The 110,122-nt window shown below is 47.0% G+C and overlaps 1 protein-coding gene across 1 annotated transcript; it reads right to left on the reverse strand.

The window, feature by feature from the left end:
• Positions 1 to 4,995: 4,995 nt before the first annotated feature.
• LOC106613841 (ubiquitin thioesterase ZRANB1) lies at positions 4,996 to 104,920 on the reverse strand. The gene is given in 11 exon segments (XM_045687720.1): positions 4,996 to 6,428; positions 8,780 to 9,009; positions 10,126 to 10,255; positions 11,308 to 11,428; positions 12,490 to 12,688; positions 15,205 to 15,276; positions 17,660 to 17,813; positions 19,511 to 19,698; positions 102,879 to 103,068; positions 103,070 to 103,909; positions 104,674 to 104,920. Coding segments are annotated over 10 exon segments (2,274 nt in total). The 5' UTR covers positions 103,847 to 103,909; positions 104,674 to 104,920; the 3' UTR covers positions 4,996 to 6,215.
• Positions 104,921 to 110,122: the final 5,202 nt, after the last annotated feature.

The following is a 110,122-nucleotide window of genomic DNA, read 5'->3' on the forward strand; positions in this document are numbered from 1 at the left end:
GAGATCCTCAGACCCCTTGTGAGACCATATGCTGGTGCGATTGGCCCTGGGTTCCTCCTAATGCAAGACAATGCTAGACCTCATGTGGCTGGAGTGTGTCAGCAGTTCCTGCAAGAGGAAGGCATTGATGCTATGGACTGGCCCGCCCGTTCCCCAGACCTGAATCCAATTGAGCACATCTGGGACATCATGTCTCGCTCCATCCACCAACGCCACATTGCACCACAGACTGTCCAGGAGTTGGCGGATGCTTTAGTCCAGGTCTGGGAGGAGATCCCTCAGGAGACCATCCGCCACCTCATCAGAAGCATGCCCAGGCGTTGTAGGGAGGTCATACAGGCACGTGGAGGCCACACACACTACTGAGCCTCATTTTGACTTGTTTTAAGGACATTACATCAAAGTTGGATCAGCCTGTAGTGTGGTTTTCCACATTCATTTTGAGTGTGACTCCAAATCCAGACCTCCCTGGGTTGATAAATTGGATTTCCATTGATTATTTTTGTGTGATTTTGTTGTCAGCACATTCAACTATGTAAAGAAAAAAGTATTTAATAAGATTATTTCTTTCATTCAGATCTAGGATGTGTTGTTTAAGTGTTCCCTTTATTTTTTTGAGCAGTATATATATATAAGAATCGTCTGATTAATTGGTATCGGCTTTTTTTGGTCCTCAATAATCGGTATCGGCGTTGAAAAATCATAATCGGTCGACCTCTAGTTGAGACCCAGGGCCTTAAGCTTAATGATGAGCTTGGAGGGTACTATGGTGTTGAATGCTGAGATGTAGTCAATGAACAGCATTCTTACATCGGTATTCCTCTTGTCCAGATGGGTTAGGGCAGTGTGCAGTGTGATGGCGTTTACATCGTCTGTGGACCTGTTGGGGCGGTAAGCAAATTGAAGAGGTTTCTAGGGTGGCCGGTAAGGTGGAGGTGATATGATCCTTGACTAGTCTCTCAAAGCACTTCATGATGACAGAAGTGAGTGCTACGGAGCGATAACTGAACTAAATGACTGACTATCTTTGCCTTCTTTGGTACAGTAGCTATGGAGGCCATCTTGAAGCATGTGGGAACAGCAGACTGGGATAGGGAGCGATTGAATATGTCCGTAAACACACCAGCCAGCTGCTCTGCGCATGCTCTGAGGACGCGGCTAGGGATGCCGTCTGGGCCAGCAGCCTTGCGAGAGTTAACACGTTTAAATGTCTTTACTCTCGTCAGCCACGGAGAAGGATGGGGGGGGGGCCGCAGTCCTTGGTAGGGGGCCGCGTCGGTGGTACTGAATAATCCTCAAAGCGGGCAAAGAAGGTGTTTAGCTTGTCTTGTGTTTCCACTACCTGTCTTATATTATGTCCAATGTATGTAAACCTGTCTGATTAGGATGAATAATATCTGACAATACTTTTTTAATTCTATGCGCCAAGTATTTAGCTAGAATTTTTGCATCACAACACTGAAGTGTAAGAGTCCACCAATTTTTTTTAAATGGACTGGATCTTTATATATATATATATATATATACACACCACTTGGATCCTGTTTCAGTAATAATGAAATCAGACCTTGTCGAGTGTCTGATAATCTACCATTTATATAGGAGTGGTTAAAACATGCTAATAACGGTCCTCTTCAGTATATCAAATAAAAGTTTGGTATACCCCCACTGGTATGCCATCCAGCCCTGGAGTTGTTCCAGAATTAAAGGCTTTAATTGCATCAAGAAGTTCCTCCTCTGTAATTTGGCCTTCACATGAGTCTTTCTGAACAGATGTTAATTTCACATTATTAATAGTAAAAAAAATCCATACAATTAGCTTCGGTTAGTGGAGATGGAGGAAACTGAAACGAAAACATGTTCTTAAAGTACTTTACTTCCTCTTTCAAAATATCGTTTGGTGAATCATGGGCAACTACATCATCTGTAGTTTCGGTAAATTATTTTTGGTAACATTTCTATGTTGAAGATTTAAAAGATAATTTGGTGCATTTTTGCCCATATTCCATCCAGTTCGCTTCATTTTTTATAATATATTACACTGGATCTTTCTTGAATAAGTTCCTCCATTTCTTTTACCTGGCACCGTTTCCAAATGCTAACGTTTTTAGCATTTGTGGCACAGATCTCATTCAAAGTCATGGTACCGATGTTAGCATTACAGTATGTACCAATCATCTATCAGAAGAGGCAAAACGAGAGGGTTTACTTCGCCCGAAATCTCTCAATAAGTGTTGGATTGTCAACAAAAAAAGTGAACTGCTAATTTGCTACGTGAGGTTTATATGCAGACTAGGGCATGCGCATGCGCCATCGCCCGCATGTTGATTTTGTACATCCACACCAGGCGCAAATCTGGACGCGTAGGTTGAAATACCAAAACAAACTCTGAACCAACTAACACATTAATGGACATTTGGCTAGCTAGCTTGCTGTTGCTAGCTAATTTGTCCTGGGATATAAACATTGGGTTGTTATTTTACCTGAAATGCACAAGGTCCCTTTTTTCTTCCTGGATCTTTCTAGAATTTCGACCCATTTTGAGTCACACAACACAGTGTTTTCTCTACTCTGACAATTAATCCACAGATAAAAAGGGGAAACCTAGTTGGTTTATAGTCATCATTATCTTCTTCTTCTGTGGACTTTATATGGCGGTTTGGTAACCAACTTTAAGGTGCATTACCACCACCAACTGGACTGGTGTGTGGACTGCAGTTCATCTTTCAATCACCCACATGGATATATGCTCCTAAAAACCAATGAGGAGATGGGAGAGGCGGGACTTGCAGCACGTCATCCAAACTGCTCGCGCACATCAACGAGCGTCTGTTTGGCTACTTGGCTCTATTTCCAAACTGCTCACGCGCCAACGCACATCTGCGTACCCGGTCTAGTCAGCATGTTAGGTTGTTACAAATGGATGCCGTGGCATTTCGGCAACTGTGAAAAAAACAACAAAAACAACTTTATATGGGAATTGTGCCTGTTGTTCACACGCATATCTGCCCTCTCATTGGCTAGAATGGTCCCACTCAATTATCTTGTCAATATAATAGAAAATCTTTGCTGTAAGTGACTCTGTTGAGCTTCACAATCCATTAGAGATACTTTCAGATGATTTGGACATGATGCCGGAAAATGCTAATACATCGGTAGCATGACGTGAATGGGATATGTGCCAAAAATGCTAATAAATCAGTAGCATGACGTGAATGGGATTTGTGCCAAAAATGCTAATAAATCGCTAGCATGACGTGAATGGGATTTGTGCCAAAAATGCTAATAATCGGTAGCATGACATGAATGGGATTTGTGCAAAAATGCTAAAACAGTGTCAGGAAATAAAACCAAATCATGGATTGCCATCATACCTTTTCCATAAGACTGCTTACAGAGTAAGCAAATTAATTGTGTCATTTTGTAATTTGGGTGAACTATCCCTTTAATGGACTCGTTTTAGAAAAGCAGCTGAGTGTTTGTTATTTTAGGCCCATCTCTTCTCCCACCATAATATCGATCCACCGCTGGAACATCAATGACTTAATACATCACACTAACAAATGGCACCCAACTTGTACAGGTTTTCTCCTCAGAGAGTGAATGATGGAAATAATCAAACAAAAACACAGAAAAACCAAGAGCAGAAAAAAGTATAAAACTCTCCTCTCTCTGCCCCCCCTCGCCCTCTCTCTGACCCCCCCCTCGCCCTCTCTCTGCCCTCTCGCTGCCTCTCTCTCCTAAACAAATAAATAGTTTTACCATCCAACTTCTCTCCCTGTGCCCCTCTCTCTCTCCCTGTGCCCCTCTCTCTCTCGCTCTCCCTGTGCATCTCTCTCCCTGTGCCCCTCTCTCTCTCTCTCCCTGTGCCCCTCTCTCTCTCTCTCTCCCTGTGCCCCTCTCTCTCTCTCTCTCTCTCCCTGTGCCCCTCTCTCTCTCTCTCTCTCTCTCCCTGTGCCCCTCTCTCTCTACCTGTGCCCCTCTCTCTCTCCGTGTGCCCCTCTCTCTCTCTCTCTCTCTCTCTCCCTATGCCCCGCTCTCTCTCTCCCTGTGCCTCTCTCTCTCGCTTTCCCTGTGTCTCTCTCGCTCTCCCTGTGCCCCTCTCTCTCTACCTGTGCCCCTCTCTCTCTCGCTCTCCCTGTGCCCCTCTCTCTCTCGCTCTCCCTGTGCATCTCTCTCCCTGTGCCCCTCTCTCTCGCTCTCCCTGTGCCCCTCTCTCTCTCCCTGTGCCTCTCTCTCTCTCGCTCTCCGTGTCCCCCTCTCTCTCTCTCTCCCTGTGCCCCTCTCTCTCTCTCTCTCCCTGTGCCCCTCTCTCTCTCTCTCTCTCCCTGTGCCCCTCTCTCTCTCTCTCTCTCTCTCTCTCTCCCTGTGCCCCTCTCTCTCTACCTGTGCCCCTCTCTCTCTCTCTCCGTGTGCCCCTCTCTCTCTCTCTCTCTCCGTGTGCCCCTCTCTCTCTCTCTCTCTCTCCCTATGCCCCGCTCTCTCTCTCCCTGTGCCTCTCTCTCTCGCTTTCCCTGTGTCTCTCTCGCTTTCCCTGTGCCTCTCTCGCTCTCCCTGTGCCCCTCTCGCTCTCCCTGTGCCCCTCTCTCTCTCTCGCTCTCCCTGTGCCCCTCTCTCTCTCGCTCTCCCTGTGCCCCTCTCTCTCTCGCTCTCCCTGTGCCCCTCTCTCTCTCGCTCTCCCTGTGCCCCTCTCTCTCTCTCTCTCTCCCTGTGCCCCTCTCTCTCGCTCTCCCTGTGCCTCTCTCTCTCGCTCTCCTTGTGCCCCTCTCTCTCCCTGTGCCCCTCTCTCTCTCTCTCTTTCTCTCGCTCTCCCTGTGCCCCTCTCTCTCTCTCTCCCTTGCTCTCCTAAACACAGTTTTACCATCCAACTTTTTTAAAGGATTTTGGAGAAGGGATAAACGATCCAGAAAAACAGATGCTCTTCCTGGTTAACCTTGTAGATACACACATTGTGGGATGAAAAGTGTCCTTAATAACTCTGCTTTAGCTTTAAGCTAATTCTGTTAGCATTTATAATCCTCTAAATAGAATAGTTTAATTTCATGAGTGCAGCAGTCCTTTAAGTTTCCTTAAATATAACTATAGCTTCCTAAACATAGCACTACTTCTCTCTGGTGGAGGGGATTGAAAACGGCAAGTATTCTCAATAACAAAATAGGTAGCGGAAAACTTTAGAAAAATTGTTAAGTAATGTGGTTTCGTAGGTAGATGTCCATAGTAGTGATAGTCAATGAGGATTCCTGTCTTCCACTTTGATGCTGGTATTTTTTTGTTGTTGTTTCCTAGTACATCATTTATACAACACATGCATTATTACAATGATGGATAAATAATTACACTGGGGGAAATGGAAAAACTAAATATTTTAAAGATGATTAACATTTCACACACTATAGTTGTTTATTTAAAATACTATGGGTTGCTACTTGTGGTAGTTGCTGTCCTTGGGTGTGTTCGTAAATTCCCTCTGGCTATCTACTCCCATTTCAGAACACTGTCGTCAGTGTGAGAGAGGGACAGAATAACTGATTCATTTATAAAACACGCAACACCCGTTGAATACGACCGGTGTCAGTAAACCTCTGCAAAAAAAAGAAAAAAAGAAACGTAATTCAATTGTTGCCAGCAGCACAGTTACAGTCACCAACACTCTGGATAACATGTAAAACAGCCTAACCAGCTCTACTAGGGAGAGTAAAATAGTCAGAGTGAGGTGTTCTCTCATTATGTGTCTGGAAGTAGCTAGCAAGCTAACCACCGTTAGCCAGTTAGCTTGGGTGCTTGATTGCCGTTGTGCGCTCTGAATTTACAACCTGACAAGGCTCTCCTGAGTGAATTTACGAACGCACCCATTGTTGTTGTCATGGTTTGTTGAGGAGATTCTAGAATGTGTTCTAGAGTGTTCTTTCAGAACCAGAGCAAGTCTCCTCTCTTCAGTGCTTCTGAGATGGCAGAGTGAAAGACCATTGAACGCTCCGCCTGCGTCCCAAATGGCAACCTATTCCCTATATAGTGCGCACTACTTTTTGAGCAGAACCCCTATGTGCTTTGGGATACAGCCTCAGGTGGCAGCGCAGAAGATCGTCGATCCTCTTTGAGGTGAGGAGGCGTATGGTACTGTATGAAGGATGCTAGTGGTCTCGAGTCCCATCCAGTGACGCCATATCCTCCTCTGTCACCCTCTCCTGTGTCTGTCACTGTGTCCTTCCCCTCCTTCACTCATCTTCATCCTCCTCCTCCCCGTCGGAGAGAGAGGCGCAGGGACAGATCTGTCGGTATCCATCCAGCCAGTTCTCCACCATTTGTGTGACCAGAGGGTGGTTGCGTCGACGGGACGACTTCTGCATTGCGGCCAACATGCCTCCCTCCGTTACACAGCAGTCCAACCACTCCCTCAACAACTTCTCCTGCTGCTCCTCGTTACCCATCTAGACAGAGAGTGACACACATTGGAAAGAATGAACAAAAAAACGAAGCAAACTAGAATATAATGTATGTGGGTATAACTGACAGTAAAGTGACAGTTATTAATGTATGTGGGTATAACTGACAGTAAAGTGACAGTTATTAATGTATGTGGGTATAACTGACAGTAAAGTGACAGTTATTAATGTATGTGGGTATAACTGACAGTAAAGTGACAGTTATTAATGTATGTGGGTATAACTGACAGTTATTAATGTATGTGGGTATAACTGACAGTAAAGTGACAGTTATTAATGTATGTGGGTATAACTGACAGTAAAGTGACAGTTATTAATGTATGTGGGTATAACTGACAGTAAAGTGACAGTTATTAATGTATGTGGGTATAACTGACAGTTATTAATGTATGTGGGTATAACTGACAGTAAAGTGACAGTTATTAATGTATGTGGGTATAACTGACAGTAAAGGGACAGTTATTAATGTATGTGGGTATAAGTGACAGTAAAGTGACAGTTATTAATGTATGTGGGTATAACTGACAGTAAAGGGACAGTTATTAATGTATGTGGGTATAACTGACAGTAAAGTGACAGTTATTAATGTATGTGGGTATAACTGACAGTAAAGTGACAGTTATTAATGTATGTGGGTATAACTGAGTGGACAAAACATTAAGAACACTAATATTGAGTTGCTCCCCCTTTTCCCCTCAGAACAGCCTCAGTTCATCAGGTCATGGACTCTACAAGGTGTTGAAAGCGTTCCACAGGGACGCTGGCCCATGTTGTCTCCAGTGCTTCCCACAGTTGTGTCCAGTTGGCTGGATGTCCTTTGGGTGGTGAACCATTCTTGATACACACGGGGAAACTGTTGAGCGTGAAAAACCCAGCACCGTTGCAGTTCTTGACTCAAACCGGTGTACCTGGCATCTACTACCATACCCCGTTCAAAGGCCCTTACAAATCTTTTGTCTTGCCCGTTCACCCTCTGAATGGCACACATACACAATCCATGTCTCAATTGTCTCCAGTCTTAAAAATCCTTCTTTAACCTGTCTCCTCTCCTTCATCAACACTGATTGAAGTGGATTTAACAAGTGACATCAATAAGGGATCATAGCTTTTCCACAGTGACGTTTATGAAATGCTGGCCTTTATAACCTGGCAGGAATTAAATGTGGAGAGCCCGGCTATAGGCTTCTGTAGCCATGAGCAAATGACAGTACAGCGCCAAACCTACCGAGTCGATTTGTGATTTCTAGAATGTTCTCATTATACATCCGAACTTTTCACTTTATTTTTAAAATAATTTATATTGTGTTAAATATTAGCCACTATCGGTAGCCACCGTCAGTTATACCCACATACATTAATAACTGTCCCTTTACTGTCAGTTATACCCACATACATTAATAACTGTCACTTTACTGTCAGTTATACCCACATACATTAATAACTGTCAGTTATACCCACATACATTAATAACTGTCCCTTTACTGTCAGTTATACCCACATACATTAATAACTGTCCCTTTACTGTCAGTTATAACCACATACATTAATAACTGTCCCTTTACTGTCAGTTATACCCACATACATTAATAACTGTCACTTTACTGTCAATTATACCCACATACATTAATAACTGTCCCTTTACTGTCAGTTATACCCACATACATTAATAACTGTCCCTTTACTGTCAGTTATACCCACATACATTAATAACCGACTTGTCTAGTTAAATAAAGGTACAATAAAAAATAAAATACATTTATAACTGTCACTTTACTGTCAGTTATTTCTAAGTGTCACTTTACTGTCAGTTATACCCACATACATTAATAACTGTCACTTTAATGTTAGTTTGCATCATTCCATTACATAGTTAGTTCACCATCGTGTTGATGAGAGTCTCAGCTGTCCACAGAGGGGGTTATATTAGTGTGTAGCCCAAACCAGTCGGACACTACAGACTGAAGGTTGCAGAAGAGGCTGTACCGACTTCAGACGAGTCTTGTGGGCGTCCCAGACCAACGGGGAACGCCATCGTGTTGGTGAGTCTCATCATTCAATAGAGTGGTCATGATACTTATCTAGGCCAAACCGGTCGGACGCTCCAGACCGATTTTTTTGTTGTGAGAAGACCGATTTTCGGGATGTCTCCTGGTCTGACAAACACAGTTCTAGCTCTCCCACTTTTTCACTGTAGATGTGGAAGGGCGATATCGACGGGTTGAGACGCCCCCCCAAAAAAAAACATCTCTCTAGTTTAAACAGATGTATTTTAATATTATGTAATTAGATTTACGCTGGGGGCGCGCGGAAATTGTAGGCTAAGAGTTAATGTTTACCTCATGTACAGACAGAAAATGTACGTGCAGCAGTTTTCTCTCGCTGTCTACCAGCGGCAGGAAGGTTACTGTGACGTCATCGTCAGTGTTGAGGTTGGCGCCCGCGCCGCGATTGTCGTAGCCGTCGTTCTCCATGGCGACCAGGGCAGAGAAGTGTCCACGCGTGTAACCCAGGGCGATGGGACTCTTCCAACAGAAGCTCTGCTCCCACAACAGGGGCAGGTACACACCTGTACAGGTAGAGAGACAGGTCAGTCGTGTACGTCCCAGTACATCACTGGTACAGAGGTCCCAGTCATCCAGGACCTCTATACCAGGCGGTGTCAAGAGAAAGGCTCTAAAAATTGTCAAAGACTCCAGCCACCCAAGTCACAGTCTGTTCCCTCTGTTACCGCACGGCAAGCAGTACCGAGTCGTCGAGTCTAGGTCCAAGAGGCTCCTGAACAGCTTCTACCCCAAAGCCATTAGACTGTTGAACAGTTAATCAAATGGCCACCCAGACTTTGTGCCTTTCTCTCCTACCGACATGTACATAGTACTAAACATGAAAGGAAAGGATTTGGAGATCTGTGTAGTTTTGATGTTACCCAGCGACCATGGCAACCCCACTCCTGGGCCCATCGCGCCCACAACGCACATACAACTCTGCTATGAGATAATATGTTGTTCCTATAAGGTTTCATATGTAGGCTCAGCTTAGGTACACACACACACACACACACACACACACACACACACACACACACACAGTCTCTATCTACAGCTTCCTCTGGTCTAATAACAACACACTATTTCAGCTGATTGTTTTCATGCAGGGTCCAGGTTGTTAAAATCCTGCCACCCATTCTATAATGACATGAAGTGTGTGTGTCTCTCTCTCTCTCTCTACAGGTCTGGGGTCAGACTGACTGGTCTACTTATATAGATGTGAGTTATAGCTATAACCGTTACGTAGCTGCCCATTACGCTTGGAAGACTGAAGTGTCTGGGTCCTTGTAAAGCGCTACGTTAAACCTGTGTATTATCACAATAGACTCCCAAGATAATGATTCTACCGCTCCACTCACCTTGGAAACGAGTGTAGCCTAACGTTTCTCCGCTCCACTCACCTTGGAAACGAGTGTAGCCTAACGTTTCTCCACTCACCTTGGAAACGAGTGTAGCCTAACGTTTCTCCACTCCACTCACCTTGGAAACGAGTGTAGCCTAACGTTTCTCCACTCACCTTGGAAACGAGTGTAGCCTAACGTTTCTCCGCTCCACTCACCTTGGAAACGAGTGTAGCCTAACGTTTCTCCACTCACCTTGGAAACGAGTGTAGCCTAACGTTTCTCCGCTCCACTCACCTTGGAAACGAGTGTAGCCTAACGTTTCTCCACGGAAACTCTTGTAATACTTCACTCCGTACACGATGATTGGTCGACGAAGAATGTGTGCTAGAACAAAGATGTGAGTCTGTTCCAGGCTGGCACCAGGCTGTGGGGAAAACAGACAGGAAGACAGACAGGAAAACAGACAGACAAGCAGACAGACAGGAAAACAGGCAGACAGACAGGAAAACAGACAACAGACAGACAGGCAGACAGGAAAACAGGCAGACAGACAGGAAGACAGACAGGAAAACAGGCAGACAGGAAAACAGACAGACAGGCAGACAGGAAAACAGACAGACAGACAGACAGACAGACAGACAGACAGACAGACAGACAGACAGACAGACAGACAGACAGACAGACAGACAGGAAAACAGGAAAACAGACAGACAGGAAAACAGGCAGACAGGAAAACAGGCCGACAGGAAAACAGACAGACAGGCAGACAGACAGGAAAACAGGCAGGTAGACAGGAAAGTAGACAGGAAAACAGGCAGGTAGACAGGCAGGCAGGCAGACAGGCATGAGATTGGTGATTAGGAGATATTCAATGTACTACAATACTTTAGTCTCCTCACAATGGAAGGCTTAAAGGGATAGTCTACCCAAATGACATTGGTTTCCTTATCCTGTCAGCAGTCTATGGACAAGGTATGACAGCAATCCGTGCTCTGGTTTAGTTTCCCTGGCACTTTTTCCACATGCTAATGTTTTAGCATTGGTGGCACAAATCCCATTCAAGTCATTTTTTTTATTTTACTTTTATTTAACTAGGTAAGTCAGTTAAGAACAAATTCTTATTTATAATGACGGCTTCCCGGGGAACAGTGGGTTAACTGCCTTGTTCAGGGGCAGAACAACAGATTAATAGCTTGTCAGCTCGAGGATTCGAACTTGCAACCTTTCGGTTACTAGTCCAACGCTCTAACCACTAGGCTACCTGTCTCTAACCAATAGGCTACCCTGCAATTAGCATTTCAATCAATTTGAGGAACTTTCACATGATTTGGTCATGATAGTGACAGCTGTATATTGTATAACTCTGATCAGATAAACAAAGTACATCAAATAATAACATTGCATTATATAATACAAAAGCAACACAAAAAGGGATAGAAAGGCTGATCTCTGTGTGTGTGTGTGTGTGTGTGTTACCTGGCTGGCCAGAGAGAGTATGAAGGCCCAGTCCTCCTGCCACTGTTCCTCTCGGAGGGAAAAGTGGAGACCAAAGCTCTGAGAATACCAGGACTCCCACTCCTTCCACCGTGTGTAGAACCTGCAACACAGAACAAACACCTCATTACCAGGACTCCCACTCCTTCCACCGTGTGTAGAACCTGCAACACAGAACAAACACCTCATTACCAGGACTCCTACTCCTTCCACCGTGTGTAGAACCTGCAACACAGAACAAACATCTCATTACCAGGACTCCCACTCCTTCCACCGTGTGTAGAACCTGCAACACAGAACAAACATCTCATTACCAGGACTCCCACTCATTCCACCGTGTGTAGAACCTGCAACACAGAACAAACACCTCATTAGCTTTGCCTGCCAGGGATCAAATACAACCCAAAGAACCAGCTAGACAGCAGTAGCCATCTAATCTCCTATGGATATAACTACCTGCCAGGAGTCTCCTACTCTGCAACAAGGCTCTACTTAGTGATGGGGGAAAATACTGACAGTTACCTATCGGGATATCTGTCTCTGTCTCTCTGTAGCAGACCTATAGTGAGCCATATCTCCCTGTTTCTCTGTAGCAGACCTATAGTGAGCCATATCTCCCTATCTCTCTGTAGCAGACCTATAGTGAGCCATATCTCCCTGTCTCTCTGTAGCAGACCTATAGTGAGCCATATCTCCCTGTCTCTCTGTAGCAGACCTATAGTGAGCCATATCTCCCTGTCTCTCTGTAGCAGACCTATAGTGAGCCATATCTCTCTGTCTCTCTGTAGCAGACCTATAGTGAGCCATATGTTTGGAACATCGAATCGCAATATTGGGGGGGGGGGTCACTGTAACATATGAACAATAAAGTTATATTGTATTGGCCTGTGGTATTCCAGTGTGTGCTATTCCAGTGTGTGCTATTCCAGTGTGTGGTATTCGTATTCCAGTATGTGGTATTCCAGCGTGTGGATACGGGGAGAGCAGTCGTGCAGTCTGTCCTGGAAATCTTTGCAGAGGACAGTGTGTGTGTGTGTGTGTGTGTGTGTGTGTGTGTGTGTGTGTGTGTGTGTGTGTGTGTGTGTGTGTGTGTGTGTGTGTGTGTGTGTGTGTGTGTGTGTGTGTGTGTGTGTGTGTGTATCCATATATCCGTGTGTTTCTTACCATTGAGAGCAGTCATGCAGGCTGTCGTGGAGGGTCTTGCGGAGGACAGAGTCCTTGTCGTATATCCCCCAGGTAGCCTGCAGTACTGAGTCTAACAGGCAGTCTCCCTGTGTACGGTTCCACAGGGCATACAGTCTGCTGTCCAGCCTGGTTCCCAGCTCCAAAGACCAGTTGATGATGGGAGACTCTTCCTCTAGCTCTGTAGAGACCACACACACACACACAGAGAGAAAAAGGACACACACACGCGCACGCACACACACACACACACACACACAGAGAGAGAGAGAAAGGACACACACACAGAGAGAAAGGAAACACACACACACACACACACAGAGAGAGAGAAAGGACACACACACACACACAGAGAGGACACATAAATTGTTAGCCATTTAGAGAGGGAGGGAGAGAGAGGACACAGCCACTCAATGACTTAATTCTTCTCTCGTCTCCACTTGGCCCTGCAACAACCAACTGGAGCATCCTATTTCTCCCACGTAACCCAATTACACTACTAGCTGAAATAGGTCACAAGACACCTCCGAGACCTAGACACACCTGGGAAAATCACTGAGCAAGTGAACACTTAATAAGGATGTACAGCTGAAACGTCTGTGTAGTTAACCCTGATGGTAACTAGCTAGCCGGGGAGAGGAGAGGGTGGTGAGGTAACTAGCTAGCTGGGGAGAGGGTGGTGAGGTAACTAGCTAGCTGGGGAGAGGAGAGGGTGGTGAGGTAACTAGCTAGCTGAGGAGAGGGCGGTGAGGTAACTAGCTAGCTGGGGAGAGGAGAGGGAGGTGAGGTAACTAGCTAGCTGGGGAGAGGAGAGGGTGGTGAGGTAACTAGCTAGCTGAGGACAGGTAACTAGCTAGCTGGGGAGAGGAGAGGGAGGTGAGGTAACTAGCTAGCTGGGGAGAGGAGAGGGAGGTGAGGTAACTAGCTAGCTGGGGAGAGGGCGGTGAGGTAACTAGCTAGCTGGGGAGAGGAGAGGGTGGTGAGGTAACTAGCTAGCTGAGGACAGGTAACTAGCTAGCTGGGGAGAGGAGAGGGAAGTGAGGTAACTAGCTAGCTGGGGAGAGGAGAGGGAGGTGAGGTAACTAGCTAGCTGGGGAGAGGAGGGTGAGGTAACTAGCTAGCTGGGGAGAGGAGAGGGCGGTGAGGTAACTAGCTAGCTGGGGAGAGGAGAGGGCGGTGAGGTAACTAGCTAGCTGGGGAGAGGAGAGGGAGGTGAGGTAACTAGCTAGCTGGGGAGAGGAGAGGGTGGTGAGGTAACTAGCTAGCTGAGGAGAGGGAGGTGAGGTAACTAGCTAGCTGAGGAGAGGGTGGTGAGGTAACTAGCTAGCTGGGGAGAGGAGAGGGTGGTGAGGTAACTAGCTAGCTGAGGAGAGGGCGGTGAGGTAACTAGCTAGCTGGGGAGAGGAGAGGGCGGTGAGGTAACTAGCTAGCTGGGGAGAGGAGAGGGTGGTGAGGTAACTAGCTAGCTGAGGACAGGTAACTAGCTAGCTGGGGAGAGGAGAGGGAGGTGAGGTAACTAGCTAGCTGGGGAGAGGAGAGGGAGGTGAGGTAACTAGCTAGCTGGGGAGAGGGCGGTGAGGTAACTAGCTAGCTGAGGACAGGTAACTAGCTAGCTGGGGAGAGGAGAGGGAGGTGAGGTAACTAGCTAGCTGAGGAGAGGAGGGTGAGGTAGCTAGCTGGGGAGAGGAGAGGGCGGTGAGGTAACTAGCTAGCTGGGGAGAGGAGAGGGAGGTGAGGTAACTAGCTAGCTGGGGAGAGGAGAGGGAGGTGAAGTAACTAGCTAGCTGGGGAGAGGAGAGGGCGGTGAGGTAACTAGCTAGCTGAGGAGAGGGAGGTGAGGTAACTAGCTAGCTGAGGAGAGGGTGGTGAGGTAACTAGCTAGCTGAGGAGAGGGTGGTGAGGTAACTAGCTAGCTGAGGAGAGGAGAGGGAGGTGAGGTAACTAACTAGCTGAGGAGAGGAGCAGATTGGGGCTCCTAAAGGAGGACTCTTCGCTTTTTCACCTGCTCATCTGAAAGACTGACTGACGCAGAATTATCACCCACAAAATTCACACCTAACATACACTGAGTGTACAAAACATTAGGAACACCTGCTCTTTCAATGACAGACTGACCAGGTGAAAGCTATGATCCCTTATTGATGTCACTTGTTAAATCCACTTCAATCAGTGTAGATGAAGGGGAGGAGACAGGTTTAAGAAAGATTTTTAAGACTGGAGACAATTGAGGCATGGATTGTGTATGTGTGCCATTCAGAGCGTGAATGAGCAAGACAAAATACTTAAGTGCCTTTTGAACAGGGTATGGTAGTAGGTGCTAGGCGCATCAGTTTGAGTGTGTCAAGAACTGCAACGCTGCAGGGTTTTTCCCACACTCAACAGTTTCCCCGTGTGTATCAAGAACGGTCCACCACCCCAAAGGACATCCAGCCAACATGACAACTGTGGGAAGCATTGGCGTCAACATGGGCCAGTAGCCCTGTGGAATGCTTTCGACACCTTGTAGAGTCTTCCATCATTTTATCTGGTCATCTGAGACGGACGTAAAAGGATCACACACACACACACACACATACACACACACACCTAACACATATTTGATTCTAATGGTAAATCTACAACATGCAGTACGTATCCCTGGCACGGGGTTGATGGGAGATATTGAGAAATACCCAGAATCCGCAGAGATTTTTTTACCTTTCTGTACATCTCGATCTAACACCTCATCAAACAGCTTCTCCTGGACTGCAGTGGGCAGGTCTTCGATGTCTGCAGAAACACACAACGAGAGAGAGAGAGAGAGGAATTAGGTGACTTAATAATATATTAGCTTTTTTTTTTTTTTTTTTATCAGCTAGATTTCAAAATGCCCCTTGTTCACATTTGCCTATATTGACTGCCTAACACCCCCACAAATCAAAACAGCACTGAGAAAAGATGCTTGTAATGCTGCTCCATAAAACGGTCTACATTTTGCCAATGGTGACTGAACAGTAACACGCTCTTCATAAACAGCTGCCTTCACAAAGAATTCATAACCCTTGACATATTACACATTGTGTTGTGTTACAGACTGAATTCAAAATGGATTAAATAACAAAACATCTCCCCCATCTACACACAATACCCCATAATGACGAAATGAAAACATGTTTTTAGACATTTTTACTAATTTAGTGAAAATGAAATACAGAAATATCAAATTTTCAAAAGTATTCACATCCCCTAGTCAATACTAATCTGTACCAGCTTTGAGTCGTCTTGGGTACGTCTGTTTCAACTTTGAGTCGTCTTGGGTATGTCTGTATCAGCTTTGCACATCCTGGATTCGGGGATTTTCTCCCATTCTTCCTTACAGATTTCCTCAAGCTCTGTTAAATTAGCTGGCGAGCGGCGGTGAACAGCAATCTTCAAGTCTATCAACAGATTTTCAAATGGGATTCAAGTCTGGGATTTAGCTGGACCACTCAAGGATTTTCACACTCTTGTTCTTTAGTCATTTCAGCGTTGCGCTTTGGCTGTATGCTTGGAGTCATTGTCCTGTTGAAATGTAAATCTCCACAGTTTTAAGGTCATTTGCACTCTGAAGCAGGTTCTCATCAAGGCTTTGCCTGTTTTTGGCTCTATACATTGTTCCCTCCATCCTTACCAGTCTCCCAGTCCCTGCCGCTGAAAAGCATCCCCATAGCATGATGCTGCCACCGCCATGCTTCACGGTGGTGTTAGACGGGTGATGAGCTGTGTCTGGTTTTCTCCAGACATAGCGCTTTGCATTCAGGACAACAACAAAAATTCTTATGTGTCTCATCAGACCACAGAATCTTTTGCCTTTATGCTCTTAGTCTTTCACGCGCCTATTTGCAAACTCCTTGGCGTGCTGTCATGTACCTTTTTCTCAGGAGTGGCTTCCGTCTGGCCACTCTCCCATAAAGCCCAGATAGGTGAAGTGGAGAAACTCTGTAGTCATTGGTGGTCATTGGGTTCTTGGTCACCTTCTTGACCAAGGTCCTTCTTGCCTGGTAGCTCAGTTTGGTCAGACAGTCAGCTCTAGGCAGAGTCTGGGTAGTTCAATATTTTTTTCCATTTCCCAATTATGGAAACTTTCAAGACTCTAGAAATTGTTGTATACCCTTCCCCAGATATATACCTCATTACAATTATCAGGGGAAAAAAAATCCATTCTGAATTCAGGCTGTAACAACAAAATGTGGAATAAATCAAGTGGTATGAATACTTTCTGAAGGCACAGTAGCTGCATGGCTAACTGCATACACAGAAGAGAACACTGGTGGCCATTCTCTGGCTCAATAGTGAATACACTGGACTTGAAAGAGAGAGAGAAAACCCTCTTACTGTAATGGCCTGAAGCCAAGCTCTGCCTGCACAGAAATACTAGCCTGCTCTGAAACAGAATACAACCCGGGAACTCTACAGTATGTGTGTGTGTGTGTGTGTGTGTGTGTGTGTGTGTGTGTGTGTGTGTGTGTGTGTGTGTGTGTGTGTGTGTGTGTGTGTGTGTGTGTGTGTGTGTGTGTGTGTACAGTTAAGTGCACATCTCTGAAATCTCAATGACGATATTATGCAGGCAGGAAAAGACTGGCTGCAATCTCTCTCTCTCCCTCACCAAGACTAGATGCAGTCTCTCCCTCACTAAGACTAGCTACTGTACTACAAGACTGGATGCAGTCTCTTCCTCACTAAGGCTAGCTACTGTACTTCAAGACTGGATGCAGTCTCTCTCTCCCTCACTAAGGCTAGCTACTGTACTACAAGACTGGATGCAGTCTCTCTCTCCCTCACTAAGACTAGCTACTGTACTACAATACTGGATGCAGTCTCTCTCTCACTAAGGCTAGCTACTGTACTACAAGACTGGATGCAGTCTCTCCCTCACTAAGGCTAGCTAATGTACTACGAGGATAACCTACATTGTTTATTCACACACTTAAACATACTTGCTAAATGTATTTTATATACAGAACAACTTGAAATTGGATCAAACATTTCAGTCCTTTTGCAAATTTTTTATCATGATGAACAAATCTCCCTCGGACATTTAGCCTACAGCTTGTTAACCATCAATTCATCATCACTGAGGAACACTTGAGGACAAACAGCTTGATGTACAGTAAAGACAGGGCAGGTCGGTCACCTGCGGGCAGTGTGAAGGTCACCAGGTCAGAGAGGAAGTAACAGTTGAAGTCTCCTTTACGTTGGTGCAGAGAGGCAGCGATCTCCCTGCGGATCTGTTCTGTCAGCTCACCACACACCATGGCAGGGATACACTTAGCTGCCTGCTGGGACACCTGCACGGGGATGGAGGGAGGAGAGACTCGTTATGACAAGACACCTTTTTATTTTCTGGCACCCTGCTGCTCCAGGAATAACCTCCTCCAGAATTAGTTGATTTTAGACAGTTTTATCCAGTTAAAGGAATTCAAGTTGACAGTAACAGACTTGCTACAGGAGATATGTAACTGGGAGGATGGATGACAGTAACAGACTTGCTACAGGAGATATGTAACTGGGAGGATGGATGACAGTAACAGACTTGCTACAGGAGATATGTAACTGAGAGGATGGATGACAGTAACAGACTTGCTACAGGATATATGTAACTGGGAGGATGGATGACAGTAACAGACTTGCTACAGGAGATATGTAGAACGTGCCTTGTTGATAGTGTTGTTAAAAAGGCAGAACAGCGCTTTACTGCGGACAGACTTCTCCCCATCTTAGTTACCGTTGCATCAACATGTTCTGACCATGACAATTTACAATGCAGGGTGACTCCAAGCAGTCATCTGCAAACATAGACACACTGGCTTTACTCAAGGCCAGTGGCATGTCATTAGTAAAGATTGAAAAAGGTAAGGGGCCTAGACAGCTGCCCTGGGGAATTCCTGATTCTACCTGGATTATGTTGAGAGGCTTCTATTAAAGAACACCCCCACTATATACACACGTACACATGGGTTTTGTGTTGTAGAGTAGGGACTTGAGGGCACACACTTAATGCATTTTGAAATATGTTGTGAATGTATTGTAATGTTTTTAAAATTGTATAACTGCCTTAATTTTGCTACACCTCAGGAAGAGTAGCTACTGCTTTGGCAGGAACTAATGGGGATCCACAATAAACCCCAGGAAGAGTAGCTGCTGCCTTGGCAGAAACTAATGGGGATCCATAATAAACCCCAGGAAGAGTAGCTGTTGCTTTGGCAGGAACTAATGGGGATCCACAATAAACCCCAGGAAGAGTAGCTGTTGCCTTGGCAGGAACTAATGGGGATCCATAATAAACCCCAGGAAGAGTAGCTGTTGCCTTGGCAGGAACTAATGGGGATCCATAATAAATACAAACCAAACATTTTCTCATATTCTATGCTAGTTGTACCCATGCTAGCATCTTTAGATCTCCCCTTTCTTAATTTCTAACAGATATTTTAATCTCTGTCACATGAAACCGCTCACACATGTGGTGTGCTTTTGAGAACAATGTTTCCCCGCTAATTGCAATTTGGAAGATTTGCGCATACAGCCATGTGCGTATTGTTGAGCTTATAATATGAATAAATAAAACTGGATCAACATTTTAAGCTAAACGATCTGATATGTTGCATCAGCCTCATTGCTTTAAAAAAAAATGATAAGAGTACTTGGATTAGTAAAAAAATGTCCTACTTGAAAAAATGTTTAAATGTGACCCGTTTCCGGAAACTTATGTTGGATTTTCAAGATGTCTGATTTGGAAAACGAATGAGTACAGTTGCTTGCTTATATGTGAATTACAGTTGTGATAAGTCTGACCATGAGTAAGATGCCATTTTTTTCCCCCCTATCTAGATTCTTTGTCTCCCTGACTTGCAATCACTTTACGTTTGAGCCATTAGGATAATGGCTACTGTTCTAAATAGCTAGTCGGTCCACGTGAGGGAAAAAAATTATCCGAATCTGGACATTCACCTTGACTCTATTTAAAAAAATTTTTTTTTAACTTTACCTCAGTGAGAAGGATAGCCAACATGTCTTGTCTCTGGAAGCGGATGGCCAGGTGAACTAGCGTAAAGCCATCGTTGAAGGCAGTGGCACGGTTCAGGAGACGGACCTCGTCTGAAGTCATCTGACGGGCGATGTCACCACCTGACGACTTGTAGGCCTCGACAGCAGCCATGTTCCCCTCCACCACACCTGCAGCACAGACATTTTTTCCCTTTTAGGCTACATTTTAAATCATAAGTAGACACCTAGGCTACATTTAGACAGGCAGACCAATTCTGATTTAGCTTATGTGATTGGTCAAAAGAAGATCAGAATTGGGCTGCCAGTCTAAAGGTAGCCAGAGAGACAGGGAAAGGGAGGGAAGAACTCATTACTGGGGATGACCCGGAACAAGTTATATTACATTTAAACTTTATTTGTCTCTGCAGAGAAATTGATTGTGCAGCCAGGAGTAGGCTACACAAAACAACAAATCGTACTACGGTATACACGTTTTTAAAACAATTTATGGATCTATACATAGTCTGTGAGGGTGCAGAAGAAGGGAGGAATGACGTCGTAGTGTTATGTGTTGGGGGGGAAATTCAGTCCACTGACTTCACTGAACACAACACACTGTGTACCTACCACTGTGAGACTGTCAAGATAAATACAAATTGTGTACAGACATTGTTTGAATCCCTCCCCCCCTCAAGGCTAGGGTGTTCCTCCCCCCCTCACTACCACAAACACTGTTCTACTGTCAGATCCCGACTGTCATCTCTCCCTACTCTTGTCATCCACAGAAAGGAGCTGGCAGTGAAGAGTCAAGGCTGTCAGGCTGGTCATTGTTAAGAGATTTACTGTAGGTCTAGGCCTGTAGAGCTGGCCGTGAACAGTCAGGCTGGTCATTGTTAAGAGATATACTGTTAGTCGAGGCCTGTAGAGCTGGCAGTGAACAGTCAGGCTGGTCATTGTTAAGAGATAAACTGTAGGTCTAGGCCTGTAGAGCTAGCAGTGAACAGTCAAGCTGTCAGGCTGGTCATTGTTAAGAGATTTACTGTAGGTCGAGGCCTGTAGAGCTGACAGTGAACAGTCAGGCTGGTCATTGTTAAGAGATTTACTGTAGGTCGTGGCCTGTAGAGCTGGCAGTGAACAGTCAAGCTGTCAGGCTGGTCATTGTTAAGAGATATACTGTAGGTCGAGGCCTGTAGAGCTGGCAGTGAACAGTCAGGCTGGTCATTGTTATGAGATATACTGTAGGTCGAGGCCTGTAGAGCTAGCAGTGAATAGTCAGGCTGGCCATTGTTAAGAGATTTACTGTAGGTCGAGGCCTGTAGAGTTGGCAGTGAACAGTCAAGCTGTCAGGCTGGTCATTGTTAAGAGATATACTGAAGGTCGAGGCCTGTAGAGCTGGCAGTGAACAGTCAGGCTGGTCATTGTTAAGAGTTATACTGTAGGTTGAGGCCTGTAGAGCTGGCAGTGAACAGTCAAGCTGTCAGGCTGGTCATTGTTAAGAGATATACTGTAGGTCTAGGCCTGTAGAGCTGGCAGCGAACAGTCAGGCTGGTCATTGTTAAGAGATATACTGTAGGTCTAGGTCTGTAGAGCTGGCAGTGAACAGTCAAGCTGGTCATTGTTAAGAGATTTACTGTAGGTCGAGGCCTGTAGAGCTGGCAGTGAACAGTCTGGCTGGTCATTGTTAAGAGATTTACTGTAGGTCGAGGCCTGTAGAGCTGGCAGTGAACAGTCAAGCTGTCAGGCTGGTCATTGTTAAGAGTTATACTGTAGGTCGAGGCCTGTAGAGCTGGCAGTGAACAGTCAAGCTGGTCATTGTTAAGAGATTTACTGTAGGTCGAGGCCTGTAGAGAACAGTCAAGCTGTCAGGCTGGTCATTGTTAAGAGATATACTGTAGGTCGAGGCCTGTAGAGCTGGCAGTGAACAGTCAGGCTGTCAGGCTGGTCATTGTTATGAGATATACTGTAGGTCTAGGCCTGTAGAGCTGGCAGTGAACAGTCAGGCTGGTCATTGTTATGAGATATACTGTAGGTCTAGGCCTGTAGAGCTGGCAGCGAACAGTCAGGTTGGTCATTGTTAAGAGATTTACTGTAGGTCGAGGCCTGTAGAGCTGGCAGTGAACAGTCAAGCTGTCAGGCTGGTCATTGTTAAGAGATATACTGTAGGTAGAGGCCTGTAGAGCTGGCAGTGAACAGTCAGGCTGGTCATTGTTAAGAGTTATACTGTAGGTCGAGGCCTGTAGAGCTGGCAGTGAACAGTCAGGCTGGTCATTGTTAAGAGATTTACTGTACGTCGTGGCCTGTAGAGCTGGCAGTGAACAGTCAGGCTGGTCATTGTTAAGACTTGTACTGTAGGTCTAGGCCTGTAGAGCTGGCAGTGAACAGTCAGGCTGGTCATTGTTAAGAGATTTACTTTTGGTCGAGGCCTGTAGAGCTGGCAGTGAACAGTCAGGCTGTCAGGCTGGTCATTGTTATGAGATATACTGTAGGTTGAGGCCTGTAGAGCTGGCAGTGAAAAGTCAGGCTGGTCATTGTTAAGAGATTTACTGTTGGTCGAGGCCTGAATAGCAGGCAGTGAACAGTCAAGCTGTCAGGCTGGTCATTGTTAAGAGATTTATTGTAGGTCGAGGCCTGTAGAGCTGGCAGCGAACAGTCAGGCTGGTCATTGTTAAGAGATTTACTGTAGGTCGAGGCCTGTAGAGCTGGCAGCGAACAGTCAGGCTGGTCATTGTTAAGAGATATACTGTAGGTCTAGGCCTGTAGAGCTGGCAGTGAACAATCAAGCTGTCAGGCTGGTCATTGTTAAGAGATTTACTGTAGGTCGAGGCCTGTAGAGCTGGCAGTGAACAGTCAGGCTGGTCATTGTTAAGAGATTTACTGTAGGTCGAGGCCTGTAGAGCTGGCAGTGAACAGTCAAGCTGTCAGGCTGGTCATTGTTATGAGATATACTGTAGGTCGAGGCCTGTAGAGCTGGCAGTGAACAGTCAGGCTGGTCATTGTTAAGAGATTTACTGTAGGTCGAGGCCTGTAGAGCTGGCAGCGAACAGTCAGGCTGGTCATTGTTAAGAGATTTACTGTAGGTCGAGGCCTGTAGAGCTGGCAGTGAACAGTCAAGCTGGTCATTGTTAAGAGATTTACTGTAGGTCAAGGCCTGTAGAGAACAGTCAAGCTGTCAGGCTGGTCATTGTTAAGAGATATACTGTAGGTCGAGGCCTGTAGAGCTGGCAGTGAACAGTCAGGCTGGTCATTGTTAAGAGTTATACTGTAGGTCTAGGCCTGTAGAGCTGGCAGTGAACAGTCAGGCTGGTCATTGTTAAGAGATTTACTGTAGGTCGAGGCCTGTAGAGCTGGCAGTGAACAGTCAGGATGTCAGGCTGGTCATTGTTATGAGATATACTGTAGGTTGAGGCCTGTAGAGCTGGCAGTGAAAAGTCAGGCTGGTCATTGTTAAGAGATTTACTGTAGGTCGAGGCCTGTAGAGCTGGCAATGAACAGTCAAGCTGTCAGGCTGGTCATTGTTAAGAGATTTATTGTAGGTCGAGGCCTGTAGAGCTGGCAGTGAACAGTCAGGCTGGTCATTGTTAAGAAATATACTGTAGGTCTAGGCCTGTAGAGCTGGCAGCGAACAGTCAGGCTGGTCATTGTTAAGAGATTTACTGTAGGTCGAGGCCTGTAGAGCTGGCAGTGAACAGTCAGGCTGGTCATTGTTAAGAGATATACTGTAGGTCTAGGCCTGTAGAGCTGGCAGTGAACAGTCAAGCTGTCAGGCTGGTCATTGTTAAGAGATTTACTGTAGGTCGAGGCCTGTAGAGCTGGCAGTGAACAGTCAGGCTGGTCATTGTTAAGAGATTTACTGTTGGTCGAGGCCTGAATAGCAGGCAGTGAACAGTCAAGCTGTCAGGCTGGTCATTGTTAAGAGATTTATTGTAGGTCGAGGCCTGTAGAGCTGGCAGCGAACAGTCAGGCTGGACATTGTTAAGAGATTTACTGTAGGTCGAGGCCTGTAGAGCTGGCAGTGAACAGTCAGGCTGGTCATTGTTAAGAGATATACTGTAGGTCTAGGCCTGTAGAGCTGGCAGTGAACAATCAAGCTGTCAGGCTGGTCATTGTTAAGAGATTTACTGTAGGTCGAGGCCTGTAGAGCTGGCAGTGAACAGTCAGGCTGGTCATTGTTAAGAGATTTACTGTAGGTCGAGGCCTGTAGAGCTGGCAGTGAACAGTCAAGCTGTCAGGCTGGTCATTGTTATGAGATATACTGTAGGTCGAGGCCTGTAGAGCTGGCAGTGAACAGTCAGGCTGGTCATTGTTAAGAGATTTACTGTAGGTCGAGGCCTGTAGAGCTGGCAGCGAACAGTCAGGCTGGTCATTGTTAAGAGATTTACTGTAGGTCGAGGCCTGTAGAGCTGGCAGTGAACAGTCAAGCTGGTCATTGTTAAGAGATTTACTGTAGGTCAAGGCCTGTAGAGAACAGTCAAGCTGTCAGGCTGGTCATTGTTAAGAGATATACTGTAGGTCGAGGCCTGTAGAGCTGGCAGTGAACAGTCAGGCTGGTCATTGTTAAGAGTTATACTGTAGGTCTAGGCCTGTAGAGCTGGCAGTGAACAGTCAGGCTGGTCATTGTTAAGAGATTTACTGTAGGTCGAGGCCTGTAGAGCTGGCAGTGAACAGTCAGGATGTCAGGCTGGTCATTGTTATGAGATATACTGTAGGTTGAGGCCTGTAGAGCTGGCAGTGAAAAGTCAGGCTGGTCATTGTTAAGAGATTTACTGTAGGTCGAGGCCTGTAGAGCTGGCAATGAACAGTCAAGCTGTCAGGCTGGTCATTGTTAAGAGATTTATTGTAGGTCGAGGCCTGTAGAGCTGGCAGTGAACAGTCAGGCTGGTCATTGTTAAGAAATATACTGTAGGTCTAGGCCTGTAGAGCTGGCAGCGAACAGTCAGGCTGGTCATTGTTAAGAGATTTACTGTAGGTCGAGGCCTGTAGAGCTGGCAGTGAACAGTCAGGCTGGTCATTGTTAAGAGATATACTGTAGGTCTAGGCCTGTAGAGCTGGCAGTGAACAGTCAAGCTGTCAGGCTGGTCATTGTTAAGAGATTTACTGTAGGTCGAGGCCTGTAGAGCTGGCAGTGAACAGTCAGGCTGGTCATTGTTAAGAGATTTACTGTAGGTCGAGGCCTGTAGAGCTGGCAGTGAACAGTCAAGCTGTCAGGCTGGTCATTGTTCAGAGATATACTGTAGGTCTAGCCTGTAGAGCTGGCAGTGAACAGTCAGGCTGGTCATTGTTATGAGATATACTGTAGGTCTAGGCCTGTAGAGCTGGCAGCGAACAGTCAAACTGTCAGGCTGGTCATTGTTAAGAGATATACTGTAGGTAGAGGCCTGTAGAGCTGGCAGTGAACAGTCAGGCTGGTCATTGTTAAGAGTTATACTGTAGGTCTAGGCCTGTAGAGAACAGTCAAGCTGTCAGGCTGGTCATTGTTAAGAGATATACTGTAGGTCGAGGCCTGTAGAGGTGGCAGTGAACAGTCAGGCTGGTCATTGTTAAGAGTTATAATGTAGGTCTAGGCCTGTAGAGCTGGCAGTGAACAGTCAGGCTGGTCATTGTTAAGAGTTATACTGTAGGTTGAGGCCTGTAGAGCTGGCAGTGAACAGTCAGGCTGGTCATTGTTAAGAGATATACTGTAGGTCTAGGCCTGTAGAGCTGGCAGTGAACAGTCAGGCTGGTCATTGTTAAGAGATTTACTTTTGGTCGAGGCCTGTAGAGCTGGCAGTGAACAGTCAGGCTGTCAGGCTGGTCATTGTTATGAGATATACTGTAGGTTGAGGCCTGTAGAGCTGGCAGTGAAAAGTCAGGCTGGTCATTGTTAAGAGATTTACTGTTGGTCGAGGCCTGAATAGCAGGCAGTGAACAGTCAAGCTGTCAGGCTGGTCATTGTTAAGAGATTTATTGTAGGTCGAGGCCTGTAGAGCTGGCAGCGAACAGTCAGGCTGGACATTGTTAAGAGATTTACTGTAGGTCGAGGCCTGTAGAGCTGGCAGTGAACAGTCAGGCTGGTCATTGTTAAGAGATATACTGTAGGTCTAGGCCTGTAGAGCTGGCAGTGAACAATCAAGCTGTCAGGCTGGTCATTGTTAAGAGATTTACTGTAGGTCGAGGCCTGTAGAGCTGGCAGTGAACAGTCAGGCTGGTCATTGTTAAGAGATTTACTGTAGGTCGAGGCCTGTAGAGCTGGCAGTGAACAGTCAAGCTGTCAGGCTGGTCATTGTTATGAGATATACTGTAGGTCGAGGCCTGTAGAGCTGGCAGTGAACAGTCAGGCTGGTCATTGTTAAGAGATTTACTGTAGGTCGAGGCCTGTAGAGCTGGCAGCGAACAGTCAGGCTGGTCATTGTTAAGAGATTTACTGTAGGTCGAGGCCTGTAGAGCTGGCAGTGAACAGTCAAGCTGGTCATTGTTAAGAGATTTACTGTAGGTCAAGGCCTGTAGAGAACAGTCAAGCTGTCAGGCTGGTCATTGTTAAGAGATATACTGTAGGTCGAGGCCTGTAGAGCTGGCAGTGAACAGTCAGGCTGGTCATTGTTAAGAGTTATACTGTAGGTCTAGGCCTGTAGAGCTGGCAGTGAACAGTCAGGCTGGTCATTGTTAAGAGATTTACTGTAGGTCGAGGCCTGTAGAGCTGGCAGTGAACAGTCAGGATGTCAGGCTGGTCATTGTTATGAGATATACTGTAGGTTGAGGCCTGTAGAGCTGGCAGTGAAAAGTCAGGCTGGTCATTGTTAAGAGATTTACTGTAGGTCGAGGCCTGTAGAGCTGGCAGTGAACAGTCAAGCTGTCAGGCTGGTCATTGTTAAGAGATTTATTGTAGGTCGAGGCCTGTAGAGCTGGCAGTGAACAGTCAGGCTGGTCATTGTTAAGAAATATACTGTAGGTCTAGGCCTGTAGAGCTGGCAGCGAACAGTCAGGCTGGTCATTGTTAAGAGATTTACTGTAGGTCGAGGCCTGTAGAGCTGGCAGTGAACAGTCAGGCTGGTCATTGTTAAGAGATATACTGTAGGTCTAGGCCTGTAGAGCTGGCAGTGAACAGTCAAGCTGTCAGGCTGGTCATTGTTAAGAGATTTACTGTAGGTCGAGGCCTGTAGAGCTGGCAGTGAACAGTCAGGCTGGTCATTGTTAAGAGATTTACTGTTGGTCGAGGCCTGAATAGCAGGCAGTGAACAGTCAAGCTGTCAGGCTGGTCATTGTTAAGAGATTTATTGTAGGTCGAGGCCTGTAGAGCTGGCAGCGAACAGTCAGGCTGGACATTGTTAAGAGATTTACTGTAGGTCGAGGCCTGTAGAGCTGGCAGTGAACAGTCAGGCTGGTCATTGTTAAGAGATATACTGTAGGTCTAGGCCTGTAGAGCTGGCAGTGAACAATCAAGCTGTCAGGCTGGTCATTGTTAAGAGATTTACTGTAGGTCGAGGCCTGTAGAGCTGGCAGTGAACAGTCAGGCTGGTCATTGTTAAGAGATTTACTGTAGGTCGAGGCCTGTAGAGCTGGCAGTGAACAGTCAAGCTGTCAGGCTGGTCATTGTTATGAGATATACTGTAGGTCGAGGCCTGTAGAGCTGGCAGTGAACAGTCAGGCTGGTCATTGTTAAGAGATTTACTGTAGGTCGAGGCCTGTAGAGCTGGCAGCGAACAGTCAGGCTGGTCATTGTTAAGAGATTTACTGTAGGTCGAGGCCTGTAGAGCTGGCAGTGAACAGTCAAGCTGGTCATTGTTAAGAGATTTACTGTAGGTCAAGGCCTGTAGAGAACAGTCAAGCTGTCAGGCTGGTCATTGTTAAGAGATATACTGTAGGTCGAGGCCTGTAGAGCTGGCAGTGAACAGTCAGGCTGGTCATTGTTAAGAGTTATACTGTAGGTCTAGGCCTGTAGAGCTGGCAGTGAACAGTCAGGCTGGTCATTGTTAAGAGATTTACTGTAGGTCGAGGCCTGTAGAGCTGGCAGTGAACAGTCAGGATGTCAGGCTGGTCATTGTTATGAGATATACTGTAGGTTGAGGCCTGTAGAGCTGGCAGTGAAAAGTCAGGCTGGTCATTGTTAAGAGATTTACTGTAGGTCGAGGCCTGTAGAGCTGGCAATGAACAGTCAAGCTGTCAGGCTGGTCATTGTTAAGAGATTTATTGTAGGTCGAGGCCTGTAGAGCTGGCAGTGAACAGTCAGGCTGGTCATTGTTAAGAAATATACTGTAGGTCTAGGCCTGTAGAGCTGGCAGCGAACAGTCAGGCTGGTCATTGTTAAGAGATTTACTGTAGGTCGAGGCCTGTAGAGCTGGCAGTGAACAGTCAGGCTGGTCATTGTTAAGAGATATACTGTAGGTCTAGGCCTGTAGAGCTGGCAGTGAACAGTCAAGCTGTCAGGCTGGTCATTGTTAAGAGATTTACTGTAGGTCGAGGCCTGTAGAGCTGGCAGTGAACAGTCAGGCTGGTCATTGTTAAGAGATTTACTGTAGGTCGAGGCCTGTAGAGCTGGCAGTGAACAGTCAAGCTGTCAGGCTGGTCATTGTTCAGAGATATACTGTAGGTCTAGCCTGTAGAGCTGGCAGTGAACAGTCAGGCTGGTCATTGTTATGAGATATACTGTAGGTCTAGGCCTGTAGAGCTGGCAGCGAACAGTCAAACTGTCAGGCTGGTCATTGTTAAGAGATATACTGTAGGTAGAGGCCTGTAGAGCTGGCAGTGAACAGTCAGGCTGGTCATTGTTAAGAGTTATACTGTAGGTCTAGGCCTGTAGAGAACAGTCAAGCTGTCAGGCTGGTCATTGTTAAGAGATATACTGTAGGTCGAGGCCTGTAGAGGTGGCAGTGAACAGTCAGGCTGGTCATTGTTAAGAGTTATAATGTAGGTCTAGGCCTGTAGAGCTGGCAGTGAACAGTCAGGCTGGTCATTGTTAAGAGTTATACTGTAGGTTGAGGCCTGTAGAGCTGGCAGTGAACAGTCAGGCTGGTCATTGTTAAGAGATATACTGTAGGTCTAGGCCTGTAGAGCTGGCAGCGAACAGTCAGGCTGGTCATTGTTAAGAGATTTACTGTAGGTCGAGGCCTGTAGAGCTGGCAGTGAACAGTCAGGCTGGTCATTGTTAAGAGATTTACTGTAGGTCGAGGCCTGTAGAGCTGGCAGTGAACAGTCAAGCTGTCAGGCTGGTCATTGTTAAGAGATATACTGTAGGTAGAGGCCTGTAGAGCTGGCAGTGAACAGTCAGGCTGGTCATTGTTAAGAGTTATACTGTAGGTCGAGGCCTGTAGAGCTGGCAGTGAACAGTCAGGCTGGTCATTGTTAAGACTTGTACTGTAGGTCTAGGCCTGTAGAGCTGGCAGTGAACAGTCAGGCTGGTCATAGTTAAGAGATTTACTTTTGGTCGAGGCCTGTAGAGCTGGCAGTGAACAGTCAGGCTGTCAGGCTGGTCATTGTTATGAGATATACTGTAGGTTGAGGCCTGTAGAGCTGGCAGTGAAAAGTCAGGCTGGTCATTGTTAAGAGATTTACTGTTGGTCGAGGCCTGAATAGCAGGCAGTGAACAGTCAAGCTGTCAGGCTGGTCATTGTTAAGAGATTTATTGTAGGTCGAGGCCTGTAGAGCTGGCAGTGAACAGTCAGGCTGGTCATTGTTAAGAGATATACTGTAGGTCTAGGCCTGTAGAGCTGGCAGCGAACAGTCAGGCTGGACATTGTTAAGAGATTTACTGTAGGTCGAGGCCTGTAGAGCTGGCAGTGAACAGTCAGGCTGGTCATTGTTAAGAGATATACTGTAGGTCTAGGCCTGTAGAGCTGGCAGTGAACAATCAAGCTGTCAGGCTGGTCATTGTTAAGAGATTTACTGTAGGTCGAGGCCTGTAGAGCTGGCAGTGAACAGTCAGGCTGGTCATTGTTAAGAGATTTACTGTAGGTCGAGGCCTGTAGAGCTGGCAGTGAACAGTCAAGCTGTCAGGCTGGTCATTGTTATGAGATATACTGTAGGTCGAGGCCTGTAGAGCTGGCAGTGAACAGTCAGGCTGGTCATTGTTAAGAGATTTACTGTAGGTCGAGGCCTGTAGAGCTGGCAGCGAACAGTCAGGCTGGTCATTGTTAAGAGATTTACTGTAGGTCGAGGCCTGTAGAGCTGGCAGTGAACAGTCAAGCTGGTCATTGTTAAGAGATTTACTGTAGGTCAAGGCCTGTAGAGAACAGTCAAGCTGTCAGGCTGGTCATTGTTAAGAGATATACTGTAGGTCGAGGCCTGTAGAGCTGGCAGTGAACAGTCAGGCTGGTCATTGTTAAGAGTTATACTGTAGGTCTAGGCCTGTAGAGCTGGCAGTGAACAGTCAGGCTGGTCATTGTTAAGAGATTTACTGTAGGTCGAGGCCTGTAGAGCTGGCAGTGAACAGTCAGGATGTCAGGCTGGTCATTGTTATGAGATATACTGTAGGTTGAGGCCTGTAGAGCTGGCAGTGAAAAGTCAGGCTGGTCATTGTTAAGAGATATACTGTAGGTCTAGGCCTGTAGAGCTGGCAGCGAACAGTCAGGCTGGTCATTGTTAAGAGATTTACTGTAGGTCGAGGCCTGTAGAGCTGGCAGTGAACAGTCAGGCTGGTCATTGTTAAGAGATATACTGTAGGTCTAGGCCTGTAGAGCTGGCAGTGAACAGTCAAGCTGTCAGGCTGGTCATTGTTAAGAGATTTACTGTAGGTCGAGGCCTGTAGAGCTGGCAGTGAACAGTCAGGCTGGTCATTGTTAAGAGATTTACTGTAGGTCGAGGCCTGTAGAGCTGGCAGTGAACAGTCAAGCTGTCAGGCTGGTCATTGTTCAGAGATATACTGTAGGTCTAGCCTGTAGAGCTGGCAGTGAACAGTCAGGCTGGTCATTGTTATGAGATATACTGTAGGTCTAGGCCTGTAGAGCTGGCAGCGAACAGTCAGGCTGGTCATTGTTAAGAGATTTACTGTAGGTCGAGGCCTGTAGAGCTGGCAGTGAACAGTCAAACTGTCAGGCTGGTCATTGTTAAGAGATATACTGTAGGTAGAGGCCTGTAGAGCTGGCAGTGAACAGTCAGGCTGGTCATTGTTAAGAGTTATACTGTAGGTCTAGGCCTGTAGAGAACAGTCAAGCTGTCAGGCTGGTCATTGTTAAGAGATATACTGTAGGTCGAGGCCTGTAGAGGTGGCAGTGAACAGTCAGGCTGGTCATTGTTAAGAGTTATAATGTAGGTCTAGGCCTGTAGAGCTGGCAGTGAACAGTCAGGCTGGTCATTGTTAAGAGTTATACTGTAGGTTGAGGCCTGTAGAGCTGGCAGTGAACAGTCAGGCTGGTCATTGTTAAGAGATATACTGTAGGTCTAGGCCTGTAGAGCTGGCAGCGAACAGTCAGGCTGGTCATTGTTAAGAGATTTACTGTAGGTCGAGGCCTGTAGAGCTGGCAGTGAACAGTCAAGCTGGTCATTGTTAAGAGATTTACTGTAGGTCAAGGCCTGTAGAGAACAGTCAAGCTGTCAGGCTGGTCATTGTTAAGAGATATACTGTAGGTCGAGGCCTGTAGAGCTGGCAGTGAACAGTCAGGCTGGTCATTGTTAAGAGTTATACTGTAGGTCTAGGCCTGTAGAGCTGGAAGTGAACAGTCAGGCTGGTCATTGTTAAGAGATTTACTGTAGGTCGAGGCCTGTAGAGCTGGCAGTGAACAGTCAGGATGTCAGGCTGGTCATTGTTATGAGATATACTGTAGGTTGAGGCCTGTAGAGCTGGCAGTGAAAAGTCAGGCTGGTCATTGTTAAGAGATATACTGTAGGTCTAGGCCTGTAGAGCTGGCAGCGAACAGTCAGGCTGGTCATTGTTAAGAGATTTACTGTAGGTCGAGGCCTGTAGAGCTGGCAGTGAACAGTCAGGCTGGTCATTGTTAAGAGATATACTGTAGGTCTAGGCCTGTAGAGCTGGCAGTGAACAGTCAAGCTGTCAGGCTGGTCATTGTTAAGAGATTTACTGTAGGTCGAGGCCTGTAGAGCTGGCAGTGAACAGTCAGGCTGGTCATTGTTAAGAGATTTACTGTAGGTCGAGGCCTGTAGAGCTGGCAGTGAACAGTCAAGCTGTCAGGCTGGTCATTGTTCAGAGATATACTGTAGGTCTAGGCCTGTAGAGCTGGCAGTGAACAGTCAGGCTGGTCATTGTTATGAGATATACTGTAGGTCTAGGCCTGTAGAGCTGGCAGCGAACAGTCAGGCTGGTCATTGTTAAGAGATTTACTGTAGGTCGAGGCCTGTAGAGCTGGCAGTGAACAGTCAAACTGTCAGGCTGGTCATTGTTAAGAGATATACTGTAGGTAGAGGCCTGTAGAGCTGGCAGTGAACAGTCAGGCTGGTCATTGTTAAGAGTTATACTGTAGGTCTAGGCCTGTAGAGAACAGTCAAGCTGTCAGGCTGGTCATTGTTAAGAGATATACTGTAGGTCGAGGCCTGTAGAGGTGGCAGTGAACAGTCAGGCTGGTCATTGTTAAGAGTTATAATGTAGGTCTAGGCCTGTAGAGCTGGCAGTGAACAGTCAGGCTGGTCATTGTTAAGAGTTATACTGTAGGTTGAGGCCTGTAGAGCTGGCAGTGAACAGTCAGGCTGGTCATTGTTAAGAGATATACTGTAGGTCTAGGCCTGTAGAGCTGGCAGCGAACAGTCAGGCTGGTCATTGTTAAGAGATTTACTGTAGGTCGAGGCCTGTAGAGCTGGCAGTGAACAGTCAGGCTGGTCATTGTTAAGAGATATACTGTAGGTCTAGGCCTGTAGAGCTGGCAGTGAACAGTCAAGCTGTCAGGCTGGTCATTGTTAAGAGATTTACTGTAGGTCGAGGCCTGTAGAGCTGGCAGTGAACAGTCAGGCTGGTCATTGTTAAGAGATTTACTGTAGGTCGAGGCCTGTAGAGCTGGCAGTGAACAGTCAAGCTGTCAGGCTGGTCATTGTTAAGAGATATACTGTAGGTCGAGGCCTGTAGAGCTGGCAGTGAACAGTCAGGCTGGTCATTGTTATGAGATATACTGTAGGTCTAGGCCTGTAGAGCTGGCAGCGAACAGTCAGGCTGGTCATTGTTAAGAGATTTACTGTAGGTCGAGGCCTGTAGAGCTGGCAGTGAACAGTCAAGCTGTCAGGCTGGTCATTGTTAAGAGATATACTGTAGGTAGAGGCCTGTAGAGCTGGCAGGGAACAGTCAGGCTGGTCATTGTTAAGAGTTATACTGTAGGTCTAGGCCTGTAGAGCTGGCAGTGAACAGTCAGGCTGGTCATTGTTAAGAGATTTACTGTAGGTCGAGGCCTGTAGAGCTGGCAGTGAACAGTCAAGCTGTCAGGCTGGTCATTGTTAAGAGATATACTGTAGGTCGAGGCCTGTAGAGCTGGCAGTGAACAGTCAGGCTGGTCATTGTTAAGAGATTTACTGTACGTCGTGGCCTGTAGAGCTGGCAGTGAACAGTCAAGAAGTCAGGCTGGTCATTGTTAAGAGATATAATGTAGGTCGAGGCCTGTAGAGCTGGCAGTGAACAGTCAGGCTGGTCATTGTTATGAGATATACTGTAGGTCGAGGCCTGTAGAGCTGGCAGTGAACAGTCAGGCTGGTCATTGTTAAGAGTTATACTGTAGGTCGAGGCCTGTAGAGCTGGCAGTGAACAGTCAGGCTGGTCATTGTTATGAGATATACTGTAGGTCGAGGCCTGTAGAGCTGGCAGTGAACAGTCAGGCTGGTCATTGTTAAGAGTTATACTGTAGGTCGAGGCCTGTAGAGCTGGCAGTGAACAGTCAGGCTGGTCATTGTTAAGAGATTTACTGTAGGTCAAGGCCTGTAGAGCTGGCAGTGAACAGTCAAGCTGTCACGCTGGTCATTGTTAAGAGATATACTGTAGGTCGAGGACTGTAGAGCTGGCAGTGAACAGTCAGGCTGGTCATTGTTAAGAGTTATACTGTAGGTCAAGGCCTGTAGAGCTGGCAGTGAACAGTCAGGCTGGTCATTGTTAAGAGTTATACTGTAGGTCTAGGCCTGTAGAGCTGGCAGTGAACAGTCAGGCTGGTCATTGTTAAGAGATTTACTGTAGGTCGAGGCCTGTAGAGCTGGCAGTGAACAGTCAAGCTGTCAGGCTGGTCATTGTTAAGAGATATACTGTAGGTCGAGGCCTGTAGAGCTGGCAGTGAACAGTCAGGCAGTCAGGCTGGTCATTGTTAAGAGATATACTGTAGGTCTAGGCCTGTAGAGCTGGCAGTGAACAGTCAGGCTGGTCATTGTTAAGAGTTATACTGTAGGTCTAGGCCTGTAGAGCTGGCAGTGAACAGTCAGGCTGGTCTTTGTTAAGAGATTTACTGTAGGTCGAGGCCTGTAGAGCTGGCAGTGAACAGTCAGGCTGTCAGGCTGGTCATTGTTATGAGATATACTCTAGGTCGAGGCCTGTAGAGCTGGCAGTGAAAAGTCAGGCTGGTCATTGTTAAGAGATTTACTGTAGGTCAAGGCCTGTAGAGCTGGCAGTAAACAGTCAAGCTGTCACGCTGGTCATTGTTAAGAGATATACTGTAGGTCGAGGCCTGTAGAGCTGGCAGTGAACAGTCAGGCTGGTCATTGTTAAGAGTTATACTGTAGGTCAAGGCCTGTAGAGCTGGCAGTGAACAGTCAGGCTGGTCATTGTTAAGAGATTTACTGTAGGTCGAGGCCTGTAGAGCTGGCAGTGAACAGTCAAGCTGTCAGGCTGGTCATTGTTAAGAGATATACTGTAGGTCGAGGCCTGTAGAGCTGGCAGTGAACAGTCAAGCTGTCAGGCTGGTCATTGTTAAGAGATATACTGTAGGTCTAGGCCTGTAGAGCTGGCAGTGAAAAGTCAGGCTGGTCATTGTTATGAGATATACTGTAGGTCTAGGCCTGTAGAGCTGGCAGCGAACAGTCAGGTTGGTCATTGTTCAGAGATTTACTGTAGGTCGAGGCCTGTAGAGCTGGCAGTGAACAGTCAAGCTGTCAGGCTGGTCATTGTTAAGAGATATACTGTAGGTAGAGGCCTGTAGAGCTGGCAGTGAACAGTCAGGCTGGTCATTGTTAAGAGTTATACTGTAGGTCGAGGCCTGTAGAGCTGGCAGTGAACAGTCAGGCTGGTCATTGTTAAGAGATTTACTGTACGTCGTGGCCTGTAGAGCTGGCAGTGAACAGTCAGGCTGGTCATTGTTAAGACTTGTACTGTAGGTCTAGGCCTGTAGAGCTGGCAGTGAACAGTCAGGCTGGTCATTGTTAAGAGATTTACTGTTGGTCGAGGCCTGAATAGCTGGCAGTGAACAGTCAAGCTGTCAGGCTGGTCATTGTTAAGAGATTTATTGTAGGTTGAGGCCTGTAGAGCTGGCAGTGAACAGTCAGGCTGGTCATTGTTAAGAGATATACTGTAGGTCTAGGCCTGTAGAGCTGGCAGCGAACAGTCAGGCTGGTCATTGTTAAGAGATTTACTGTAGGTCGAGGCCTGTAGAGCTGGCAGTGAACAGTCAGGCTGGTCATTGTTAAGAGATATACTGTAGGTCTAGGCCTGTAGAGCTGGCAGTGAACAGTCAAGCTGTCAGGCTGGTCATTGTTAAGAGATTTACTGTAGGTCGAGGCCTGTAGAGCTGGCAGTGAACAGTCAGGCTGTTCATTGTTAAGAGATTTACTGTAGGTCGAGGCCTGTAGAGCTGGCAGTGAACAGTCAAGCTGTCAGGCTGGTCATTGTTATGAGATATACTGTAGGTCGAAGCCTGTAGAGCTGGCAGTGAACAGTCAGGCTGGTCATTGTTAAGAGATTTACTGTAGGTCGAGGCCTGTAGAGCTGGCAGCGAACAGTCAGGCTGGTCATTGTTAAGAGATTTACTGTAGGTCGAGGCCTGTAGAGCTGGCAGTGAACAGTCAAGCTGGTCATTGTTAAGAGATTTACTGTAGGTCAAGGCCTGTAGAGAACAGTCAAGCTGTCAGGGTGGTCATTGTTAAGAGATATACTGTAGGTCGAGGCCTGTAGAGCTGGCAGTGAACAGTCAGGCTGTCAGGCTGGTCATTGTTATGAGATATACTGTAGGTCGAGGCCTGTAGAGCTGGCAGTGAACAGTCAGGCTGGTCACTGTTAAGAGATTTACTGTACGTCGTGGCCTGTAGAGCTGGCAGTGAACAGTCAAGCTGTCAGGCTGGTCATTGTTAAGAGATATACTGTAGGTCGAGGCCTGTAGAGCTGGCAGTGAACAGTCAGGCTGGTCATTGTTAAGAGTTATACTGTAGGTCTAGGCCTGTAGAGCTGGCAGTGAACAGTCAGGCTGGTCATTGTTAAGAGATTTACTGTAGGTCGAGGCCTGTAGAGCTGGCAGTGAACAGTCAGGCTGTCAGGCTGGTCATTGTTATGAGATATACTGTAGGTTGAGGCCTGTAGAGCTGGCAGTGAAAAGTCAGGCTGGTCATTGTTAAGAGATTTACTGTAGGTCGAGGCCTGTAGAGCTGGCAGTGAACAGTCAAGCTGTCAGGCTGGTCATTGTTAAGAGATTTATTGTAGGTCGAGGCCTGTAGAGCTGGCAGTGAACAGTCAGGCTGGTCATTGTTAAGAGATATACTGTAGGTCTAGGCCTGTAGAGCTGGCAGCGAACAGTCAGGCTGGTCATTGTTAAGAGATTTACTGTAGGTCGAGGCCTGTAGAGCTGGCAGTGAACAGTCAGGCTGGTCATTGTTAAGAGATATACTGTAGGTCTAGGCCTGTAGAGCTGGCAGTGAACAGTCAAGCTGTCAGGCTGGTCATTGTTAAGAGATTTACTGTAGGTCGAGGCCTGTAGAGCTGGCAGTGAACAGTCAGGCTGGTCATTGTTAAGAGATTTACTGTACGTCGTGGCCTGTAGAGCTGGCAGTGAACAGTCAGGCTGGTCATTGTTAAGACTTGTACTGTAGGTCTAGGCCTGTAGAGCTGGCAGTGAACAGTCAGGCTGGTCATTGTTAAGAGATTTACTTTTGGTCGAGGCCTGTAGAGCTGGCAGTGAACAGTCAGGCTGTCAGGCTGGTCATTGTTATGAGATATACTGTAGGTTGAGGCCTGTAGAGCTGGCAGTGAAAAGTCAGGCTGGTCATTGTTAAGAGATTTACTGTTGGTCGAGGCCTGAATAGCTGGCAGTGAACAGTCAAGCTGTCAGGCTGGTCATTGTTAAGAGATTTATTGTAGGTCGAGGCCTGTAGAGCTGGCAGTGGACAGTCAGGCTGGTCATTGTTAAGAGATATACTGTAGGTCTAGGCCTGTAGAGCTGGCAGCGAACAGTCAGGCTGGTCATTGTTAAGAGATTTACTGTAGGTCGAGGCCTGTAGAGCTGGCAGTGAACAGTCAGGCTGGTCATTGTTAAGAGATATACTGTAGGTCTAGGCCTGTAGAGCTGGCAGTGAACAGTCAAGCTGTCAGGCTGGTCATTGTTAAGAGATTTACTGTAGGTCGAGGCCTGTAGAGCTGGCAGTGAACAGTCAGGCTGTTCATTGTTAAGAGATTTACTGTAGGTCGAGGCCTGTAGAGCTGGCAGTGAACAGTCAAGCTGTCAGGCTGGTCATTGTTATGAGATATACTGTAGGTCGAAGCCTGTAGAGCTGGCAGTGAACAGTCAGGCTGGTCATTGTTAAGAGATTTACTGTAGGTCGAGGCCTGTAGAGCTGGCAGCGAACAGTCAGGCTGGTCATTGTTAAGAGATTTACTGTAGGTCGAGGCCTGTAGAGCTGGCAGTGAACAGTCAAGCTGGTCATTGTTAAGAGATTTACTGTAGGTCAAGGCCTGTAGAGAACAGTCAAGCTGTCAGGCTGGTCATTGTTAAGAGATATACTGTAGGTCGAGGCCTGTAGAGCTGGCAGTGAACAGTCAGGCTGGTCACTGTTAAGAGATTTACTGTACGTCGTGGCCTGTAGAGCTGGCAGTGAACAGTCAAGCTGTCAGGCTGGTCATTGTTAAGAGATATACTGTAGGTCGAGGCCTGTAGAGCTGGCAGTGAACAGTCAGGCTGGTCATTGTTAAGAGTTATACTGTAGGTCTAGGCCTGTAGAGCTGGCAGTGAACAGTCAGGCTGGTCATTGTTAAGAGATTTACTGTAGGTCGAGGCCTGTAGAGCTGGCAGTGAACAGTCAGGCTGTCAGGCTGGTCATTGTTATGAGATATACTGTAGGTTGAGGCCTGTAGAGCTGGCAGTGAAAAGTCAGGCTGGTCATTGTTAAGAGATTTACTGTAGGTCGAGGCCTGTAGAGCTGGCAGTGAACAGTCAAGCTGTCAGGCTGGTCATTGTTAAGAGATTTATTGTAGGTCGAGGCCTGTAGAGCTGGCAGTGAACAGTCAGGCTGGTCATTGTTAAGAGATATACTGTAGGTCTAGGCCTGTAGAGCTGGCAGCGAACAGTCAGGCTGGTCATTGTTAAGAGATTTACTGTAGGTCGAGGCCTGTAGAGCTGGCAGTGAACAGTCAGGCTGGTCATTGTTAAGAGATATACTGTAGGTCTAGGCCTGTAGAGCTGGCAGTGAACAGTCAAGCTGTCAGGCTGGTCATTGTTAAGAGATTTACTGTAGGTCGAGGCCTGTAGAGCTGGCAGTGAACAGTCAGGCTGGTCATTGTTAAGAGATTTACTGTACGTCGTGGCCTGTAGAGCTGGCAGTGAACAGTCAGGCTGGTCATTGTTAAGACTTGTACTGTAGGTCTAGGCCTGTAGAGCTGGCAGTGAACAGTCAGGCTGGTCATTGTTAAGAGATTTACTTTTGGTCGAGGCCTGTAGAGCTGGCAGTGAACAGTCAGGCTGTCAGGCTGGTCATTGTTATGAGATATACTGTAGGTTGAGGCCTGTAGAGCTGGCAGTGAAAAGTCAGGCTGGTCATTGTTAAGAGATTTACTGTTGGTCGAGGCCTGAATAGCTGGCAGTGAACAGTCAAGCTGTCAGGCTGGTCATTGTTAAGAGATTTATTGTAGGTCGAGGCCTGTAGAGCTGGCAGTGGACAGTCAGGCTGGTCATTGTTAAGAGATATACTGTAGGTCTAGGCCTGTAGAGCTGGCAGCGAACAGTCAGGCTGGTCATTGTTAAGAGATTTACTGTAGGTCGAGGCCTGTAGAGCTGGCAGTGAACAGTCAGGCTGGTCATTGTTAAGAGATATACTGTAGGTCTAGGCCTGTAGAGCTGGCAGTGAACAGTCAAGCTGTCAGGCTGGTCATTGTTAAGAGATTTACTGTAGGTCGAGGCCTGTAGAGCTGGCAGTGAACAGTCAGGCTGTTCATTGTTAAGAGATTTACTGTAGGTCGAGGCCTGTAGAGCTGGCAGTGAACAGTCAAGCTGTCAGGCTGGTCATTGTTATGAGATATACTGTAGGTCGAAGCCTGTAGAGCTGGCAGTGAACAGTCAGGCTGGTCATTGTTAAGAGATTTACTGTAGGTCGAGGCCTGTAGAGCTGGCAGCGAACAATCAGGCTGGTCATTGTTAAGAGATTTACTGTAGGTCGAGGCCTGTAGAGCTGGCAGTGAACAGTCAGGCTGGTCATTGTTAAGAGTTATACTGTAGGTCTAGGCCTGTAGAGCTGGCAGCGAACAATCAGGCTGGTCATTGTTAAGAGATTTACTGTAGGTCGAGGCCTGTAGAGCTGGCAGTGAACAGTCAGGCTGGTCATTGTTAAGAGATATACTGTAGGTCTAGGCCTGTAGAGCTGGCAGTGAACAGTCAAGCTGACAGGCTGGTCATTGTTAAGAGATTTACTGTAGGTCGAGGCCTGTAGAGCTGGCAGTGAACAGTCAGGCTGGTCATTGTTAAGAGATTTACTGTAGGTCGAGGCCTGTAGAGCTGGCAGTGAACAGTCAAGCTGTCAGGCTGGTCATTGTTCAGAGATATACTGTAGGTCTAGGCCTGTAGAGCTGGCAGCGAACAGTCAGGCTGGTCATTGTTAAGAGATTTACTGTAGGTCGAGGCCTGTAGAGCTGGCAGTGAACAGTCAAGCTGTCAGGCTGGTCATTGTTAAGAGATATACTGTAGGTAGAGGCCTGTAGAGCTGGCAGTGAACAGTCAAGCTGTCAGGCTGGTCATTGTTAAGAGATATACTGTAGGTAGAGGCCTGTAGAGCTGGCAGTGAACAGTCAGGCTGGTCATTGTTAAGAGTTATACTGTAGGTCTAGGCCTGTAGAGAACAGTCAAGCTGTCAGGCTGGTCATTGTTAAGAGATATACTGTAGGTAGAGGCCTGTAGAGCTGGCAGTGAACAGTCAAGCTGTCAGGCTGGTCATTGTTAAGAGATATACTGTAGGTCGAGGCCTGTAGAGGTGGCAGTGAACAGTCAGGCTGGTCATTGTTAAGAGTTATACTGTAGGTTGAGGCCTGTAGAGCTGGCAGTGAACAGTCAGGCTGGTCATTGTTAAGAGATATACTGTAGGTCTAGGCCTGTAGAGCTGGCAGCGAACAGTCAGGCTGGTCATTGTTAAGAGATTTACTGTAGGTCGAGGCCTGTAGAGCTGGCAGTGAACAGTCAGGCTGGTCATTGTTAAGAGATATACTGTAGGTCTAGGCCTGTAGAGCTGGCAGTGAACAGTCAAGCTGTCAGGCTGGTCATTGTTAAGAGATTTACTGTAGGTCGAGGCCTGTAGAGCTGGCAGTGAACAGTCAGGCTGGTCATTGTTAAGAGATTTACTGTAGGTCGAGGCCTGTAGAGCTGGCAGTGAACAGTCAAGCTGTCAGGCTGGTCATTGTTAAGAGATATACTGTATGTCTAGGCCTGTAGAGCTGGCAGTGAACAGTCAGGCTGGTCATTGTTATGAGATATACTGTAGGTCTAGGCCTGTAGAGCTGGCAGCGAACAGTCAGGCTGGTCATTGTTAAGAGATTTACTGTAGGTCGAGGCCTGTAGAGCTGGCAGTGAACAGTCAAGCTGTCAGGCTGGTCATTGTTAAGAGATATACTGTAGGTAGAGGCCTGTAGAGCTGGCAGTGAACAGTCAGGCTGGTCATTGTTAAGAGATTTACTGTAGGTCGAGGCCTGTAGAGCTGGCAGTGAACAGTCAAGCTGTCAGGCTGGTCATTGTTAAGAGATATACTGTAGGTAGAGGCCTGTAGAGCTGGCAGGGAACAGTCAGGCTGGTCATTGTTAAGAGTTATACTGTAGGTCTAGGCCTGTAGAGCTGGCAGTGAACAGTCAGGCTGGTCATTGTTAAGAGATTTACTGTAGGTCGAGGCCTGTAGAGCTGGCAGTGAACAGTCAAGCTGTCAGGCTGGTCATTGTTAAGAGATATACTGTAGGTCGAGGCCTGTAGACCTGGCAGTGAAAAGTCAGGCTGTCAGGCTGGTCATTGTTATGAGATATACTGTAGGTCGAGGCCTGTAGAGCTGGCAGTGAACAGTCAGGCTGGTCATTGTTAAGAGTTATACTGTAGGTCGAGGCCTGTAGAGCTGGCAGTGAACAGTCAGGCTGGTCATTGTTATGAGATATACTGTAGGTCGAGGCCTGTAGAGCTGGCAGTGAAGAGTCAGGCTGGTCATTGTTAAGAGTTATACTGTAGGTCGAGGCCTGTAGAGCTGGCAGTGAACAGTCAGGCTGGTCATTGTTAAGAGATTTACTGTAGGTCAAGGCCTGTAGAGCTGGCAGTGAACAGTCAAGCTGTCAGGCTGGTCATTGTTAAGAGATATACTGTAGGTCGAGGCCTGTAGAGCTGGCAGTGAACAGTCAGGCTGGTCATTGTTAAGAGTTATACTGTAGGTCAAGGCCTGTAGAGCTGGCAGTGAACAGTCAGGCTGGTCATTGTTAAGAGTTATACTGTAGGTCTAGGCCTGTAGAGCTGGCAGTGAACAGTCAGGCTGGTCATTGTTAAGAGATTTACTGTAGGTCGAGGCCTGTAGAGCTGGCAGTGAACAGTCAGGCTGGTCATTGTTATGAGATATACTGTAGGTCTAGGCCTGTAGAGCTGGCAGCGAACAGTCAGGCTGGTCATTGTTAAGAGATTTACTGTAGGTCGAGGCCTGTAGAGCTGGCAGTGAACAGTCAAGCTGTCAGGCTGGTCATTGTTAAGAGATATACTGTAGGTAGAGGCCTGTAGAGCTGGCAGTGAACAGTCAGGCTGGTCATTGTTAAGAGTTATACTGTAGGTCTAGGCCTGTAGAGAACAGTCAAGCTGTCAGGCTGGTCATTGTTAAGAGATATACTGTAGGTCGAGGCCTGTAGAGGTGGCAGTGAACAGTCAGGCTGGTCATTGTTAAGAGTTATAATGTAGGTCTAGGCCTGTAGAGCTGGCAGTGAACAGTCAGGCTGGTCATTGTTAAGAGTTATACTGTAGGTTGAGGCCTGTAGAGCTGGCAGTGAACAGTCAGGCTGGTCATTGTTAAGAGATATACTGTAGGTCTAGGCCTGTAGAGCTGGCAGCGAACAGTCAGGCTGGTCATTGTTAAGAGATTTACTGTAGGTCGAGGCCTGTAGAGCTGGCAGTGAACAGTCAGGCTGGTCATTGTTAAGAGATATACGGTAGGTCGAGGCTTGTAGAGCTGGCAGTGAACAGTCAAGCTGTCAGGCTGGTCATTGTTAAGAGATATACTGTAGGTCTAGGCATGTAGAGCTGGCAGTGAACAGTCAGGCTGGTCATTGTTATGAGATATACTGTAGGTCTAGGCCTGTAGAGCTGGCAGCGAACAGTCAGGCTGGTCATTGTTAAGAGATTTACTGTAGGTCGAGGCCTGTAGAGCTGGCAGTGAACAGTCAAGCTGTCAGGCTGGTCATTGTTAAGAGATATACTGTAGGTAGAGGCCTGTAGAGCTGGCAGGGAAAAGTCAGGCTGATCATTGTTAAGAGTTATACTGTAGGTCTAGGCCTGTAGAGCTGGCAGTGAACAGTCAGGCTGGTCATTGTTAAGAGATTTACTGTAGGTCGAGGCCTGTAGAGCTGGCAGTGAACAGTCAAGCTGTCAGGCTGGTCATTGTTAAGAGATATACTGTAGGTCGAGGCCTGTAGAGCTGGCAGTGAAAAGTCAGGCTGTCAGGCTGGTCATTGTTATGAGATATACTGTAGGTCGAGGCCTGTAGAGCTGGCAGTGAACAGTCAGGCTGGTCATTGTTAAGAGATTTACTGTACGTCGTGGCCTGTAGAGCTGGCAGTGAACAGTCAAGCTGTCAGGCTGGTCATTGTTAAGAGATATAATGTAGGTCGAGGCCTGTAGAGCTGGCAGTGAACAGTCAGGCTGGTCATTGTTAAGAGTTATACTGTAGGTCTAGGCCTGTAGAGCTGGCAGTGAACAGTCAGGCTGGTCATTGTTAAGAGATTTACTGTAGGTCGAGGCCTGTAGAGCTGGCAGTGAACAGTCAGGCTGGTCATTGTTATGAGATATACTGTAGGTCTAGGCCTGTAGAGCTGGCAGCGAACAGTCAGGCTGGTCATTGTTAAGAGATTTACTGTAGGTCGAGGCCTGTAGAGCTGGCAGTGAACAGTCAAGCTGTCAGGTTGGTCATTGTTAAGAGATATACTGTAGGTAGAGGCCTGTAGAGCTGGCAGTGAACAGTCAGGCTGGTCATTGTTAAGAGTTATACTGTAGGTCTAGGCCTGTAGAGAACAGTCAAGCTGTCAGGCTGGTCATTGTTAAGAGATATACTGTAGGTCGAGGCCTGTAGAGGTGGCAGTGAACAGTCAGGCTGGTCATTGTTAAGAGTTATAATGTAGGTCTAGGCCTGTAGAGCTGGCAGTGAACAGTCAGGCTGGTCATTGTTAAGAGTTATACTGTAGGTTGAGGCCTGTAGAGCTGGCAGTGAACAGTCAGGCTGGTCATTGTTAAGAGATATACTGTAGGTCTAGGCCTGTAGAGCTGGCAGCGAACAGTCAGGCTGGTCATTGTTAAGAGATTTACTGTAGGTCGAGGCCTGTAGAGCTGGCAGTGAACAGTCAGGCTGGTCATTGTTAAGAGATATACGGTAGGTCGAGGCTTGTAGAGCTGGCAGTGAATTGTCAAGCTGTCAGGCTGGTCATTGTTAAGAGATATACTGTAGGTCTAGGCCTGTAGAGCTGGCAGTGAACAGTCAGGCTGGTCATTGTTATGAGATATACTGTAGGTCTAGGCCTGTAGAGCTGGCAGCGAACAGTCAGGCTGGTCATTGTTAAGAGATTTACTGTAGGTCGAGGCCTGTAGAGCTGGCAGTGAACAGTCAAGCTGTCAGGCTGGTCATTGTTAAGAGATATACTGTAGGTCGAGGCCTGTAGAGCTGGCAGTGAAAAGTCAGGCTGTCAGGCTGGTCATTGTTATGAGATATACTGTAGGTCGAGGCCTGTAGAGCTGGCAGTGAACAGTCAGGCTGGTCATTGTTATGAGATATACTGTAGGTCGAGGCCTGTAGAGCTGGCAGTGAACAGTCAGGCTGGTCATTGTTAAGAGTTATACTGTAGGTCGAGGCCTGTAGAGCTGGCAGTGAACAGTCAGGCTGGTCATTGTTAAGAGTTATACTGTAGGTCGAGGCCTGTAGAGCTGGCAGTGAACAGTCAGGCTGGTCATTGTTATGAGATATACTGTAGGTCGAGGCCTGTAGAGCTGGCAGTGAAGAGTCAGGCTGGTCATTGTTAAGAGTTATACTGTAGGTCGAGGCCTGTAGAGCTGGCAGTGAACAGTCAGGCTGGTCATTGTTAAGAGATTTACTGTAGGTCAAGGCCTGTAGAGCTGGCAGTGAACAGTCAAGCTGTCAGGCTGGTCATTGTTAAGAGATATACTGTAGGTCGAGGCCTGTAGAGCTGGCAGTGAACAGTCAGGCTGGTCATTGTTAAGAGTTATACTGTAGGTCAAGGCCTGTAGAGCTGGCAGTGAACAGTCAGGCTGGTCATTGTTAAGAGTTATACTGTAGGTCTAGGCCTGTAGAGCTGGCAGTGAACAGTCAGGCTGGTCATTGTTAAGAGATTTACTGTAGGTCGAGGCCTGTAGAGCTGGCAGTGAACAGTCAGGCTGGTCATTGTTATGAGATATACTGTAGGTCTAGGCCTGTAGAGCTGGCAGCGAACAGTCAGGCTGGTCATTGTTAAGAGATTTACTGTAGGTCGAGGCCTGTAGAGCTGGCAGTGAACAGTCAAGCTGTCAGGCTGGTCATTGTTAAGAGATATACTGTAGGTAGAGGCCTGTAGAGCTGGCAGGGAACAGTCAGGCTGATCATTGTTAAGAGTTATACTGTAGGTCTAGGCCTGTAGAGCTGGCAGTGAACAGTCAGGCTGGTCATTGTTAAGAGATTTACTGTAGGTAGAGGCCTGTAGAGCTGGCAGTGAACAGTCAGGCTGGTCATTGTTAAGAGTTATACTGTAGGTCTAGGCCTGTAGAGAACAGTCAATCTGTCAGGCTGGTCATTGTTAAGAGATATACTGTAGGTCGAGGCCTGTAGAGGTGGCAGTGAACAGTCAGGCTGGTCATTGTTAAGAGTTATAATGTAGGTCTAGGCCTGTAGAGCTGGCAGTGAACAGTCAGGCTGGTCATTGTTAAGAGTTATACTGTAGGTTGAGGCCTGTAGAGCTGGCAGTGAACAGTCAGGCTGGTCATTGTTAAGAGATATACTGTAGGTCTAAGCCTGTAGAGCTGGCAGCGAACAGTCAGGCTGGTCATTGTTAAGAGATTTACTGTAGGTCGAGGCCTGTAGAGCTGGCAGTGAACAGTCAGGCTGGTCATTGTTAAGAGATATACGGTAGGTCGAGGCTTGTAGAGCTGGCAGTGAACAGTCAAGCTGTCAGGCTGGTCATTGTTAAGAGATATACTGTAGGTCTAGGCCTGTAGAGAACAGTCAAGCTGTCAGGCTGGTCATTGTTAAGAGATATACTGTAGGTCGAGGCCTGTAGAGGTGGCAGTGAATAGTCAGGCTGGTCATTGTTAAGAGTTATAATGTAGGTCTAGGCCTGTAGAGCTGGCAGTGAACAGTCAGGCTGGTCATTGTTAAGAGTTATACTGTAGGTTGAGGCCTGTAGAGCTGGCAGTGAACAGTCAGGCTGGTCATTGTTAAGAGATATACTGTAGGTCTAGGCCTGTAGAGCTGGCAGCGAACAGTCAGGCTGGTCATTGTTAAGAGATTTACTGTAGGTCGAGGCCTGTAGAGCTGGCAGTGAACAGTCAGGCTGGTCATTGTTAAGAGATATACTGTAGGTCTAGGCCTGTAGAGCTGGCAGTGAACAGTCAAGCTGTCAGGCTGGTCATTGTTAAGAGATTTACTGTAGGTCGAGGCCTGTAGAGCTGGCAGTGAACAGTCAGGCTGGTCATTGTTAAGAGATTTACTGTAGGTCGAGGCCTGTAGAGCTGGCAGTGAACAGTCAAGCTGTCAGGCTGGTCATTGTTAAGAGATATACTGTATGTCTAGGCCTGTAGAGCTGGCAGTGAACAGTCAGGCTGGTCATTGTTATGAGATATACTGTAGGTCTAGGCCTGTAGAGCTGGCAGCGAACAGTCAGGCTGGTCATTGTTAAGAGATTTACTGTAGGTCGAGGCCTGTAGAGCTGGCAGTGAACAGTCAAGCTGTCAGGCTGGTCATTGTTAAGAGATATACTGTAGGTAGAGGCCTGTAGAGCTGGCAGGGAACAGTCAGGCTGGTCATTGTTAAGAGTTATACTGTAGGTCTAGGCCTGTAGAGCTGGCAGTGAACAGTCAGGCTGGTAATTGTTAAGAGATTTACTGTAGGTCGAGGCCTGTAGAGCTGGCAGTGAACAGTCAAGCTGTCAGGCTGGTCATTGTTAAGAGATATACTGTAGGTCGAGGCCTGTAGAGCTGGCAGTGAAGCAGCTGTCAGGCTGGTCATTGTTATGAGATATACTGTAGGTCGAGGCCTGTAGAGCTGGCAGTGAACAGTCAGGCTGGTCATTGTTAAGAGTTATACTGTAGGTCGAGGCCTGTAGAGCTGGCAGTGAACAGTCAGGCTGGTCATTGTTAAGAGATTTACTGTAGGTCAAGGCCTGTAGAGCTGGCAGTGAACAGTCAAGCTGTCAGGCTGGTCATTGTTAAGAGATATACTGTAGGTCGAGGCCTGTAGAGCTGGCAGTGAACAGTCAGGCTGGTCATTGTTAAGAGTTATACTGTAGGTCAAGGCCTGTAGAGCTGGCAGTGAACAGTCAGGCTGGTCATTGTTAAGAGTTATACTGTAGGTCTAGGCCTGTAGAGCTGGCAGTGAACAGTCAGGCTGGTCATTGTTAAGAGATTTACTGTAGGTCGAGGCCTGTAGAGCTGGCAGTGAACAGTCAGGCTGGTCATTGTTATGAGATATACTGTAGGTCTAGGCCTGTAGAGCTGGCAGCGAACAGTCAGGCTGGTCATTGTTAAGAGATTTACTGTAGGTCGAGGCCTGTAGAGCTGGCAGTGAACAGTCAAGCTGTCAGGCTGGTCATTGTTAAGAGATATACTGTAGGTAGAGGCCTGTAGAGCTGGCAGTGAACAGTCAGGCTGGTCATTGTTAAGAGTTATACTGTAGGTCTAGGCCTGTAGAGAACAGTCAAGCTGTCAGGCTGGTCATTGTTAAGAGATATACTGTAGGTCGAGGCCTGTAGAGGTGGCAGTGAACAGTCAGGCTGGTCATTGTTAAGAGTTATAATGTAGGTCTAGGCCTGTAGAGCTGGCAGTGAACAGTCAGGCTGGTCATTGTTAAGAGTTATACTGTAGGTTGAGGCCTGTAGAGCTGGCAGTGAACAGTCAGGCTGGTCATTGTTAAGAGATATACTGTAGGTCTAGGCCTGTAGAGCTGGCAGCGAACAGTCAGGCTGGTCATTGTTAAGAGATTTACTGTAGGTCGAGGCCTGTAGAGCTGGCAGTGAACAGTCAGGCTGGTCATTGTTAAGAGATATACGGTAGGTCGAGGCTTGTAGAGCTGGCAGTGAACAGTCAAGCTGTCAGGCTGGTCATTGTTAAGAGATATACTGTAGGTCTAGGCCTGTAGAGCTGGCAGTGAACAGTCAGGCTGGTCATTGTTAAGAGATTTACTGTAGGTCGAGGCCTGTAGAGCTGGCAGTGAACAGTCAAGCTGTCAGGCTGGTCATTGTTAAGAGATATACTGTAGGTCGAGGCCTGTAGAGCTGGCAGGGAACAGTCAGGCTGGTCATTGTTAAGAGTTATACTGTAGGTCTAGGCCTGTAGAGCTGGCAGTGAACAGTCAGGCTGGTCATTGTTAAGAGATTTACTGTAGGTCGAGGCCTGTAGAGCTGGCAGTGAACAGTCAAGCTGTCAGGCTGGTCATTGTTAAGAGATATACTGTAGGTCGAGGCCTGTAGACCTGGCAGTGAAAAGTCAGGCTGTCAGGCTGGTCATTGTTATGAGATATACTGTAGGTCGAGGCCTGTAGAGCTGGCAGTGAACAGTCAGGCTGGTCATTGTTAAGAGTTATACTGTAGGTCGAGGCCTGTAGACCTGGCAGTGAAAAGTCAGGCTGTCAGGCTGGTCATTGTTATGAGATATACTGTAGGTCGAGGCCTGTAGAGCTGGCAGTGAAGAGTCAGGCTGGTCATTGTTAAGAGTTATACTGTAGGTCGAGGCCTGTAGAGCTGGCAGTGAACAGTCAGGCTGGTCATTGTTAAGAGATTTACTGTAGGTCGAGGCCTGTAGAGCTGGCAGTGAACAGTCAAGCTGTCAGGCTGGTCATTGTTAAGAGATATACTGTAGGTCGAGGCCTGTAGAGCTGGCAGTGAACAGTCAGGCTGGTCATTGTTAAGAGTTATACTGTAGGTCAAGGCCTGTAGAGCTGGCAGTGAACAGTCAGGCTGGTCATTGTTAAGAGTTATACTGTAGGTCTAGGCCTGTAGAGCTGGCAGTGAACAGTCAGGCTGGTCATTGTTAAGAGATTTACTGTAGGTCGAGGCCTGTAGAGCTGGCAGTGAACAGTCAGGCTGGTCATTGTTATGAGATATACTGTAGGTCTAGGCCTGTAGAGCTGGCAGCGAACAGTCAGGCTGGTCATTGTTAAGAGATTTACTGTAGGTCGAGGCCTGTAGAGCTGGCAGTGAACAGTCAAGCTGTCAGGCTGGTCATTGTTAAGAGATATACTGTAGGTAGAGGCCTGTAGAGCTGGCAGTGAACAGTCAGGCTGGTCATTGTTAAGAGTTATACTGTAGGTCTAGGCCTGTAGAGAACAGTCAAGCTGTCAGGCTGGTCATTGTTAAGAGATATACTGTAGGTCGAGGCCTGTAGAGGTGGCAGTGAACAGTCAGGCTGGTCATTGTTAAGAGTTATAATGTAGGTCTAGGCCTGTAGAGCTGGCAGTGAACAGTCAGGCTGGTCATTGTTAAGAGTTATACTGTAGGTCGAGGCCTGTAGAGCTGGCAGTGAACAGTCAGGCTGGTCATTGTTAAGAGATATACTGTAGGTCTAGGCCTGTAGAGCTGGCAGCGAACAGTCAGGCTGGTCATTGTTAAGAGATTTACTGTAGGTCGAGGCCTGTAGAGCTGGCAGTGAACAGTCAGGCTGGTCATTGTTAAGAGATATACGGTAGGTCGAGGCTTGTAGAGCTGGCAGTGAACAGTCAAGCTGTCAGGCTGGTCATTGTTAAGAGATATACTGTAGGTCTAGGCCTGTAGAGCTGGCAGTGAACAGTCAGGCTGGTCATTGTTATGAGATATACTGTAGGTCTAGGCCTGTAGAGCTGGCAGCGAACAGTCAAGCTGTCAGGCTGGTCATTGTTAAGAGATATACTGTAGGTCGAGGCCTGTAGACCTGGCAGTGAAAAGTCAGGCTGTCAGGCTGGTCATTGTTAAGAGATATACTGTAGGTCGAGGCCTGTAGAGCTGGCAGTGAACAGTCAGGCTGGTCATTGTTAAGAGTTATACTGTAGGTCGAGGCCTGTAGAGCTGGCAGTGAACAGTCAGGCTGGTCATTGTTAAGAGATTTACTGTAGGTCAAGGCCTGTAGAGCTGGCAGTGAACAGTCAAGCTGTCAGGCTGGTCATTGTTAAGAGATATACTGTAGGTCGAGGCCTGTAGAGCTGGCAGTGAACAGTCAGGCTGGTCATTGTTAAGAGTTATACTGTAGGTCAAGGCCTGTAGAGCTGGCAGTGAACAGTCAGGCTGGTCATTGTTAAGAGTTATACTGTAGGTCTAGGCCTGTAGAGCTGGCAGTGAACAGTCAGGCTGGTCATTGTTAAGAGATTTACTGTAGGTCGAGGCCTGTAGAGCTGGCAGTGAACAGTCAGGCTGGTCATTGTTATGAGATATACTGTAGGTCTAGGCCTGTAGAGCTGGCAGCGAACAGTCAGGCTGGTCATTGTTAAGAGATTTACTGTAGGTCGAGGCCTGTAGAGCTGGCAGTGAACAGTCAAGCTGTCAGGCTGGTCATTGTTAAGAGATATACTGTAGGTAGAGGCCTGTAGAGCTGGCAGTGAACAGTCAGGCTGGTCATTGTTAAGAGTTATACTGTAGGTCTAGGCCTGTAGAGAACAGTCAAGCTGTCAGGCTGGTCATTGTTAAGAGATATACTGTAGGTCGAGGCCTGTAGAGGTGGCAGTGAACAGTCAGGCTGGTCATTGTTAAGAGTTATAATGTAGGTCTAGGCCTGTAGAGCTGGCAGTGAACAGTCAGGCTGGTCATTGTTAAGAGTTATACTGTAGGTTGAGGCCTGTAGAGCTGGCAGTGAACAGTCAGGCTGGTCATTGTTAAGAGATATACTGTAGGTCTAGGCCTGTAGAGCTGGCAGCGAACAGTCAGGCTGGTCATTGTTAAGAGATTTACTGTAGGTCGAGGCCTGTAGAGCTGGCAGTGAACAGTCAGGCTGGTCATTGTTAAGAGATATACGGTAGGTCGAGGCTTGTAGAGCTGGCAGTGAACAGTCAAGCTGTCAGGCTGGTCATTGTTAAGAGATATACTGTAGGTCTAGGCCTGTAGAGCTGGCAGTGAACAGTCAGGCTGGTCATTGTTAAGAGATTTACTGTAGGTCGAGGCCTGTAGAGCTGGCAGTGAACAGTCAAGCTGTCAGGCTGGTCATTGTTAAGAGATATACTGTAGGTAGAGGCCTGTAGAGCTGGCAGGGAACAGTCAGGCTGGTCATTGTTAAGAGTTATACTGTAGGTCTAGGCCTGTAGAGCTGGCAGTGAACAGTCAGGCTGGTCATTGTTAAGAGATTTACTGTAGGTCGAGGCCTGTAGAGCTGGCAGTGAACAGTCAAGCTGTCAGGCTGGTCATTGTTAAGAGATATACTGTAGGTCGAGGCCTGTAGACCTGGCAGTGAAAAGTCAGGCTGTCAGGCTGGTCATTGTTATGAGATATACTGTAGGTCGAGGCCTGTAGAGCTGGCAGTGAACAGTCAGGCTGGTCATTGTTAAGAGTTATACTGTAGGTCGAGGCCTGTAGAGCTGGCAGTGAACAGTCAGGCTGGTCATTGTTATGAGATATACTGTAGGTCGAGGCCTGTAGAGCTGGCAGTGAAGAGTCAGGCTGGTCATTGTTAAGAGTTATACTGTAGGTCGAGGCCTGTAGAGCTGGCAGTGAACAGTCAGGCTGGTCATTGTTAAGAGATTTACTGTAGGTCAAGGCCTGTAGAGCTGGCAGTGAACAGTCAAGCTGTCAGGCTGGTCATTGTTAAGAGATATACTGTAGGTCGAGGCCTGTAGAGCTGGCAGTGAACAGTCAGGCTGGTCATTGTTAAGAGTTATACTGTAGGTCAAGGCCTGTAGAGCTGGCAGTGAACAGTCAGGCTGGTCATTGTTAAGAGTTATACTGTAGGTCTAGGCCTGTAGAGCTGGCAGTGAACAGTCAGGCTGGTCATTGTTAAGAGATTTACTGTAGGTCGAGGCCTGTAGAGCTGGCAGTGAACAGTCAGGCTGGTCATTGTTATGAGATATACTGTAGGTCTAGGCCTGTAGAGCTGGCAGCGAACAGTCAGGCTGGTCATTGTTAAGAGATTTACTGTAGGTCGAGGCCTGTAGAGCTGGCAGTGAACAGTCAAGCTGTCAGGCTGGTCATTGTTAAGAGATATACTGTAGGTAGAGGCCTGTAGAGCTGGCAGTGAACAGTCAGGCTGGTCATTGTTAAGAGTTATACTGTAGGTCTAGGCCTGTAGAGAACAGTCAAGCTGTCAGGCTGGTCATTGTTAAGAGATATACTGTAGGTCGAGGCCTGTAGAGGTGGCAGTGAACAGTCAGGCTGGTCATTGTTAAGAGTTATAATGTAGGTCTAGGCCTGTAGAGCTGGCAGTGAACAGTCAGGCTGGTCATTGTTAAGAGTTATACTGTAGGTTGAGGCCTGTAGAGCTGGCAGTGAACAGTCAGGCTGGTCATTGTTAAGAGATATACTGTAGGTCTAGGCCTGTAGAGCTGGCAGCGAACAGTCAGGCTGGTCATTGTTAAGAGATTTACTGTAGGTCGAGGCCTGTAGAGCTGGCAGTGAACAGTCAGGCTGGTCATTGTTAAGAGATATACGGTAGGTCGAGGCTTGTAGAGCTGGCAGTGAACAGTCAAGCTGTCAGGCTGGTCATTGTTAAGAGATATACTGTAGGTCTAGGCCTGTAGAGCTGGCAGTGAACAGTCAGGCTGGTCATTGTTATGAGATATACTGTAGGTCTAGGCCTGTAGAGCTGGCAGCGAACAGTCAGGCTGGTCATTGTTAAGAGATTTACTGTAGGTCGAGGCCTGTAGAGCTGGCAGGGAAAAGTCAGGCTGATCATTGTTAAGAGTTATACTGTAGGTCTAGGCCTGTAGAGCTGGCAGTGAACAGTCAGGCTGGTCATTGTTAAGAGATTTACTGTAGGTCGAGGCCTGTAGAGCTGGCAGTGAACAGTCAAGCTGTCAGGCTGGTCATTGTTAAGAGATATACTGTAGGTCGAGGCCTGTAGAGCTGGCAGTGAAAAGTCAGGCTGTCAGGCTGGTCATTGTTATGAGATATACTGTAGGTCGAGGCCTGTAGAGCTGGCAGTGAACAGTCAGGCTGGTCATTGTTAAGAGATTTACTGTACGTCGTGGCCTGTAGAGCTGGCAGTGAACAGTCAAGCTGTCAGGCTGGTCATTGTTAAGAGATATAATGTAGGTCGAGGCCTGTAGAGCTGGCAGTGAACAGTCAGGCTGGTCATTGTTAAGAGTTATACTGTAGGTCTAGGCCTGTAGAGCTGGCAGTGAACAGTCAGGCTGGTCATTGTTAAGAGATTTACTGTAGGTCGAGGCCTGTAGAGCTGGCAGTGAACAGTCAGGCTGGTCATTGTTATGAGATATACTGTAGGTCTAGGCCTGTAGAGCTGGCAGCGAACATTCAGGCTGGTCATTGTTAAGAGATTTACTGTAGGTCGAGGCCTGTAGAGCTGGCAGTGAACAGTCAAGCTGTCAGGTTGGTCATTGTTAAGAGATATACTGTAGGTAGAGGCCTGTAGAGCTGGCAGTGAACAGTCAGGCTGGTCATTGTTAAGAGTTATACTGTAGGTCTAGGCCTGTAGAGAACAGTCAAGCTGTCAGGAGGGTCATTGTTAAGAGATATACTGTAGGTCGAGGCCTGTAGAGGTGGCAGTGAACAGTCAGGCTGGTCATTGTTAAGAGTTATAATGTAGGTCTAGGCCTGTAGAGCTGGCAGTGAACAGTCAGGCTGGTCATTGTTAAGAGTTATACTGTAGGTTGAGGCCTGTAGAGCTGGCAGTGAACAGTCAGGCTGGTCATTGTTAAGAGATATACTGTAGGTCTAGGCCTGTAGAGCTGGCAGCGAACAGTCAGGCTGGTCATTGTTAAGAGATTTACTGTAGGTCGAGGCCTGTAGAGCTGGCAGTGAACAGTCAGGCTGGTCATTGTTAAGAGATATACGGTAGGTCGAGGCTTGTAGAGCTGGCAGTGAACAGTCAAGCTGTCAGGCTGGTCATTGTTAAGAGATATACTGTAGGTCTAGGCCTGTAGAGCTGGCAGTGAACAGTCAGGCTGGTCATTGTTATGAGATATACTGTAGGTCTAGGCCTGTAGAGCTGGCAGCGAACAGTCAGGCTGGTCATTGTTAAGAGATTTACTGTAGGTCGAGGCCTGTAGAGCTGGCAGTGAACAGTCAAGCTGTCAGGCTGGTCATTGTTAAGAGATATACTGTAGGTCGAGGCCTGTAGAGCTGGCAGTGAAAAGTCAGGCTGTCAGGCTGGTCATTGTTATGAGATATACTGTAGGTCGAGGCCTGTAGAGCTGGCAGTGAACAGTCAGGCTGGTCATTGTTAAGAGATTTACTGTACGTCGTGGCCTGTAGAGCTGGCAGTGAACAGTCAAGCTGTCAGGCTGGTCATTGTTAAGAGATATAATGTAGGTCGAGGCCTGTAGAGCTGGCAGTGAACAGTCAGGCTGGTCATTGTTATGAGTTATACTGTAGGTCGAGGCCTGTAGAGCTGGCAGTGAACAGTCAGGCTGGTCATTGTTATGAGATATACTGTAGGTCGAGGCCTGTAGAGCTGGCAGTGAAGAGTCAGGCTGGTCATTGTTAAGAGTTATACTGTAGGTCGAGGCCTGTAGAGCTGGCAGTGAACAGTCAGGCTGGTCATTGTTAAGAGATTTACTGTAGGTCAAGGCCTGTAGAGCTGGCAGTGAACAGTCAAGCTGTCAGGCTGGTCATTGTTAAGAGATATACTGTAGGTCGAGGCCTGTAGAGCTGGCAGTGAACAGTCAGGCTGGTCATTGTTAAGAGTTATACTGTAGGTCAAGGCCTGTAGAGCTGGCAGTGAACAGTCAGGCTGGTCATTGTTAAGAGTTATACTGTAGGTCTAGGCCTGTAGAGCTGGCAGTGAACAGTCAGGCTGGTCATTGTTAAGAGATTTACTGTAGGTCGAGGCCTGTAGAGCTGGCAGTGAACAGTCAGGCTGGTCATTGTTATGAGATATACTGTAGGTCTAGGCCTGTAGAGCTGGCAGCGAACAGTCAGGCTGGTCATTGTTAAGAGATTTACTGTAGGTCGAGGCCTGTAGAGCTGGCAGTGAACAGTCAAGCTGTCAGGCTGGTCATTGTTAAGAGATATACTGTAGGTAGAGGCCTGTAGAGCTGGCAGTGAACAGTCAGGCTGGTCATTGTTAAGAGTTATACTGTAGGTCTAGGCCTGTAGAGAACAGTCAAGCTGTCAGGCTGGTCATTGTTAAGAGATATACTGTAGGTCGAGGCCTGTAGAGCTGGCAGTGAACAGTCAGGCTGGTCATTGTTAAGAGTTATACTGTAGGTCTAGGCCTGTAGAGAACAGTCAAGCTGTCAGGCTGGTCATTGTTAAGAGATATACTGTAGGTCGAGGCCTGTAGAGCTGGCAGTGAACAGTCAGGCTGGTCATTGTTAAGAGTTATACTGTAGGTCTAGGCCTGTAGAGCAACAGTCAAGCTGTCAGGCTGGTCATTGTTAAGAGATATACTGTAGGTCTAGGCCTGTAGAGCTGGCAGTGAACAGTCAGGCTGGTCATTGTTAAGAGTTATACTGTAGGTTGAGGCCTGTAGAGCTGGCAGTGAACAGTCAGGCTGGTCATTGTTAAGAGATATACTGTAGGTCTAAGCCTGTAGAGCTGGCAGCGAACAGTCAGGCTGGTCATTGTTAAGAGATATACTGTAGGTCGAGGCCTGTAGAGCTGGCAGTGAACAGTCAGGCTGGTCATTGTTAAGAGATATACGGTAGGTCGAGGCTTGTAGAGCTGGCAGTGAACAGTCAAGCTGTCAGGCTGGTCATTGTTAAGAGATATACTGTAGGTAGAGGCCTGTAGAGCTGGCAGGGAACAGTCAGGCTGGTCATTGTTAAGAGTTATACTGTAGGTCTAGGCCTGTAGAGCTGGCAGTGAACAGTCAGGCTGGTAATTGTTAAGAGATTTACTGTAGTTCGAGGCCTGTAGAGCTGGCAGTGAACAGTCAAGCTGTCAGGCTGGTCATTGTTAAGAGATATACTGTAGGTCGAGGCCTGTAGACCTGGCAGTGAAAAGTCAGGCTGTCAGGCTGGTCATTGTTATGAGATATACTGTAGGTCGAGGCCTGTAGAGCTGGCAGTGAACAGTCAGGCTGGTCATTGTTAAGAGTTATACTGTAGGTCGAGGCCTGTAGAGCTGGCAGTGAACAGTCAGGCTGGTCATTGTTAAGAGATATACTGTAGGTCTAGGCCTGTAGAGCTGGCAGCGAACAGTCAGGCTGGTCATTGTTAAGAGATTTACTGTAGGTCGAGGCCTGTAGAGCTGGCAGTGAACAGTCAGGCTGGTCATTGTTAAGAGATATACGGTAGGTCGAGGCTTGTAGAGCTGGCAGTGAACAGTCAAGCTGTCAGGCTGGTCATTGTTAAGAGATATACTGTAGGTCTAGGCCTGTAGAGCTGGCAGTGAACAGTCAGCGGCTGGTCATTGTTAAGAGATATACTGTAGGTCTAGGCCTGTAGAGCTGGCAGCGAACAGTCAGGCTGGTCATTGTTAAGAGATTTACTGTAGGTCGAGGCCTGTAGAGCTGGCAGTGAACAGTCAAGCTGTCAGGCTGGTCATTGTTAAGAGATATACTGTAGGTAGAGGCCTGTAGAGCTGGCAGGGAAAAGTCAGGCTGGTCATTGTTAAGAGTTATACTGTAGGTCTAGGCCTGTAGAGCTGGCAGTGAACAGTCAGGCTGGTCATTGTTAAGAGATTTACTGTAGGTCGAGGCCTGTAGAGCTGGCAGTGAACAGTCAAGCTGTCAGGCTGGTCATTGTTAAGAGATTTACTGTAGGTCGAGGCCTGTAGAGCTGGCAGTGAACAGTCAGGCTGTCAGGCTGGTCATTGTTATGAGATATACTGTAGGTCGAGGCCTGTAGAGCTGGCAGTGAACAGTCAGGCTGGTCATTGTTAAGAGATTTACTGTACGTCGTGGCCTGTAGAGCTGGCAGTGAACAGTCAAGCTGTCAGGCTGGTCATTGTTAAGAGATATAATGTAGGTCGAGGCCTGTAGAGCTGGCAGTGAACAGTCAGGCTGGTCATTGTTAAGAGTTATACTGTAGGTCTAGGCCTGTAGAGCTGGCAGTGAACAGTCAGGCTGGTCATTGTTAAGAGATTTACTGTAGGTCGAGGCCTGTAGAGCTGGCAGTGAACAGTCAGGCTGGTCATTGTTATGAGATATACTGTAGGTCTAGGCCTGTAGAGCTGGCAGCGAACAGTCAGGCTGGTCATTGTTAAGAGATTTACTGTAGGTCGAGGCCTGTAGAGCTGGCAGTGAACAGTCAGGCTGGTCATTGTTAAGAGATATACGGTAGGTCGAGGCTTGTAGAGCTGGCAGTGAACAGTCAAGCTGTCAGGCTGGTCATTGTTAAGAGATATACTGTAGGTCTAGGCCTGTAGAGCTGGCAGTGAACAGTCAGGCTGGTCATTGTTATGAGATATACTGTAGGTCTAGGCCTGTAGAGCTGGCAGCGAACAGTGAGGCTGGTCATTGTTAAGAGATTTACTGTAGGTCGAGGCCTGTAGAGCTGGCAGTGAACAGTCAAGCTGTCAGGCTGGTCATTGTTAAGAGATATACTGTAGGTAGAGGCCTGTAGAGCTGGCAGGGAACAGTCAGGCTGATCATTGTTAAGAGTTATACTGTAGGTCTAGGCCTGTAGAGCTGGCAGTGAACAGTCAGGCTGGTCATTGTTAAGAGATTTACTGTAGGTCGAGGCCTGTAGAGCTGGCAGTGAACAGTCAAGCTGTCAGGCTGGTCATTGTTAAGAGATATACTGTAGGTCGAGGCCTGTAGAGCTGGCAGTGAAAAGTCAGGCTGTCAGGCTGGTCATTGTTATGAGATATACTGTAGGTCGAGGCCTGTAGAGCTGGCAGTGAACAGTCAGGCTGGTCATTGTTAAGAGATTTACTGTACGTCGTGGCCTGTAGAGCTGGCAGTGAACAGTCAAGCTGTCAGGCTGGTCATTGTTAAGAGATATAATGTAGGTCGAGGCCTGTAGAGCTGGCAGTGAACAGTCAGGCTGGTCATTGTTATGAGATATACTGTAGGTCGAGGCCTGTAGAGCTGGCAGTGAACAGTCAGGCTGGTCATTGTTAAGAGTTATACTGTAGGTCGAGGCCTGTAGAGCTGGCAGTGAACAGTCAGGCTGGTCATTGTTAAGAGTTATACTGTAGGTCGAGGCCTGTAGAGCTGGCAGTGAACAGTCAGGCTGGTCATTGTTATGAGATATACTGTAGGTCGAGGCCTGTAGAGCTGGCAGTGAACAGTCAGGCTGGTCATTGTTAAGAGTTATACTGTAGGTCGAGGCCTGTAGAGCCGGCAGTGAACAGTCAGGCTGGTCATTGTTAAGAGATTTACTGTAGGTCAAGGCCTGTAGAGCTGGCAGTGAACAGTCAAGCTGTCAGGCTGGTCATTGTTAAGAGATATACTGTAGGTCGAGGCCTGTAGAGCTGGCAGTGAACAGTCAGGCTGGTCATTGTTAAGAGTTATACTGTAGGTCAAGGCCTGTAGAGCTGGCAGTGAACAGTCAGGCTGGTCATTGTTAAGAGTTATACTGTAGGTCTAGGCCTGTAGAGCTGGCAGTGAACAGTCAGGCTGGTCATTGTTAAGAGATTTACTGTAGGTCGAGGCCTGTAGAGCTGGCAGTGAACAGTCAGGCTGGTCATTGTTATGAGATATACTGTAGGTCTAGGCCTGTAGAGCTGGCAGCGAACAGTCAGGCTGGTCATTGTTAAGAGATTTACTGTAGGTCGAGGCCTGTAGAGCTGGCAGTGAACAGTCAAGCTGTCAGGCTGGTCATTGTTAAGAGATATACTGTAGGTAGAGGCCTGTAGAGCTGGCAGGGAACAGTCAGGCTGATCATTGTTAAGAGTTATACTGTAGGTCTAGGCCTGTAGAGCTGGCAGTGAACAGTCAGGCTGGTCATTGTTAAGAGATTTACTGTAGGTCGAGGCCTGTAGAGCTGGCAGTGAACAGTCAAGCTGTCAGGCTGGTCATTGTTAAGAGATATACTGTAGGTAGAGGCCTGTAGAGCTGGCAGTGAACAGTCAGGCTGGTCATTGTTAAGAGTTATACTGTAGGTCTAGGCCTGTAGAGAACAGTCAAGCTGTCAGGCTGGTCATTGTTAAGAGATATACTGTAGGTCGAGGCCTGTAGAGGTGGCAGTGAACAGTCAGGCTGGTCATTGTTAAGAGTTATAATGTAGGTCTAGGCCTGTAGAGCTGGCAGTGAACAGTCAGGCTGGTCATTGTTAAGAGTTATACTGTAGGTTGAGGCCTGTAGAGCTGGCAGTGAACAGTCAGGCTGGTCATTGTTAAGAGTTATACTGTAGGTCGAGGCCTGTAGAGCCGGCAGTGAACAGTCAGGCTGGTCATTGTTAAGAGATTTACTGTAGGTCGAGGCCTGTAGAGCTGGCAGTGAACAGTCAAGCTGTCAGGCTGGTCATTGTTAAGAGATATACTGTAGGTCGAGGCCTGTAGAGCTGGCAGTGAACAGTCAGGCTGGTCATTGTTAAGAGTTATACTGTAGGTCAAGGCCTGTAGAGCTGGCAGTGAACAGTCAGGCTGGTCATTGTTAAGAGATTTACTGTAGGTCGAGGCCTGTAGAGCTGGCAGTGAACAGTCAGGCTGGTCATTGTTATGAGATATACTGTAGGTCTAGGCCTGTAGAGCTGGCAGCGAACAGTCAGGCTGGTCATTGTTAAGAGATTTACTGTAGGTCGAGGCCTGTAGAGCTGGCAGTGAACAGTCAAGCTGTCAGGCTGGTCATTGTTAAGAGATATACTGTAGGTCGAGGCCTGTAGAGCTGGCAGTGAACAGTCAGGCTGGTCATTGTTAAGAGTTATACTGTAGGTCTAGGCCTGTAGAGAACAGTCAAGCTGTCAGGCTGGTCATTGTTAAGAGATATACTGTAGGTCGAGGCCTGTAGAGGTGGCAGTGAACAGTCAGGCTGGTCATTGTTAAGAGTTATAATGTAGGTCTAGGCCTGTAGAGCTGGCAGTGAACAGTCAGGCTGGTCATTGTTAAGAGTTATACTGTAGGTCGAGGCCTGTAGAGCTGGCAGTGAACAGTCAGGCTGGTCATTGTTAAGAGTTATACTGTAGGTCGAGGCCTGTAGAGCCGGCAGTGAACAGTCAGGCTGGTCATTGTTAAGAGATTTACTGTAGGTCGAGGCCTGTAGAGCTGGCAGTGAACAGTCAAGCTGTCAGGCTGGTCATTGTTAAGAGATATACTGTAGGTCGAGGCCTGTAGAGCTGGCAGTGAACAGTCAGGCTGGTCATTGTTAAGAGTTATACTGTAGGTCAAGGCCTGTAGAGCTGGCAGTGAACAGTCAGGCTGGTCATTGTTAAGAGATTTACTGTAGGTCGAGGCCTGTAGAGCTGGCAGTGAACAGTCAGGCTGGTCATTGTTATGAGATATACTGTAGGTCTAGGCCTGTAGAGCTGGCAGCGAACAGTCAGGCTGGTCATTGTTAAGAGATTTACTGTAGGTCGAGGCCTGTAGAGCTGGCAGTGAACAGTCAAGCTGTCAGGCTGGTCATTGTTAAGAGATATACTGTAGGTAGAGGCCTGTAGAGCTGGCAGTGAACAGTCAGGCTGGTCATTGTTAAGAGTTATACTGTAGGTCTAGGCCTGTAGAGAACAGTCAAGCTGTCAGGCTGGTCATTGTTAAGAGATATACTGTAGGTCGAGGCCTGTAGAGGTGGCAGTGAACAGTCAGGCTGGTCATTGTTAAGAGTTATAATGTAGGTCTAGGCCTGTAGAGCTGGCAGTGAACAGTCAGGCTGGTCATTGTTAAGAGATTTACTGTAGGTCGAGGCCTGTAGAGCTGGCAGTGAACAGTCAGGCTGGTCATTGTTAAGAGATATACGGTAGGTCGAGGCTTGTAGAGCTGGCAGTGAACAGTCAAGCTGTCAGGCTGGTCATTGTTAAGAGATATACTGTAGGTCTAGGCCTGTAGAGCTGGCAGTGAACAGTCAGGCTGGTCATTGTTAAGAGATTTACTGTAGGTCGAGGCCTGTAGAGCTGGCAGTGAACAGTCAAGCTGTCAGGCTGGTCATTGTTAAGAGATATACTGTAGGTAGAGGCCTGTAGAGCTGGCAGGGAACAGTCAGGCTGGTCATTGTTAAGAGTTATACTGTAGGTCTAGGCCTGTAGAGCTGGCAGTGAACAGTCAGGCTGGTCATTGTTAAGAGATTTACTGTAGGTCGAGGCCTGTAGAGCTGGCAGTGAACAGTCAAGCTGTCAGGCTGGTCATTGTTAAGAGATATACTGTAGGTCGAGGCCTGTAGAGCTGGCAGTGAAAAGTCAGGCTGTCAGGCTGGTCATTGTTATGAGATATACTGTAGGTCGAGGCCTGTAGAGCTGGCAGTGAACAGTCAGGCTGGTCATTGTTAAGAGTTATACTGTAGGTCGAGGCCTGTAGAGCTGGCAGTGAACAGTCAGGCTGGTCATTGTTAAGAGTTATACTGTAGGTCGAGGCCTGTAGAGCTGGCAGTGAACAGTCAGGCTGGTCATTGTTATGAGATATACTGTAGGTCGAGGCCTGTAGAGCTGGCAGTGAACAGTCAGGCTGGTCATTGTTAAGAGTTATACTGTAGGTCGAGGCCTGTAGAGCTGGCAGTGAACAGTCAGGCTGGTCATTGTTAAGAGATTTACTGTAGGTCAAGGCCTGTAGAGCTGGCAGTGAACAGTCAAGCTGTCAGGCTGGTCATTGTTAAGAGATATACTGTAGGTCGAGGCCTGTAGAGCTGGCAGTGAACAGTCAGGCTGGTCATTGTTAAGAGTTATACTGTAGGTCAAGGCCTGTAGAGCTGGCAGTGAACAGTCAGGCTGGTCATTGTTAAGAGTTATACTGTAGGTCTAGGCCTGTAGAGCTGGCAGTGAACAGTCAGGCTGGTCATTGTTAAGAGATTTACTGTAGGTCGAGGCCTGTAGAGCTGGCAGTGAACAGTCAGGCTGGTCATTGTTATGAGATATACTGTAGGTCTAGGCCTGTAGAGCTGGCAGCGAACAGTCAGGCTGGTCATTGTTAAGAGATTTACTGTAGGTCGAGGCCTGTAGAGCTGGCAGTGAACAGTCAAGCTGTCAGGCTGGTCATTGTTAAGAGATTTACTGTAGGTCGAGGCCTGTAGAGCTGGCAGGGAACAGTCAGGCTGGTCATTGTTAAGAGATATACTGTAGGTCTAGGCCTGTAGAGCTGGCAGCGAACAGTCAGGCTGGTCATTGTTAAGAGATTTACTGTAGGTCGAGGCCTGTAGAGCTGGCAGTGAACAGTCAAGCTGTCAGGCTGGTCATTGTTAAGAGATATACTGTAGGTAGAGGCCTGTAGAGCTGGCAGTGAACAGTCAGGCTGGTCATTGTTAAGAGTTATACTGTAGGTCTAGGCCTGTAGAGAACAGTCAAGCTGTCAGGCTGGTCATTGTTAAGAGATATACTGTAGGTCGAGGCCTGTAGAGGTGGCAGTGAACAGTCAGGCTGGTCATTGTTAAGAGTTATAATGTAGGTCTAGGCCTGTAGAGCTGGCAGTGAACAGTCAGGCTGGTCATTGTTAAGAGTTATACTGTAGGTTGAGGCCTGTAGAGCTGGCAGTGAACAGTCAGGCTGGTCATTGTTAAGAGTTATACTGTAGGTCGAGGCCTGTAGAGCTGGCAGTGAACAGTCAGGCTGGTCATTGTTAAGAGATTTACTGTAGGTCAAGGCCTGTAGAGCTGGCAGTGAACAGTCAAGCTGTCAGGCTGGTCATTGTTAAGAGATATACTGTAGGTCGAGGCCTGTAGAGCTGGCAGTGAACAGTCAGGCTGGTCATTGTTAAGAGTTATACTGTAGGTCGAGGCCTGTAGAGCTGGCAGTGAACAGTCACTGGCTGGTCATTGTTAAGAGTTATACTGTAGGTCTAGGCCTGTAGAGCTGGCAGTGAACAGTCAGGCTGGTCATTGTTAAGAGATTTACTGTAGGTCGAGGCCTGTAGAGCTGGCAGTGAACAGTCAGGCTGGTCATTGTTAAGAGATTTACTGTAGGTCGAGGCCTGTAGAGCTGGCAGTGAACAGTCAAGCTGTCAGGCTGGTCATTGTTAAGAGATATACTGTAGGTCGAGGCCTGTAGAGCTGGCAGTGAAAAGTCAGGCTGTCAGGCTGGTCATTGTTATGAGATATACTGTAGGTCGAGGCCTGTAGAGCTGGCAGTGAACAGTCAGGCTGGTCATTGTTAAGAGATTTACTGTAGGTCGAGGCCTGTAGAGCTGGCAGTGAACAGTCAAGCTGTCAGGCTGGTCATTGTTAAGAGATATAATGTAGGTCGAGGCCTGTAGAGCTGGCAGTGAACAGTCAGGCTGGTCATTGTTATGAGATATACTGTAGGTCGAGGCCTGTAGAGCTGGCAGTGAACAGTCAGGCTGGTCATTGTTAAGAGATTTACTGTACGTCGTGGCCTGTAGAGCTGGCAGTGAACAGTCAAGCTGTCAGGCTGGTCATTGTTAAGAGATATAATGTAGGTCGAGGCCTGTAGAGCTGGCAGTGAACAGTCAGGCTGGTCATTGTTATGAGATATACTGTAGGTCGAGGCCTGTAGAGCTGGCAGTGAACAGTCAGGCTGGTCATTGTTAAGAGTTATACTGTAGGTCGAGGCCTGTAGAGCTGGCAGTGAACAGTCAGGCTGGTCATTGTTAAGAGTTATACTGTAGGTCGAGGCCTGTAGAGCTGGCAGTGAACAGTCAGGCTGGTCATTGTTATGAGATATACTGTAGGTCGAGGCCTGTAGAGCTGGCAGTGAAGAGTCAGGCTGGTCATTGTTAAGAGTTATACTGTAGGTCGAGGCCTGTAGAGCTGGCAGTGAACAGTCAGGCTGGTCATTGTTAAGAGATTTACTGTAGGTCAAGGCCTGTAGAGCTGGCAGTGAACAGTCAAGCTGTCAGGCTGGTCATTGTTAAGAGATATACTGTAGGTCGAGGCCTGTAGAGCTGGCAGTGAACAGTCAGGCTGGTCATTGTTAAGAGTTATACTGTAGGTCAAGGCCTGTAGAGCTGGCAGTGAACAGTCAGGCTGGTCATTGTTAAGAGTTATACTGTAGGTCTAGGCCTGTAGAGCTGGCAGTGAACAGTCAGGCTGGTCATTGTTAAGAGATTTACTGTAGGTCGAGGCCTGTAGAGCTGGCAGTGAACAGTCAGGCTGGTCATTGTTATGAGATATACTGTAGGTCTAGGCCTGTAGAGCTGGCAGCGAACAGTCAGGCTGGTCATTGTTAAGAGATTTACTGTAGGTCGAGGCCTGTAGAGCTGGCAGTGAACAGTCAAGCTGTCAGGCTGGTCATTGTTAAGAGATATACTGTAGGTAGAGGCCTGTAGAGCTGGCAGTGAACAGTCAGGCTGGTCATTGTTAAGAGTTATACTGTAGGTCTAGGCCTGTAGAGAACAGTCAAGCTGTCAGGCTGGTCATTGTTAAGAGATATACTGTAGGTCGAGGCCTGTAGAGGTGGCAGTGAACAGTCAGGCTGGTCATTGTTAAGAGTTATAATGTAGGTCTAGGCCTGTAGAGCTGGCAGTGAACAGTCAGGCTGGTCATTGTTAAGAGTTATACTGTAGGTTGAGGCCTGTAGAGCTGGCAGTGAACAGTCAGGCTGGTCATTGTTAAGAGATATACTGTAGGTCTAAGCCTGTAGAGCTGGCAGCGAACAGTCAGGCTGGTCATTGTTAAGAGATTTACTGTAGGTCGAGGCCTGTAGAGCTGGCAGTGAACAGTCAGGCTGGTCATTGTTAAGAGATATACGGTAGGTCGAGGCTTGTAGAGCTGGCAGTGAACAGTCAAGCTGTCAGGCTGGTCATTGTTAAGAGATATACTGTAGGTCTAGGCCTGTAGAGCTGGCAGTGAACAGTCAGGCTGGTCATTGTTAAGAGATTTACTGTAGGTCGAGGCCTGTAGAGCTGGCAGTGAACAGTCAAGCTGTCAGGCTGGTCATTGTTAAGAGATATACTGTAGGTAGAGGCCTGTAGAGCTGGCAGGGAACAGTCAGGCTGGTCATTGTTAAGAGTTATACTGTAGGTCTAGGCCTGTAGAGCTGGCAGTGAACAGTCAGGCTGGTAATTGTTAAGAGATTTACTGTAGGTCGAGGCCTGTAGAGCTGGCAGTGAACAGTCAAGCTGTCAGGCTGGTCATTGTTAAGAGATATACTGTAGGTCGAGGCCTGTAGACCTGGCAGTGAAAAGTCAGGCTGTCAGGCTGGTCATTGTTATGAGATATACTGTAGGTCGAGGCCTGTAGAGCTGGCAGTGAACAGTCAGGCTGGTCATTGTTAAGAGTTATACTGTAGGTCGAGGCCTGTAGAGCTGGCAGTGAACAGTCAGGCTGGTCATTGTTAAGAGTTATACTGTAGGTCGACGCCTGTAGAGCTGGCAGTGAACAGTCAGGCTGGTCATTGTTATGAGATATACTGTAGGTCGAGGCCTGTAGAGCTGGCAGTGAAGAGTCAGGCTGGTCATTGTTAAGAGTTATACTGTAGGTCGAGGCCTGTAGAGCTGGCAGTGAACAGTCAGGCTGGTCATTGTTAAGAGATTTACTGTAGGTCAAGGCCTGTAGAGCTGGCAGTGAACAGTCAAGCTGTCAGGCTGGTCATTGTTAAGAGATATACTGTAGGTCGAGGCCTGTAGAGCTGGCAGTGAACAGTCAGGCTGGTCATTGTTAAGAGTTATACTGTAGGTCAAGGCCTGTAGAGCTGGCAGTGAACAGTCAGGCTGGTCATTGTTAAGAGTTATACTGTAGGTCTAGGCCTGTAGAGCTGGCAGTGAACAGTCAGGCTGGTCATTGTTAAGAGATTTACTGTAGGTCGAGGCCTGTAGAGCTGGCAGTGAACAGTCAGGCTGGTCATTGTTATGAGATATACTGTAGGTCTAGGCCTGTAGAGCTGGCAGCGAACAGTCAGGCTGGTCATTGTTAAGAGATTTACTGTAGGTCGAGGCCTGTAGAGCTGGCAGTGAACAGTCAAGCTGTCAGGCTGGTCATTGTTAAGAGATATACTGTAGGTAGAGGCCTGTAGAGCTGGCAGTGAACAGTCAGGCTGGTCATTGTTAAGAGTTATACTGTAGGTCTAGGCCTGTAGAGAACAGTCAAGCTGTCAGGCTGGTCATTGTTAAGAGATATACTGTAGGTCGAGGCCTGTAGAGGTGGCAGTGAACAGTCAGGCTGGTCATTGTTAAGAGTTATAATGTAGGTCTAGGCCTGTAGAGCTGGCAGTGAACAGTCAGGCTGGTCATTGTTAAGAGTTATACTGTAGGTTGAGGCCTGTAGAGCTGGCAGTGAACAGTCAGGCTGGTCATTGTTAAGAGATATACTGTAGGTCTAGGCCTGTAGAGCTGGCAGCGAACAGTCAGGCTGGTCATTGTTAAGAGATTTACTGTAGGTCGAGGCCTGTAGAGCTGGCAGTGAACAGTCAGGCTGGTCATTGTTAAGAGATATACGGTAGGTCGAGGCTTGTAGAGCTGGCAGTGAACAGTCAAGCTGTCAGGCTGGTCATTGTTAAGAGATATACTGTAGGTCTAGGCCTGTAGAGCTGGCAGTGAACAGTCAGGCTGGTCATTGTTATGAGATATACTGTAGGTCTAGGCCTGTAGAGCTGGCAGCGAACAGTCAGGCTGGTCATTGTTAAGAGATTTACTGTAGGTCGAGGCCTGTAGAGCTGGCAGTGAACAGTCAAGCTGTCAGGCTGGTCATTGTTAAGAGATATACTGTAGGTCGAGGCCTGTAGAGCTGGCAGGGAAAAGTCAGTCTGATCATTGTTAAGAGTTATACTGTAGGTCTAGGCCTGTAGAGCTGGCAGTGAACAGTCAGGCTGGTCATTGTTAAGAGATTTACTGTAGGTCGAGGCCTGTAGAGCTGGCAGTGAACAGTCAAGCTGTCAGGCTGGTCATTGTTAAGAGATATACTGTAGGTCGAGGCCTGTAGAGCTGGCAGTGAAAAGTCAGGCTGTCAGGCTGGTCATTGTTATGAGATATACTGTAGGTCGAGGCCTGTAGAGCTGGCAGTGAACAGTCAGGCTGGTCATTGTTAAGAGATTTACTGTACGTCGTGGCCTGTAGAGCTGGCAGTGAACAGTCAGGCTGGTCATTGTTAAGAGATTTACTGTAGGTCGAGGCCTGTAGAGCTGGCAGTGAACAGTCAGGCTGGTCATTGTTATGAGATATACTGTAGGTCTAGGCCTGTAGAGCTGGCAGCGAACAGTCAGGCTGGTCATTGTTAAGAGATTTACTGTAGGTCGAGGCCTGTAGAGCTGGCAGTGAACAGTCAGGCTGGTCATTGTTAAGAGATATACTGTAGGTCGAGGCCTGTAGAGCTGGCAGTGAACAGTCAAGCTGTCAGGCTGGTCATTGTTAAGAGATATACTGTAGGTCTAGGCCTGTAGAGCTGGCAGTGAACAGTCAGGCTGGTCATTGTTATGAGATATACTGTAGGTCTAGGCCTGTAGAGCTGGCAGCGAACAGTCAGGCTGGTCATTGTTAAGAGATTTACTGTAGGTCGAGGCCTGTAGAGCTGGCAGTGAACAGTCAAGCTGTCAGGCTGGTCATTGTTAAGAGATATATTGTAGGTCGAGGCCTGTAGAGCTGGCAGGGAACAGTCAGGCTGGTCATTGTTAAGAGTTATACTGTAGGTCTAGGCCTGTAGAGCTGGCAGTGAACAGTCAGGCTGGTCATTGTTAAGAGATTTACTGTAGGTCGAGGCCTGTAGAGCTGGCAGTGAACAGTCAAGCTGTCAGGCTGGTCATTGTTAAGAGATATACTGTAGGTCGAGGCCTGTAGAGCTGGCAGTGAAAAGTCAGGCTGTCAGGCTGGTCATTGTTATGAGATATACTGTAGGTCGAGGCCTGTAGAGCTGGCAGTGAACAGTCAGGCTGGTCATTGTTAAGAGATTTACTGTACGTCGTGGCCTGTAGAGCTGGCAGTGAACAGTCAAGCTGTCAGGCTGGTCATTGTTAAGAGATATAATGTAGGTCGAGGCCTGTAGAGCTGGCAGTGAACAGTCAGGCTGGTCATTGTTATGAGATATACTGTAGGTCGAGGCCTGTAGAGCTGGCAGTGAACAGTCAGGCTGGTCATTGTTAAGAGTTATACTGTAGGTCGAGGCCTGTAGAGCTGGCAGTGAACAGTCAGGCTGGTCATTGTTAAGAGTTATACTGTAGGTCGAGGCCTGTAGAGCTGGCAGTGAACAGTCAGGCTGGTCATTGTTATGAGATATACTGTAGGTCGAGGCCTGTAGAGCTGGCAGTGAAGAGTCAGGCTGGTCATTGTTAAGAGTTATACTGTAGGTCGAGGCCTGTAGAGCCGGCAGTGAACAGTCAGGCTGGTCATTGTTAAGAGATTTACTGTAGGTCAAGGCCTGTAGAGCTGGCAGTGAACAGTCAAGCTGTCAGGCTGGTCATTGTTAAGAGATATACTGTAGGTCGAGGCCTGTAGAGCTGGCAGTGAACAGTCAGGCTGGTCATTGTTAAGAGTTATACTGTAGGTCAAGGCCTGTAGAGCTGGCAGTGAACAGTCAGGCTGGTCATTGTTAAGAGATTTACTGTAGGTCGAGGCCTGTAGAGCTGGCAGTGAACAGTCAGGCTGGTCATTGTTATGAGATATACTGTAGGTCTAGGCCTGTAGAGCTGGCAGCGAACAGTCAGGCTGGTCATTGTTAAGAGATTTACTGTAGGTCGAGGCCTGTAGAGCTGGCAGTGAACAGTCAAGCTGTCAGGCTGGTCATTGTTAAGAGATATACTGTAGGTCGAGGCCTGTAGAGCTGGCAGTGAACAGTCAGGCTGGTCATTGTTAAGAGTTATACTGTAGGTCTAGGCCTGTAGAGAACAGTCAAGCTGTCAGGCTGGTCATTGTTAAGAGATATACTGTAGGTCGAGGCCTGTAGAGGTGGCAGTGAACAGTCAGGCTGGTCATTGTTAAGAGTTATAATGTAGGTCTAGGCCTGTAGAGCTGGCAGTGAACAGTCAGGCTGGTCATTGTTAAGAGATTTACTGTAGGTCGAGGCCTGTAGAGCTGGCAGTGAACAGTCAGGCTGGTCATTGTTAAGAGATATACGGTAGGTCGAGGCTTGTAGAGCTGGCAGTGAACAGTCAAGCTGTCAGGCTGGTCATTGTTAAGAGATATACTGTAGGTCTAGGCCTGTAGAGCTGGCAGTGAACAGTCAGGCTGGTCATTGTTAAGAGATTTACTGTAGGTCGAGGCCTGTAGAGCTGGCAGTGAACAGTCAAGCTGTCAGGCTGGTCATTGTTAAGAGATATACTGTAGGTAGAGGCCTGTAGAGCTGGCAGGGAACAGTCAGGCTGGTCATTGTTAAGAGTTATACTGTAGGTCTAGGCCTGTAGAGCTGGCAGTGAACAGTCAGGCTGGTAATTGTTAAGAGATTTACTGTAGGTCGAGGCCTGTAGAGCTGGCAGTGAACAGTCAAGCTGTCAGGCTGGTCATTGTTAAGAGATATACTGTAGGTCGAGGCCTGTAGACCTGGCAGTGAAAAGTCAGGCTGTCAGGCTGGTCATTGTTATGAGATATACTGTAGGTCGAGGCCTGTAGAGCTGGCAGTGAACAGTCAGGCTGGTCATTGTTAAGAGTTATACTGTAGGTCGAGGCCTGTAGAGCTGGCAGTGAACAGTCAGGCTGGTCATTGTTAAGAGTTATACTGTAGGTCGAGGCCTGTAGAGCTGGCAGTGAACAGTCAGGCTGGTCATTGTTATGAGATATACTGTAGGTCGAGGCCTGTAGAGCTGGCAGTGAAGAGTCAGGCTGGTCATTGTTAAGAGTTATACTGTAGGTCGAGGCCTGTAGAGCTGGCAGTGAACAGTCAGGCTGGTCATTGTTAAGAGATTTACTGTAGGTCAAGGCCTGTAGAGCTGGCAGTGAACAGTCAAGCTGTCAGGCTGGTCATTGTTAAGAGATATACTGTAGGTCGAGGCCTGTAGAGCTGGCAGTGAACAGTCAGGCTGGTCATTGTTAAGAGTTATACTGTAGGTCAAGGCCTGTAGAGCTGGCAGTGAACAGTCAGGCTGGTCATTGTTAAGAGTTATACTGTAGGTCTAGGCCTGTAGAGCTGGCAGTGAACAGTCAGGCTGGTCATTGTTAAGAGATTTACTGTAGGTCGAGGCCTGTAGAGCTGGCAGTGAACAGTCAGGCTGGTCATTGTTATGAGATATACTGTAGGTCTAGGCCTGTAGAGCTGGCAGCGAACAGTCAGGCTGGTCATTGTTAAGAGATTTACTGTAGGTCGAGGCCTGTAGAGCTGGCAGTGAACAGTCAAGCTGTCAGGCTGGTCATTGTTAAGAGATATACTGTAGGTAGAGGCCTGTAGAGCTGGCAGGGAACAGTCAGGCTGGTCATTGTTAAGAGTTATACTGTAGGTCTAGGCCTGTAGAGCTGGCAGTGAACAGTCAGGCTGGTCATTGTTAAGAGATTTACTGTAGGTCGAGGCCTGTAGAGCTGGCAGTGAACAGTCAAGCTGTCAGGCTGGTCATTGTTAAGAGATATACTGTAGGTCGAGGCCTGTAGAGCTGGCAGTGAACAGTCAGGCTGGTCATTGTTAAGAGTTATACTGTAGGTCTAGGCCTGTAGAGAAGGCAGTCAAGCTGTCAGGCTGGTCATTGTTAAGAGATATACTGTAGGTCGAGGCCTGTAGAGGTGGCAGTGAACAGTCAGGCTGGTCATTGTTAAGAGTTATAATGTAGGTCTAGGCCTGTAGAGCTGGCAGTGAACAGTCAGGCTGGTCATTGTTAAGAGTTATACTGTAGGTCGAGGCCTGTAGAGCTGGCAGTGAACAGTCAGGCTGGTCATTGTTAAGAGTTATACTGTAGGTCGAGGCCTGTAGAGCTGGCAGTGAACAGTCAGGCTGGTCATTGTTAAGAGATATACTGTAGGTCAAGGCCTGTAGAGCTGGCAGTGAACAGTCAAGCTGTCAGGCTGGTCATTGTTAAGAGATATACTGTAGGTAGAGGCCTGTAGAGCTGGCAGTGAACAGTCAGGCTGGTCATTGTTAAGAGTTATACTGTAGGTCGAGGCCTGTAGAGCTGGCAGTGAACAGTCAGGCTGGTCATTGTTAAGAGTTATACTGTAGGTCTAGGCCTGTAGAGCTGGCAGTGAACAGTCAGGCTGGTCATTGTTAAGAGATTTACTGTAGGTCGAGGCCTGTAGAGCTGGCAGTGAACAGTCAGGCTGGTCATTGTTAAGAGATTTACTGTAGGTCGAGGCCTGTAGAGCTGGCAGTGAACAGTCAAGCTGTCAGGCTGGTCATTGTTAAGAGATATACTGTAGGTCGAGGCCTGTAGAGCTGGCAGTGAAAAGTCAGGCTGTCAGGCTGGTCATTGTTATGAGATATACTGTAGGTCGAGGCCTGTAGAGCTGGCAGTGAACAGTCAGGCTGGTCATTGTTAAGAGATTTACTGTACGTCGTGGCCTGTAGAGCTGGCAGTGAACAGTCAAGCTGTCAGGCTGGTCATTGTTAAGAGATATAATGTAGGTCGAGGCCTGTAGAGCTGGCAGTGAACAGTCAGGCTGGTCATTGTTATGAGATATACTGTAGGTCGAGGCCTGTAGAGCTGGCAGTGAACAGTCAGGCTGGTCATTGTTAAGAGTTATACTGTAGGTCGAGGCCTGTAGAGCTGGCAGTGAACAGTCAGGCTGGTCATTGTTAAGAGTTATACTGTAGGTCGAGGCCTGTAGAGCTGGCAGTGAACAGTCAGGCTGGTCATTGTTATGAGATATACTGTAGGTCGAGGCCTGTAGAGCTGGCAGTGAAGAGTCAGGCTGGTCATTGTTAAGAGTTATACTGTAGGTCGAGGCCTGTAGAGCTGGCAGTGAACAGTCAGGCTGGTCATTGTTAAGAGATTTACTGTAGGTCAAGGCCTGTAGAGCTGGCAGTGAACAGTCAAGCTGTCAGGCTGGTCATTGTTAAGAGATATACTGTAGGTCGAGGCCTGTAGAGCTGGCAGTGAACAGTCAGGCTGGTCATTGTTAAGAGTTATACTGTAGGTCGAGGCCTGTAGAGCTGGCAGTGAACAGTCAGGCTGGTCATTGTTAAGAGTTATACTGTAGGTCTAGGCCTGTAGAGCTGGCAGTGAACAGTCAGGCTGGTCATTGTTAAGAGATTTACTGTAGGTCGAGGCCTGTAGAGCTGGCAGTGAACAGTCAGGCTGGTCATTGTTAAGAGATTTACTGTAGGTCGAGGCCTGTAGAGCTGGCAGTGAACAGTCAAGCTGTCAGGCTGGTCATTGTTAAGAGATATACTGTAGGTCGAGGCCTGTAGAGCTGGCAGTGAAAAGTCAGGCTGTCAGGCTGGTCATTGTTATGAGATATACTGTAGGTCGAGGCCTGTAGAGCTGGCAGTGAACAGTCAGGCTGGTCATTGTTAAGAGATTTACTGTACGTCGTGGCCTGTAGAGCTGGCAGTGAACAGTCAAGCTGTCAGGCTGGTCATTGTTAAGAGATATAATGTAGGTCGAGGCCTGTAGAGCTGGCAGTGAACAGTCAGGCTGGTCATTGTTATGAGATATACTGTAGGTCGAGGCCTGTAGAGCTGGCAGTGAACAGTCAGGCTGGTCATTGTTAAGAGTTATACTGTAGGTCGAGGCCTGTAGAGCTGGCAGTGAACAGTCAGGCTGGTCATTGTTAAGAGTTATACTGTAGGTCGAGGCCTGTAGAGCTGGCAGTGAACAGTCAGGCTGGTCATTGTTATGAGATATACTGTAGGTCGAGGCCTGTAGAGCTGGCAGTGAAGAGTCAGGCTGGTCATTGTTAAGAGTTATACTGTAGGTCGAGGCCTGTAGAGCTGGCAGTGAACAGTCAGGCTGGTCATTGTTAAGAGATTTACTGTAGGTCAAGGCCTGTAGAGCTGGCAGTGAACAGTCAAGCTGTCAGGCTGGTCATTGTTAAGAGATATACTGTAGGTCGAGGCCTGTAGAGCTGGCAGTGAACAGTCAGGCTGGTCATTGTTAAGAGTTATACTGTAGGTCAAGGCCTGTAGAGCTGGCAGTGAACAGTCAGGCTGGTCATTGTTAAGAGTTATACTGTAGGTCTAGGCCTGTAGAGCTGGCAGTGAACAGTCAGGCTGGTCATTGTTAAGAGATTTACTGTAGGTCGAGGCCTGTAGAGCTGGCAGTGAACAGTCAGGCTGGTCATTGTTATGAGATATACTGTAGGTCTAGGCCTGTAGAGCTGGCAGCGAACAGTCAGGCTGGTCATTGTTAAGAGATTTACTGTAGGTCGAGGCCTGTAGAGCTGGCAGTGAACAGTCAAGCTGTCAGGCTGGTCATTGTTAAGAGATATACTGTAGGTAGAGGCCTGTAGAGCTGGCAGTGAACAGTCAGGCTGGTCATTGTTAAGAGTTATACTGTAGGTCTAGGCCTGTAGAGAACAGTCAAGCTGTCAGGCTGGTCATTGTTAAGAGATATACTGTAGGTCGAGGCCTGTAGAGGTGGCAGTGAACAGTCAGGCTGGTCATTGTTAAGAGTTATAATGTAGGTCTAGGCCTGTAGAGCTGGCAGTGAACAGTCAGGCTGGTCATTGTTAAGAGTTATACTGTAGGTTGAGGCCTGTAGAGCTGGCAGTGAACAGTCAGGCTGGTCATTGTTAAGAGATATACTGTAGGTCTAAGCCTGTAGAGCTGGCAGCGAACAGTCAGGCTGGTCATTGTTAAGAGATTTACTGTAGGTCGAGGCCTGTAGAGCTGGCAGTGAACAGTCAGGCTGGTCATTGTTAAGAGATATACGGTAGGTCGAGGCTTGTAGAGCTGGCAGTGAACAGTCAAGCTGTCAGGCTGGTCATTGTTAAGAGATATACTGTAGGTCTAGGCCTGTAGAGCTGGCAGTGAACAGTCAGGCTGGTCATTGTTAAGAGATTTACTGTAGGTCGAGGCCTGTAGAGCTGGCAGTGAACAGTCAGGCTGGTCATTGTTAAGAGTTATACTGTAGGTCTAGGCCTGTAGAGCTGGCAGTGAACAGTCAGGCTGGTCATTGTTAAGAGATTTACTGTAGGTCGAGGCCTGTAGAGCTGGCAGTGAACAGTCAAGCTGTCAGGCTGGTCATTGTTAAGAGATATACTGTAGGTCGAGGCCTGTAGAGCTGGCAGTGAAAAGTCAGGCTGTCAGGCTGGTCATTGTTATGAGATATACTGTAGGTCGAGGCCTGTAGAGCTGGCAGTGAACAGTCAGGCTGGTCATTGTTAAGAGTTATACTGTAGGTCGAGGCCTGTAGAGCTGGCAGTGAACAGTCAGGCTGGTCATTGTTAAGAGTTATACTGTAGGTCGACGCCCTGTAGAGCTGGCAGTGAACAGTCAGGCTGGTCATTGTTATGAGATATACTGTAGGTCGAGGCCTGTAGAGCTGGCAGTGAAGAGTCAGGCTGGTCATTGTTAAGAGTTATACTGTAGGTCGAGGCCTGTAGAGCTGGCAGTGAACAGTCAGGCTGGTCATTGTTAAGAGATTTACTGTAGGTCGAGGCCTGTAGAGCTGGCAGTGAACAGTCAAGCTGTCAGGCTGGTCATTGTTAAGAGATATACTGTAGGTCGAGGCCTGTAGAGCTGGCAGTGAACAGTCAGGCTGGTCATTGTTAAGAGTTATACTGTAGGTCGAGGCCTGTAGAGCTGGCAGTGAACAGTCAGGCTGGTCATTGTTAAGAGTTATACTGTAGGTCTAGGCCTGTAGAGCTGGCAGTGAACAGTCAGGCTGGTCATTGTTAAGAGATTTACTGTAGGTCGAGGCCTGTAGAGCTGGCAGTGAACAGTCAGGCTGGTCATTGTTATGAGATATACTGTAGGTCTAGGCCTGTAGAGCTGGCAGCGAACAGTCAGGCTGGTCATTGTTAAGAGATTTACTGTAGGTCGAGGCCTGTAGAGCTGGCAGTGAACAGTCAAGCTGTCAGGCTGGTCATTGTTAAGAGATATACTGTAGGTCGAGGCCTGTAGAGCTGGCAGTGAAAAGTCAGGCTGTCAGGCTGGTCATTGTTATGAGATATACTGTAGGTCGAGGCCTGTAGAGCTGGCAGTGAACAGTCAGGCTGGTCATTGTTAAGAGTTATACTGTAGGTCGAGGCCTGTAGAGCTGGCAGTGAACAGTCAGGCTGGTCATTGTTAAGAGATTTACTGTAGGTCAAGGCCTGTAGAGCTGGCAGTGAACAGTCAAGCTGTCAGGCTGGTCATTGTTAAGAGATATACTGTAGGTCGAGGCCTGTAGAGCTGGCAGTGAACAGTCAGGCTGGTCATTGTTAAGAGTTATACTGTAGGTCAAGGCCTGTAGAGCTGGCAGTGAACAGTCAGGCTGGTCATTGTTAAGAGTTATACTGTAGGTCTAGGCCTGTAGAGCTGGCAGTGAACAGTCAGGCTGGTCATTGTTAAGAGATTTACTGTAGGTCGAGGCCTGTAGAGCTGGCAGTGAACAGTCAGGCTGGTCATTGTTATGAGATATACTGTAGGTCTAGGCCTGTAGAGCTGGCAGCGAACAGTCAGGCTGGTCATTGTTAAGAGATTTACTGTAGGTCGAGGCCTGTAGAGCTGGCAGTGAACAGTCAAGCTGTCAGGCTGGTCATTGTTAAGAGATATACTGTAGGTAGAGGCCTGTAGAGCTGGCAGTGAACAGTCAGGCTGGTCATTGTTAAGAGTTATACTGTAGGTCTAGTCCTGTAGAGAACAGTCAAGCTGTCAGGCTGGTCATTGTTAAGAGATATACTGTAGGTCGAGGCCTGTAGAGGTGGCAGTGAACAGTCAGGCTGGTCATTGTTAAGAGTTATAATGTAGGTCTAGGCCTGTAGAGCTGGCAGTGAACAGTCAGGCTGGTCATTGTTAAGAGTTATACTGTAGGTTGAGGCCTGTAGAGCTGGCAGTGAACAGTCAGGCTGGTCATTGTTAAGAGATATACTGTAGGTCTAGGCCTGTAGAGCTGGCAGCGAACAGTCAGGCTGGTCATTGTTAAGAGATTTACTGTAGGTCGAGGCCTGTAGAGCTGGCAGTGAACAGTCAGGCTGGTCATTGTTAAGAGATATACGGTAGGTCGAGGCTTGTAGAGCTGGCAGTGAACAGTCAAGCTGTCAGGCTGGTCATTGTTAAGAGATATACTGTAGGTCTAGGCCTGTAGAGCTGGCAGTGAACAGTCAGGCTGGTCATTGTTATGAGATATACTGTAGGTCTAGGCCTGTAGAGCTGGCAGCGAACAGTCAGGCTGGTCATTGTTAAGAGATTTACTGTAGGTCGAGGCCTGTAGAGCTGGCAGTGAACAGTCAAGCTGTCAGGCTGGTCATTGTTAAGAGATATACTGTAGGTAGAGGCCTGTAGAGCTGGCAGGGAAAAGTCAGGCTGATCATTGTTAAGAGTTATACTGTAGGTCTAGGCCTGTAGAGCTGGCAGTGAACAGTCAGGCTGGTCATTGTTAAGAGATTTACTGTAGGTCGAGGCCTGTAGAGCTGGCAGTGAACAGTCAAGCTGCCAGGCTGGTCATTGTTAAGAGATATACTGTAGGTCGAGGCCTGTAGAGCTGGCAGTGAAAAGTCAGGCTGTCAGGCTGGTCATTGTTATGAGATATACTGTAGGTCGAGGCCTGTAGAGCTGGCAGTGAACAGTCAGGCTGGTCATTGTTAAGAGATTTACTGTACGTCGTGGCCTGTAGAGCTGGCAGTGAACAGTCAAGCTGTCAGGCTGGTCATTGTTAAGAGATATAATGTAGGTCGAGGCCTGTAGAGCTGGCAGTGAACAGTCAGGCTGGTCATTGTTAAGAGTTATACTGTAGGTCTAGGCCTGTAGAGCTGGCAGTGAACAGTCAGGCTGGTCATTGTTAAGAGATTTACTGTAGGTCGAGGCCTGTAGAGCTGGCAGTGAACAGTCAGGCTGGTCATTGTTATGAGATATACTGTAGGTCTAGGCCTGTAGAGCTGGCAGCGAACAGTCAGGCTGGTCATTGTTAAGAGATTTACTGTAGGTCGAGGCCTGTAGAGCTGGCAGTGAACAGTCAAGCTGTCAAGCTGGTCATTGTTAAGAGATATACTGTAGGTAGAGGCCTGTAGAGCTGGCAGTGAACAGTCAGGCTGGTCATTGTTAAGAGTTATACTGTAGGTCTAGGCCTGTAGAGAACAGTCAAGCTGTCAGGCTGGTCATTGTTAAGAGATATACTGTAGGTCGAGGCCTGTAGAGGTGGCAGTGAACAGTCAGGCTGGTCATTGTTAAGAGTTATAATGTAGGTCTAGGCCTGTAGAGCTGGCAGTGAACAGTCAGGCTGGTCATTGTTAAGAGTTATACTGTAGGTTGAGGCCTGTAGAGCTGGCAGTGAACAGTCAGGCTGGTCATTGTTAAGAGATATACTGTAGGTCTAGGCCTGTAGAGCTGGCAGCGAACAGTCAGGCTGGTCATTGTTAAGAGATTTACTGTAGGTCGAGGCCTGTAGAGCTGGCAGTGAACAGTCAGGCTGGTCATTGTTAAGAGATATACGGTAGGTCGAGGCTTGTAGAGCTGGCAGTGAACAGTCAAGCTGTCAGGCTGGTCATTGTTAAGAGATATACTGTAGGTCTAGGCCTGTAGAGCTGGCAGTGAACAGTCAGGCTGGTCATTGTTATGAGATATACTGTAGGTCTAGGCCTGTAGAGCTGGCAGCGAACAGTCAGGCTGGTCATTGTTAAGAGATTTACTGTAGGTCGAGGCCTGTAGAGCTGGCAGTGAACAGTCAAGCTGTCAGGCTGGTCATTGTTAAGAGATATACTGTAGGTAGAGGCCTGTAGAGCTGGCAGGGAACAGTCAGGCTGATCATTGTTAAGAGTTATACTGTAGGTCTAGGCCTGTAGAGCTGGCAGTGAACAGTCAGGCTGGTCATTGTTAAGAGATTTACTGTAGGTCGAGGCCTGTAGAGCTGGCAGTGAACAGTCAAGCTGTCAGGCTGGTCATTGTTAAGAGATATACTGTAGGTCGAGGCCTGTAGAGCTGGCAGTGAAAAGTCAGGCTGTCAGGCTGGTCATTGTTATGAGATATACTGTAGGTCGAGGCCTGTAGAGCTGGCAGTGAACAGTCAGGCTGGTCATTGTTAAGAGATTTACTGTACGTCGTGGCCTGTAGAGCTGGCAGTGAACAGTCAAGCTGTCAGGCTGGTCATTGTTAAGAGATATAATGTAGGTCGAGGCCTGTAGAGCTGGCAGTGAACAGTCAGGCTGGTCATTGTTATGAGATATACTGTAGGTCGAGGCCTGTAGAGCTGGCAGTGAACAGTCAGGCTGGTCATTGTTAAGAGTTATACTGTAGGTCGAGGCCTGTAGAGCTGGCAGTGAACAGTCAGGCTGGTCATTGTTAAGAGTTATACTGTAGGTCGAGGCCTGTAGAGCTGGCAGTGAACAGTCAGGCTGGTCATTGTTATGAGATATAATGTAGGTCGAGGCCTGTAGAGCTGGCAGTGAACAGTCAGGCTGGTCATTGTTAAGAGTTATACTGTAGGTCGAGGCCTGTAGAGCTGGCAGTGAACAGTCAGGCTGGTCATTGTTAAGAGATTTACTGTAGGTCAAGGCCTGTAGAGCTGGCAGTGAACAGTCAAGCTGTCACGCTGGTCATTGTTAAGAGATATACTGTAGGTCGAGGCCTGTAGAGCTGGCAGTGAACAGTCAGGCTGGTCATTGTTAAGAGTTATACTGTAGGTCAAGGCCTGTAGAGCTGGCAGTGAACAGTCAGGCTGGTCATTGTTAAGAGTTATACTGTAGGTCTAGGCCTGTAGAGCTGGCAGTGAACAGTCAGGCTGGTCATTGTTAAGAGATTTACTGTAGGTCGAGGCCTGTAGAGCTGGCAGTGAACAGTCAAGTTGTCAGGCTGGTCATTGTTAAGAGATATACTGTAGGTCGAGGCCTGTAGAGCTGGCAGTGAACAGTCAGGCAGTCAGGCTGGTCATTGTTAAGATATATACTGTAGGTCTAGGCCTGTAGAGCTGGCAGTGAACAGTCAGGCTGGTCATTGTTAAGAGTTATACTGTAGGTCGAGGCCTGTAGAGCTGGCAGTGAACAGTCAGGCTGGTCATTGTTAAGAGATTTACTGTAGGTCGAGGCCTGTAGAGCTGGCAGTGAACAGTCAGGCTGTCAGGCTGGTCATTGTTATGAGATATACTGTAGGTCGAGGCCTGTAGAGGTGGCAGTGAACAGTCAGGCTGGTCATTGTTAAGAGTTATAATGTAGGTCTAGGCCTGTAGAGCTGGCAGTGAACAGTCAGGCTGGTCATTGTTAAGAGTTATACTGTAGGTTGAGGCCTGTAGAGCTGGCAGTGAACAGTCAGGCTGGTCATTGTTAAGAGTTATACTGTAGGTCGAGGCCTGTAGAGCTGGCAGTGAACAGTCAGGCTGGTCATTGTTAAGAGATTTACTGTAGGTCAAGGCCTGTAGAGCTGGCAGTGAACAGTCAAGCTGTCAGGCTGGTCATTGTTAAGAGATATACTGTAGGTCGAGGCCTGTAGAGCTGGCAGTGAACAGTCAGGCTGGTCATTGTTAAGAGTTATACTGTAGGTCAAGGCCTGTAGAGCTGGCAGTGAACAGTCAGGCTGGTCATTGTTAAGAGTTATACTGTAGGTCTAGGCCTGTAGAGCTGGCAGTGAACAGTCAGGCTGGTCATTGTTAAGAGATTTACTGTAGGTCGAGGCCTGTAGAGCTGGCAGTGAACAGTCAGGCTGGTCATTGTTAAGAGATTTACTGTAGGTCGAGGCCTGTAGAGCTGGCAGTGAACAGTCAAGCTGTCAGGCTGGTCATTGTTAAGAGATATACTGTAGGTCGAGGCCTGTAGAGCTGGCAGTGAAAAGTCAGGCTGTCAGGCTGGTCATTGTTATGAGATATACTGTAGGTCGAGGCCTGTAGAGCTGGCAGTGAACAGTCAGGCTGGTCATTGTTAAGAGATTTACTGTACGTCGTGGCCTGTAGAGCTGGCAGTGAACAGTCAAGCTGTCAGGCTGGTCATTGTTAAGAGATATAATGTAGGTCGAGGCCTGTAGAGCTGGCAGTGAACAGTCAGGCTGGTCATTGTTATGAGATATACTGTAGGTCGAGGCCTGTAGAGCTGGCAGTGAACAGTCAGGCTGGTCATTGTTAAGAGTTATACTGTAGGTCGAGGCCTGTAGAGCTGGCAGTGAACAGTCAGGCTGGTCATTGTTAAGAGTTATACTGTAGGTCGAGGCCTGTAGAGCTGGCAGTGAACAGTCAGGCTGGTCATTGTTATGAGATATACTGTAGGTCGAGGCCTGTAGAGCTGGCAGTGAAGAGTCAGGCTGGTCATTGTTAAGAGTTATACTGTAGGTCGAGGCCTGTAGAGCTGGCAGTGAACAGTCAGGCTGGTCATTGTTAAGAGATTTACTGTAGGTCAAGGCCTGTAGAGCTGGCAGTGAACAGTCAAGCTGTCAGGCTGGTCATTGTTAAGAGATATACTGTAGGTCGAGGCCTGTAGAGCTGGCAGTGAACAGTCAGGCTGGTCATTGTTAAGAGTTATACTGTAGGTCAAGGCCTGTAGAGCTGGCAGTGAACAGTCAGGCTGGTCATTGTTAAGAGTTATACTGTAGGTCTAGGCCTGTAGAGCTGGCAGTGAACAGTCAGGCTGGTCATTGTTAAGAGATTTACTGTAGGTCGAGGCCTGTAGAGCTGGCAGTGAACAGTCAGGCTGGTCATTGTTAAGAGATTTACTGTAGGTCGAGGCCTGTAGAGCTGGCAGTGAACAGTCAAGCTGTCAGGCTGGTCATTGTTAAGAGATATACTGTAGGTCGAGGCCTGTAGAGCTGGCAGTGAAAAGTCAGGCTGTCAGGCTGGTCATTGTTATGAGATATACTGTAGGTCGAGGCCTGTAGAGCTGGCAGTGAACAGTCAGGCTGGTCATTGTTAAGAGATTTACTGTACGTCGTGGCCTGTAGAGCTGGCAGTGAACAGTCAAGCTGTCAGGCTGGTCATTGTTAAGAGATATAATGTAGGTCGAGGCCTGTAGAGCTGGCAGTGAACAGTCAGGCTGGTCATTGTTATGAGATATACTGTAGGTCGAGGCCTGTAGAGCTGGCAGTGAACAGTCAGGCTGGTCATTGTTAAGAGTTATACTGTAGGTCGAGGCCTGTAGAGCTGGCAGTGAACAGTCAGGCTGGTCATTGTTAAGAGTTATACTGTAGGTCGAGGCCTGTAGAGCTGGCAGTGAACAGTCAGGCTGGTCATTGTTATGAGATATACTGTAGGTCGAGGCCTGTAGAGCTGGCAGTGAAGAGTCAGGCTGGTCATTGTTAAGAGTTATACTGTAGGTCGAGGCCTGTAGAGCTGGCAGTGAACAGTCAGGCTGGTCATTGTTAAGAGATTTACTGTAGGTCAAGGCCTGTAGAGCTGGCAGTGAACAGTCAAGCTGTCAGGCTGGTCATTGTTAAGAGATATACTGTAGGTCGAGGCCTGTAGAGCTGGCAGTGAACAGTCAGGCTGGTCATTGTTAAGAGTTATACTGTAGGTCAAGGCCTGTAGAGCTGGCAGTGAACAGTCAGGCTGGTCATTGTTAAGAGTTATACTGTAGGTCTAGGCCTGTAGAGCTGGCAGTGAACAGTCAGGCTGGTCATTGTTAAGAGATTTACTGTAGGTCGAGGCCTGTAGAGCTGGCAGTGAACAGTCAGGCTGGTCATTGTTATGAGATATACTGTAGGTCTAGGCCTGTAGAGCTGGCAGCGAACAGTCAGGCTGGTCATTGTTAAGAGATTTACTGTAGGTCGAGGCCTGTAGAGCTGGCAGTGAACAGTCAAGCTGTCAGGCTGGTCATTGTTAAGAGATATACTGTAGGTAGAGGCCTGTAGAGCTGGCAGTGAACAGTCAGGCTGGTCATTGTTAAGAGTTATACTGTAGGTCTAGGCCTGTAGAGAACAGTCAAGGTGTCAGGCTGGTCATTGTTAAGAGATATACTGTAGGTCGAGGCCTGTAGAGGTGGCAGTGAACAGTCAGGCTGGTCATTGTTAAGAGTTATAATGTAGGTCTAGGCCTGTAGAGCTGGCAGTGAACAGTCAGGCTGGTCATTGTTAAGAGTTATACTGTAGGTTGAGGCCTGTAGAGCTGGCAGTGAACAGTCAGGCTGGTCATTGTTAAGAGATATACTGTAGGTCTAAGCCTGTAGAGCTGGCAGCGAACAGTCAGGCTGGTCATTGTTAAGAGATTTACTGTAGGTCGAGGCCTGTAGAGCTGGCAGTGAACAGTCAGGCTGGTCATTGTTAAGAGATATACGGTAGGTCGAGGCTTGTAGAGCTGGCAGTGAACAGTCAAGCTGTCAGGCTGGTCATTGTTAAGAGATATACTGTAGGTCTAGGCCTGTAGAGCTGGCAGTGAACAGTCAGGCTGGTCATTGTTAAGAGATTTACTGTAGGTCGAGGCCTGTAGAGCTGGCAGTGAACAGTCAGGCTGGTCATTGTTAAGAGTTATACTGTAGGTCTAGGCCTGTAGAGCTGGCAGTGAACAGTCAGGCTGGTAATTGTTAAGAGATTTACTGTAGGTCGAGGCCTGTAGAGCTGGCAGTGAACAGTCAAGCTGTCAGGCTGGTCATTGTTAAGAGATATACTGTAGGTCGAGGCCTGTAGACCTGGCAGTGAAAAGTCAGGCTGTCAGGCTGGTCATTGTTATGAGATATACTGTAGGTCGAGGCCTGTAGAGCTGGCAGTGAACAGTCAGGCTGGTCATTGTTAAGAGTTATACTGTAGGTCGAGGCCTGTAGAGCTGGCAGTGAACAGTCAGGCTGGTCATTGTTAAGAGTTATACTGTAGGTCGACCCCTGTAGAGCTGGCAGTGAACAGTCAGGCTGGTCATTGTTATGAGATATACTGTAGGTCGAGGCCTGTAGAGCTGGCAGTGAAGAGTCAGGCTGGTCATTGTTAAGAGTTATACTGTAGGTCGAGGCCTGTAGAGCTGGCAGTGAACAGTCAGGCTGGTCATTGTTAAGAGATTTACTGTAGGTCAAGGCCTGTAGAGCTGGCAGTGAACAGTCAAGCTGTCAGGCTGGTCATTGTTAAGAGATATACTGTAGGTCGAGGCCTGTAGAGCTGGCAGTGAACAGTCAGGCTGGTCATTGTTAAGAGTTATACTGTAGGTCAAGGCCTGTAGAGCTGGCAGTGAACAGTCAGGCTGGTCATTGTTAAGAGTTATACTGTAGGTCTAGGCCTGTAGAGCTGGCAGTGAACAGTCAGGCTGGTCATTGTTAAGAGATTTACTGTAGGTCGAGGCCTGTAGAGCTGGCAGTGAACAGTCAGGCTGGTCATTGTTATGAGATATACTGTAGGTCTAGGCCTGTAGAGCTGGCAGCGAACAGTCAGGCTGGTCATTGTTAAGAGATTTACTGTAGGTCGAGGCCTGTAGAGCTGGCAGTGAACAGTCAAGCTGTCAGGCTGGTCATTGTTAAGAGATATACTGTAGGTAGAGGCCTGTAGACCTGGCAGTGAAAAGTCAGGCTGTCAGGCTGGTCATTGTTATGAGATATACTGTAGGTCGAGGCCTGTAGAGCTGGCAGTGAACAGTCAGGCTGGTCATTGTTAAGAGTTATACTGTAGGTCGAGGCCTGTAGAGCTGGCAGTGAACAGTCAGGCTGGTCATTGTTAAGAGATTTACTGTAGGTCAAGGCCTGTAGAGCTGGCAGTGAACAGTCAAGCTGTCAGGCTGGTCATTGTTAAGAGATATACTGTAGGTCGAGGCCTGTAGAGCTGGCAGTGAACAGTCAGGCTGGTCATTGTTAAGAGTTATACTGTAGGTCAAGGCCTGTAGAGCTGGCAGTGAACAGTCAGGCTGGTCATTGTTAAGAGTTATACTGTAGGTCTAGGCCTGTAGAGCTGGCAGTGAACAGTCAGGCTGGTCATTGTTAAGAGATTTACTGTAGGTCGAGGCCTGTAGAGCTGGCAGTGAACAGTCAGGCTGGTCATTGTTATGAGATATACTGTAGGTCTAGGCCTGTAGAGCTGGCAGCGAACAGTCAGGCTGGTCATTGTTAAGAGATTTACTGTAGGTCGAGGCCTGTAGAGCTGGCAGTGAACAGTCAAGCTGTCAGGCTGGTCATTGTTAAGAGATATACTGTAGGTAGAGGCCTGTAGAGCTGGCAGTGAACAGTCAGGCTGGTCATTGTTAAGAGTTATACTGTAGGTCTAGTTCTGTAGAGAACAGTCAAGCTGTCAGGCTGGTCATTGTTAAGAGATATACTGTAGGTCGAGGCCTGTAGAGGTGGCAGTGAACAGTCAGGCTGGTCATTGTTAAGAGTTATAATGTAGGTCTAGGCCTGTAGAGCTGGCAGTGAACAGTCAGGCTGGTCATTGTTAAGAGTTATACTGTAGGTTGAGGCCTGTAGAGCTGGCAGTGAACAGTCAGGCTGGTCATTGTTAAGAGATATACTGTAGGTCTAGGCCTGTAGAGCTGGCAGCGAACAGTCAGGCTGGTCATTGTTAAGAGATTTACTGTAGGTCGAGGCCTGTAGAGCTGGCAGTGAACAGTCAGGCTGGTCATTGTTAAGAGATATACGGTAGGTCGAGGCTTGTAGAGCTGGCAGTGAACAGTCAAGCTGTCAGGCTGGTCATTGTTAAGAGATATACTGTAGGTCTAGGCCTGTAGAGCTGGCAGTGAACAGTCAGGCTGGTCATTGTTATGAGATATACTGTAGGTCTAGGCCTGTAGAGCTGGCAGCGAACAGTCAGGCTGGTCATTGTTAAGAGATTTACTGTAGGTCGAGGCCTGTAGAGCTGGCAGTGAACAGTCAAGCTGTCAGGCTGGTCATTGTTAAGAGATATACTGTAGGTAGAGGCCTGTAGAGCTGGCAGGGAAAAGTCAGGCTGATCATTGTTAAGAGTTATACTGTAGGTCTAGGCCTGTAGAGCTGGCAGTGAACAGTCAGGCTGGTCATTGTTAAGAGATTTACTGTAGGTCGAGGCCTGTAGAGCTGGCAGTGAACAGTCAAGCTGCCAGGCTGGTCATTGTTAAGAGATATACTGTAGGTCGAGGCCTGTAGAGCTGGCAGTGAAAAGTCAGGCTGTCAGGCTGGTCATTGTTATGAGATATACTGTAGGTCGAGGCCTGTAGAGCTGGCAGTGAACAGTCAGGCTGGTCATTGTTAAGAGATTTACTGTACGTCGTGGCCTGTAGAGCTGGCAGTGAACAGTCAAGCTGTCAGGCTGGTCATTGTTAAGAGATATAATGTAGGTCGAGGCCTGTAGAGCTGGCAGTGAACAGTCAGGCTGGTCATTGTTAAGAGTTATACTGTAGGTCTAGGCCTGTAGAGCTGGCAGTGAACAGTCAGGCTGGTCATTGTTAAGAGATTTACTGTAGGTCGAGGCCTGTAGAGCTGGCAGTGAACAGTCAGGCTGGTCATTGTTATGAGATATACTGTAGGTCTAGGCCTGTAGAGCTGGCAGCGAACAGTCAGGCTGGTCATTGTTAAGAGATTTACTGTAGGTCGAGGCCTGTAGAGCTGGCAGTGAACAGTCAAGCTGTCAAGCTGGTCATTGTTAAGAGATATACTGTAGGTAGAGGCCTGTAGAGCTGGCAGTGAACAGTCAGGCTGGTCATTGTTAAGAGTTATACTGTAGGTCTAGGCCTGTAGAGAACAGTCAAGCTGTCAGGCTGGTCATTGTTAAGAGATATACTGTAGGTCGAGGCCTGTAGAGGTGGCAGTGAACAGTCAGGCTGGTCATTGTTAAGAGTTATAATGTAGGTCTAGGCCTGTAGAGCTGGCAGTGAACAGTCAGGCTGGTCATTGTTAAGAGTTATACTGTAGGTTGAGGCCTGTAGAGCTGGCAGTGAACAGTCAGACTGGTCATTGTTAAGAGATATACTGTAGGTCTAGGCCTGTAGAGCTGGCAGCGAACAGTCAGGCTGGTCATTGTTAAGAGATTTACTGTAGGTCGAGGCCTGTAGAGCTGGCAGTGAACAGTCAGGCTGGTCATTGTTAAGAGATATACGGTAGGTCGAGGCTTGTAGAGCTGGCAGTGAACAGTCAAGCTGTCAGGCTGGTCATTGTTAAGAGATATACTGTAGGTCTAGGCCTGTAGAGCTGGCAGTGAACAGTCAGGCTGGTCATTGTTATGAGATATACTGTAGGTCTAGGCCTGTAGAGCTGGCAGCGAACAGTCAGGCTGGTCATTGTTAAGAGATTTACTGTAGGTCGAGGCCTGTAGAGCTGGCAGTGAACAGTCAAGCTGTCAGGCTGGTCATTGTTAAGAGATATACTGTAGGTAGAGGCCTGTAGAGCTGGCAGGGAACAGTCAGGCTGATCATTGTTAAGAGTTATACTGTAGGTCTAGGCCTGTAGAGCTGGCAGTGAACAGTCAGGCTGGTCATTGTTAAGAGATTTACTGTAGGTCGAGGCCTGTAGAGCTGGCAGTGAACAGTCAAGCTGTCAGGCTGGTCATTGTTAAGAGATATACTGTAGGTCGAGGCCTGTAGAGCTGGCAGTGAAAAGTCAGGCTGTCAGGCTGGTCATTGTTATGAGATATACTGTAGGTCGAGGCCTGTAGAGCTGGCAGTGAACAGTCAGGCTGGTCATTGTTAAGAGATTTACTGTACGTCGTGGCCTGTAGAGCTGGCAGTGAACAGTCAAGCTGTCAGGCTGGTCATTGTTAAGAGATATAATGTAGGTCGAGGCCTGTAGAGCTGGCAGTGAACAGTCAGGCTGGTCATTGTTATGAGATATACTGTAGGTCGAGGCCTGTAGAGCTGGCAGTGAACAGTCAGGCTGGTCATTGTTAAGAGTTATACTGTAGGTCGAGGCCTGTAGAGCTGGCAGTGAACAGTCAGGCTGGTCATTGTTAAGAGTTATACTGTAGGTCGAGGCCTGTAGAGCTGGCAGTGAACAGTCAGGCTGGTCATTGTTATGAGATATAATGTAGGTCGAGGCCTGTAGAGCTGGCAGTGAACAGTCAGGCTGGTCATTGTTAAGAGTTATACTGTAGGTCGAGGCCTGTAGAGCTGGCAGTGAACAGTCAGGCTGGTCATTGTTAAGAGATTTACTGTAGGTCAAGGCCTGTAGAGCTGGCAGTGAACAGTCAAGCTGTCACGCTGGTCATTGTTAAGAGATATACTGTAGGTCGAGGCCTGTAGAGCTGGCAGTGAACAGTCAGGCTGGTCATTGTTAAGAGTTATACTGTAGGTCAAGGCCTGTAGAGCTGGCAGTGAACAGTCAGGCTGGTCATTGTTAAGAGTTATACTGTAGGTCTAGGCCTGTAGAGCTGGCAGTGAACAGTCAGGCTGGTCATTGTTAAGAGATTTACTGTAGGTCGAGGCCTGTAGAGCTGGCAGTGAACAGTCAAGTTGTCAGGCTGGTCATTGTTAAGAGATATACTGTAGGTCGAGGCCTGTAGAGCTGGCAGTGAACAGTCAGGCAGTCAGGCTGGTCATTGTTAAGATATATACTGTAGGTCTAGGCCTGTAGAGCTGGCAGTGAACAGTCAGGCTGGTCATTGTTAAGAGTTATACTGTAGGTCGAGGCCTGTAGAGCTGGCAGTGAACAGTCAGGCTGGTCATTGTTAAGAGATTTACTGTAGGTCGAGGCCTGTAGAGCTGGCAGTGAACAGTCAGGCTGTCAGGCTGGTCATTGTTATGAGATATACTGTAGGTCGAGGCCTGTAGAGCTGGCAGTGAAAGGTCAGGCTGGTCATTGTTAAGAGATTTACTGTAGGTCAAGGCCTGTAGAGCTGGCAGTGAACAGTCAAGCTGTCACGCTGGTCATTGTTAAGAGATATACTGTAGGTCGAGGCCTGTAGAGCTGGCAGTGAACAGTCAGGCTGGTCATTGTTAAGAGTTATACTGTAGGTCAAGGCCTGTAGAGCTGGCAGTGAACAGTCAGGCTGGTCATTGTTAAGAGATTTACTGTAGGTCGAGGCCTGTAGAGCTGGCAGTGAACAGTCAAGCTGTCAGGCTGGTCATTGTTAAGAGATATACTGTAGGTCGAGGCCTGTAGAGCTGGCAGTGAACAGTCAGCCAGTCAGGCTGGTCATTGTTAAGAGATATACTGTAGGTCTAGGCCTGTAGAGCTGGCAGTGAACAGTCACGCTGGTCATTGTTAAGAGATATACTGTAGGTCTAGGCCTGTAGAGCTGGCCGTGAACAGTCAGGCTGGTCATTGTTAAGATATATATTGTAGGTCTAGGCCTGTACGCTTGCTTCGCTTTGTGTAGGCCTTTAGCCTAGATAACGTCCCTCAATTTACTTTGACGTACATCCAACCCATGAAGCAAGTTTGCATCGTCAACATTCATGTCATTGCAGACAGATACATGAGCTTTCCAATTGAAATATTATGTCTAGCGTGGCCATTAAAGAAGAGATATTGTACATGGACATTGTTATGAGATATAGTCCTACTACATTGTTTTGTGTGTAGCCTAGGTAATAAAAAAATATCCCTTGATGTTGAAATACACCTGTAAGGAAAGTTTAAAATCGTCAACATTCATATCATTGCATTACAGACGTAGAAGCTTTCCCATTTGAAATATGATGTCCCAAATGTGCAGCTTCTGCAACAGTATCTGAATGGATTGAAGCTTGGATCGGCTCCAGAGGTACGTCCCCATACAGAAAGCTGGTTATAAAATGCTAGATGTAATTGACAGGCTGTGGTGTTCATTAAAAGACCTACATCATTTTCCATCACATACTGAATGGGCTCCATACTGTTCCTAGTCACTGCCAATTAATCTACAGCCCCCATAGGGCTTTGGTCCTAAGTCCTTATGTAGGTTAGTATGCATTATGAAGTCATTATGTAGGTTAGTAGGCTTTATGAAGCCAATATGTAGGTTACTGTTCCTAGTCCCCCATAGGGCTTTGGTCAACAGTAGTGCACTATATAGGGAGTCATTTGGGAGGTATCCTTTATCTCATTTGAGTAAGGAGGAAGAGGAGGAGGAGGAAGAGAGCACTGATATGACAGCAGAGGTGGAAAAAGTACTCAATTGTCATACTTGAGTAAAAGTAAAGATACCTTAATAGAAAACAACTCAAGTAAAAATGAAAGTCTCCCAGTAAAAACACTACTTGAGTAAAAGTATAAAAGTATTTGGTTTTAAAGATACCCAAGTATCAAAAGTAAAAGTATAAACCGTTTCAAATTCCTTATATTAAGCAAACCAGAAGGCACAATTTTATTTTTATTGACGGATAGCCAGGGGCACACTCCAACACTCAGACATAATTTACAGATAGCCAGGGGCACACTCCAACACTCAGACATAATTTACTGATAGCCAGGGGCACACTCCAACACTCAGACATAATTTACAGATAGCCAGGGGCACACTCCAACACTCAGACATAATTTACAGATAGCCAGGGGCACACTCCAACACTCAGACATAATTTACAAACGAAGCATTTGTGTTTAGTAAGTCCACCAGATCAGAGAAAGTAGGGATGACCAGGGATGTTCTCTTGATAAGTGTGTGAATTGGACCATTTTCCTGCCAAAATGTAACGAGTACTTTTGGGTGTCAGGGAAAATGTATGGAGTAAAAAGTACATTATTTTCTTTAGGAATGTTGTGAAGTAAAAGTAGGCAAAAATATAAATTAGTAAAATAAAAGTACAGATACCCCAAAAAACAACTTGAGTAAAAATACTTTAAAAGTACTATTTAAGTACTTTACACCACTGGTAAGGAGGTGAAGGTGGATAATGGAGAGGAGGAAGAGGGTCTGAATTGACAGCAGGCAGAGGGACTCAGGAGAAATACACCTCGGTCTTCTTATGTACGTGCTTCTGAAAAGAACTTGGATGAATCCTACGGAGAGGCGTGGCTTAACGTGAGTAGGGTACCCACAGCACACAGATTTCCCACCGTCATAGCGATGTGTATCCTGAAACCATGAGGTCGGTCTAACTTGGTCCTTGGACAGTTGATGAAACTTGATTTGGTGGTCTTTTGTCCTACTATTTGTTCAAGCAACAACAAAAAGGCCGTCATCGTAAATAAGAATTTGTTCTTAACTGACTTGCCTAGTTAAATAAAGGTTAAATAAATATAACAATATAACCTAACCTAATAACCCTGTTAATATCACATTCATTGGTCAATATGCATGTCCCAAGACAATATCGTGTCTCAACAAACTCTCCAGCCAGACTTATGACAGTATTGTATCTCAACAACAGACTCCCTGGCTAGACATTATGTAGGCTATGGGTTATGACATCATTATGTAGGTTAGTAGAAGTTATGACATCATTATGTAGGTTAGTAGGTGTTATGAAGACATTATGTAGGTTAGTAGGTGTTATGAAGACATTATGTAGGTTAGTAGGTGGTATGATATTATGTAGGTTAGTAGGTGTTATGACATCATTATGTAGGTTAGTAGGTGGTATGGCATTATGTAGGTCAGCAGGTGGTATGACATCATTATGTAGGTTAGTAGGTGGTATGAAGTCATTATGTAGGTTAGTAGGTGGTATGACATCATTATGTAGGTTAGTAGGTGGTATGGCATTATGTAGGTCAGCAGGTGGTATGACATCATTATGTAGGTTAGTAGGTGGTATGACATCATTATGTAGGTTAGTAGGTGGTATGAAGTCATTATGTAGGTTAGTAGGTGGTATGACGTCATTATGTAGGTTAGTAGGTGGTATGACGTCATTATGTAGGTTAGTAGGTGGTATGACGTCATTATGTAGGTTAGTAGGTGGTATGACATCATTATGTAAGTTAGCAGGTGGTATGACATCATGATGTAGGTTAGTAGCTGGTATGACATCATGATGTAGGTTAGTAGCTGGTATGACATCATTATGTAGGTTAGTAGGTGGTATGACATCATTATGTAGGTTAGTAGGTGGTATGAAGTCATTATGTAGGTTAGTAGGTGGTATGACGTCATTATGTAGGTTAGTAGGTGGTATGACGTCATTATGTAGGTTAGTAGGTGGTATGACATCATTATGTAGGTTAGGTGGTATGACGTCATTATGTAGGTTAGTAGGTGGTATGACGTCATTATGTAGGTTAGTAGGTGGTATGACGTCATTATGTAGGTTAGTAGGTGGTATGACGTCATTATGTAGGTTAGTAGGTGGTATGACATCATTATGTAGGTTAGTAGGTGGTATGACGTCATTATGTAGGTTAGTAGGTGGTATGACGTCATTATGTAGGTTAGTAGGTGGTATGACATCATTATGTAAGTTAGCAGGTGGTATGACATCATGATGTAGGTTAGTAGCTGGTATGACATCATGATGTAGGTTAGTAGCTGGTATGACATCATGATGTAGGTTAGTAGGTGGTATGACATTATGTAGGTTAGTAGGTGGTATGAAGTCATTATATAGGTTAGTAGGTGGTATGACGTCATTATGTAGGTTAGTAGGTGGTATGACATCATTATGTTGGTTAGTAGGTGGTATGATGTCATTATGTAGGTTAGTAGGTGGTATGACATCATTATGTAGGTTAGTAGGTGGTATGACAGGGCAGCCAAATGATTGCGGTCACCGGAATAACTGTTCGAATAGCATTTTATTGTATAAAAAAAAAAAAATGTTTTCTTTGACACACATTTTCTCCAATCCTCCGCTTCTGACTGCATGTGCTGCCATAGAAATATAATGAATAGAACGGGATTCCTCATTCAGGAGCAAAGCAGGAAGTAAAATATATGCCATGTGATTTGTTGATTCAACTCAACTGACATTAGAAAAACAAATACATTCCATTGTATGAGCCACATCACTTACATGATCTAAATTAACATTCTACATTACCATGTAGTGTGTAGTGTAGGCTGACCCTGGTGTGATGTTTTGATTACCATGTAGTAGTGTAGGTTTACCCTGGTGTGACGTTTTGATTACCATGTAGTGTAAGCTGACCCTGGTATGATGTTTTGATTACCATGTAGTGTAAGCTGACCCTGGTGTGACGTTTTGATTACCATGTAGTAGTGTAGGCTGACCCTGGTGTGACGTTTTGATTACCATGTAGTGTGTAGTGTAGGCTGACCCTGGTATGACGTTTTGATTACCATGTAGTGTAGGCTGACCCTGGTATGATGTTTTGATTACCATGTAGTGTAGGCTGACCCTGGTGTGACGTTTTGATTACCATGTAGTGTAGGCTGACCCTGGTATGACGTTTTGATTACCATGTAGTGTAGGCTGACCCTGGTGTGACGTTTTGATTACCATGTAGTGTAGGCTGACCCTGGTGTGACGTTTTGATTACCATGTAGTGTAGGCTGACCCTGGTGTGACGTTTTGATTACCATGTAGTGTAGGCTGACCCTGGTGTGACGTTTTGATTACCATGTAGTGTAGGCTGACCCTGGTGTGACGTTTTGATTACCATGTAGTAGTGTAGGCTGACCCTGGTGTGACGTTTTGATTACCATGTAGTAGTGTAGGCTGACCCTGGTGTGACGTTTTGATTACCATGTAGTAGTGTAGGCTGATCCTGGTGTGACGTTTTGATTACCATGTAGTGTAGGCTGACCCTGGTGTGACGTTTTGATTACCATGTAGTGTAGGCTGACCCTGGTGTGACGTTTTGATTACCATGTAGTAGTGTAGGCTGACCCTGGTGTGACGTTTTGATTACCATGTAGTGTGTAGTGTAGGCTGACCCTGGTATGACGTTTTGATTACCATGTAGTGTAGGCTGACCCTGGTATGACGTTTTGATTACCATGTAGTAGTGTAGGCTGACCCTGGTGTGACGTTTTGATTACCATGTAGTGTGTAGTGTAGGCTGACCCTGGTGTGACGTTTTGATTACCATGTAGTGTAGGCTGACCCTGGTATGACGTTTTGATTACCATGTAGTAGTGTAGGCTGACCCTGGTGTGACGTTTTGATTACCATGTAGTGTAGGCTGACCCTGGTATGATGTTTTGATAACCATGTAAATCTCTCGGATAAGGTGACTTTTACCAATATTCATTCAGCTCCATTTCCTCTGATTTTAAAGAAATGCTAATTAGCATCAAAGTACACGTTATGCAAGACTACAAATCCCTGCAAGCTCCTGCATGTCCTCTCTAGTTGACACCTTAACTGAGCAGGGCGGCAGCGTAGCCTAGTGGTTAGAGTGTTGGGCTAGTAACCAAAAGGTTGCAAGTTCAAATCCCCGAGCTGACAAGGTAAAAATCTGTCGTTCTGCCCCTGAACAAGGCAGTTAACCCACTGTTCCCTGGCAGGCCAACATTGATTTGGTGGTCTTTTGTCCTACTATTTGTTCAAGCAACAACAAAAAGGCCGTCCTGGTGTGACGTTTTGATACCCATGTAAATCTCTCTCGGACAAGGATGACTTTAATCAATATATTTCGGCTCTATTTACACTCATATTCCAAAATGCTAACTAGCATCAAAGTAGACATGCAACACTACAAATCCCTGCAAGTCATCTCTAGCTGAAACCTTTTCTAAAACTGGTTGTGTCAATTTAAAAAAAAGTTACGAGACAGTTCACACAATTGTCAATTTAAAGAAATACAGACAATTTATTCATTATTACATTTATGTAGCATTAGATGGTTAATCCAGAGATTCTTACCTTTGCCTCAACTCGGCAGTCTAACCCAGACCACCGTGCTATTTTGTTGTTCTTTATGAAATAATCCAAGCTGGATGATGAGTTGGTTATTTGAATCAGCTGTGTGGTGCTGGGGGCAAAAACAATAATGTGCACAACCCTGGCCTAGGAAACCAAAGACTTGTTTCCTTGTTTCCGTAGGGAGCAACAAAGTTTCATCACATTGTTAAGAGTCCATGTTATGGCTGTTCATTCCACAATTATGATAGATAGATATATTTTTTTAAATCTATATATATATATATATATATAATAAATCTATATATATATATATATATATATATATATATATATATATATATATATAATATATATATAAATATATATATATAAATAAATCTATAAATCTATATATATAAATAAATCTATAAATCTATATATATATATATAAATAAATCTCTATATATATAAATCTATATATAAATAAATCTATATATAAATAAATCTATATCTATATATCTATATCTATATCTATATCTATATCTATATATATATATATATAGATATATATATATTTCTGTTTATGATGTTATTTTATTTCATGACAGTCTTCATCCATAACCGTCGGTTATATGGTAATTGTACCAGCCCTAGTCATGAAGTCATTAGGTAGGTTAGTAGGTACCCCTTCAAGGTGTTAACCAACTTTGTCTCAACAAAGACTCAAGACAGTATTGTATCTAAACAACAACAACAACCTCCTCAGCCGGACAGAGACAGACATCGGACCATGGAAGAGGGGGGAGGTTAGCCTACCTAATTTTCATCAGCAAGGTCAAATAATAAAACTGATCTGATATCACAGAAGGAGGTTAACCTAATCATAAACTGTGATCTTATATCACAGAAGAGAGGTTAACCTAATCATAAACGGTGATCTGATGTCACAGAAGAGAGGTTAACCTAATCATAAACGGTGATCTGATATCACAGAAGAGAGGTTAACCTAATCATAAACGGTGATCTGATATCACAGAAGAGAGGTTAACCTAATCATAAACAGTGATCTGATATCACAGAAGAGGAGGTTAACCTAATCATAAACAGTGATTTGATGTCACAGGAGGTTAACCTAATCATAAACAGTGATCTGATGTCACAGGAGGTTAACCTAATCATAAACAGTGATTTGATGTCACAGGAGATTAACCTAATCATAAACAGTGATCTGATGTCACAGGAGGTTAACCTAATCATAAACAGTGATTTGATGTCACAGGAGGTTAACCTAATCATAAACAGTGATTTGATGTCACAGGAGATTAACCTAATCATAAACAGTGATTTGATGTCACAGGAGGTTAACCTAATCATAAACAGTGATTTGATGTCACAGGAGGTTAACCTAATCATAAACAGTGATTTGATGTCACAGGAGGTTAACCTAATCATAAACAGTGATTTGATGTCACAGGAGGTTAACCTAATCATAAACAGTGATTTGATGTCACAGGAGGTTAACCTAATCATAAACAGTGATTTGATGTCACAGGAGGTTAACCTAATCATAAACAGTGATTTGATGTCACAGGAGGTTAACCTAATCATAAACAGTGATTTGATGTCACAGGAGGTTAACCTAATCATAAACAGTGATTTGATGTCACAGGAGGTTAACCTAATCATAAACAGTGATCTGATGTCACAGGAGATTAACCTAATCATAAACAGTGATCTGATGTCACAGGAGGTTAACCTAATCATAAACGGTGATCTGATGTCACAGAAGAGGAGGTTAACCGACCTAATGTTCATCAGCAAGGTCAAATAATAAAACTGTGGTCTGATGTCAAAGGCCTGATAGTCAATATAAATATCAATAGAAAATATTGTGTCTCAACAACAAACTCCATAACCGGACAGAGAAATCTGCCGTAGGGAGGACAGTAAATGTATTCATCACTAAGTTAGATGAGCTGTGAGTTGGTGAGAGTTATATGACAGACCTAGTCCTCATATAGTCCTCACAGAGCCCTCACCCAGTCAACATCAGTCATTGGTCAATATGCATGTCCCAAGACAATATTATTTTTGTGTGTCTCGACAACAGACCAAAGCCAGACAGACCGTCTGACTGTGGACAGAGGGGAGTAAATCAGAGCCAAGGTCAGACTGTCACAGTGTTGTCATGTGTTGTGCTCATGTTATGTCAAGGCTATTTTTAACTTCCTGCTTTGATAGATGGCTGACTGCTTGGCCCAGCAGAGCAGTCAGCACTAACCAGGTTAAAGAAGCATCAGTGAGTTATGTTTACATGAACATTACTAATTGGATATTAAACTGATTAAAATGGCAGAAGGCCGAGTATGACAGTCATGTAAACAACCTTTCTCTGCTTATCTAAATCTGCGTCAGGTCATATTTGAAGTAAGCGTACGCTGATTAAATCACCTGGTTTTCTGAGCAATGTTTCCAATTATTAGGACATAAAGTGGCAAGAAAATGTATGTGAACCCTTTGGAAATACCTGGATTTCTGCATAAATTTGGTCATAAAATTTCATCTGATCATCTAGGTCACAACAATAGACAAACACAGTCTGCTTAAACTAATAACACACAAACAATATGTTTTCATGTCTTTATTGAACACACTGTGTAAACATTCACAGTGCAGGGTGGGAAAAGTATGTAAACCCTTGGATTTAATAACTGGTTGACCCTCCTTTGGCAGCAATAACCTCAACCAAACGTTTTCTGTAGTTGTGGATCAGACCTGCACAACGGTCAGGAGGAATTTTGGACCGTTCATCTTTACAAAACTGTTTCAGTTCTGCAATATTCTTGGGATGTCTGGTGTGAACTGCTCTCTCGAGGTCATGCCACAACATCTCAAATCGGGTTGAGGTCAGGACTCTGACTGGGCCACTCCAGAAGGCGTATTTTCATCTGTTGAAGACATTCTGTTGTTGATTTACTTCTGTGTTGTTGTCCTGTTGCATCACCCAACTTCTGTTGAGCTTCAATTGGCGGACAGATAGCCTAACATTCTCCTGCAAAATATCTTGATAAACTTGGGAATTCATTTTTTCGTCGATGATAGCAAGCTGTCCGGGCCCTGAGGCAGCAAAGCAGCCCCAAACCATGATGCTCCCTCCACCATACTTTACAGTTGGGATGAGGTTTTGATGTTGGTGTGCTGTGCCTTTTTTCCCCCACACATAGTGTTGTGTGTTCCTTCCAAACAACTCAACTGTAGTTTCATCTGTCCACACAATATTTTGCCAGTACCACTGTGGAACATCCAAGTGCTCTTTTGTAAACTTCAGACGTGCAGCAATGTTTTTTTTTGGACAGCAGTGGCTTCTTCCGTGGTGTCCTCCCATGAACACCATTCTTGTTTAGTGTTTTACGTATCTCAGACTCATCAACAGAGATGTTAGCATGTTCCAGAGATTTCTGTAAGTCTTTAGCTGAAACTCTAGGATTCTTCTTAACCTCATTGAGCATTCTGCGCTGGGCTCTTGCAGTCATCTTTGTAGGACGGCCACTCCTAGCGAGAGTAGCAACAGTGCTGAACTTTCTCCATTTATAGACAATTTGTCTTACCATGGACTGATGAACATCAAGGCTTTTAGAGACACTTTTGTAACCCTTTCCAGTTTTATGCAAGACAACAATTCTTAATCTTAGATCTTCTGAGCTCTATTTTGTTCAAGGCATGGTTCACATCAGGCAATGCTTCTTGTGAATAGCGAACTAACATTTTGTGAGTGTTTTTTTATAGGGCAGGGCAGCTCTAACCAACATCTCCAATCTCGTCTCATTGATTGGATTCCAATTAGCTTTTGGAGAAGTCAGTAGCCTTGGGGTTCACATACTTTTTCCAAGCTACACTGAATGTTTAAATGATGTATTCAATAAAGACAAGAAAAATACAATAATTTGTGTGTTATTAGTTTAAGCACACTATGTCTATTGTTGTGACAGATCAAATTTGATGACAAATTTATGCAGAAATCCAGGTAATTCCAAAGGGCTTTTTCTTGCCATTGTATAAAACACCTTGATCTACGTTCCAGAGGTGTATTTGATTTGAGAACGTTCTAGCACCAGCCAAGCGAGCCTCCCTCTTTAGCGCGAGTGAAGTGTTTTTGGAAACAAATTAGAAGTTGTTATCGCATACAAACTTTATATATGCCGGAACTCAGAATCAAAATGTGCTTTCCAAAAAATACCATGTTGGCTGTGGTAGAACGGTCATTTTGACTCCGTGTTTATAGGCCATGTTGACAAGGAGACAGCTAGAGGAGGATGTCCCTCAGGAGAGACAGCTAGAAGAGGATGTCCCTCAGGAGAGACAGCTAGAAGAGGATGTCCCTCAGGAGAGACAGCTAGAAGAGGATGTCCCTCAGGAGAGACAGCTAGAAGAGGATGTCCCTCAGGAGAGACAGCTAGAAGAGGATGTCCCTCAGGAGAGACAGCTAGAAGAGGATGTCCCTCAGGAGAGACAGCTAGAAGGGGATGTCCCTCAGGAGAGACAGCTAGAAGAGGATGTCCCTCAGGAGAGACAGCTAGAAGAGGATGTCCCTCAGGAGAGACAGCTAGAAGGGGATGTCCCTCAGGAGAGACAGCTAGAAGGGGATGTCCCTCAGGAGAGACAGCTAGAAGAGGATGTCCCTCAGGAGAGACAGCTAGAAGAGGATGTCCCTCAGGAGAGACAGCTAGAAGAGGATGTCCCTCAGGAGAGACAGCTAGAAGAGGATGTCCCTCAGGAGAGACAGCTAGAAGAGGATGTCCCTCAGGAGAGACAGCTAGAAGAGGATGTCCCTCAGGAGAGACAGCTAGAAGAGGATGTCCCTCAGGAGAGACAGCTAGAAGAGGATGTCCCTCAGGAGAGACAGCTAGAAGAGGATGTCCCTCAGGAGAGACAGCTAGAAGAGGATGTCCCTCAGGAGAGACAGCTAGAAGAGGATGTCCCTCAGGAGAGACAGCTAGAAGAGGATGTCCCTCAGGAGAGACAGCTAGAAGAGGATGTCCCTCAGGAGAGACAGCTAGAAGAGGATGTCCCTCAGGAGAGACAGCTAGAAGAGGATGTCCCTCAGGAGAGACAGCTAGAAGAGGATGTCCCTCAGGAGAGACAGCTAGAAGAGGATGTCCCTCAGGAGAGACAGCTAGAAGAGGATGTCCCTCAGGAGAGACAGCTAGAAGAGGATGTCCCTCAGGAGAGACAGCTAGAAGAGGATGTCCCTCAGGAGAGACAGCTAGAAGAGGATGTCCCTCAGGAGAGACAGCTAGAAGAGGATGTCCCTCAGGAGAGACAGCTAGAAGAGGATGTCCCTCAGGAGAGACAGCTAGAAGAGGATGTCCCTCAGGAGAGACAGCTAGAAGAGGATGTCCCTCAGGAGAGACAGCTAGAAGAGGATGTCCCTCAGGAGAGACAGCTAGAAGAGGATGTCCCTCAGGAGAGACAGCTAGAAGAGGATGTCCCTCAGGAGAGACAGCTAGAAGAGGATGTCCCTCAGGAGAGACAGCTAGAAGAGGATGTCCCTCAGGAGAGACAGCTAGAAGAGGATGTCCCTCAGGAGAGACAGCTAGAAGAGGATGTCCCTCAGGAGAGACAGCTAGAAGGGGATGTCCCTCAGGAGAGACAGCTAGAAGGGGATGTCCCTCTAGATCTCACTCTGTCCGCCAGGAGAGCCAGCTAGATGAGACCGTCCCCAAGAGATAGCGATCTCTCCCTCCCACTACAAAATATACGTTGTGGACAGAATCAAGACATTAAAACGGAATTAAATAATATTCCTAAATGTATTGAACCTGGTAGGAAATCAACTAAATGTATTGAACTTAGTAGGAAATTATGTTAATCATGAGAAATTAACAAAATGCATCAGTGATTCGTATTTTCCTGCAACTTTTCTGAAACGGCACAGGACAATCCATCTGTGTGTGTGTGTGTGTGTGTGTGTGTGTGTGTGTGTACTTTGTGTAGCCGTTAGCAACGATGCTAATGATAACATTCTTCTGGTAGAGCTGGAAAGGAATTCCCAAAAACCTTCTCAATGAAATGCAAACTACAAAATAACCTATGCTTACCTGGCAGAATGATATCATTATTATTTGTATCAATCAAGGAGGCCATTTTTTGTTGTTACAAACTCTACAAATCACATGAGCGCTACAGAAACATCACCAATCAAACAAGGGTCTCTGGCTGGTGCACACTTGAATTACAGGGCAACTATACCCAAAAACCTGGAAAAAACCCAGGAAAAAAACAGAATCAGGCTAAATGTATAACAGATTTTATAGTCCTACTCTCCCAACGACAGCCTTTCCCTTCCCCCCGGTCGGTCTCTTTCCCCTTCCCCCCCGGTCGGTCTCTTTCCCCCTTCCCCCCCGGTCGGTCTCTTTCCCCCCTTCCCCCGGTCGGTCTCTTTCCCCCCTTCCCCCGGTCGGTCTCTTTCCCCCCTTCCCCCCGGTCGGTCTCTTTCCCCCCTTCCCCCGGTCGGTCTCTTTCCCCCCTTCCCCCCGGGTCGGTCTCTTTCCCCCTTCCCCCCGGTCGGTCTCTTTTCCCCCTTCCCCCCGGTCGGTCTCTTTCCCCCTTCCCCCCCGGTCGGTCTCTTTCCCCCTTCCCCCGGTCGGTCTCTTTCCCCCTTCCCCCGGTCGGTCTCTTTCCCCCCTTCCCCCCGGGTCGGTCTCTTTCCCCCCCTTCCCCCCGGTCGGTCTCTTTCCCCCTTCCCCCGGTCGGTCTCTTTCCCCCTTCCCCCCGGTCGGTCTCTTTCCCCCTTCCCCCGGTCGGTCTCTTTTCCCCCTTCCCCCGGGTCGGTCTCTTTCCCCCTTCCCCCCGGTCGGTCTCTTTCCCCCTTCCCCCCGGTCGGTCTCTTTCCCCCTTCCCCCCGGTCGGTCTCTTTCCCCCTTCCCCCGGGTCGGTCTCTTTCCCCCTTCCCCCCGGTCGGTCTCTTTCCCCCCTTCCCCCCGGTCGGTCTCTTTCCCCCCTTCCCCCGGGTCGGTCTCTTTCCCCCCTTCCCCCGGTCGGTCTCTTTCCCCTTCCCCCCGGTCGGTCTCTTTCCCCCCTTCCCCCCGGTCGGTCTCTTTCCCCTTCCCCCCGGTCGGTCTCTTTCCCCTTCCCCCGGTCGGTCTCTTTCCCTTCCCCCGGGTCGGTCTCTTTCCCCTTCCCCCCCGGTCGGTCTCTTTCCCCTTCCCCCCCGGTCGGTCTCCCGCTCACTCTGTCCCTCCCTCTGTCGCCACTCTCCCACTGGACCCAGACAGACAGCAGACCTCTCCTCCTCCTCTCTGTCACAGTCTGCTCCCCAGCCTAGTCAAAGTAGCTGCTCATCCCTACAGGCCTGAGGGAATACTTTCACTATCAGAGACAGAGATTCTCCCAGAACAGCAAGGACAAACACTCAGGGATTCAATGGGTCCAAGATTCCCTTCTAACTAAACCCTCCCTTAATTAATAATACTGTAGTTCGTTGTGTGTTTATTATGTAACAATGCAGCTGCTGTGCCACTAACTGTAACAAGTCTATTTTCATTCTAGATAGTTATTCCTCCAACAAACACCTTGTGTATCCACAAAACATCTCTCTACTCGAGTGCATTCAATATAGCCAAGGCCTAGTCGTGCTTAGAGAGAAAGCTCACAGTTTCTATCAAATGGTAGGCCTGTAGGCTACCTTGCTCTCTGTCCTCTGGCAACAGCCTGACTCGTACTGGCACACGCACATGACGTTTACACAGAGGTACATGTGGGTCGCTCTCACCGGGGGTCTCTCTCCCCGGATCTCACCCGAGGGTCGCTCTCCCCAGCTCTCACCGGGGGTCGCTCTCCCCAGCTCTCACCGGGGGTCATATGCGGCTTGAGTATTTTTTTTACGTTCAATTATTATTCGTTTTTTTCTCGCGTAGCATCAATTAAGCATCAGCACAATATAACGGAACCACTGTAGTCACTCCGTCACGTTTAAGACCTGGAAAACTGAATGAAAGACAATTTGAGAGTAAGGACCAACGGACATCCTGAAAACAGAGAACACCATCGTGAGAGTCTCATCTTTCCATAAGGTTATAGACCAAACGGTTGGGACGCTACAAAGGTTTTCATGAGAAAACCAATATTTTCTGGATGTCTCGTGTCTTGACAAACACCGCTGTAGCTCGGCCACCTCCCACCGCAGATACGGAAGGCCGCCATTGGAGGATGCTATGGATTGAGACACAGCCCATACAAAAAAAACACTTAAGACAGATCGATTGGATTTTTGTATTACGCTAATTAGATTTCCACGGTGGCGTAGACGTCGACTACACGGGGGTTAAAAAGAATAAGCTATAGGATTAAAAATACCAGAGTTTGGCGCGGGTACAGCCGACAAGCGCTAGCTAACACCACAAAATGGATACCTGGGAGTCAAAGTATCGATATAATATCTTACAAAATAATATTGTGATATCTAACTATAGACCCTCCCCCCCATCACTTTGTAGCTGGGCCAGTTAGTAACAACCAGGGTGAACTACCGCAGCGTGGCCAGTTAGTAACAACCAGGGTAAACTACTGCAGCGTGGCCAGTTAGTAACAACCAGGGTGAACTACTGCAGCGTGGCCAGTTAGTAACAACCAGGGTGAACTACAGCAGCGTGGCCAGTTAGTAACAACCAGGGTGAACTACAGCAGCGTGGCCAGTTAGTAACAACCAGGGTGAACTACAGCAGCGTGGCCAGTTAGTAACAACCAGGGTGAACTACAGCAGCGTGGCCAGTTAGTAACAACCAGGGTGAACTACAGCAGCGTGGCCAGTTAGTAACAACCAGGGTGACCTACAGCAGCGTGGCCAGTTAGTAACAACCAGGGTAAACTACAGCAGCGTGGCCAGTTAGTAACAACCAGGGTAAACTACTGCAGCGTGGCCAGTTAGTAACAACCAGGGTAAACTACTGCAGCGTGGCCAGTTAGTAACAACCAGGGTGAACTACTGCAGCGTGGCCAGTTAGTAACAACCAGGGTGAACTACAGCAGCGTGGCCAGTTAGTAACAACCAGGGTAAACTACTGCAGCGTGGCCAGTTAGTAACAACCAGGGTGAACTACAGCAGCGTGGCCAGTTAGTAACAACCAGGGTAAACTACTGCAGCGTGGCCAGTTAGTAACAACCAGGGTAAACTACAGCAGCGTGGCCAGTTAGTAACAACCAGGGTGAACTACTGCAGCGTGGCCAGTTAGTAACAACCAGGGTAAACTACAGCAGCGTGGCCAGTTAGTAACAACCAGGGTGAACTACTGCAGCGTGGCCAGTTAGTAACAACCAGGGTGAACTACAGCAGCGTGGCCAGTTAGTAACAACCAGGGTGAACTACTGCAGCGTGGCCAGTTAGTAACAACCAGGGTGAACTACAGCAGCGTGGCCAGTTAGTAACAACCAGGGTGAACTACAGCAGCGTGGCCAGTTAGTAACAACCAGGGTAAACTACAGCAGCGTGGCCAGTTAGTAACAACCAGGGTGAACTACTGCAGCGTGGCCAGTTAGTAACAACCAGGGTAAACTACTGCAGCGTGGCCAGTTAGTAACAACCAGGGTGAACTACTGCAGCGTGGCCAGTTAGTAACAACCAGGGTGAACTACTGCAGCGTGGCCAGTTAGTAACAACCAGGGTGAACTACTGCAGCGTGGCCAGTTAGTAACAACCAGGGTAAACTACTGCAGCGTGGCCAGTTAGTAACAACCAGGGTAAACTACTGCAGCGTGGCCAGTTAGTAACAACCAGGGTAAACTACTGCAGCGTGGCCAGTTAGTAACAACCAGGGTAAACTACTGCAGCGTGGCCAGTTAGTAACAACCAGGGTAAACTACTGCAGCGTGGCCAGTTAGTAACAACCAGGGTGAACTACTGCAGCGTGGCCAGTTAGTAACAACCAGGGTAAACTACTGCAGCGTGGCCAGTTAGTAACAACCAGGGTAAACTACTGCAGCGTGGCCAGTTAGTAACAACCAGGGTGAACTACTGCAGCGTGGCCAGTTAGTAACAACCAGGGTAAACTACTGCAGCGTGGCCAGGAACGAGAGCGTTTCATTCATTTTCACCTGATCTTGTGTCTGTGTAATGTCCAATCACAGACAGGAGGACTTTATGTATACTAACACTAACTTACATCCTATAATAACCACTCACCCACCTGCACAAGCATTGAGGAACAGCCAGTCAGTTTTCCTCATCCTGTTCTTAATCTGTTTGGTCTTCTTGAAGTCGATGTTCTCCGGATGGTGATGCTGCTCCTCTCCGCTGCCCATTGCCCCGGCCGCCAGCTCAATCCTCTGGAAGTCCATCTTTACCTCCGCCTCCCTCTTAGAGGTGGGTGGAGAGGTCATCCTCAGTCCCTGTCTTCTGTCTCTGTCCCCCGCTCAGCCCCCTACTGCAGCTCCCTCCACTCCCTCTCCACCTGGCCCTGTCTCTGTCCTGTTCATTGATGTTTGAGGATGTGGATGAGGGAGCATCCTCGGACTGCCCAGCCAGCTCTATAGGAATAGCCTCCCGGTTGTTAGGTTGAGGCTGGGGGTGGTCGCAGACGATGCACTTCCGGGTCTTGGGATAGTTCTGGTAAGTACAGGCAGTGCAAGTCCAGTGCTGGCTACTGCTGCTACCACCACCACCTCGGGTGTTGAGTCTGTTGAGTCTGTTCCGGTCGTTGTACTCCTCTGTACATGGGTCCATGGGGGGAGGGGCTGGGCGGTAGCCCACGTTGGAGCCTGACGTCTGGGGGGCCTCCGTGGGACTGCAGGGGGTCCTCTGGTGGCGCTGACACAGACACTGGGTACAGCGAATGGCACGAGGCCAGTTCAGGTAGGTGCACATGTGACAGGACCACTTGGAGCTATTCTCAGTCACGCTGGGAGGCTTGACACGGGGCCTGGCACTAGAATCTGGGTAGATCAGGAGGCTACCACAGCTTCCCTCTGGGCTTGGAGGGTCCTGCCAATCACAACCAGGCTCCATAGTAACACTGCTGGGGCTGCTAATGTAGGTCTCCTTTGTGATTATGGGTCTGCTGGGACATTGTGCACGACACATGGTGCACTTAACAGCGGACGGCCAGTTCTCATAGGTGCAGTAGTCGCAGGCCCACTTCACTCCCACCTCTGTCATCACGGATGAGGTAGAAGGAAAACGGTTCTGTTCCCGTTACCAAGGGGATCAGTACGGCACTGGCTGCGGAGACAGAAATGCACAGAAATGTAAGAGCTACTTTAGCAAAATTGTTCCATACATTTATTTTTTTTAATTGGTAGATACATAACAAATGGGATAGGGTAAACCTTTGGCTGAACAGACAATAAGGTAATAATAAGTGTTTGGAAAGACGACACATTTATCTGCATTTCATTCCGAGGACAATTTCATATTCCGTACACTCCCAACTCAGGAAATACTAGCTAGCTAGTAGCTAAGGGGCCCCACCACAGAGTTGAGAACCTTGAGTAAACACTGTACTTTGCCAAGCAACTCAACCCCCCTCCTCAAGCCATCGTTCATTGACGTTAGCTAGCGCGAAACGCTAACTAGTTCGCTTTTGTTATGGAGGCACCACCTGTCGGGGTTTCAAACCGACAGCCATGTTTTTTTGTTTTTACCGTCTGTGTCGGGGTGAAATATTGAAATAACCCCCTCCAACATCCCGTTTTTAAAAAGGATATTGTTCGAAGTTAACTAACTAGTTAGCTACGCTTGCTAGTTAGCCAACGGTTAGCTTGCTAGCTAGCTTTGCCTGTTTGCCAATCGATCAACTGTTAATATTAGCTAACGTTAGCTACTAGCTAGCTAATGCTATTATACTCAATAATGAAAAACATTGTCTTTGTCATCTATCATTGTCATTAGCTACTATAGCTAGCTAGCTACCTAACTAAGTCATTGATGAATCGTATCTTTCCCTGTGTACTTTTCCTCTTTGGTAGAGAACCATAATAACAAACCTGAATCGCTCAGTCCTGCCTCCTCTTCCTTCTATCAAGCCTTCCTAGTCCGTTCTTCCAGTGGATTTCTTTACCCCCTTTTCTCTCACATGTTTTTTCTTTGACCACTGTAAACTCTATAGGGGGGAGAAAAATAGTGTGTTATAGTGTAAAGCTCCTTTCCGCTTCGGCTCTTTATATCATGTTGTCAATCCCCCGGACTCCATGGTTAGTGGTGATGAATCGTTCGCGAACAACAACGATCGGTTCTTTTTTTTTGAACAGGTCTTTTTGATGAACGTCGGGAACCGAATTGCATTTGTGAAAGAGCGGTTCATTTGACTCTCTCATTTGCTTACTGTTACGACTGTTTTTTTTAGCTCCTGGCGATTTAAACTGCAGATACTTTTTTTTGGTATAATTTATCTGAAGATTGTTCTTGCAGTGAGGAATTACTATCCTTTGTGATGATACCCATTCCACACCACATTTTTTTGCAGTGCTTTTTAATTTGTTTCTCTATCTCTTTTGCAGGACATCTAATCATTTGGTCAGGTGAAATGTATTTGAAGTCATATGTCACGATCTGACATGATGTCAGGCAACTTTTTAGGCTTTACATTAGAGATTTGCAATCATTTTTTTCACGGTTTTAGGTAGCTTCGTTTTTAAACACTAGGCCTACAGAACGTAGTGCCGTTTATGAGCTAAATGAACGGCTATTTTAGCTGAACGTAGCCAAATGAACCGGACCTCCGAAAAGACCCGAGGTAATGTGGTCCGGTGTGGCTCAGTTGGTAGAGAATGGTGTTTGCAACGCCAGGGTTGTGGGTTCGATTCCCACGGGGGAAAAAATACAAAATAATGGAAGTATATATATATACTCACTACTGTAAGTCGCTCTGGAAAAGAGCGTCTGCTAACTGACGTAAATGTATCAAATGTAGAAGAAAGAAGACGCGAGGATAAAGCAATTGAGGTACTCCCCTTGCGTCATTTCTCCTCGCCTCCTCAAAAACCATTGGATGAGAAGCTCAGAGGTCTCTCCTCTCTGAATGCCGAGCCATAACAAAAAAATCGCCGGTGTTTTTATTGACGGCGACGAAGATAGAAGGGAAAGACATTGTAATCTGACTGAAGGAGTAGTACCACAGATACTTTGGTATAGATATTTTGAATAGTGTGACGATAAACCCAGGGTTGTCACAATATGTTTTTCACCTTTCCCCCAGTCCCCATTCTGGGTTAAAGTGTTTCAGTTTTCACCCCACCCAGTAGGTGGCGGCAATACACATTTTTTGGTTGCAGTCAGACAGAGATGAAGAAGATTGGGGGGGGGGGTGCAAAGATGATATATTATATTGATAAGATACTTAAGTGACCGCTCTAACAATGGAAATACATGTCCTCAAAGAGGGAAGGCGAGATCAGGTGGGACGATTCTAGCCAATGAGAGGGCCGATACGCAAAGGTGCGTAAAGTAATTAACTGGCACGAGCAGACAAATCTTCTCTCTTCGCCACTTCCTCTCTGGAAAATGTCCATATTCTCGCAAGTTAAGGTTTTTCTAAAAGAGCCACTGTGACACTTCAAAATGCTCACCTGTTTAGCTAATATATATATATATAAAGAAAACTTTTGACTGGTAAAAAGTTGTCTTTATTTTTTATATTTTCTACATTGTAGAATAATAGTGAAGACATCAAAACTATGAAATAACACATATGGAATCATTTAGTAACCAAAAAAAGTGTTAATCAAATCAAAATATATTTTATATTTGAGATTCTTCAAAGTAGTCACCCTTTGCCTTGATGACAGCTTTGCACACTCTTGGCATTCTCTCAACCAGCTTCAGGAGGTAGTCACCTGGAATGCATTTCAATTAACAGGTGTGCCTTGTTAAATGTTCATTTGTGGACTTTCTTTCCTTCTTAATGCGTTTGAGCCGATCAGTTATGTTGTGACAAGGTAGGGGTGATATACAGAAGATATCCCTATTTGGTAAAAGACCAAGTCCATATTATAGCAAGAACAGCTCAAATAAGCAAAGAGAAACGACAGTCCATCATTACTTTAAGGCATGAAGGTCAATCAATCCGGCAAATTTCAAGAACTTTGAAAGTTTCTTCAAGTGCACTCACAAAAACAATCAAGCGCTATGATGAAACTGGCTCTCATGAAGACCGCCACAGGAAAGGAAGACCCAGAGATACCTCTGCTGCAGAGGATAAGTTCATTAGAGTTACCAGCCTCAGAAATTGTGGTTCAAATAAATGCTTCACAGAGCTCAAGTAACAGACATCTCAACATCAACTGTTCAGAGGAGACTGCGTGAATCAGGCCTTCATTTTTATTTATTTTATTTATTTATTTCACCTTTATTTAACCAGGTAGGCAAGTTGAGAACAAGTTCTCATTTACAATTGCGACCTGGCCAAGATAAAGCAAAGCAGTTCGACAACATACAAAAACACAGAGTTACACATGGAGTAAAACAACATACAATCAATGATACAGTAGGCAAAAATAAGACTATATACAATGTGAGCAAATGATGTGAGATAAGGGAGGTAAAGGCAAAAAAAGGCCATGGTGGCAAAGTAAATAAAGTATAGCAAGTAAAACACTGGAATGGTAGAATTATAATTTGAAGAAAGTTCAAAGTTAAAATATAAATAATATGGTGCAAAGGAGCAAAATAATAAATAAAATAAATAAATACAGTAGGGGAAGAGGTAGTAGTTTGGGCTAAATTATAGATGGGCTATGTACAGGTGCAGTGATCTGGGAGCTGCTCTGATAGCTGGTGCTTAAAGCTAGTGAGGGAGATAAGTGTTTCCAGTTTCAGAGATTTTTGTAGTTCGTTCCAGTCATTGGCAGCAGAGAACTGGAAGGAGAGACGACCAAAGGAGGAGTTGGCTTTAGGGGTGACCAGAGAGATATACCTGCTGGAGCGCGTGCTACAGGTGGGTGCTGCTATGGTGACCAGTGAGCGGAGATAAGGGGGGACTTTACCTAGCAGGGTCTTGTAGATGACCTGGAGCCAATGTGTTTGGCGACGATTATGAAGCGAAGGCAAGCCAACGAGAGCGTACAGGTCGCAGTGGTGGGTAGTATATGGGGCTTTGGTGACAAAACGGATGGCACTGTGATAGACTGCATCCAGCTTGTTGAGTAGGGTATTGGAGGCTATTTTGTAAATGACATCGCCGAAGTCGAGGATTGGTAGGATGGTCAGTTTTACGAGGGTATGTTTGGCAGCATGAGTGAAGGATGCTTTGTTGCGAAATAGGAAGCCAATTCTAGATTTAACTTTGGATTGGAGATGATTGATGTGAGTCTGGAAGGAGAGTTTACAGTCTAACCAGACACCTAGGTATTTGTAGTTATCCACAAATTCTAAGTCAGAACCGTCCAGAGAACTGATGCTGGACAGGCGGGCAGGTGCAGGCAGCGATCGGTTGAAGAGCATGCATTTAGTTTTACTTGTATTTAGGAGCAGTTGGAGACCACGGAAGGAGAGTTGTATGGCATTGAAGCTCGTCTGGAGGGTTGTTAACACAGTGTCCAAAGAAGGGCCAGAAGTATACAGAATGGTGTCGTCTGCGTAGAGGTGGATCAGAGATTCACCAGCAGCAAGAGCGACATCATTGATGTATACAGAGAAAAGAGTTGGCCCAAGAATTGAACCCTGTGGTACCCCCATAGAGACTGCCAGAGGTCCGGACAGCAGGCCCTCCGATTTGACACACTGAACTCTATCAGAGAAGTAGTTGGTGAACCAGGCGACGCAATCGTTTGAGAAACCAAGGCTACTGAGTCTGCCGATGAGGATGTGGTGATTAACAGAGTCAAAAGCTTTGGCCAGGTTAATGAATACGGCAGCACAGTATTGTTTCTTATCGATGGCGGTTACGATGTCGTTTAGGACCTTGAGCGTGGCTGAGGTGCACCCATGACCAGCTCTGAAACCAGATTGCATAGCAGAGAGGGTGCGGTGGGATTCGAAATGGTCGGTAATCTGTTTGTTGACTTGGCTTTCGAAGACCTTAGAAAGGCAGGGTAGGATGGATATAGGTCTGTAGCAATTTGGGTCAAGAGTGTCACCTCCTTTGAAGAGGGGGATGACAGCAGCTGCTTTCCAATCTATGGGAATCTCAGACGACACGAAAGAGAGGTTGAACAGGCTAGTAATAGGGGTTGCAATAATTTTAGAAAGAAAGGGTCCAGATTGTCAAGCTGATTTGTAGGGGTCCAGATTTTGCAGCTCGTTCAGAACATCAGCTGAATGGATTTGGGAGAAGGAGAAATGGGGGAGGCTTGGGCGAGTAGCTGTGGGGGGTGCAGTGCTGTTGAATGCAGTAGGGGTAGTTAGGTGGAAAGCATGGCCAGCCGTAGAAAAATGCTTATTGAAATTCTCAATTATAGTGGGCTTATCGGTGGTGACAGAGTTTCCTATCCTCAGTGCAGTGGGCAGTTGGGAGGAGGTGTTCTTATTCTCCATGGACTTTACAGTGTCCCAGAACTTTTTAGAGTTTGAGTTGCAGGAAGCAAATTTCTGTTTGAAAAAGCTAGCCTTGGCGTTTCTAACTGCCTGTGTGTATTGGTTTCTAACTTCTCTGAAAAGTTGCATATCGCGGGGGCAGTTCGATGCTAATGCAGAACGCCACAGGATATTTTTGTGTTGGTTAAGGGCAGTCAGGTCTGGGGAGAACCAAGGGCTATATCTGTTCCTGGTTCTAAATTTCTTGAAAGGGGCATGCTTATTTAAGATGGTGAGGAAGGCATTTAAAAAAAATAACCAGGCATCCTCTACTGACGGGATGAGGTCAATATCTTTCCAGGATACCAGGGCCAGGTCGATTAGAAAGGCTTGCTCGTTGAAATGTTTCAGGGAGCGTTTGACAGTGATGAGTGGAGGTCGTTTGACCTCTGAACCATTACGGGTGCAGGCAATGAGGCAGTGATCGCTGAGATCTTGGTTGAAAACAGCAGAGGTGTATTTAGAGGGCACGTTGGTTAGGATGATATCTATGAGGGTGCCAGTGTTTGCGGCTTTGGGGTTGTACCTGGTGGGTTCATTAATAATTTGTGTGAGATTGAGGGCATCAAGCTTGGATTGTAGGATGGCTGGGGTGTTAAGCATGTCCCAGTTTAGGTCACCTAGTAGCACGAGCTCTGAAGATAGATGGGGGGCAATCAGTTCACATATGGTGTCCAGAGCACAGCTAGGGGCCGAGGGGGGTCTATAGAAGGCGGCGACGGTGAGAGACTTGTTTTTGGAGAGGTGGATTTTTAAAAGTAGAAGTTCAAATTGTTTGGGTACAGACCTGGATAGCAGGACAGAGCTCTGCAGGCTATCTCTGCAGTAGATTGCAACACCGCCCCCTTTGGTCGTTCTATCTTGTCTGAAAACGTTGTAGTTAGGGATGAAGATTTCAGAGTTTTTGGTGGACTAGGACATCCG

This window comes from Salmo salar, chromosome ssa01 (assembly GCF_905237065.1).
Source record: "Salmo salar chromosome ssa01, Ssal_v3.1, whole genome shotgun sequence".
Classification (NCBI taxonomy): domain Eukaryota; kingdom Metazoa; phylum Chordata; class Actinopteri; order Salmoniformes; family Salmonidae; genus Salmo; species Salmo salar.